The sequence below is a fragment of the Rhinopithecus roxellana genome, chromosome 15 (genome assembly GCF_007565055.1).
Source record: "Rhinopithecus roxellana isolate Shanxi Qingling chromosome 15, ASM756505v1, whole genome shotgun sequence".
In the NCBI taxonomy this organism is placed as follows: domain Eukaryota; kingdom Metazoa; phylum Chordata; class Mammalia; order Primates; family Cercopithecidae; genus Rhinopithecus; species Rhinopithecus roxellana.
This window is the reverse complement of record NC_044563.1, coordinates 8,466,119-8,593,312: the sequence shown is the minus strand read 5'-3', so window position 1 is coordinate 8,593,312 and position 127,194 is coordinate 8,466,119. Positions and strand designations below refer to the sequence as shown.

Here is a 127,194-nt window from a genome sequence, read left to right as displayed (position 1 = left end):
ATGTGTGTGTAATCCTCGTTTGATATATGTGTGTGTGATCTCCATGTTGATGTGTGTGAATGTGATCTCTATGTTGATGTGTGTGTGATCTCCATGTTGATGTGTGTGAATGCGATCTCCATGTTGATGTGTGTGTGTGATCTCCATGTTGATGTGTGTGTGTGATCTCCATGTTGATGTGTGTGATCTCCATGTTGAAGTGTGTGAATGCGATCTCCATGTTGATGTGTGTGAATGTGATCTCCATGTTGATGTGTGTGTGTGATCTCCATATTGATGTGTGTGTGTGATCTCCATATTGATGTGTGTGTGATCTCCATGTTGATGTGTGTGTGATCTCCATATTGATGTGTGTGTGTGATCTCCATATTGATGTGTGTGTGATCTCCATGTTGATGTGTGTGTGTGAGCTCCATGTTGATGTGTGTGAATGCGATCTCCATGTTGATGTGTGTGTGTGTGATCTCCATGTTGATGTGTGTGTGTGATCTCCATATTGATGTGTGTGATCTCCATGTTGTGTGTGTGTGATCTGCATGTTGATGTGTGTGTGTGATCTCCATGTTGATGTGTGTGTGATCTCCATGTTGATGTGTGTGTGTAATCTCCACGTTGAAGTGTGTGAATGCGATCTCCATGTTGATGTGTGTGAATGTGATCTCCATGTTGGTATGTGTGTGAGATCTCCATGTTGATGTGTGTGTGATCTCCGTATTGATGTGTGTGTGTGATCTCTATGTTGATGTGTGTGAATGCAATCTCCATGTTGATGTGTGTGAATGCGATCTCCGTGTTGATGTCTGTGAATGTGATCTCCATGTTGATATGTGTGATTTCCATGTTGATGTGTGTGAATGTGATTTCCATGTTGATGTGTGTGTGTGATTTCCATGTTGATGTGTGTGTGATCTCCATGTTGATGTGTGTGAATGCAATCTCCATGTTCATGTCTGTGAATGTGATTTCCATGTTGATATGTGTGAATGTGATCTCCATGTTGATGTGTGTGAGTGATTTCCATGTTGTGTGTGTGTGATTTCCATGTTGATGTGTGTGTGATCTCCATGTTGATGTGTGTGAGTGATCTCCATGTTGATGTGTGTGAATGTGATCTCCATGTTGATGTGTGTGTGTGTGATCTCCACGTTGATGTGTGTGTGTGATTTCCATGTTGATGTGTGTGTGTGATTTCCATGTTGATGTGTGTGTGTGTGATCTCCATGTTGACTTGTGTGATCTCCATGTTGTGTGTGTGATTGCTATCTTGGGGTGTATGTATGAGCTCCATGTTGATGTGTGTGTAATCCCCATTTGATATGTGCGCATGTGATTTCCATATTGATGTGTGTGATCTCCGTGTTGATGTGTGATCTCTGTGTTGGTGTGTGGGTATGTATGTGAGCTCCATGTCCCTGTTGCTCTTGGAGGGTCTGGAATCAACCCCCTTGAAGAAGAGATAGGGTCTCTGCAAAGAAGATAGGGAAGCCTGGGGCAGGGGAAAGGCCATGTGTTTCCCTGGGCTGGGCTGGGTTCCATTTTTTCCTCACATCCTTTGTGTTCCCAGATGAGAAAGCTCCTGGCTCCTGGGGATTCCTGTACTCTGGGCCACCCCAGGCAGGTGGGAAGCAGTTCAAGGATGTGATCACTGGTCCAGGTCCACCAGGGCCAGGGGCATCCCCCTCCCTGGGCTGGAGAAGCTGGCTTGGTGATGCATCCACTTAGATTCCACTTAGACCTGTAGCAGGACAAGCCACAGACAAAACCCCTCAGACACCGAGTTAAAGAAGGAAGAGGTTTATTCGGTCGGGAGCATCAGCAAGACTTCTGTCTCAAGAGCCGAGCTCCCTGAGTGAGCAATTCCTGCCCCTTTTAAGGGCTCACAACTCTAAGGGGGTCTGCTTGAGAGGGTTGTGATCAATTGTGCAAGCAGGGGGTATGTGACTGGGGGCTGCATGCACCGGTAATTAGAATGGAACAGAATAGGACAGGGATTTTTAAGTGCTTTTCTATACAATGTCTGTAATCTATAGATAACATAACCAATTAGGTCAGGAGTCGATCTTCAACTACCAGGCCCAGGTGTGGCGCCAGGCTGTCTGCTTGTGGATTTCATGTCTGCCTTTTAGTTTTTACTTCTGTCTTTGGAGGCAGAAATTGGGCATAAGACAATATGAGGGGTGGTCTCCTCCCGTTTCCCCCCTCCTTAGAGAATCTCACTTATTAGTGGGAGTTCTCACTTTCATTTTCACTACCCATGTGTTCTTGCAAGACAGATCGATAGTGATTCACATAGTACACTTGCGCTGAAGCATTTTGGTGAACTAAGGTAGTGATGAAGCTTTTTATCATTTGAAGAAGTACAGGGAGCAAACAAGGGAGCAGTAAGCAGGTTCCTATTACTATTAAAACTCCTATTATAAGAGTTTTAAATCCTCGTAGCGCTGGGAACCATTTTCCAAACATGGCCCCAGGATCAAATCCATGCCATACTTGCATGGGCACGTGTGCCAGTTTTGTCATATTTCTAACTATGTCTTCAACTACTTGCCCTTGATCATCTATTTGTAGACAGCAAGTAGTAAGGTTAAATTTCCTACAGACCCCTCCTTCAGCTGCTAGCAAGTAGCTAAGAGCCAATCTATTTTGATAGATACCATTTCTCAACTGAGTTTCTTGCCGGGTCAGAATAGTCAAGGCTCTGCTGGTTTTATTAGTGCTTATTTCTAAGACAGCTTGTAGCTGTATGATTCGGTTGATCATGTAAATGGGGGTCTGGTATCCCCACGAGCCTTGTTGTGCCCAAGTAGCAGGCCCATAATATTGTATGACTCTCTCAGGGGGCCATTCATCATCTTTCCAATTTCCTATAGCTATGCTTCTCTTTTTGCAGGAAGCATAGACAGGGAAGCCCAGAAGTTTGCCTGTTTTTATGGGCAGTAGGAAGAAAGACAGTTTAATAGTGCCAATAGCACAACTACCTGCCCACTGGTCAGGTAATTTGGCATAAGCTCTATGCCCACATATCCAGTCTAATCCAGCGGGGGCTGTCCAGTCCCAGTGGGACTGCGGGTCGGTCCACACAGTTTGCAACTTTGGGAATTTACTAAATGGATTCTTCTCTGTGTGATTTGAACTCCACCAAGTGACTGTTTTTGTGGTACCAGTTGCTGACCCAGACAACTAAGTCATCCTATGGGGTGAGTGAATTCTTTTCCTTCTCTAGCTATGCAATATTGTCCAATAATTGAGGCTTTTAGGACTCAGAAATTATCAGGGTGATTCTTTTGAACTGGGAATTCATCAGAAACTGGGTCTGTAGGTACTATTCTCGGGTTTCCCATGGCCATTGATTTCCCATTACAGTTCCTCCACATACATAACATGAAATGACATTGAGAGACTAGGCTACATGCTCGGCTAATTGCAAAAACAAATTTCTTGTTTTTCCTGGAATTTCTGGTACTGGCACATTTAGTTCATCATAGAAAGCTTGAAACACTGGCTCAGGAGAGCGTTTGTAAACTTCTCCTTGGACCAAGTCCTGTACTGGCCAGTAGTCCTTGGTCCCTGGCTTAGGGAACAGGCAGAAGGGGGGTGTTCCATGGAGACTGGCAAGGAACTGTAATTCCATAGGCTTTCGAGCACCTGAGATGAACCCGGATTCCTTCAAGAGCTTCTCTGGGAACCAGATACTGCTTTTGTCTAATTGGTTGGGCCCCAGGCTTAACTTCTATGAGTATGGGGGCTTGGTTGACTGCCAGTCCCAGAGGATTGTCCTCTGTCCATACTCGGGGCCATCACTTAGCTAGAGCTGGTTTTATCTCTTGGCCTGGCTCGGTTAGAAAAAGTCTCCATTCTTCTTCCTGGGGGACCGTAAAGGCCATGATAACTCCTGTTCCCGGTAAGTTTAGCAGTAAAGAGCCCTGCTTTGTAAAGGAGATGGTGGCTTTCAGCTTGCTAAGCAAGTCTCTTCCCAGCAAGGGCAAGGGACAGTCAGGCATGTACAAGAACTGGTGAACTATCTCATGTCCCCGCACCGAGCAGGTCTGTGGTAGACAGAAAGCCTGCTTAGTGGAAACTCCTGCTGCTCCGATTATATCAATGGTTTTCTTGGATAAACGGTGACCAGGGTGGTCACTACTGAATGTTCAGCACCAGTATCGACAAAAAACTTAATGTCCTTGCCCCCAGTTGTAATCCTGAGCGTGGGCTCCTTGGGGGCACTTGAGCCCGGTCCCCTTCAGTCCAATAGCCCTTCAGCCAGATTGAACAAAGCTCCCTCGTCTTTATCTGAGGTCTTTTGTTCTGCATCACCTTGATTTTCCTTCGGTTGGGGACACGTATCTTTCCAATGTCCCACTTCCTTACAATAGGCACATTGGTTACGTTGCAAGCGTGGGTGATTAGACTGGGTATTCGTCCCAGAACCCCCCTTGCCCTCTCCTTTTGGGGGAATTCTTGTAATGGACATGGCCAGTAAGTTGGCATTTCACCTAGCCTGGCGTTCGCCTTCCTTACAACTTTCTCTGCGGCTTGTTGCATCTCTATTCACAAACACTTGATTGGCCATTTCAAGTAGCTGTGAGGTGTTCATACCTGCAAACCCGGCCTGTTTCTGCAATTTTCTCCAGATATCTTCTGCACTTTGACTAACTAAGGCCATGCTAATCATGCGCTGATTTTCAGGGCTATCTGGATCAAAAGGAGTGTACATACGGTAAGCCTCACACAGTCTTTCATAGAATTGCGCTGGACTCTCCTCTTTTCCTTGGATGACCTCAGAGACCTTATTTATATTTGTAGCCTTTATGAGCCCCTTTCTTTAGACCTTCTATTAATGCCTCACGGTACTGTCTTAGCCTCTCCATGTCTGGTTGCATTGAGGGTGCTGACTTCCCTCAGCGGGTGGGAGTGAGAACCTTCCTTAACTAACTGTCCGTTTGCTACTAGTACTGCTACTGCCTGTCCTCTTAACCCCTGTGGGGGGTTCAAAACTAGCTGTAACCAAGAATCTATATATGGGAACTGATCTGGGTGCCCTGGCTTACAGGTTACCCTGTGCCATACCTTTGAGACAAGGGACCTGTCCAGGCTTCCTTCTGATGGCCAACCCACCTCTAATGCTGGCCAGTCTATCTCACACAAAGTTCTAAGTTTTCCTGGTATTATAGTGACTCCATAGTCTCCCTTAAATCCCTTTTTGAAAATTTTCAGCATAGTTCCTAGTGGGGTGGGCTTACTTTGTGCCTGACCCATGTTTCCTTGAGACAAAACACCACGCTCACACCACATGCACACCACAAAACAAAGAACGGGTAAAAAGGGCACACACACATTTTTACAGTTTACACCAAACCAGAATCAAAACCAAAGTCAAAGTATCAAGAAATCCAAGCCAGGTCAAAACGAAAACCAAAGTATCAAGCAATCCAATTCAAGTCGAAAACAAAAACCAAAGTGCCGGTACAGGCACACCATGGGTGATCAGGCCCTGCTTCCACTCAAATGGAGTGGGCAAGTTCCAGAGACTAGTCTTACCAAGTTTCAGTTGTCTGGACTCCAAGTGCCAGTTCCTTCCTGGTGTTCGGTCACTGCATTGATCCTCCACAGGGGCCTGCCACGCACTGCTCCGGTGAGGCGTTCCACCGGGGCAATTGCCTACCCGGGAGCGCGCTCAGGATCCGCGTTGCTCAAGCTGGCCGGAGTCCCCGACAGGGATGCTCCACAGGGCAGGCCTAAGCCGCCTAAGGGGCTACCTCGACTGTCCATTAATCACCTTGCTTCCCGGTCAGAAAACCAAGAAATGTAGCAGGACAAGTCACAGACAAAACCCCTCAGACACCGAGTTAAAGAAGGAGGCGATTTATTCGGCCAGGAGCATCAGCAAGACTCCTGTCTCAAGAGCCGAGCTCCCTGAGTGAGCAATTCCTGTCCCTTTTAAGGGCTCACAACTCTAAGGGGTCTGCTTGAGAGGGTCGTGATCAACTGTGTAAGCAGAGGGTACGTGACTGGGGGCTGCATGCACCAGTAATTAGAACGGAACAGAACAGGACAGGGATTTTTACAGTGCTTTTCTATATGATGTCTATGATGTCTGGAATCTATAGATAACATAACCAATTAGGTTAGGGGTCAATCTTTACTAGGCCCAGGTGTGGCACCGGGCTGTCTGCCTGTGGATTTCATTTCTGCCTTTTAGTTTTTACTTCTTCTTTCTTTGGAGGCAGAAATTGGGCACAAGACAATATGAGGGGTGGTCTCCTCTCTTAGACCCACTTAGACACTCCCTGGTTTCTGCCCACTCAGGGCCGGAAGGGACTGTGTGCTTGAACCTCTTTAGCAGAGGGAAACTTTGACCCTCACCCGAGGATCAAGGAAAGAGGACTCCTAAGGTAGCTGTGATTGGGGCCACACCCATCCCTCATTCAGCCTTCAGAGGTGCCTCTTCCTCCCACCAGAAGTGGCCTCAGCCTGGGATGGGGAGACCTCACCCAGCCCCTCCTGGCCAGGCCTGGCCCAGTTCCCTGCCCCATCCCTCACATCCATCCTTCCTGGTCCCTTGACTCTGGAAATCCCAACCTCTTTCATGCATTTGTTCGTTTGTTCATTCATTCATTCACTCATTCATTCATCAATATTTGCCCTGTGCTAAGCACAGGGATGTGAAGACGAAAGAGACAGACATGGCTCCACCCTTCTTAGCACCAAAGAAAAAGCAGGGATGTTTTTTCTTGATGAGTGCTGTTCGTGAGTCACACAACTGTGTATCGTAAGCAGCCCTTCACAGCCCCTGTTCCCACACTCAGTGTACATAATTGCAGCCCAAAAGAGTGAGAGAAATTTTACTAAGCACCTTTCTCTAGCCAGGGCTGTCAGCTTCTTCAGTCTTCCCAATTATCATGGGAGTGGGCACAGCTTTCCATTTCACAGATGAGAAAACTGAGGCTCAGAAGGTAAAGTATTTGGCCCCAGGAGGTCAACACTGAAGTATGATCCCACATTTTCCTCACTTTGCCACCCTTGCCACCACTCCCCACCTCTTTACCCAAAGAAAAGAAAACAAACCAAACATTTGGGCTTTGCTTTGATCTCGGAGTCTTCATCACGGCATAATTTCTACTCTTTTTGTTTGTTAGTTTGGTTTTGGAAAACTGAAAGTAGCTCGGGGCCTCGGGTTGCTGTCTTTCAGGCCCCCAGGGCTTGGCACTGCCTCGACCCTAGAGAAGGGGGTTCCTGCCCTCCGAGAACACTGCCCTAAAGGCTCCCTCCCTGCTGCCCACCGCCATAAGTTACCCCTCGCCCCTTTCACCCCTCCGGGCCTCTAGGTCCAGAAACTTCTGGGCCCCTGTCCCCGCTCAGACCCCAGATCCCTGGCGGGAGTTTCCTGTCCCCATCACTGCACTTTCCATGACACAAGAGGAAGTCAGCTGAGCCCAGGCTGGGTTTTCCAGGCAGCACGGCCCAGTAGAGGCTGAAGGTGGGGGAGGGGGTTGCTGAGCCCCCAGGGCCAGGTGTCAGAACCTCCTCAGCCTCTACCGGAGAGGTGCCTGCCGGTGCTGCCCTGGGCCACACCAGGTAACCTGGGGTGGGGTGTGCCTGTGTCTGTCTCCCCTCTGGACTTGGTGACTCCTCAATGCCCCCAGGTGTGCCCTCTTCACCAGGGCAAAGGGGCACTAGGGATGTGGGGAAGAGGGAGGAGCTGAGGGTAGGAGGGAGGAGGGGAAGGAGACTAAGGAATGTGACTGGTGCATAGTAGGACCTCAGGGTTTGTTGAATGAATGAAGGAAGAAATCTATGGAATGATTCCCAAAGATGATGGATGGCCTGGTGGCCAGATGAGAAGGGCAGGAGAGGCCTGCAAGTGTGTGTGGATGACTCAGTGACCTGGATCCTTGGAAACAGTTGGCTGTGGGGGTGGGGGAACCCAGGGAGCTGACTTTGCAACACCCCCTCCCTGTCAGCTCAGAAAGTGCCTCCCCTCCCCCAGCTTCGTTCCTACCCAGTTTGGCTGTTTGTGGAGAGTGGGGAAGGGGAGAAGGAGAGACCTAGGATCCAGGTCTGGACATGCATGTGGCATGCAGTGTGGTGGGGACGCGCTGGCCTGGTGGCACCTGCATTCAAGTCCCACATTTGTCACCTTTGTGGTCAGGTCCCTGTCATGCTCTGGGCCGAGGTTGGCTCATCTGTAAAATGTGGAGATTGGATGATCCCGAGGCCCAGCTCTCTTGTCCTAGGAACCCCGCATGAAAGTGTTCGACTGGAGTCCAGTCAGAGGTGGGGAATTTCTCTATGTGGGGCCTGGAGGTTTGCCTCTTTCGCTAGTGTGAGAGGGGACTGAGTGTTGAGTGAGTGTCAGGGCTTTGGGGAAGGGTAGAAGACTGAGGATTCCAAGTGCCTGAACAGGATCCTGCTGGCTTGGGAAGGTGTCTCGGTGTGTGTACTTTCCCCAAGTCCAGGTGCGAGTGGAGCAGCTGGGGAGGGGGCTGTCTTGCCTGGAGGGACAGATAAGGCTCCCTCACTGACCCCCTACTTTCCTAGCCCCTCACGGACAACACTAGACAGCCTCCTGTGGCTTCTGGAAGATCTGTGATCAGTGGTACCCTGGAGTGGGAGGGCTGGTTGGCTCAGACCACGTTCACCCCCGCCTCTGCTGGGCCCCCTCAAGTTCCCCTCAATGGGGCTGTGTTCCTGGAGCCCCTTTCCATTGCTACCTGCCCCACCCCTCCAAGGCCTGCTGCAGGCCTGCCCACAGCCTGGGGTGCCAGTCACACATGCCACAGCCTGAGGCCCCGAGGACTCAGCATTCATGTTCACTCTTCCGCTGCTACTGTAAGATTAGACTTGTTCCACCATACGGCATAGGCTTTGGTTGAGAAAATAAGGCCTCCTAGTAGTGTACGACAGGTGTTAATGAAAGCTGTTGTTCACGTGAAATAACAGGATCAGAGAGGTTATGTGAATTTCCCAAGGTGCACAGATAACCCACAGTGAACTTTGGACTGGACCGCCAGGCCTCCTCTTCTATGGGCACCCCTTTCCCTGGTGCAGCCTCTCTCTCTCATCTCAGGCTGGTGCTTCCCCTGGCCATCTGGGGGTTTTGCTGAGATCCTGGGGGCCTAGGAGGCTGGCAGACCCAGCTGTGTGTCCTCAGTGTGGCTCTTGGAGCCTCAGATCCCATCTATAAAACGTGTAGAACACAGGCTGACTTGAAGGGATGTTGGGAGGCTGGCTGGGCACGCCTGTGGAAAAGGCTCATGGTGGTGGTCAGCATGCAGAACTTCAGCATGGCTCTCAGCTTCTTAGAGCAGTGCTTAGCGTTCCTGAAGGCCTGACACTGGTCAGGAGTGCTCCTGCCTTCTCTCCCCTGCACCTAGCACCTGGCACAAAGCTATTTCTTAAACAAATGAATGATTGACAGGGAAGCTTTCAGCAGGGACACATGAAACAGACTGACAAGCACACCCTGCCCACCCACCCCCACCTCCCTGAGCTTCCAGCCCAGTGGGGAGGTTACCCGACAGGCAACTGGGACACAGCATGGAAAGGTCAGGCCTGAGGGAGCACAGTGGGGGACGTGTGTCCAATCCAGCCTCTGGGAAAATCAGGGAAGGCTTCCTGGAGGAGGTGACATCTAGATGAAGACCCAAAGGATGAGTAATTTTCCAGTTTGGTGGTGGGATCAATTTTCCAGGCTGAGGGAAGCATAAGGACAATGGTTTCTGAGTCCTGCTAGCGCAGTGGCTTCTAGATGGGTCCAGAAGTGGGGTGCTATGGGCAGCATCCTGGCTCAGTCCCTCACTGGCACTGTGCCTAGGGTGGAGTCTCTCTCCCGGGTCTCAGTTTATCTGTGAAATAAAGGCACTGCACCAGATGGTCTGCCAGATTCCTCAATCTGTGAGTTGAATCTTGGAATCTCATTTAAAGAATATCAGTTACCAGAAGCTGGAAAGCTGATACATCCATTTTTAAGGGACAAAATGGCAAAAGCCACATTAAAAAAAAAACCTCATATACACTATTACCTTTAGAGAGGCCTCCTATACTCACCAGGGGGCAAGACAGTCTGCACAGGGGTGTTGAAGCCACCAAGGGATAATAAAAACATGGAAAGATAGGGCAAAGGGCAAATAAGCTCCAAACCAGCTACACTCTGGAATAGTGGGACTACAGCCATCAAGAAGGGGCTCATAGATCCCCGTATCCTGACACAGAGAAACAGCCATGATATTTTGCTCAGTGAAAACATTAAATTTCAGAACAATTTATATATTGCAATCCTATTTTCATAAAATAAAATATGAATGAGTTGAACAGTTTCTACATTTACAGAAAAAGGTTTTGCAGAATATTCATCAAAATAATAATAAATTAATTGTGGGGGTGAGAGTCGATCAAGATAGCAGCGTGAGGTTGGGTAGGGATTTTATTTTATGCACATAAAAGGGATCTGCAGAAAATATTTTAAAGAAGAAAGTTCTGGTATTTGTATAATTATATATAACATATAACATTTTTATAACATGTTTTTTTTTTTTTTTTGAGACATGGTCTCACTCTGTTGCCCAGGCTGGAGTGCAGAGGCCGATCTTGGCTCACTGCAACCTCCGCCTCCCGGGTTCAAGCAAGTCTCCTGCCTCAGCCTCCCAGGTAGCTAGGATTACAGGCACATGCCACCACACCTGGCTAATTTTTTGTATTTTTAGTAGAGACGGAGTTTCACCGCGTTAGCCAGGCTGGTCTCGATCTCCTACCCTTGTGATCTGCCCGCCTCGGCCTCCCAAAGTGCTGGGATTAAAGACGTGAGCCACCGTGCCCGGCCCAACATGATTTTTTAATAATAAAAATAATGCATATTTTTGTGAAAAATTAGCAAAACTATAGAATATAAAGAAAAAAATAAAACCAGTCACAATCCTACCATTCATTATGACCACTGTTAATATGTCATATATTTTATTCTTTTCAATTTATAATTACGATAATCTACTGTTTCAAAATTAGTATCATGTATTTGTGATATACATGTTTATATGTATGAGGTATATATATTTTATATAAATTATATATCTTTTATAAATATACTTAAAAGGATATATACATATACACAAAGATATCTATATGTAGATATATATAGAGAAATATCTTTTTATCCTGCTTTTTTTTCTTAAAATATATCTTGAATGTCATGCCATATCATAGACTTATATAACACGGTTTTTAAAAAATGGGTCTACAATAGCTAATAAAAGTTCTGATGTTTGCTTAACCAATCCCTATTATTGGACATTTGTGTTGTTTTTTTTTTTTGTTTTGTTTTGATTTTTTTGAGACAGTATCTCAGTCTGTCGCCCAGGCTGGAGTGCAGTGGTGCGATCACAAGTCACTGCTACTTTGACTTTCTGGACTCAAGTGATCCTCCCTCCTCAGCCTTAGCTGGGACTACAGGCATGAGCTACCATGCTTGGTTAATTTTTAAAAACAAATTTTTTGTAGATATAGGATCTCACTGTGTTGCCCAGGCTGGTCTCAAACTCCTAGGCTCAAGCAATCCTCCTGCCTCAGCCCTGCAAAGTGCTGGGATTACAAGCATGAGTCACTTTGCCCAGCTCCTCTCTCTCTCTCTCTCTCTTTTTTTTTTTTTTTTTTGCTGTTAAAAATAACGGTGATAAATATTTTTGTACAATCCTATCCTTATTTCCTTTAATTAGAATTATTTGAGTCAAGGATTATGACCATTTTAAATACTAAAGGCACACTATAAAAATTGAATTAGAAACATCCATCCCAACTTAGTTCTAGTAGATCTGAATACTGATTGGCTGAGTTGACTTAAAGAGGGACACATTTGAGTAGGTTTATAACTGCTTTAGGGACCAGGATTTTTCTGTTCCATGATGGGCACTCCAGGTGCTCTGTGACCGTCAGTGTGGAAGAGGTGCAGGCCCACCTCAGGGGACATATTTGATATAAGAATAAGACACGTTTGTAATCATTTACTGGGTGTCCAGGACACTCCTCGAGTGACTTCTGTTTGTCTTTGATGGCGTGTCCTTCCCTTGGCCCATTGCTGGGAGGTTTGGAGGAGCCGAGGTCACCAGCTTTGTTTCAGAGATGAGGAGACTGAAGTTCTGAGAGATGAGGGGATGGGTCCAGGCGCAGTCAGCCTTGGCCTGCGGCAAGAGGCAGGTCCACAAGGCAATCTGGGGAGAGTCAGTTCTGGTCTGGTGTGGAGGGTGGGAGGGCATAGCTCAACAACTTCTACCCCATCCACACCCATGTGGAGCGCTCACCTCGGTATGCGTCCCAGCAAGCCCCAACACTTCAGCACGGGTTATATGTTCCTAATTCTGTAAGCTCTTCTGAGGCCAGGGCTGTGTTGGGTTGACTCTGTGGGATGATCTGGAAACAAGTACTTATTGGTGTTATACGTGGTGATAATGATGATAGTGATGATGGTGTCAATGATGACAATGATGATAATGGCAGTCATGATGATGACGGTGATGATGAAATGATGAAGATGATGGTGATGATGTCAGTAATGTTGAAGATGTCGATGATGATGATGATGATGATAATAGCTACCATTTACTAAGGGCTTACACGGTGCTAGGGACTCTATGTAATTACATTATCTTGTTTTTTTCCCCAGAGTGAGTATGCCACCTTGGCCGGGCGTAGTTGCTCATGCCTGTAATCCCAGCACTTTGGGAGGCCGAGGCAGGAGGATCACTTGAGCCTAGGAGTTAAAGACCAGCCTGGGCAACATGGCAAAACCCTGTCTCTATAAAAAAATTAAAAAAAAAATTAGCCAGGCATGGTGGTGTGTGCCTGTAATACCAGCCACTTGGGAGGCGGAGATGGGAGGATTGCTTGAGCCCAGAACGTTGAGGCTCCAGTGAGCTGTGATCATGCCATTGCACTCCAGCCTGGGTGACAGAGTGAATGTATACATGCCACCTTCACTGATATGGAGGATGACCTGAGGTGGCTCACAGATGAGCATTTTAATCTTAATAATGTATTTGTTTTACTTTATATTAATATATATACTGAAAATAACTAGCTCACCAGATTCATGGTTTATACATTTCATTTTTAGATTAGTGAGTTGATTTAAAGCAAAAATATTAAGTGAAAAATAATACTTGGTATTTGGATAAGGTAAACGTGAACGGAAATTTAAATCATTGACATTTGGAAGCATCTGGGGCAGATATCATTTTTATTCTATTTGGCAGAGGAGTGAGTAGATACTCAGAGAGTTTAATTAGCCTGAGATTATACACCATCCAGGTGGTAAAGCTGGACTGGAACCCAGATGCTTAATTTAAAATGACAACAACAACTTTTTACTTAAATATAGGATACACATAGCACAGTGCATGCGTTGTGTTATAAATGTAACTTCACACACTGCACGTGCTTGTGTAACCAGCACCTGGGAGGCTCCCCACTGCCTCCCACTGCTCCCTACCTAGGTATCCACTGTCCTGACTTCTGTCATCGTGGATTGGCTTTGCCTTTTCTTTGAACTTTATTTTATTTATTTATTTTTTTGGGACAATAGTCTGTCACCCAGGCTGGAGTGCAGTGGTGCCATCTTGGCTCACTGCAGCCTCTGCCTCCCAGGTTCAGATGAATCTCCTGCGTCAGCCTCCCGAGCAGCTGGGATTACAGGTGTGCACCACCACGCCAGGCGAATTTTTATATTTTTAGTAGAGACAGGGTTTCGTCTTGTTGGTTAGGCTGGTCTTGAACTCCTGGCCTCAAGTGCTCCATCTACCTCAGCCTCCCAAAGTGCTGGGATTACAGGTGTGAGCCACCGTGCCTCCCCTTTTCTTTGAACTTTAAATGTATCACAAAGTTTATACCTTTTGTGTTTTGATTTTTTTTCACTCATTATACTTGGATGATTCATCCATATTATTGTGTATAGGAGCTTGTTCTTTTTCATTGCTGTATAGTATTCTATTGTCTCTATAGAGACAACCACCATTTATTTGCACATTCAACCATGACAGGCATTTGGTCATACAAAGTCTACATCTTTTAACCTTGAAGCTCTGCTGCCACCCGCAGATACCTGCATATCACAGTAAACAAGAATTTCTCTCAGAGAGCTGGAGACAAGGAGGGTGTAAAACACACAAAGCCACAATTACAGAGGTGCGGTGCTTTCCCAGTTGTAGAGTGGCCTCGAGGTGGCCTGGGTGGTGTATGGTTTGGACACTCTTAATGCCGCTCTTGGAGCACTGCACTTTACAAAGCATTTGCAGGGAAGCATCGCACTTCACGTCCCTGACAGCCCGGTCAAACAGGGAGGTGCCCTGTCCCCGCGCAATCAATGAGGAAACTGACTACGACACCCACAGTGAAACAGAAACAGAAGCAGAGCCTGCACTTGCATCTCCAGATACTAAGTCCTTGGCTGTTTATACCTTGTTCCAGTTGCCTGGTAAATCCAGGGGAGATCTGAGTCCTTGGAGATCCTTTCTGTCCCCTTACAGGGAACTTGTAGTCTGGGATTTGAGTCTCCCTCTGTGAAGGATTTAAAGGCAAGATAAGTCTCTGATGTTTTTGGAGAGGAAACCTGCCTTCCCTAGAGCCTCACTTTACTTCCTCTGCAAAGCTGGGGAGGGTCCCTGCTCCCCTGCAGGGCAAGGGTTGTCATCACCATTGTCATTAACAACCCCTGCCTGTGTCTGCCTCGAGTCATCCTCACCGAGTGTGGCACTTTCACATTCATCACTGAGATCAACCTGATCTTCATAACAACCCGGGGAGGAAGACAGCAAAGATGACATTTGCCCCATCTTTCAGAGAGGTGAAGTGCCCTGCCCATGATCACACAGCAAGTTAAGGAACCAACAGGGACCCAGGGCTCCTGATTCTCCTGCTGAGAGGATACCCTCCACTCCATCAGGCGCTGTCCTCTACGGGAGGCCTTCTGTTAGGACATACCCCACTCTGAGGCCATGGGGCCCAACACACAGGGGCATGGTGGTCCAGCAACATTAGGGGGCTTCCCCAGGATGCTCAGCAAGAAGGGTTGGGCTGGTGGGAACCCACAGCTCCTGCGTTCTAACCTCTCTGCAGGACAGGGTGGGATGGCAGGGAGGCTGGGGGGGGTGGGGAAGAGGGCCAGCAGGAGGTCCCGGGACAGACTGGTTCTCGGGGCAGCCTCCCTGGCAGGGACAGGGGTTAAAATGGGTTTCTAGAGCCCCCTTTTCTTCTCTGTCAATCACCAGCTGTGCAAGCTCCTCTGAAAAGTGGGAATAACACTAGTACCTGCCTCATCGGATTGTCATGAAGATTAAATGGGGTGAGGTAGGTAGAGCAGAGGCCAGCGTCTGGCAGGAACATTCAGTTCACCCGCTTCCCCACACGCTCTGCCAAGGAGGGCAGCTTGGGATGGGTGTGTGCCTGCAAACACAGGCCCTCCCGATATTCCTGAAGGGATGTGATTTGTAACTGTGAAAAACACAACCCAACTGTCAGAAGCAGATGGCACCTGCTGGGTAATCTGTGACCTCAGCGTGTCGTTCCTTTGATTCTGTACCAAGACCACTCTGCCGCATTGGAACCAGGCTGGAAAGTCGAGCGTGCCCCATGGCATACAAACCACACCCTGCCTGTGCGCTTGCCCGGCAGGGAGGGGACTGCAGGGGAGTCCCTTTACTGGGTTGTGTGTTTCTGTGGGGGCTGGATCCTGCCCTCCAGGGGGTCACTCTCTGTGCCTGCTCTCTGTGTCCCCGTGAGGTTTCTCTGACCAGTGTGCAGAGCTGCCGAGGTCCCTGGATGAGACAGGCACTGGGCAGGAAGCCCTGGGGTTGATGCTGGGCAACACGCCCACGGGTGAGGTCTGGGTAGGGTGTGGAAAGGAGTGTGGGGAGTGAAAGGAAGCTGGACCTGGCCCTGCCTCCACTCTCACCCTCAGCCAGGCCCTGCCAAGGCTTCCTTCCCCAGGAAGACCTCGGTTCCCCCTCTGCACTGAGGTATGGCCTGCTCCTTCTTCCTCCATCTTTTCTGGAGTCTAAGCTCCCTTCTGAGTTTCCCCTTTGACAAAGGGATTGGATAGAAAGGTGAGAAGTCTCCAGTTCTGTAATCCTGAGAGCCCATTCCTCTCCGGACCCCGCTAATACACAGTGTGGACAGAGCTTGTCCAGTCAGGTTCCAGGACAATTTCTGATACAGGATGTGTGGAGAAAATGGATGATTTAAAGCACAAATGAGGATTTCTCCTGTGGGGTCCAGAGCTTAGCTGCAAGTCCTTCCAGCATCTGGATCCCAAAGAAGGAGGCTGCATGCTGGGGACAAGGGCTCATGTCGGGGAACAGAGAGGCTTCCCTATGTTGAGGTCCAGAGTCGGGCAGGCGGCAGAGCAGCCACCCCTGGAAATGGGATCTTTTAGCCCAAGAGACCCTCAAAGGCCTTGGGACAGAGAACTCCTTTTTTGAGGTCCTGTTATTCACTGCCCCTCGGTTGTGAGTGAATCTAAAGGCAGGCTTGTGGGGCCCAGCTAATGAGCTCCCTTTGTTCTGGCCAGAGTTTGGGAATCCCAGGGAGCGGGGAGGAGTTTCTACTCCCAGGTTCTCAAGGTAGCCAGAATGACACGTGGGCCCCAGAGCCGGGGACAGAACTCCCTGTCCAGGCAGTTCATTGAGAGCTACTGGGGCTCTAGTCTGGTTTCTGGCTCCTCCGAGGGTGCCCCTGGCATGGGAAGTTGTCTAGGGGCACACTGAGCCCCGGGTGGAACAGGTGTCCTGACCTTGGGATCCAGGTTTGTGCTTCAGTGTTCCACCAGCTGCCTGACGTCATGGGTGGGCATTTGTGTGTTTTTCTGGGGAGAAGGTCTGCACCTCAGCGCCTCCCATGCCCCTAAAAAAGGTTCTATGCTGGGCTCACGCCTGTAATCCCAATACTTTGGGAGGCCGAGGCAGGCGGATCATGAGGTCAGGAGATGGAGACCATCCTGGCCATGGTGAAATGCTGTCTCTACTAAAAATAGAAAAATTAGCTGGGTGTGGTGGTGTGCGCCTGTAATCCCAGCTACTCAAGTGTCTGAGGCAGGAGAGTCGCTTGAACCCAGGAGGTGGAAGTTGCAGTGAGCCAAGATCGCGCCACTGCACTCTAGCCTGGCAACAGAGTGAGGCTCAGTCTCAAGAAAAGAAAAGAAAAGAAAAGAAAAGGCTCTAGAAGCTCTGGTGCAGTACAGGACGGCTCTGCCTGGAAGTGTGGTTTCATGTTTTGTTGGTTTGCCAGGTTTTGCTGCAGAGAATGCAACTTCTCCCCACTTCGGAGACCGCGACTTGGTGTGTCTTGATTGTTGAGCTGCTTGTGCAGTTGCTTGTTCTGCTAGAGATTATAGCATTTCTTTCGTCTTCCCAGCTCCTGCAGTGAGGTGAGGATGCCCGTGTTCTGAGGAGCCTCGGGTAGGGTGCTGGGGCTTGTTTGATTCAGAGTTGGAGCTGAAATGAATCCGTTATATAGAGAAGAAAGCTGAGTCCCCCGCAAGGTCAAGTGACTGACACAGGCCCACATAGCTGGTCCAGACTTAAGGTTCTGGATCCCGGGTCCTTTCATCCCGTTATTCCCCAACCTTTCCTGTTGCTGTGGCAATAACAAAAGGGGCCAGAGAGGGTTAATCCTAGTACTTTCCATGCAGCCACCATGTAACCTACTGCACCCAGCACCCTACAAGCACGGATTCTTGTCTGTGCATTACAGCTGTGGCCCAGAATGGATGGTTCTATTGTCTGACCCCAGAGTCCCTGAGTGTCCCACAAAACTATCCTGTTCCTTTGGATTTTCCTGATCTCTTTTTGCATCACCACAAGCTTCTTTGACTCCAGGAACAGCCCATTTGTGTCAACCAAAATTCTAAATTCAGCACCTCAGAAGTATGACCAGCCGGACAGATCTGAACCTAAGTCCCACTGGCTCCTACTTTTAGTGGACAAAAAGGCTTCACAGGCTCCGTCTCTCCCAGGAATCTGAGGAGTTCAGAGATCAGGAGAGGTGATGGCGCACAGCAAAGCCTGGCCTGGCAGAGAGGGGGTGGGCGAGCGTCACCCTGAGAAGGTGTTTCTTCCTCTTTATGGCCGTGGTCCTTTTAGATGTTAGATGCTTTGGTTTCCCAGGTGTATGGGGACCTGGGACCCGTGGGTTTTGGAGTGCTTGTCATGACTAGGGCCAGCTTTGGGGACAGGGTGGGGACGACTACTCCCAGGTTCTCAAGAGGAAAAAAATTCTGTACGTTTCAGAACTGCGATAGATCTGTTATCAGCTCCACGCACTGCAAAACGCAAGTTCCTTTCCTATTTGATCTGACAGTGAAAAAATTCACAGATGTTTTATTGGAAGGTTAGAAAATAAAAAAGAAGCCCTTCTCAGTCCAGGTAGTCTGCCCCCGATCACCTTGGCGTGTCTGCAGCGGTGCTGGGGCCTGGGCTTGTGGGTAGATGAGGAGACAAGGCTCAGAGTGGAGCAGGGGGAGGCTCGGAGGCCTTTGCTCTGCAGCCCCACCCGCAGGCTCAGCAGGGTGGGCCCCTGTGCTAACACTCACCCCCACCCTGCCCCTCAGTTCTGGTTTCCATCTACCTTCGTCCCTCTCACCAGTCCCAATGCAGAGGGCCAGGTTTTCTTTACTTTTCTTAACTACCTCTCTTTTTCTGGTTAGGAAAAATAATACTTATTTACTACCTCTTGTACAGTTTGGAAATACATAAAATATATAGAAAAAAATTAAATCTGGCTGGACGTGGTGGCTTGTGCCTATAATCCCAGCACTTTGGTAGGCCGAGGCAGGCAGTTCACCTGGCTGTTGGTCAGGAGTTCGAGACCAGTCTGGCTAACATAATGAAACCACGTCTCTACTAAAAATACAAAAAGTAGCCAGGTGTGGTGGCAGGTGCCTATAATCCCAACTACTCAGGAGGCTGAGGCAGGAGAATTGCTTGAACCCAGGAGGTGGAAGCTGCAGTGAGCCGAGATGAGCCATTGCACTTCAGCCTGGGTGACAGAGCGAGACTCCCTCTTAAGAAAGAAAAAAAATTAAATAAGCCCAGAATCCCACAAAGCAGAGGTCTCCCCAGTAATCCCCAGCTGCGGAGGCTGTGTGCCTCACTTGTGTGCCAACTGATGACCTCCTCAGCACAACCAGTTAAACCTTTATTTATTTCAGCTTTTTTCTTTATAAAGTTTTTCCCTCCCTTCATTGTGGAGATAGCATGCTCATTGGAGACAATTTGGAAAGCACAGAAAGATATTTTCATGTTTCTTTAAGCAAAGAGAGGACATTTATTCCCATCTCCCCAAGGTGACTGCCATGAGCACTTTGGAGTAGCTCCTGGTCTTTGTGGACTTTTGAAAAAGCGTATGTTGTCCAGGCGCGGTGGCTCATGGCTGTAATCCCAGCACTTTGGGAGGCCGAGGCGGGCAGATCACAAGGTCAGGAGATCAAGACCAGCCCGGCCAACATGGTGAAACACCATCTCTACTAAAGATACAAAAATTAGCCCAGCACGATGGCATGCGCCTGTAATCCCAGCTACTCTGGAGGCTGAGGCAGGAGAATCACTTGAACCTGGGAGGCAGAGGCTGCAGTGAGCCAAGATCGTACCACTGTACTCCAGCCTGGGCAACAGAGCAAGACTCTGGCTCAAAAAAAAAAAGCGTAGTTTTTTTCCAGTTGAGAGTATGTTCTATAGAGGATTCTGGGTCGTGGTTTGTCACGCAGCAGCTGAGTAACATAAGCATTTCCCATGTTAATACAAAGAGCAGCGCTCACTTATGTTCTGGGCTCATGTGCACAGACTCTTCCCGGCACTGTGCAGGCACCATCTTGCTCAGTTCTCAAGAAACCTCATGAGGCGGGTGTTGTTAATTTTGCAGACAAGGAAGCTGAGCTGACCTCATCTGAGGTCTGAGAGCCAGGGAGCAACAGGGGATTGGCGTCGAAGGCTCAGCCGGCTTAGGTCCCTGCTCTCAATCACTAAGTTACCTCTCCTGTGAATTTTTAATGACCTTTCTAGTTTTGTATAAAACCAGAAAATGACCATTGTTAAAAATTCAGGAATTACTGAACAGCAAAAATAATATTCAGAATCCTATCGCCCGGTGATATTTATTCTGGCGATTGGCAGTTTTTTACGCAGAGTCTTCATATTTTTATAGCTGATGTTATCCTAACCGTTTGGTTTCGAATGTGGTGTTTTTTATATGTATTTTTGTAAGTATTTTCCAAGTCATTAGTTCCTCTTGGCAAAACATAATGTTTATGGATGGTTTTGTCCGTCCATTGAGTGGTCAGTCTTGATGGGTGGAATTGCTTCCCCGAGGTTTAGCTTTCAGGCTGCAGCTCTCTGAAATTATAAATAATTTAGGAATCAATATGTTTCTGCACAAAACGGTTTGTGTATTTCTGACAATTTCTTTAGGCTGCACATATTCCCGGGAACTGAATTGCTGGGCTAAGGGTTTTTACAGTTCTTAACTTATATTGCCAAATTATTTTCCAGATGGTCCGTAACTCTTTACTCTTCAATTAGCAATACCCTGTTTACTCCTAACTAGATGAATATGTGACCTTGTTTTAGTTTGCATTCCTTTTATTGCTAACGAAGCTGAATTTCTAAATGTGTTTATTGGTCACTTTTGTGTCTTCTTTTGCAAACTGTCTAAAGCAGTGCTTTCCAGTCAAGCTTTCTGCAATGATAGAAATGGCCTATATCTTCCTGTTTAATAGGGTCCATATGGCCTATATCTGCCTGTCCAATAGCAACCAGCCAAATGTGTCCATTATTTGAAATATGGCTAGTTAACTGAGTAAATTTTAAATTTAATTTTATTTAAATTTAGACTTAATTTACCTAGGGTTTTAATTTAAATTCTAAATTAATTTAAATTTAAATAGCCATGTGTGGCTAGTGGCTACTATATTGGATAGCACACTCCTAAGCCTTTCCCCAGTTAGGCATTTGGGTCTCAGTGGGTGATTTATATTGATTTGTATGAGCTCTTTATTTATGATGGCTACTAATCTTTTTTACGTTTGTTGCAAAGATTTTACCCCACTTGCTATTTGACCTTTACTTTTTTGTTCAGGTTGTTTACAGGGTATCAAAATGTTAGGTAGCCAAATCTAGTGATCTTTTTCTTTTTGTGGTTTCTCCCATAGCTTTAGGGTTAGAAAGTCCTCCCCCACACAGAGGTTTGATAAATACTCTCATCAACTTTTTTCAAGTCTTTCTGTGATTTTTTTCCCTTTAGCTCTTTAATCCACCCAGAGTTAATTTTGCTGTGTGGTATGAGCTACAGCGTGTCTTCGTCACCTCTCTGCTTGGTGTAGAATATATACCGAGTGTATTTTATCTTAGATGGGACACTGGTGCTCTGCTGGTTGGGTTTGGGTGGGCGGTAGGTAAGCAGGATGAAATTAAATAGTAAAATACTACTATTTAAAAATGTTGATGTTTAGGAAGACTTTACTGACAAAAGAAAATGACTCTGATACAGTGTTGTTTTCAAAGAAAGATGCAAAATCACACCTACAATGTAATGTGAACCATGTTTATAAATGCAATGAAAATATTGGAAGAAATATTACAAAATATTAATGGTAATTGTCTCTAGGGGTTGGTATTTTTTTTTCCTCCTCCTTAACAATTCAATACTTCCCCAGTATTTTTGATGATCTGAAATATTATTAAATACAGCATTTGGAGAAACAATGCATGATCACTTGCTACCTCTAACTCCCCACAGCTGTCATCCACCAAGTCTGCAATTTGCACAGCCAAGCTCTGTGCTTAGGGCAGGGGACTTGGCAGGGAAGGGTACTCCCTGGTTTTCAGTTCAAGCTGGGACTGGAATTCCTTTGTAGTCACTCACAGCATGTGAGTTTCTCAGGCAAGTGACATAACTCAGGACTGTTTCCTCATTCCTAAAATAAACATTGTAACTGCTTTGCACAGCGCCAGTGAGGATATGTTTTGTTGTTAATTATATAGGCCTGCACACACACACACAACGTATGTATATGCAAAACTTCAGATATCATCAGAACACATTCAAAGACCACCAATGTACATTTATTTTATTTTATTTCTTGCTTTTCTCATTCTTGAAATATGTGAAGGATATTTTTAATTTTTTTCAATTTGACCGACATACATTTTTAAAAAAGCAACGTTCCATCATCCTATCACTCCCACCAGCCCCACTCCTCAGTGGTAGCCACCACTAAAAGTTTTATCTGAATCTTTATTTGTTTGTTTTACAAAATGGAAATGGGATAATATTATATTGATTACTATATAATTATTTCTTTTTTTCCCACTTTCCAATAAATTGTGTGTGACTTTCCATGTCAATACAGGCAGATTTATGTCATTCTCTTTAATATCTGCACAGCCATCCATAACATGAATGTGCAATAATAATTTTCTTTTTGAGATGGGGGTCTTGCTATGTTGCCCAAGCTGGGCTCAAACTTCTGGCCTCAAGCAATCCTCCCACCTCAGCCTCCCAAGTAGCTGGGACTACCATGATTTATTTTATCCTTCTTCCTCATTCATCAACAATTTGACTGCCTGTTACAAGGAGAGCACAGCAAACATGTCTTTAGGCACCTGTGTTTAGTGTCTTGGAGGATAGATTTCCAGATATGATGCTGCTGCATGGATATGAACATTTAAAAATGTTGAAAGATAATGCCCAAGTGGTTCTTTTAAGAAAGCTGAACCATTGACATTATTACTGTCAAGGAAGAAAAGCTCTGATTACCTTCTACATCCTCAATTCTGAATGTTACCAATATTTTTTGACTTTTACCAATATGGTAGGTATAAAATATCAATTGAGTTTTAAATTTTTATTACTTCAATTAGCAGAGAGATTGAACACTTTTTAAATATGTTTTGCATCCACAAAACATCTGTGTTTCTTCACTGGTTATCTGTTCATATTTGTTACCTGTTTTGGTGGGGGTTGTCAGTCCTTTCCTGATTGATTTGTAGGTGCTCTTTATATATAATGGATATTAATCCTTAGTCTGTTCCATGTGTTGAAAATATTTTCTCCCAGACTGTCATTTGTTATCTACTTTTTAAATGATATCTTCCACTATTCATATATTTTATGTTTTCATGGGGTCAAAATTCTTTCTCTTCATGATTTTTAGTTTTTATACCATGCTGAGAAAGACATTTTCCACATTCAAGTTATAAAAAATTTTCCCCTATATTTTCTTCTAGTATCTTTTTTTATTACACAGAAATTAATCCAACTGTACTTTATTTTTTGAGTAGGTGTGAGATGTGACTTATTTTAATTATTTAAAATTACCTTTAAAATTTTTTATTTTTCAGTTTGTTTTCCCCAAAAGGAGAACAACTGCTTCAACATCACTTTTTGAAAATTCCAGGTTTTCTTCCACTGCTTAGGATTAGCACTACATTATTGAATCTTAAAATAAATGATATGAATTTCCTTTTCTGAATTCTTTCTTCTTTTCCATTAATTAATCTGTTCCTAAAATGGCATACCCAGTTTTAAATTGTGTAAATGTTTAGATTGAACTATACTCTTATTATGGGGAAGGACATTGTTCTTCTGCTTCTAACACTTCTTAGCTATCCTTCTTCATTTTCAAATAAATTTGTCAGATCTCTCCAACTCCCCCCAGTCCCATTAGATTTAAATTTCAATGAATTTCTGGATTGATTTGAAGTAGAATAAACACGTTTACAACATTGAGCCTTTCCACCGAGAATCTAGTATTAGACCAAATAAAATTTACTCTCTTGGGTTCAATTTCCCCATTGGTAAAGAGAGGAGGTTGGATTAGTTTTGAAGTTTCCTTCAGGTTCTATAATGAAAATCAATAATAACAGCCACAATGATGACAACAGTCATTATCGGGCCTAAAGCCAGGCTGGACATGAGGGGAGAGTTATGGAAGACATAATCCCCATTCCCCAGGAGTTTTTCATCCAGAGGGAAGATGTAGCACGTACATGCAATTTTGACCCAAATGTTCAGTTAATGTGTTGCAGATTCATGGGCAGAAGTAGATTTCTTTTTAAAAAAAAAACCATTAATAAATGGCTGAAGGGAGCTGCAGCTGTCAATCTGGCCAATAAACATCGTTGAGAATGCTTTGTACATGGAAACTTTTTTCACTATTTTTAGTGAAATAAAAATATGAAAAAGGGAAATTAATTTAATAAAAATAAAAATAACAATGGTGCCTGTATCTAAAAATTCCTAGCTCACTCCACACCTTTTTTTAGTGCCTTTCCAGTTTTAATTTTAATTTTAATTTTTATTTGAGACAGAATCTTGCTCTGTCACCCAGGCTGGAGTCCATTAGGGTGATCACGGTTCACTGCAATCTCTGCTTCCTGGGTTCAAGTGATTCTCCTGCCTTAGCCTCCTGAGTGGCTGGGATTACAGGTATGCACCACTACGCCTGGCTAATTTTTGTATTTTTAGTAGAGATGGGGTTTCACCATGTTGGACAGGCTGGTCTTAAACTCTTGGCCTCAAGTGAACCATCCCCCTTGGCCTCCCAAAGTGCTGGGGTTACAGGCATGAGCCACCTTGCCCAGCCTGCCTTTCTATTTTTAGTAACCAGCTAGTTTAGCTGAGTGTTTGCCTCTGACACAGTAAGAATGTGTCCAGGCTTAGACTCCGAGCTTCTCAGGGTCAGATGAAACCTTGGAGACCAAACTCTATCATGCGGATCAGGAAAATGAGTCCCAGAGAGGGGAAGGGACTTCCCCAAGGTCACACAGCAAATTAGAGGCAGGAAGACTCCTGAAGGCGCTGTGGGTGCCTTATGGTTTATCCTATTTCCCTCCTGGCCTCTGGAATTTGGGGCACAATTCTTCTCTGTCGGGGACAATTGCAACCCTGGCCACCCCAGCTGCCAGATGGGTAGCGTGAGGGTCAATGAAGGGTCTGGTGGGTGAGGAGTTGGGGCGTGCCCCGGGAAAGCAAGCTGCTACCACTTCCTGCTGATTCAGGGCTCTTGGGAAGCCCTGACTTTTATCACTAAAACTCCCCGTGGTGCACTGCACATAGGCCCTGGCTTCTGATCCTGGATTGGATTCTGACCTGAGCTTGAGCAAGTCTCCTCTCTCTGGGCCTGCAGAAAGAGGACACCTGAGCAGATGGCTTCCATGTCTTCCTACCAGGGTTCCCGCCCACTGGAGCCAACTGGGCTGTTTTATGGTATCTGCCAAGGGTTGGGTCTGCAGCTCTGTGTGTCCATCCTGGTGGTCTGGGTGTGACCATAGTCCGAGTGTGTGTGATGGAGGGTGATGATTTGGCAGTGGTGACTGAAGTGGGCCCCAGGGTCGTGGCAGAAGTTCAGGGAGGAGGGGCACAACAACCTCACACTCACACTCACTGTGAAGCCATCTTCATGCGCCGAGAGGCCCGTCTCCCAGAAGCGCCCAGCCCTCTGGCATCTGGCCACATGCACAGGGGGCCAAGCTGTGCCCAAAGAGAGCTAAGTCTCCCAAGTGACTCAGTCTAACCGAAGTCCTTGACTGGTGTCCTCATCTGGGAGGTGGGGAGCCGGCGGAGAATGGGACTTGGGCCTTATGATCTGAACTCCTGTAGACTGGCCCTCACCATCTAAAGGCAGGAAACTGAGGCCCAGCAATACTGTCATCACCTCCCTCCTGTGAGACTGCTCCAGGGGGGCCCCACTTCTTCCCAGAAGCTGGCTGCCCTTCCTCTGCATGGTCAGAAGGGGTCCTCTGGCTTGTCTAGTAACCAGGCCTCAGGCATTCCGGGCTCAGTCCTTCCTTCTTCTCTCTCTTTAAAAGTAGCTTCTTTGTTTGGAACACAGCTGCACCTCCACCCCGCTGAGAAGCCCAGCTCAGAGCAAAGACATTTCTTTCCAAAGTAGTAACGTGGGTCATCTTTGTGGATGGCTCGTTCATTCATTCATCCCTTCATTTAATAAATGAGTACTAAGCACCTGGCCTGGGCCGGGCACCCTGAGTATAAAGTGAATAGAACAGAGTCCACCTCATAGATCCACATTCTACCTGCAAGCATGGCTTTCCTTTGCTGGTGGCTGTAAGGGGTTTGGTAAGGGGTTTCCTCCAGGCTGTTGGGGACCTGCCCAAATGCTCCTTAAAGAGCAATGAGATCCTATCTGGAGGCTCTGCCATGGGTGTGGCTCTAGAGACCCGCAGGGGAATCCATGGGTTGAGGCCATCTGCTGGCTCTTGCTTCAGACTCTGTCCCCTAAAGCAGGACCGGCTCCATCCCCACAAGGCCCACTGGGCACGTCCCACCCGCAGGCCTCTTCTGCCTGTGATCACCGGCCTTTGGTCAATGGCGGCGACAGTGTGGCTAAGCCCTGGCTACCCTGAGGGCCACACTGCCCTGTGAGTCAGGGCGGTGCCCTGAGTCGCGTTCACGTTTGCTGAAGGAGCCTCTGGTCCTCACCTCGGGTGGGTGTCTCTCCTCCCCGAGATCTGCCACCACCACCAGCTCTGCAGGAAGTGGTTCTTTTCTGTATCTTCCCCCTCAGTCACACACACAGGCTTGGCTGGAGGTGTCAGGCCCTCAGCTTCGGAGGCTTAGAGGCTGCCATCAACGGGCAGGTGCAGGGGCTGGCTGGAGAGAGGGCCCTGGTGGGCCTGGCCCCTCGGGGAAGTCTTTGGAGCATTTAATGTGTTTTTGTAAAATGCATGCACCTTTACTGTTTTATTTACTAAAAATATTGATATATGCTAGTTGTAAAATTATTCATAGTGAAACAGGAATTAAAAGAAATTAAAAATTGTGTTACAAAAACTCAGTTGTAAGAAAACCCAATTCCCCTTGAGGAAGAGAAAGGGCTGGAGTCCTTTAAAATTAACTGCCTGTTTTTCTTTTTGGGGCTAGTCAGCCTTATCTCTCCCTTTCCCAGGCATTGTGAAGACTCTGTTTCTCTAGCTGTGCAGCTGCAAGGTCACTAAACAGATAATCTCAAGTTGTAAAACATGTTATTCCTTAAAAAGTAAGAAATAATGTAATGCATGTCTCAACTGAGTAACTGTCTTTGTTTCTTGCCTCTGTAATATGCACAGATTCCCCCCACTAACCCACAAAATGCTTAAAAGGTAACTGGACTCTTTGTTTGGGGCTCAGTCCTTTGGATGTTAATCCAACTGGATTGGTGCACCTAAATAATTAAATAATTCCTCCTCAACCCCTCGGTCTCTCTGATTCCTTAATTATCCTGCAACAATAGCATACAGAAAAGAATAAAAAAGAGAGTAGGCTCCCTCTAGGCTCACTAGCAGCAGCCACCGTTGTTGCGTCTGATCTACTTCTTCCTAGACACTTTTCTTTGCAAACACATGCATTTTAAACAAACACATACACAGAGATGGGCCCGTACAACACAGAATTTTAGGTTCAATGTCATTGCCGGCTTTCCAAGTTAGGAGATGTAGGTGCACATTCATTGTTTTCAAGGGAGTCATGGCGTATAAATCCCATTCCCCTATCTGGGGACACTGAGAAGGTTTCCCTTGTCCTCCTCTCACCAGCACTGCTCTGCCAAGCACCCCGTACAGTTAACTAGGACTGTTCTGTGTGCACTCTTTCCCTGATGGCTTTGCAATAAACCTCTAGGTGTAGGGCCATGGGATCATGGGATATGCACTTAAAAGGCTCAGGGTATTGCCTCCTGTGTTTTCAGCAGGATATGCTTTAGGTTGGGTGAGGGGAACCCAAACAGAATCCCCTTCTGTCCTCCCAGGACCCCTTGAACCCCTTAATCCCTTCTGCACCCCCTCCCCAGTCCCAGTCTTCTTGTTGCTGGTGGACTCATTTTCCCCTGTTGCAAGAATCTCACTGGTTTTGTCTGTCCTCTGTCCAGTGTCGTCATTGTCATCATGATGTGCTTGCAGTGCTGGCCTGGAGGAAGCAGGTGGCAGGGATAGGGTGAATCTGAGCAATGACCAAGCTTGCTGTCGGGATGGGTGTTCTCCTCCCTTCTAAGCTGTGTGTCTTTGGGCTGCTGCCTGAGTCTCCCAGCCTGCACAGCAAGGATGCTGAAACCTTACAGGGCTTCAAAGCTCTTTGTAAATTGTAAAAGGCAGAGCAGATGTGAGGGAGACAGATGATAAAGGAGGCAAGAGGCATCTTGAGGCATTGGAACTGATGGATCCCTTGTTCCCACCTCTAAGGGAACACAGGGACCTGCTAGAGACACACTGCGTACCTGGAGTTCTGCCCTGAGTGGGGCACTGAGAGGGGCCAGAAGAAACGGGGAGAGCTTTGCTACTAAGCCTGTGGTTCCAGAGGGAGGTCACTGTTCCTTGACTCATTCACTTATTCAATAACTTACTATGTGCCTGCTATGCACTAGGCACTGTCCTTGGTGTTGGGAGATATGGTAAGAACAAAACAGACCCCAACCTTCCTGCCCTCATGCTCCTTACAGTTTAATCTGGGGCAATTGACAATGAACAAAATAAATAAGTAAAAATATATTGTGTATCCAGTGGCAACAAATGCTATGGAAGTGACTAAAGCAGGAGAAAAGAAGGGGAAGGGGGAGGTCGGGGTGGCAATTTAAATAGGGCTGTCAAGGAAGGCCCCACCCAAGGCGAGGAAGGGAGTTGAGGCCTCTCCAGAGGAAGAGCCTTCCAGCCCAGGACCAGCAAAGACCCTGAGGCCATCCAGTGTGTCTGATGGCCAGTGTGGCCCAAGTGGTGTGAGCAGGTAGAGCAGTAGGCTATGAGGTGGGAGACGTCATGGGGGCCTTTTATACGGTATCACTCTGCATCCAGCGGGGGAGAACACCCTGAAGGGAACGAGGGCAGGAAGCAGGAAGGCAGATGAGGAGGCAGAGATGATGGTGGCTGGGACCAGGGCGGTCGCAGTGGAGGTGGTGGGAAGTGGCCAGAGTCTGGCTACATGTCGAAGGCAGAACCCATAGGATTTCTGGCTGGATCGCAGCTGGGATGTGAGAGAAAGAGGAATCACAGGTGACGCCACAGTTTTTGGCCAGAGCACCTGGAAGGATGGAGAAGCCGTGTCTTGAGATAGGGATGGTCAGGAGTTTGCTTTTGGCCATATGACACTTGAGATGCTCTCGGACACCCAAGTGGAGATGCTGAGCAGACAGGGCTGGGTATGAGTCTGGGGTCTGAGGTGGGTGGGGAGAGAGAGAGAGAGAGAACCAAGCTGGGAACATATTGGTGTTACCACGGTGGATGGGGAGGGATGGGGGACATTGGCAGCAGCGCATGTGAAGTCACTGTCACTGCCTGGCCTTTCTCTGCCCCTCAGTCGTGCCTCAGAGAAGAGAGGCAGACATACCTGCCCCAGAGCCCACCCCACTTGGCCCGCCAGCCATTCGCCTCTCCACCTCCCCTCCTGCCTTCCTTTCTTAGTCACCTGTTGTCTAAGTGTGGGTTGGGGGAGGGCGTTGCTATTTTGGGTTCTCTCTGCCCCCCACTGAACAGAGGAAAGTGCATGGGAGGCCGTCAACGCCAGTCCCATCAATCTTGAAAACTAGGTCATGCTGGAGCCTGGGGCCTCCACACTGGGCTCCAGCCACATCTGTCATTGACCTGAGACTCATGCCTCCCTGCTCCTGGCAGGCACCATCTGTCACCCACAGCTCTTCTGTCTGAGCTCAGGATGCAGGATGGCCGACTCCTTTGCTGGTTCCAAGCACAGGCCATGGAAAGGGGCCCTTGTGTTCATTGCATTTTCACAGAGAGACTTGTTCCCCAGGCTTACTGTCCACTGTGACCACCAGGAAATTCAATGGGTTTGCAGGGGCCCCAGTCTCCTATTTCAAGCTATCCTCCTGCCTCGGCCTCCCAAAGTGTTGGGATTATGGGTGTGAGCCACAGTGCCCAGCTATAATCAGTGTTTCATACCATCAGATCTGGTATGTGGATTGAAACCTGTTTGTTAACTCGGATCTACACGGAGCCAAGCAGTACAAAAACTTGGAAACTTGGTTGGGTTTTTTTATCTTTTATCCAGATTTCATCCAGGTTTTAACCTGGATGCTTACTGGATAGAATTTAAGAGCTCAGGGAAGATTCAGAACCCAGGCAAAACTGTCTCTAGCTGAAGCTTTTCATCATTTGATCAAGCGTATGTAAGGTTAGCTCTGAAAAAAGAGGCGTAAACACTGTTAATGATTTTTAAAAATGTAAAACTTTGTTTTGATGTACATTGCATGCACACACGCACACGCCCACGCACCCACACACACGTACACTGTGTAACCTCCACCCAGCTCAAGATCGAGAACATTTTCATCCCCCATTAAGGTTCCCTAGGGCCTCTCCGATCAGCCGCCCCCCTCCCGCCAAGAGCTAAGCACTATTCTGATGTCTCTCACCGTGGGTCTGTTCTCCAGCTTTCCATAAGTAGTTCTGAATTGTAGCGTATGGACTCTTTTGTGCCTGGCCTCTTCAGCTTCTCGTTATACCCATGAAATTCATCACATGTTTGAATGTAACAGGAGCTCCTGCTTTTTAGTTGCTGTGTTGTGTTTTATTGTATGAATACCACATTTCGTTTAGTGCTAATGATTTTACTTAAGCAACCTGAAGACGTAGATGCTGTGTCTTTTTCAGGACTGTAGCCACAGAGCCAGGGACGGACTTTGTCAAATGAATGAATGAATGAATCATTGCTCTTACCTTTGGTGGGCTTTAGCCCGGGCTGGGTTCTATCCTCACAGTGTGGCATGGTCACCATATTCATAGACTGCCTCTCGGTCATGCTGGGCTTCTCTAGCAAGGGCCTAGTAGCTGCTCATGAAAAGCTCTGCGGAGGGCCTGTGGTCCACAGTCCCTGCCTCACCTCTGCTCTGGCCAGGGCCTGTCCTCTCTATCCGCCCTGTGGCAGAGCACCACTTTGTTATAATCCTGGTTCTGGGGTTGCTTGAGCAACTAACTGATGTGAGCCCTGTCCTCACCTTGGGGAAAGGGTTGGAGACATTCCTACATCATGTAACCTGAAGTCATCAATGCATGCTGCAGGGGGGAAGTGCCCAAACTGGAGGGACTGGACCCAGAGCCCCGCTGTGTGACAGTGGCCACACCACTGCCCTCTCTGGGCCTTGCTTCCCTCATCAGCACAGAGAGCCTGGCTTTGTCTCACTTCAAGTTCTCTCAGGGCTTCGGTTCACCTTTGCCACAGTTGGCTGTGGAAGCCTGTAGGATGGAAGAAGTGGGTGATGTACCAGAACGTTCTGCCTCTGTTGGCTGTTGGGATGGGCCAATGGATTCCAGAGCTGCCATCCCAGAGTCGCCTCTCCCAGCAGAAACCTGTTGCTCAGCCACGCGTGTTGCTGCTTGGGCCACATCCCCCCGCCCTGCCCCGGCCTCGTCTTTGATGGTGAAATATGAAATCAGGAAGCGGCGAGCTTTTGAGTGAAGTTGTATCGAAATGAATCCATCAAGGCAAACGGGATCTCGATTTTTCTTCTGTTCCGTGGTTGCTGTTTCCTGAGTTGGAAACGTGAAAGGTGACAGGGTGCTTTCAATAGAAAACAGAGTGAGATGGATGATGGAGTGAACGTGGAGTGGGCATGTGAACATGAGGCCCTTGGTGGGGAAACGGGCACCTCTGACAGGCACTGCACCTTCCAGCTGCATGCACTGAGGCCAGACATCTGAGGGTGCCCAGGGGAAGACAGGCAGGCAGGTCAAGCTTGTCCAGCCCGTGTCCCAGGACGGCTTTGAATGCGGCTCAACACAAATTTGTAAACTTTCTTGAAACATTATGAGATGTGTGTGTGTGTGAATTTTTAGCTCACCAGCTATCGTTAGTGTCAGTGTATTCCTTTTTTCTTTTCTTTTCTTTCTTTTTTTTTGGAGACAGAATCTCACTCTTGGCACCAGACTGGAGTGCAGTGGCATGATCTCAGATCACTGCATCCTCCGCCTTCCTGGGTTCAAGGGATTCTCCTGCCTCACCCTCCCGAGTAGCTGGGATTACAGGCGCCCACCATCACGCCTAGCTACTTTTTGTATTTTTAGTTGAGACGGCCAGGCTTCATGTTGGCCAGGCTGGTATTGAACTCCTGACCTCAGGTGATCCGCCCCCGACGGCCTCCCAAAGTGCTGGGATTACAAGCATGAGCCACCGTGCATGGCCGTGTCACTGTATTTCATACATGGCCCAAGACAATTCTTCTTCCAGTGTGTTCCACGGAAGCCAAAAGCTTGGACACCCCTGGCCTAGGTGTTTTGTCTACACAGCAGCAAATATGCAACATGCATATGACTGCTCTGTGTGCTCCTGACAGCATCTCTACTCCATCACAGTATTTGTGTCTGCTGAGTTCAGACGCGGTTCAGACTTATTCTCTGCATAATCGGTGTTTCTTTTTCTTTTCTTTCTTTCTTTTTTTTTTTTTGAGACAAGGTCTCACTCTGTTGCTCAGGCTGGTGTGCAGTGGCACAATCGTAGCTCACTGCAGTCTGAACCTTCCACGCTCAAGTGATCTTCCCACCTCATCCTCCCAACTAGTTGGGACCACAGGCACACACCACCATGTCCAGCTAATTATTATTATCATTATTTTTTGTAGAGACGGGGGTATCACTGTGTTGCCCAGGTTGGTCTCAAACCCCTGGGCTCAAGCCATTCTCCCGCCTTGACCTCTCAAAGTACTGGGATTACAGGCATGAGCCACAGTGCCCGGCCATAATCCGTGTTTCGTACCATCAGATCTGGCACGTGGATCGAAACCTGTTTGCTCATTCCAGCCTACACAGAGCCAAGCAGTATGAAAACCTGGAAACTTGGTTGGGTTTTTTCGCTTTTATCCTGGTCTTTGACTCGATTTAATGTAGATGCTCATGGGGTAGAATCTGAGCGCTCAAGACACGACCACTCAGTGCCTCCTGAAATATCACCGTTAGTCACTGCTTAGGGTGCTCTTTAAAAGTAAGGAATGGGGGAATCTTTTTGGATAGCACCTTAGTGTGGATTTTATAGCCTGAGAAAGGGTCCTGGGACAGCATCAGAGCTGGGAAACTTTGGGAAGGAAGAGAAGGAAAGGTGGAGGGCTTGACCCTCTCTGTGGACTTCCAGCCTGGGGGCCAGTCCTGGATTGAAAAACAGGCAAGCAGCCAGGCACAGTGGCTCACACCTGTAATCCCAGCACTTTGGGAGGCCGAGGCAGGCAGGTCACCTGAGGTCAGGAGTTTGAGGCCAGCCTAGCCAACATGGCAAAACCCCATCTCTACTAAAAGTACAAAAATTAGCTGGATGCAATGGCATGTGGCTGTAGTCCCAGCTACTCAGGAGGCTGAGGCTGGAGAATTGCTTGAACCTGGGAGGTGAAAGTTGCAGTGAGCCGAGATCACACCACTGTACTCTAGCTTGGGCAACAGAACGAGACTCCGTCTCAAAAAAAAAAAAAAAAAAAAAAAAAAAGGTAAAACAGGCAAGCAATGATGAAAAGGACACATGGCAACAGGGCCTCTCACTTCCACAGGTCACTTCCCAGTGTACAAAGTGCTCTCATTTTAAAGATGAGGAGACAGACACAGAGAAACTCAGACAGGCATCAGTGCCACACAGCAAACAGGCAGAATTGTCAAATGTGCCCCTAACACCCAAGACCTTTCCACAACAGAGTGGTGTTGTCATAGATCTCCTAGTTGTCAAATTACTTTCCTGTCTTTTTTTTTTTTTCTTTTTTGAGATGGAGTCTTGATCAGTCACCCAGGCTGGAGTGCATTGGCGCGATCTTGGCTCACTGCAACCTTCACCTCCCGGATTCAAGCAATTCTCCTGGCTCAGCCTCCTGAGTAGCCGGCATTACAGGCATCCGCCATCATGCCTGGCTAACTTTTTATTTTCCTAGAGACAGGGTTTCGCCATGTTGGCTAGGTGGTCTTGAACTCCTGACCTCAGATGACCTGCCTGCCTTAGCCTCCCAAAGTGCTGGGATTACAGGCGTGAGCCACCGTGCCCGAACCTTTTCCTGCTTCTTACCCGACCACAGCATCAGCACGTCTGTAACTGCTGCTCCTCTGCAGCACCCCAGAACTGAGCACGTGAATGGCACACGTGAAATGGGGCTTGGTCCCCATCTCACCAACTGGAGGGAAGATTCTCGTGTTACATGATCTCAGGCTGTCCCCTCTGCCCACCCCTAGCCTTCCTAACAGTGCTCCGTGGTTCAGTGTGGCTTCAAGTTGAAAACATGGTGGGCAGGAGAGGTTTTGGGGGCTGGGAGTAAAGTGAAGTGGTTGACCTGGCCACTGTTTTTTAAGCTTCTGTGACTGGTTTGGTTTAACACTGAAGTGGAATCTGTGTATTAAATGCTGTAATGCCTTAAAATTAACTCCCCCGAGAGCATCTGCCTTATTTTTCTCCTTTGGCTCTATGTAAGTTTCTTTGGCAGGGTCTCTGCGAATCTTAGGCTTCCTTATGAAAAAGTGCTACTTACTAAGTATAGTTTATATCCTGAGCCCCAGGGAGAAAATAGAGAAAAGATTTCCGGTAAAATCAACCTCCACAGAAGTTCAATAGAGGGGCTTCTTCACACTTGCCCCAGTTCTGATCCTGCACGAACAGTACTTTATCCTCTTCCCTGCTGCAGTCTTGTGCTCCATGCAGTCCCTCTTCCAGGGAGCTGCTGGACTCATCTCCATGCAGTAGGAATCTGGCCGTATCACCACGGCTCTCCCCTTACTGGAAACGCTTCAGTCCAAGTTCTGTAGCTCTGTGCCCTGACTCAGTCCTGTCATACACACACCAGGCAGGTCTTGTTGGTGGATTAATGGGACTGGATGAAGGGGACATCAGGCAGTTGAAGTGGCTGTAGGGAACCAGAGTTGAAGGCTACACCCCATCTAAAGAGAACCAACCCAACTCTGATTATTGCCATGGGAGAATATGGCCACCATGCTCCCAGATCCTGATTGTTCAACATAATTTGGGGAATCTGGGTTTTTATATGAAAGAGCCTAATTTTCAAGCGTTGGTTTATATTTTTTAAAACACTATATTGGCCATCAACAAAGCATGTCTGTGGGCCACACACCCGCATGTTGGGACCACTTTTACCCTTTGCTGTGTGCCCCAAGATGTTGGCAGCTCTCCATAAATGCCATGCCTTTTCCTCTCTGTGACTTTCTCCGTCCTGGTCCCTATGCTGCCTGTGGCAGGTCAACTTGTCCTCATATAGTACTTGTAGCAGCTATGTGATTTTGGGCCAGTTACTCCCCATCTTTATGCCTCAGTTCCCTCCTCTATAAAGTGGGAATAAGGGTGACTGGGAAGAATACGTGAGTTAACAAATGCAAAGTGTTAGAAAATGCTTGACATATTGTTCATCAGTGTCATCATCGTCATCATCCTTATTATTGTCCTCCATCTAGTCTTGGCTGTCACCTCTGAGATGCCTGCCTAGACTCCTTGAAAGCAGGCTGTCCCCACCCCATCCCAATTCTTTCACACCCCATCCCCACAGCCATCTCACTGCATTGATTATCTGTTGGCTTCTCAGTACCCCCTGGGCTGTGGGCGCCTTGAGAGGAGGAATATCTTTCTCTCCATGCACAACTTCGAACAAACACTTGGCCCGGAAGAGGCCTCCATAGAGGCTTACTGAGTGGATGCACCTTGCGTGAATGGTGGTCTGGAAGCCTGATACCACTTGATATTTCCACCCAGATGTTATTGTTACCACCCAAGGATGTGCTTCTTCTGGAGGCACAAAAAGGTGGGGCTTGTCTGGCCCTACCACAGCATGACATCTATCCCTCCTCACAGTTCCCCTCTCTGATGGAAGCAAGGAAACAGGAAGTGAAACTGACAGGCACTGACCAACCTGGTTTCACATCAGGGGTGAATGAAAAGGACGAGCCCCCCACTCCCTGAGGTGGGGCAGGAGGGAGGTGGGGGTGGGGATGGGACATGAGTCATGGTGTGTCATCGAGATTTTTTTGGATGCATTTTTCAGTTTCAAAAGCATGAGGCGTTATTACTATGGGTTGAGAACCTGGAGCGCCAAATGACTGTGTCCCAAACAGGATGGCGCAATCGGTGTCTGGTAAAGTACCTGGGAGTTTTCTTTGTTCCAAGTGGGGTTTGTGGCTGAGCAGAGGGGCCTTACAGTGATGTTATGGTCCCCATACAGTAGCGATCCGGGAGATCTGAGCCCCGACTAATTCTTCTGCCCTTGAGCTGGTGTTTAAAAGAAAAAAAAACCCTCTGTGGTTGCAACCAAGATGTAATGATAGACTTTGAGCCCTGAGAGTCTCACCCAGCCTACTCCGGCACGTTTTGGGATGCTGTGAAACTGAATTGAGGTGCCTGTCGTCATAAGAGAACTGAACGAGTGGGGGTAAGAATTGAGATCAGCAAGAGTTGTGTTTCTCGTTGGTTGTACAAACAGGCACTTGCCGGAAGCTGCCTCAGTGGGAACAAGGTGGAGCTTCGTGAGGACCCTGTTGAGTGTTTGCTGGGAATGATGGAGGTTTTTTCCATTTTCTCATTTTCCATGACTCTAATATGGTTATGACCTGGGACTTTTTGTGTGTGGGGTCCTGGAAGGATGTTTGTGATATTCAGGAGTTCTGGTGGGAGTCGGGTAGGGTGTGGACAGGGTGAACCTGAAACTTGCCCCAAATTTGTGTCCCATTCATCAATACCAATTACCCGCAACATCTTTAAACATTTATTCAAGAGATGCATGTTGTGGCTGGAAGAATATGGGATTTGGAGTCCCCTGTGCCTGGCCTTTCCTGGACAACTGGGTTGAACAAATTCCTCTACCTCTCTGAGCCCCGTTTCCTCATCTTCAACAATGCGTTTGTGACGTAGAGTTTTTGGGAAATAATTAAAGCGACGATGTGCAGACAAGTCCAGGCAGACTGACCAAAAGGCTGGAGAAGGTCAGTCTTAGGGCCGTCCCAATGCCATTTATCTTTTTTTTTTTTTTTTTTTTGAGACTGAGTCTAGCTCTGTCACCCAGGCTGGAGTGCAGTGGTGTGGTCTTGGCTCATTGCAACCACCGCCTCCCGGGTTCAAGCAATTCTTGTGCTTCAGCCTCCTGAGTTCTGGGATTACAGGTACCTGACACCATGTCCGGCTTATTTTTGTATTTTTAGTAGAGACGGGGTTTCACCATGTTGGCCAGGCTGGTCTCAAACTCCTGACCTCAAGTGATTCACCCACCTTGGCCTCCCAAAGTGCTGGCATTACAGGTACCCTTTATCTAATTTTATTTGTTTATTTTTTTTTAAAGAGGGACCCCCAAATTGTATAGGCTTCAGGCTCAACAGAACCTGGACCCAGCCTTGATCTTGTATCTAGAATAATGAAGAACTGACTCTGGGAGTCAGTGCTGGAATCCTGGCTTCATCTGTTGATAGGGTCCAGCTGTTGGCATGGTGTATTTGTTCATCTTATATGCAGTTGCTATGAAGAGCATTTACTTATTACCCCAAATGGGAATCACACCCCTGGGCCCCTGGGACCAGCCACCCTGTGTAGATAATAACTATGGATAGCCCTTGCTAGAAAATAAAAGGTCCAAGGTGATATATATATATATATATATAATTTTTTTTTTTTTTTTTTGAGATGGAGTCTTGCTCTGTCGCCCAGGCTGGAGTGCAGTGGTGCAATCTCAGCTCGCTGCAAGCTCTGCCTCCTGGGTTCACGCCATTCTCCTGTCTCAGCCTCCCGAGTAGCTGGGACTACAGGCGCCCGCCACCACGCCTGGCTAATTTTTTTGTATTTTCAGTAGAGACGGGGGTTTCACAGTGTTAGCCAGGATGGTCTCGATCTCCTGACCTCGTGATCCGCCCGCCTCGGCCTCCCAAAGTGCTGGGATTACAGGCATGAGCCACCGCGCCTGGCCATATATATATATATTTTTTAGTTCGCTTCAGTGGCAGAAACAGGAGTAGATGTGAAGGGTTTGGTCCTAGTTGAGAAATTTCTCAACTGATAATGACAGTTAACATGTACATCAGCTACTACGGGATCTCACAGCTGGGGTTATCAGTGGATAGGATGAGGATCTGTGAGGTAGGCAGGGCGGAGGTCATCATGATCCCCTTCTAGCAGATGCCAAACAGACCCAGAAAGGTGAAGGAGGTCATTGCAGGTTGCACTGCCACGAAAGGCACAGCTAGGATTCAAATGCAAGTCATCAAAACTCCAAATGTAGTGCTCCTTCAATGAATATCACATTGCCCCTCCAAGAAGCTGAGCACAAGAAAGATGGCAGGGTGGAGCTGCTGACGAGTATTTGTTCTTTATGGAGAGTGACCCCATTTTAAGGCTGCCTACTGTGGTGGACGAGAGCAACGCGGATGGTAAGGCTCTGTTTACTGAGCATTTATGCAAGCTGGGCTCTGTGCCCGGTAGAGCTCACGAAGCCCTCTCAATGCAGCCAGGTACACATCAGTCTCTCAGGTTTATGGAGGAGGAAACTGAGGCTCACATAGGTGGCAGAGGCTCTTTGTTTCCTCCACTCTCTTTCCTTAGTTGTCAGGGTTCAAGGTTAATCTGATGAGGCTGGCAACCTCAACTTGTGGAAAACCAAAACCCCAACTGAGTGTCTTTTTTTTTTTTTTTTAGAAGAAAGGGTCTCACTATGTTGCCCAGGCTGGCCTCGAACTCCTTGGCTCAAGAATCCTCCCGCCTCAGCCTCCCAAAATGCTAGAATTGCAGGCATGAGCCACTGCACCCAGCCGTGACGACCCTTTGATTCTGCAACTCTATTTTTCCTGATTGACTCTTGAATTAAGGCTTTGATATTGTGCAGGAGGAGATTTTCTTGTGTTTTGATTAATGTTGAACATTACTCATCTAAGAGGTTAATGTGGAACATTTGGTGCAACTAATCTACCTATACACCTTCTGTTGGGATGTTTATCATTGCTAGGAGGACTCATAGGATGTCAGGATGAGAAGGGGCTTTCGAATGGGTCTATTCCAGGGGGTGCAAACCTGGGCACCTACAGGGGTCAGGCAGATGTCCATACCCTGTGCATCAGGCCAGGTACAAGCCGACAGGGTGTGGCAGGGCCGTGGCATTCAAATTCAAGAACTTCAACACTCTATCGACCAAACAAAACTTGTCATATAGGGAAAATGTGGCCCACCTGCTGTCAGTTTACAACTCGAATGCGGGCAGACCCCTCGTTACACCACCAGTTACTTTGCTGAGGTCCTGAGCGTGAAAGTAGACCATGAATGGGTTCACCTAGTCTTGTCTGTTGTTGTAAATTAAAAAATTAAACAAAACACCTACAGTTGGATGTAAGGTTTTATAGTTTAGTGTGGTCACACAAATTATTTTAGTGGGTGCTCACGATATCTTCACTTTAAATATAAAGAGATTGAGGTTCAGAGAATTTAGCTAACTTCAACTCCATGTTGGGTGACCCCGCATCCTGCTTGCCTGGGACAGTCCTGACCAACACTGGTTGTTCTATCATCATTATTAATAGCTTAATAGTGTCTTTTACTCTTCAAAGTGTTCTGCTTGGGGGATAAATCACAGGTCACACTAAGGGCCTCAGCCCTAGCCATAGACTTGGGACTCAGCCGTTTTCCTGGCCTCCTGAGGCAACACGCCTAGTACATGGCTGTGCAGTTCTGACTCCTGATCTGAGACTCTTTCCTCCTGTGTCTTCTTGTGAGAAGGTCGGCAAGGTGGGCGGAGCAGTGTGGCTGTAAAGAGGAGCATGGATTCCGGTGTCCGTCTGACTTAGGTTCGAGTCCTGGCTGGGCCACTTACCCCCCTGAGTTACTTAACCTCTCTGAGCCTCATTTTCCATGCCTGTGAAATGGAGGTAGTAGCAATAGCTGCTTTGTAGCCTTGGTTTGAGGATGCACTGAGAGAATGCATGGCTCCACTTAGCACCGATGAGTGCTCGGCCCACATGCTTGAGATGCTGGCGCCAGGAGCCAGGCCTGTGGAACTCAGAGGGGTGGTGCTGGGGGTGTTTGTGACTCCTGGCTTGTTTCATGGAGGGGGTGGGTTTGGAGTTGAGTTTCTAGAGTGGGAAGGTGGTTTCTAGGTGGGCTGAGGCGCACTCTGGGATCCGGGTAAGACTTGTTTCCCAGGAACTGCAGGGGCTGGTAAGGTATAGTCAGGGGGCTGGGGGCAAGGAAGCCTGAGCCGGTGAGCCTGCCAGGGCCATGGGGCGGTGGGTGTTCTCCAGGTAATCCAGGGAGAAGTACCCAGACCCTGAGCAAGCTGCGGCTCCGTGGCAGAGGAGCCTGAAATCCAGCCTAGCTCCCTTGGGGGCTCTTCAGCTTTCCCTGAGGAGCTTCAAATAAGAAATTCTTTTGTGCAGGCAGCACTCCAGGCTAAGTCAGGATTCTGGGGTTGGCACAGACCTCAGCAGTTTCTGCAGCTCCACTAGGGTTGAGCGCCAGGGTTCCAGGCAGTGCGCCAGAGCTCAGCCCCCATTCTGGGTCTCATCCTCATTTGCAGACCCATTTGTTACTGTGACAACTAATTATCATTGGGAGCAAATCGGGCAATGCTGGAAAAGCACTTGGTAAACCATGAGGGGCCATGCAGGCATAAGGTCACAGCCATCAGTCCATCCGGCTGGTCACTTGGGGCAGCACCTACTGACAAATGAGTGTCACTGGGCAGCCCCCGGTTTGGGATTTACTCTTTGGTCATGGCTAGGTGCAGTGAGGCATTGACTAGATGAAGAAAAGCACCTTTGGGGGCTTCAGGATGCAGCTCTGAGGTCTGCATCGACCTGAATTTGCAGACAATGGTGCAGTGACCAGCTTCATGTGGGCGGCTCTGGGCTTTCCCTTCTCCAGGCCTCAGTTTCTCCCTCTGTACATGGGAACAGGTGTGGGGGCCACCACGTTGCTGTGAGGATTCAGTGTGAGGCTTTTGCTCGTCAACACACTCTGAGGTCTCAAAATAAAAAAATCCCCATTTGTTCACTATGATAAATGCCAAAAGCCTTAGTGGCAGGCTGGGGCCTTCTCATTTTTTTGTGATTCTTTGTTTTGACAGGGTAAATTGATGATCTCTTCTGATGGATTTTTTTTCTATTTTTGCAGCTATTTTCCCACCTTATTTGGGGGACATTTTTCTCAAATTTCTTTTTTGTTTCTTTGTTTAAATAGAGATTCACTATGTTGGCCAGGGTGGTCTCAAACTCTTGGGCTCAAGCTATCCACCTGCCTCGGCCTCCCAAAGTGCTAGGATTACAGGCATGAGCCACTGCGCCCGGCTTAAAATTGCTTAAGAATTACCGGGGGACACTTAAAAAATGCAGGTTTCCTGTTTCTAGGCCAGAAGTTCCATTCAGTTGGTTCAGAGTGGGGCCCAGGAATCTGCATTTTCACAAGTGCCCTTGGAGGAAGTGTTATCTAGAGTGTGTGTGTTGAGGGGAGAGGGAAGCCCTGTGTGTGTGTGTGTGTGTGTGTGTGTGTGTGTGTGTGTGTGTGGGAGGTAGAGCTGAGCCCCCATTCCCTCCCTCCCTCATTTATCCCCAGCCTCCTGCCCCACCTTAACATGCCTCCTCTGGGCACCTGCACTTGGGCTTTGGCATAAATAGACCAGGTTTGACTGTGCTTCTGACCCAGGAAAATGCGTTTCGTGTCTTGGAGCCTGAGTTTTCTTGGCTGTAATGCAGGGGACGATATAGGGCTCAATGAGAGTGAGCCAGCCTTCTTATGCTTCTTTGTGCCAGGCAGCCGGGGCTCTGGGACGCTCAGCCTGTGGCTTCTCTCTGACCTTGGAGCTGGACCCCTCCTGTCGCCCTGTCTTCCTGTCCCAGGGACCCCACTCTTCCTCACCTACACCTTTGGGCTGACCTTACATCGTGGCCAGTGTTTGGGGAACAGGAAGCAACCTCATGGTGGGTGGAGCCCAGCTCTGGGCCTGTGGGGCCATGAGAAGGTTCAGGACAGATGACCACATCTAATCCGAAGTCCAAGGAACTCTGACAAATGGCACGAACCGCAAAAGGGACGCTGTGATGAACAGAACGTGTCTCCAGCCCTGCTTTTGGTCTTGGGGGCCCCCTCTGAGCTGCTGGGATAGGAAGAGTGAGGATGAGGATGAGAGCAAGAGCTGCCATTTACCGAGTGCGTGACTGTGTGCAAGGCTGTCCTCAGCGACTTGCTCACATTAACTCATTTAATCTTCACATCAGCCCTGTGAGGCTGAAACTGTTACCATCTCCATGGTAGAGATGAAGAGGCAGAGGCCCAGAGTCGTTAGGGAACTTGCCCACGGTCCCAGCTAGTAAGTTCTGGAGTTCCATGTTGATTCCAGGTCTGGTAGTGCGGTCACACCCACTCTCAGCTGTAGCCTTATGAATCACTAGAGCCGGCCTCTCCATAGCACATGACAATTTTCAAAACCACTCTTCTATACGGTAACTGAACTGATCCTTACAATACACTATGTGCCAGGTACGTTTTAAAAACAGCTTTGTTGAAGTATTATTTATATACTGTAAAATTCACTTTTTAAAAAGAAACGCGGCCTCACTATGTTGCCCAGGCTGAACTTAGACTTCTGATCTCAAGTGATCTTCTCACCTTAGCCTCCCAGGTAGATGGGACTACGGGTGAATTCACTTGTTTTGGTTGAAACTAAAAGTTTAATTTTGTTTAGTAACATTATGAAGCTGTGCAACCACAGTCTAATTTAATAATGTTTCTTTTCTTTTCTTTTTTTTTTTTTTGAGGCAGTGTCTGGCTCTGTCACCCAGGCTGGAGTGCAGTGGCCCAATCTCAGCTCACTGCAATCTCTGTCTCCTGGGTTCAAGCGATTCTTGTGCCTCAGCCTCCCGAGTAGCTGGAATTACAGGCGCCTGCCACCACACCTGGCTAATTTTTCTATTTTTAGTAGAGATGGGATTTCACTATGTTGGCCAGGCTGGTCTTGAACTCCTGACCTCATGTGATCTGCCCACCTTAGCCTCCCAATGTGCTGGGATTACAGGTATGAGCCACCCCACTCTGCCCAATTTTATAATGTTTCTATCACCCTGGAAAGATCCTCTGGTACCCATCTGCAGTCACTCTTCACTTCTACCCCAGACTAAGGCGACCACCAATCTACTTCCTGTCTTTATAGTTTTGCCTTCAGATAAATGGAATCATGCAATATGTGGTCTTTCGTGCTGGGCTTTTTTTACTTCGCATACTGTCTTTGAGGTCCATCCATGCCGTAGCAGGTATGCGTATGTGTTCTTTCTCCCTGCCGGGTATTATTTCATTGCATGGATATACTGTTTTTGTTTTTCCATTCGCCAGTTGCTGGACTTTTGGGCTGTGTTTAGTTTTGCCACCAGGTCCTCTTCCTGTTACTGTGCCGTTTTGCAGCTGGAGAAACTGAGTTCTGAGGATTATTACTGTCCCACTCTAAAGCTGAAATTCCTTGCTGGTTAACCTGCCACAAAGCTTCAGAGTCAGACTCGAACCCCATCAACCCAATTCCAAACTCATCCATGGTCCCTGATAACCCTTGGCTTCAGCTACAAGTCTGAGCACCTGTTTTTTTTTTTTCCCATTTGCTTTGTTTGTTTGTTTGTTTTGTTTTGTTTTGAGAGAAGGTCTTGTTGCTCTGTTGCCCGGGCTGGAGTGCAGTGGCGTGACCTCGACTCACTGCAACCTCGGCCTCCCAGGCTCAAGGGATCCTTCCACCTCAGGCTCCCAGGTAGCTGGGACTACAGGTGTGCACCACCACACCTGGCTAATTTTTGTATGTTTTTTAGTAGAGATGGGGTTTCATCATGTTGCCCAGGCTGATCTTGAACTCCTGGGCTCAAGCAATTCACCTGCCTTAGCCTCCCAAAGGGCTGGGATTATAGGCACATGCCACCGCACCTGGCCCCATTTGCTTTTGAGAATCCCTATCCTTTTGCTACTCCAGCTTTCCCACAGAGGGGCAGCCACCAGCCACGAAGAACTTCCTGAGGCTGCTGAGGCCAGGAAATCAATTTAAATTGAATAGTGGCTCACTGTCTCTCAAGAGACAAGGGCTTACTTCCTGCAGTGGAAAGGAGGACAGTGATGTGTGGTTTGGGCTTGACCCGATTCCCCCAGGTAGGAGAGCCAGGAACGCACTGAACACTGCTCTTCAGCGTTAATTAAAGACAGCTCCCAGGTGCTGAGAGACTAGACCCAGAAGCAAGCCACTCCGAAGCACACAGACTGCGTTTTTTTCTGCTCTTTGTTCCCTCTTCCACAGTGTTGGGAAGACAATGTAGGCTGTTCTGGGGACTGATTGCTCATAGCTCTGCCAGGAAATCCATCTTCTCCACCCGCTGCCCCAGGTCTCCAGCCCCCAGGGCAGGACTACTCCAGGGTGCAGAGTTCAGGCCATGGTTGGGAGATGGGGGCAGGGTGGGGGCCCCCATCTGTGGGTCCACACTCACTGAAATGCTTGCTGTTTGAGTCCTCCAGAGCTGGTTTGTGGGTGTTGGCTGGTGATTGTGAATCAAAGGCCAAGTGCACAGGGAGCCACTTCTACCGAGGCGTTAACGAAGCCGAAGGGAGTGTGGGTTGGAGATGGCTTTTTTGAAACAGGGAATTCGATGATTCTCCTATCCTAGCTGTGCTGTTATGGCACCCAAATTAGCAGTTGGTCCTGTTAAATATCAAAGACGCTGTGAAATGAGGTCTGGGCAGTCCTTAAAAATGATGTAGCAACTTGTAATGATGGGAAACGCTAGTGTATAAAGTGCAGCTAGCAGGCTGACTGTGTAGATTTACAGTGTGGTCACTGATCCATCATGTGTTTTATCATTGTTTTCCTTTCTTTGTTTTTTGCTCAGGCTGGTCTCAAACTCCTAACTTCAAGGGATCCTCCTGCCTTGGCCTATATATTTTAATTTGTAATTTATAACTTTACATTGTTAATGTATAAAATTTTGAATACATCATGTTTAAATATATATCATTCTCTTTTATAAAATATCAGTCACTGATATTTCTGTACTAAAATGACAGTTTATATTTAAGTAGTTGCCACCCGGTGGGCCCTGACCGCATGCCAGGTGTGTAGACAGCCCTTGCTGCGTCCTAGAGTCCTCACAGCAACCTTGTAAGGCAGATCCTCGTCTTCTCCCCATTTCACAGATGAGGACACAAGACTGAGGAAGGTTCAATGTTTGCCCAAGGTTGCGTGGCTCAGAGGTGAAGTAGCCAGGTTCTCTGCACCTCCAGCCCCCTGCTCTCTGTGCTGTTCAATCAACTCACACTTCCTCTGTGTCTGTGCAGAAGGGGGTGGGAGGCTAGAAGAAAAGGTGCCTGCATGGGTGCTTCATTGTCTCTGGGGTAGGTAGGTTATTTATGAGTGATTACAGTTTTTCTTTAGACATTGGTGGATTTTCTAAAATGTCAACATATGACTATGTAGGAGAGAGAAAATAACAACAGCAACAACGACTTTTCCTCTGAGGTTCAGTGGCTTGGGCCTGAGAATCGAACTGGTAAAAGACGATCGAACAGGAGAAAATATTTCACAGGCAAGTGAGGATTTCACAGACACGAAGTGAAAACCCAAAGAAGGGGTTATATACTATTTTAACAAAAGGCAGTACATCCTGGAGAAGCAACTAGACAAAGGAAAAAGGAGGTTATGACTTCTAAGGGCAGTAAATTGTTGGAAGGTAAATATATGGGGGGAACTAATGGAAGGTTAGGGTTATTTAGTAAGATTTGTTATGCAAACTCGAGTTGCATAATAAAAGTGGTCACCTGTGATTCAGAGTTGTCCTTCTCTTCAGAAAACCAAACACCGCATGTTCTCACTCATAGGTGGGAATTGAGCAATGAGATCACTTGGACACAGGGTGGGGAACATCACACAACGGGGCCTGTCGTGGGGCAGGGGGAGGGGGGAGGGATAGCATTAGGAGAAATACCTAATGTAAATGACGAGTTAATAGGTGCAGCACACCAACATGGCACATGTATACATATGTAACAAACCTGCACATGGTGCACATGTACCCTAGAACTTAAAAGTATAATAAAAAAAAAAAAAAACAAATAAACGAACAAACAAACCAAAAAGAGTTGTCCTTCTCTTCTTGGTATGAGAAAGAGATACCTTTGCAAATGGAATTTTATGTTACTTTTACAAAGACAACTTTTCTTTTTCTTTTTTTTTTAGACAAGATCTTGCTCCATTGCCCAGGTCAGAGGGCAGCGTGTGATCTCAGCTCACGCAGCCTCTACCTCTCCACCTCCCGGGCTCAAACAATCCTCCCACCTCAACCTCTTGAGTAGCTGGGACCACAGGCATGCACCATCAGGCTCGGCTAATTTTTTTAACTTTTTGTATAGATGAGGTCTCCCTGTGTTGCCCGGGCTGGTCTTGAACTCCTAGGCTTAAGTGATCCTCTCGCCTCAGCCTCCTGGAGTGCTGGAATTACAGGCATGGGTCACTGTTCCCTGCTTTCAGAAAGGGGGAGGGCAGAGAGCTTGTCAATTTCAGCTCAAATTAGTCTTTATGCCGAAGTGGCATATTTGGGGATAGCATACTCCAATCTCCTTTCATTGTATATTACATTTAAACCAGGGAAAAAAAATGTGATTACATTTCTTGTTTTAAATGTCCTAACTTTAAGGACACCATTTAAAGGGGAAAGAGTTGTGCGCTTAAAATGGCCACCGTGAACTTATCCGTTGGGTGGAAAACCCATACGCCATTGAAATCATAACTGAGGAAAGGACTGAAAAGCCACTTAGATTAAACAGCCATTAAAAATGACAGACTTTGGGGAGCAGGGGTTGATGGAGCAGCCCAGAAAAGACTATGAGCTGTCACGAGACCACAGGGGAAATGGGAAGGGGAAGGAAACAGAGAGGGAAACAGAGTCACTTGGAGCCAGAGCAGAGGGAGGCAGGACACAGTGGTTTGTGGCAGACAAAGAGTGGGGTTGTAGGCTGTGGACTTCTGTGGTGAACGTTGTTTCATTCATGCCATTTTAAAACATTCATTTAAAAATAATCAGTCAATTCATTTACTTTAACAACGAAAACAGGCCTGGCACAGTGGCTCACACCTGTAATCCCAGCACATTGGGAGGCCGAGGCAGGCAGATTGCTTGAGCCCTCGAGTTTGAGATCAGCTTGGGCAACATAACAAAACCCCATTTATATATAAAAAAAATACATAAAACAGCCAGTGCGTACCTGTAGTTCCAGCTCCTCGGGAAGCTGAGGTGGGAGGATCGCTTGAACTCAGGAGGCAGAGGTTGTAGTGAGCCATGATCACGCCACTAGGCTCCAGCCTGGGAGACAGAGTGGTGCCCTGTTTTTTAAATTAATTTAAATTTTAAAAAGGAAAGCAAAGAAAAGCAAGCTAAACTTATGATGTGCCACCCAAATCATTGTTTCATTACAAAATAAGAAAAGTGTCCTCTTCCCACAGTGGTGAAACTGTGTAGTTGTACAAAGAACACAGAATTCAGTTGAACGTGCTATGACCGTGTGTGAAAAATACATGTAAAGGGCTTTGAAATCTTAGAAGTTAGTAAGGGGCACACAGCATCAGCAGCTAGGGTTTCTCAAGTGCCTACTGAATGCCAGGCACTGTGCTAAGATTGTCACGATGATTTGATGATTGTATCACTATTAGTCCCCGGCATTTGAAGATGGCTGGCCCCATTCTAAGCACGTTTCATGCCTTAGTTCACATAGATTCACAACAACCCAGTGAGATGAGGAAACTGAAACACACGGCAGGGAAATAAACAACTACTTAGTAATGTGAGCTGGGCGCCCCGCGATTACCTACATTCCACCGGATAAGAAATTCAGAGGAGACGAGGTAACTAACTCAAGGTCACGGGTATAGTGCAGTAGATGTTGGGACACATTATATGGAGGTGCATTTCTTTTGAACTGTTGTTTTGTGATGCTGGGCTGGGTGTTGGGGTTTATCCTAATTTGAACCATTTACAAGATGCTGCAGCATGGGGAATTTACCATCACTTCTTGCCTAAGGCCAGGTCTTAATGACAGCTTTGGCTGAACTTTAGTTAAAAAGGAAATGCTGTATGTAGCCAAGCAGGTAGCTCTCTGTGATCTTATTGGAAACCGGTCTGGTGTTTCAAGAACAGGCATCCACGTGGCTTTAGCTGAGGGTAGCAGCCAGGAGGGAGGGGTGGGGGGACAGGGCAGGATTGGAAGCAGTAACCTGCTGAACTGTGCTGAGCTAGCAATAGGTGGAAACAGAGTGGAGGCCTGAATGGATGGGTCAGGGAAGGCTTCCTGGAGGATGCAGGGTTCACAGTGGCACCAGGGTGGGTGGACCAGGAGGGAGGGTGGGCCAGACGGCGAGGCAACCAGTACTGAAGCTTAATGAGCGAAGGAAGGTGATGCTTGTGCAGTTCGTTGCAGACGTGCACTTGATGCAAACTTCTTGCCTGTGCTTTGCAGCAGTGTGGGGGCTTTAGGTGGTAGATGGCATTTTGGGTTTTGGTTTTAAATTCAGGCTTTCTTTCAGTCACCTTGGAACCCAAGAGGCTACTAATTCAGAGTTCTGGATCCATAGGAGATGACCCTGCAAGGGTGATTTTGATTTACTGACTTTGTCGCCTTTACCTGGTGGACAGGGAAGAGATCAGATCTGTTTTGATGGGTAAGAACAAAATATGAGGTGGTTGAAGAAGATGTGGAAAGGGCCCATGGTGCACTTTGTTCTGAAGTTGCAATGACGGGGGGTGACTCGGATCAGCCTATCAGAGTGACTCCCCCTCCTCAGATGGCCCAATCATCAAAGGTGGGGAAAAGGCTGGGAGTTAGGGGGCCAGTCTCTTGTCCTGTCTCTGACTTGTAACATTTATTTATTTCCCTTCCCATTCACCGTGGCTGTGAGGAAACAGTACACAAAACGGAACAGAATGAAAAATAACCCAGAAAACTCTAGGTGATAGGAAAACATGGGAGAAAAGATGAATTGATGTGAAAGTTATCCTTATGATACATCATATCAAAAGGTTTGTTCATGTTATAGGTGGTGGGACACTGGTTTGATTCTGAGCTTCCTGGTGGCCAAAGCAAAGAGGCAAACCCAGAGGCTTGAGGACCCTCTCTACTGTCTCAAAACACATTCTCATCATCTCTATGAGCAACAAAGAGCAAGTTTCATGGTGCTGTTTCCTACAAAATCCCTCAATGCCTGAAGGTCTGCCCCAAAGCACAAGTCAGTAAAAGCAGCTCTTCAGGGCCAAAGCAAGTGAATGTGAATGCTTGTGAAAGATGTAAGCTGCTAGGTGTGATGACTGTCATAGCGGGGATTTATGCATCAGAGGACTGGCTTTTCTAAACCTGGTTTCTAGAGTCAGAGACACTTTTTAAAGTTGGAATTCTCAACAAGGGTTTTCCCTAACTGCCTTCAGAACCTGGCCAGTCTTCAGAAATGAAGTGATGTACAAAAGTGAAGTGTGTCTGGCACGTAGTAGGTGCCCAGTTAAGGTTTGTTATTGCTGTGATTGGATAAAGCCAGTCTGCCTGGTTGAATCTCACTCTCATGCTTGCTATGCAACATCAAAAGCTCTTTGCTGGGAAGAGGCCCGTTAGGAGCATTTGTCAGGGGTGTGATGCTGATAGCAGGTGGATTATTGAGAGGTTTGCTGCAGAGCAAACACGGAGCTCAAGGCATCCTAATATGTATGTACGTTTGAGGTTCAAGGAAAAACGCAGGTAAAGAAAGCGGCAGAACTCTGAGAGCAGTCTGTAGAAAAAGAGAACTCGACCACTGGGAGAAAGGCAGATGGTTGCACAGTTGTGCTTCTTTGAATGCTGCTGGCCTGACTGAAGACAGAGCTGCATTCCAGCATGGTTGTAGCCCAAGTTGGCATCAGAAGCCACCTTCCAGTCCCCCTGCAGATAGCGAAATATGTCCTGTTGGAGTCTGGTGGTAATTTGAGGGCTTCCACAGTATCATTTTAGAGAGGATCACTATTCTTAGCTGTGCAGATTGCTCTAAATTACATTGAGCACTCCATATCCTTGAGAAACTAGCTGCCACTGCAAGAAACCAGAGAACGCTACAGCTGGAGGCATCTCAGGAATCGCCATGTCCTTGTCTTACAAAGGATGAAACTGACGCCCTGACCCGAATAGTGACTTCACAGTAGAATATTAACACTACAGCAGAGGCTGATCCCCCACAGTCCAGATCATTTATTGGTATGTTAATGACTAGGTGAAATGTTGCAAACCACTTCGAGGTGCATCAATAGAGCATTGGTTAAATAAATAAAGGTATGTCCGTACGACAAGATGTATGAGTGGAAATATTTTAACAAGGACCATTAAAAAAGAATGAGGCTGATGGACTTTTATTGCTGTGGAAGGATGTCCATGACATATTGATGAGGAAAAGAAGCAATTTGCAAAACAACGTGTACGTGTCTCTGTATGTGTGTCTACATATAGGTATGTGTATGTATAGAGGTGGTTATCTCCAGGTGGTAGGATTTCAGATTATTTTTACCTTCTTCTTTAGAGATTTTGTGCAGTGTTCAGCCTTTCTTTTTTTCTTTTTTCCTTTTCATGAGTGTGGATTTTTTATCATAAAAAGTTATATTAATTTTTCAACATGTTAACTGCTCATTTAAAATAGGTTTCAAAAAGTTTCAAGGAAATACATGTTTATGGCACAACACTTGGAAAACTATTTTAAAAACTAGAAAGGAAAAACAATCTCATCCAAATCTACCATCCAGAGCATCGTGGGCAGCCGCTAGGTTTGTTTGCTGTACATCTAGCTGGGATTTATAAGAAGAATCACTTCTGAAAACTGTATGAAATTCTCTTAGATCTGTACACCAGAATTTACCAGATGGGTTTCCTAGATGTTAGACATCTCATTCTAGTTTTTCCTTATATAGTAGAGGACATCCTTGTGCGTATATGTTTGTCCACACTGTTTTCTTGGCAGTTTCTAGATGTGGGTCTCCTGGTCAAGGCGCAGGCATTGGTAAAGCCCTCGGTACGCATTTTCCAGTTGCTTTTAACAGCTGTCTCTCAATTTACATTCCAACCTGAACCGCAAGAGAGTGCCTATTTGACCCCAATCTCATGGACTTGGTGACTGTCTTTTAAAAATACTTACTAATTAATGAATCGTCTTTGGGCTCGCCCAGCAAGCTGGAGTCTGATGCAGAGCTCTGAGGTGCTATGGGCATCATATTATATTGGCTTCGTGACCTTGGCATCCCTTCCAACTGACTCCAACAAAGATCTCAGGGACATGAGGGACAGAGACCCCAAGTATCGTAACTTATACGTTGAAGGCAGTTCTCCCTAAACCCAAATGGTATTTGTACGTGTGTGGTGGGGGGATTTAAATAATTTTAAAGTTTACCTAAAAGATAAGCTGGAGAGAGTTACTGAGAATTTTTTGCAAAACGGGAGTGATGAAACAGAGTTTGCCCTTCCAGATAATAAGATTTAAGTATTTTATAAAAATAAAATGAGAAGATAATATAGGCCAAAGTTTATCTGATTTAAGAATGAGGGAAAGACTTACCAGACATAGAATATGAAGGAACTACAGAAGAAAAAGAGAAATAGTATTTTAAATTCTATTTTAAATAAAAAAACACCATGAGCAAAATTTTAAGCTATTTATTTGCAAAGAAAACATATTTGCAACATATAGAAAAAATGATTACTATCCCTTGTATATGTTCCTTCATTTAATATTTCTTAAGTGCTTATAATGGTTGATGCACTGTTATAAATGCTAGAAATACAAAACATATTAAATACTTTTATATTTCCATAAGAAAAAGACTGAGCCTAATGAAAAATAGGTTAAAATGTAAGCAGTTTACAAAAGGAAAGATAGAAAAGGCATCGGCATATGAGAAAAATGCTAAGCTCCCTAATAACCATGAGCATGTCAATTAGTTCAACAGTGACACATGATTTTTCACTCTAAAAGTTAAAAAATTTTAGAACGGTTGCAGTGAATTTTGACCAGTTGAAGGGTAAATTGGTTAAAACGTTTTGCACACAATTTGATAACAGTTGTTTAAGATTATTAATATGATACATAATTTGATCTAGAAATTCTAGCTCGAGGACTCTATCCTAAGCATTGAATTAGAGATGTGGCCAAACTTTACGGACAAAAAATGCTTATCACAGTATTATACACACACATATACAGACACACACAGACTCACCCAAGAGCTTTAACATTTGAGTAATAGTTTAATAAATTAAGGCGCACTTATACAGTGGAATAGTATGTAGATATTTAAAACTTTTTTCGAAGAATATTTAATGCCTATTACTAGGTAAAAATATGATATGAAATCATATGAATTTTAAAATACATGTGTTCAGAAGCATCTTTTATACATGTTTTTATAACACAATGTTATATAAAATGTTTTATAATGCAATGCTCATGCACATATATGCATATAAAGGACTGAACCCACATAAAAAATTTCTGGAAGGATGTAGAACAGGTTGTTAACTTTGGGGAGGAGGCTGTTATTTCAATTTTTAATTTTAAATTATTAATATTTTCTTTTTAAACTTTTGCTATGAGGGAGTACTGCTTTTGTAAATAAGGAGATATTTTAGGAAGTTAATGTGAGATAAAAAATATGATTAATATTAAATACACACAAGCACCTAGCAAAATACACAGGAAAAAATAGCATTATGATGAGTAGGAACTATATTTTTCTTCTTCTTTGTATTCTCTAAATTTTCTACAACAAATAAATGTAGCTTTTATAGCTGGGAAGTAAACCACAGCTATCATTATAAAATGCGTAACATATTGAGATGACCCGCCTGTTTGTTTTTCCAGGTTCAGCGTGGCCCAAAATTCAGGAAACATAGGATGGACTTATTTTAAAACATTATATTTATTACACCTCCAAATTCTGGGCTCAATATGTTTTTCTTTAACTGCTAGACACTTTTTCAGGCGTAGTACCTCTACATTTGAAGCAACGGGTCCAACTGTTAACCTGAACAAAGTACAATAAATGATCAGTATTTGACCCTTGTTTCCAGAATTTCTAGATACTCTGAAATGGGTTTGTTGCACTGGAAGTTGCAGAAAAACATATTGCACATAGTATTCAAAAATGTCCTGTGCTGTTTATCTAAACATGGTCCAAACATTTTGGAAAATAGTTTGGCAATTTCTTAGGCAATTAAACATACACCTACCATACAACACGATAATTGCCCTCTTATGTGTTTGCCCAAGAGAAGTGAAAGCATATGTTGCTACGCAGCTTGTACACAAAAGCTCACATCAGCACTGCTCATTAATAGCTCCACATTGGAAACCATCCCGATGTCCACGAATGGGGAAAGAGGCGAATGGTGATGTGTATACATCTACATGTATATCCACATTGCTCTGCAACACAAAAGGAGCCAACCACTGATAGCGCAGTGTGGACTGCCAGACCATGACCGGGAGGCAAGAAGGCAGAAACGAGTGCACGGCGTGCAATTTCATTTTTATCGTATTCTGGAAATGACAAGAGTAAGCTATAGGGACAGTGTCAGTGACAGTGGTTGTGTGGGGTTGGGGCAGGGAGTGTGGTTGCACGGGGTGGGAGGCACTTGATGGGGGTGAGGAGAGGTTCTATATCTTAGTTTAGGTCGTTGATGGATATTCATCAAAACTCATCCAACTGCCCACTTAAAATGGGTGTATTTATTGTACGTAAATTATCTCTCATCAAAGTTCATTTTTTTTTTTTAAGTGAGCTTACTCCACGCAGGGCCAGCTACAGAATTACAGATTAAGATGGTGGCGGCAGAGTGTTAAACCAAGCTTGGGACTCTGCACATGAAGCTGGCCCTGATGCTGTTTCCTGACTTTTCCGATACCAGGTGTGTGTGTGTGTGTGTGTGTGTGTGTGTGAGAGAGTACTTTACATAAATGGGATCTTGCTATCAATGCCGGTTTTAAATTTATTTTTTAACTCAATAGTAATGTGCTGGGGTCACCTCCCAAGTCAATCAATTGAGCTCTGCGTCATTCTCTGCAGAGCATCCCGCTGTGGGTGTGTCTAACCGACGAACCCCTCTCCCTTTGATAGCCTTTGAGGATGTTTTCCATTTCTCACACTCAGCATCACTCAGCCCCAGGCAGTGCAGGGCTCTCTCTGCACAGCAGCCGTTTCTGAGCCCTCTGGCAGCAGCCCGGGCCCCTCCTCCCCAGGCGCGGTCTCTGGGTGCTGCTCGGAGGTTGTTTGCCTTGAGCACTTCCCTTCCCGCCTTCTCTTCGTCTTGAGCTTTAAATAGAATGGTGAGAGCTCTAGAATGATCGACTTTCTTAGCTCAGAGGCTGCTGCCACCACACCCCCTCCAGGGCCCTGCAGCTTCAGCCCTGACACCTGAATTACGCCTTGTCACTCCAGAGGCCTGGAAGGAGTTGCAGGAGGCACAGCCGGGGCTCCTTAGGGCCCAAGAGTCCATGCCCCCAGCATTGTCATCCAACATTCCCTCCATTCCCCTCAGCCCTGCCATGCCCTGTGAAGGGCTCTGAGTCTTGGGATTTCCAGAATCTACCATGAGACAGCTTTATATCCCCATGGGCGAGGGGCACTTTTCAGTTTCAAAAGAGACTCAACCTGTATTTTCACCATATACAGCTTCATGTTGATTTCCCATGCCCAGGACTATCTTTGGGTTGCTGGCTCTTAGGGTCTGCCCAGGCAAACTGATGGGTGCTGTCAGGGGACTTGGGGTCACCCTCTGCTGGCCACATGTCAGGCCACGCAGTGTTTATAGCCATCAGGGCTGTTTGAAGTGTGAGAGGACAGTGGCCTCTGACTAGCTTCAGTGGCCTTGGGAAAGTCTGCTGCCTCATCCCCTTCCAATTTTGCTATATAATGTGATCTGTGCTTTAGGTGGGCCTTATGGAGAAAACTTAACAGTCCAAAATGTCAAGATCTTGTTTCTTTTTCTTTATCAAAAAAAATTTTTATTTTGTTTTATTTTTGAGGCAGAGTCTTACTCTGTCACCAAAGCTGGAGTGCAGTGGCATGATCTCGGCTCACTGCAACCTCCGCTTCCCAGGTTCAAGCGATTCTCCTGCCTCAGGCTCCTGAGTAGCTGGGACTGCAGGTACGTGCCACCACGCCCAGCTAATTTTTATATTTTTGGTAGAGACAGGGTTTTACCATGTTGGCCAGGCTGGTCTCGAACTCCTGGCCTCAAGTGACCCGCCCACCTCAGCCTCCCAAAGTGCTGGGATTACAGACGTGAGCCACTGGGCCCAGCCAAGTGGCTAGTTCCTTTTCTTCCACAACAGGAGGCACTTCCCTCAATTTAGAAGGAATTTAGTCTGTCCTGCCAGGGCATGTGACCTGGGCTCCCCACAGCACCACACATAAATCCTTGGTGACGAGTGCACTGAGGAAGGAGAGAGGCTCTGGTGGGGGTAGCTTCCATGGGAGCAGTGGCACCTTCTGCTTTATCTTGTCTGGATGGGCAGCTCTGTGTCCTCTTGGTCTGGTGGCCTCTGTGATCAGTGTAGCGATTGCCACGAGCACCCTGGAGAAAGGATCCTCCAGCCCCACCTGGATTGAGGGTCCTACTGTAACTGATCATCGATCTGCCAGGGAGAGGGGATATTACATGGTCAAAGATAAACAAAATCGGCCCTCGTTAGAGGTGGTAAACACAGATTTTATTCAGCGATAACTTCTATAGTAGGGAAGAGGCTCTAGTGTAAGCTGAGCTCAACTTTGATTTGTGCAGAGGTAACTGGGTGATTTGTTTTTCTATTTGTTTTTTGAGACAGGGTCTTGCTCTCTCATCCAGGTTGGAGTGCAGTGGTGTGATCACAGCTCACTGCAGCCTCAGCCTCCTAGGGTCAAACAGTCCTCTTGCCTTAGCCTCTCAAGTAGCTGGGACTGTAGGTGCACACCACCACACCTAGCTAATTAAAAAAAAAAAATGTAGAGACAGAAGTCTCCCTATGTTGCCAGGCTGGTCTCGAACGCCTGAGCTCAAGGGATCCTCCCACCCTGGCCTCCCAAAGTGCTGGGATTATAGGTGTGAGCCACCGCACCTGTCTTGGGTGCCCTCTGACTGGGTTCCCTCGGTGCCCTCTGTTTTTAAGAGAGAATGAGGGAGTAGGGAGGAGTGAGCCAGGGCTCAAACAATCAGAAAAGTGAAAAATTATGCGTCAGCATAATGAGACCAGCTGTGTAGACTAACTGGCCTCTATCAAAGTCAGGCTCCTGCCCTCCCTCAGAGGTGGGGACAGGTCCTACCCTTGCTGATGATACCATTTCAAAGAAATGGTTGTTAAGTCTTGAGAAAGATGCTTCTGGGCGGTAGGAGGCACACATAGGACTCAAAGGGAGAGAGAAAGGATTTACAACTGGAAGTTTTTAAATAAATGTCCATCCTCCCGTGTTGGCTGGAACACATTCTTTTGGCAGCCCCAGCTTTTCCACACAGGAGTGCAAAGCGGGGCTGGGCTGTCCCAGTGGCGTGGCCTGAGGCTGCCAGAAGCTTTGCTAGAGTTTGGTTGAGGGTCTTAGCGCAGGGTTTGGATGGAGTTGTTCTTGCAGAGAGCTTTTGCAAGTTTCAACACAGAGTGTCTGTCTTTCTTCAGCTTTGTTCTAGGCTGGTGATCTTCAGATAGAAAGGGGTATGGGGAGTCTTAACGGGAGTGGATTTCCAAGTCAGCTTGCTTCTGGACTTCCTTCCTCCTCACCAATGTATCCCATCAGTTTGCCTTTCCCAGCTGCCTTTCTTAATTGCTCTTCTACTTGACTTAAAATGATGCAGACCTAACCCATCCTGGATCCTAGTGGGTGAAAAAACTTCTGGGGCACCAATAAAGGGACGGTTTGAGGTGTCGGCATTGGAACTAAGACAGGTAATAAATCAGTTTGCAGGTCAGATGGCTTTTAATATTTACCTCCAACATCATTTTATTATTATTACTATTTTATTTTTACTTTTTTATTTTGAGACAGAGTCTTGGTCTGTTGCCCAGGCTGGAGTGCAGTGACGTGATCTCGGCTCACTGCAACCTCCGCCTCACGGGTTCAAGCAATTCTCCTGCCTCAGCCTCCCAAGCAGCTGGGATTACAGGCGCCTGCCACAATGCCTAGCTAATTTTTGTATTTTTAGTAGAGACAGGGTTTCACCATGTTGGCCAAGTAGGTCTCAAACTCCTGACCTCGGGTAATCCACCCGCCTCTGCCTTCCAAAGTGCTGAGATTACAGATGTGAGCCACCCCACCTGGCCTTCAACATCATTTTAAAAAGTAAAAAATAATTTGACTCTAGATTACCTTGTGACATTTTTGGCCTCCAACTTGGACAGAGTTGGAAAAATTCACTATAACAAATTCCTTCTAGCTCCATGGACTCAGTGGTCATATCTAGAAAAATGAAAACAGGATGCTAATTCCTGTCTTGTTCTAGCAACAAATAATATCCATCTCTGGGTATGTTAACTAAGTGAGAGGGAAAAACCTAAATACCTCATTCAGATACCTTTCTAATAACATTTAGCTTTCTGTGGCTAATCATTGTTTATACTGATATAATCAATAGCATCAAAATTTGTAGTACCCTTATTATTTTGCTTTGTGTGTAAATAATCATAATGACAACATAATCTAGAGGTAAATTTTGTCAGAGCCTTATGATCACAGGAAATGATAAAGTTTTAGCATTTTAATTTATATACATTTTGTTTCAAAGAATCAAAGGGTGTCGGGTGCAGTGGCTCATGCCTGTAATCCCAACACTTTGGAAGGCCGAGGCAGGTGGATCGCCTGAGGTCAGGAGTTTGAGACCAGCCTGACCAACATGGTGAAACCCCGTCTATACAAAAAAAAGTAGCTGGGCGTGGTGGTGCACGTCTGTAATCCCAGCTACTCTGGAGGCTGAGGCAAGAGAATCGCTTGAACCTGGGAGGCGGAGTTTGCAGTGAGCCGAGATTGTGCCATTGCACTCCAGCCTGGTGGACAGAGCAAGACTGTCTCAAAAAGAAAAAAAAAAAGAAAAGAAAAAAGAAGAATCAAAGGATGATTACTGTAGGACTTCAAAGCATGAAAACATATTAAGATAAGAACATGTGAGGCCAGGCGCGATGGCTCACACCTGTAATCCCAGCACTTTGGGAGGCCAAGGTGGGCGGATCACCTGAGGTCAGGAGTTCGAGACCAGCCTGACCAACATGGAGAAACCCTGTCTCTACTAATAATACAAAATTAGCCGTGGATGGTGGTGCATGCTTGTAATGCTAGCTACTTGGGAGACTGAGGCAGGAGAATCGCTTGAACCTGGGAGATGGAGGTTGCAGTGAGCCTAGATTGTGCCATTGCACTCCAGCCTGGGCAACAAGACAGAAACTCTGTCTCAAAAAAAAAAAAAAAAAAAAAAAGATTATATGGAAAGGGTGGAATAAGAACCCAAGGAGGAAAAGGAATGGTGTAATGGCACTAGCCACTCAAGAAAGGCGCACTCATATATTTTTAACATGGATGATGGTGGGTATCAACATTGTATTCCACAAGATTTATTTAAAAGGATGACATAAGTTTTAAAATGTCAGTATTGAAAGTATGACATTGGATATGATATATGAATCACATCCTGCTTCGTCCAAATTAATGCCAACCATTTTAGAAAACAGCTCTGAAATGTGTGACAGCCTGCAGTGCAGCTTTCTTGAAACCATTCCACTAGACCAGAGGTAAGCTAACTATGGCCCTCCAGCCAAACCTGGCCCGGTGCCCGGTTTTGTCCTGCCCACAAGGCAAGTATGGCTTTCACATGTTTCAATGGTTGGAAAAAAGGAAAGAGAATCATATTTTGTGACATATACAAATTATATGAAATTCAAATCTTAGCATGCATGGGTAGTTTGATGGGAACCCAGCCGCATTCATTCCTTTCTGTGCTGTCTCTGGCTGCTTTTAACAGAGTTAATGGCAGAGTTGAGCAGTTGCAACAAAGACTGTGTGGCCGGCGAATCCTGACATATTTATTATCTGATCATTTACTGAAAGAGTTTGCCACCCGCTGTCCTAGACCACAGACTCAGGAAAGCCTCCTTGTGGCTCCTGGTCTGCTCCTGACTGTGGATAAATCAGAAAAACGAATGTGCCGTTCAGACTAAGTGGCCTCTGAGTTTTCTGAAAATTTAAGTCTGGGAAAGCAATTCATACGCGGGTGTTAACAGCTGACGCTTCCCAGGAGTGCCTGCCTTTAAAAATGAGCCCAGAGGAGGCAACCCCTTTAACGCAAAGGGGTGAGGTGCTAACAGCAGGATTTTGTGCACCTGCATGGGTTGTCAGTGGTGATTTCAAAGGGGCTTTTCCCAGCATCGGTTGATGTCAGTTTGTGATGAATAGACGAAGGTTTGTACAGATCAATCTGTCCATTTACAGATATCCGCCAACGTCCCTGGAGGCCAGTTCTGGCCCATTCCAAGCTCACAAACTTCCCAGACCCCACAGAAGCCTCAGGGAAGGCCAGGCACAGAGGGGACTGGAAGCAGCGCTGTGCTCAGCCAGCCTCACTCACTGCCAGGCTTAGGGCAGGATCAGGCCAGCACATCGGCCTTTCATGTCCTCTGTCCTTGTCTATGAAAAGCTCATCTCGGCCGGGCGTGGTGGCTCACGCCTGTAATCCCAGTACTTTGGGAGGCCAAAGCAGGCAGATCACCTGAGGTAGGGAATATGAGACCAGCCTGACCAACATGGAGAAACCCCATCTCTAGCTGGGCATGGTGGCGCATGCCTGTAGTCCCAGCTACTCGGGAGGCTGAGGCAGGAGAATCGCTTGAACCCGGGAGGCGAAGGTTGCAGTGAGCCGAGATCACGCCACTGCACTCCAGCCTGGGCAACAGAGCGGGACCTTGTGTAGGCCCTGTAGGGGTGCAGTGGGCAGTGCCAGGTGAGTTACAGGCAACCAGGGACAGGTCACACCTGCAGGCCCTGGCACTCCAGATGCCTGGGAGGACACTGTGCAGCCCCCAACCCACTCCCACGGGCTGTGCAGTGTGGTCTTCGCCAGGGGGAGAGTTGGGCATTCAAGGTCTCCCCCAGCATAGCCGGCCAGGATACCCGCCGTGCTCTGCCTCCCCATGGGCCAAGTATCCCTGAGCTGGCTTTTGGGGAGGGAGAGGCCATGAGCAGTGGGGCAGGGGTGACAAACCCAAATACCAACAGGATCCCAATCCCATCTGGGAGGGCAGCCTCTCCTGGCTCCAGTCCAGCTGATTATAGCTTACTGTTAAGATTTCAGGCCCGGGGTGGCCAGAATTTCCAATCTTTCCAAAGAAACCAAGAAACTGGAATTCTCTATGAAAATCTCCTGTGTTTCAAATGGTGGCAATTCATTCCAAAGGAAATTCTAAAACTGAGCTGGCCTCAAAAAGCACATCCGTAGGTTAAATTGGGTCCCCAGGCTGCCAGTCTGAGACTAAACTTTGAGCTCAAGAGGAGGAACTCGTGTCTCAGCTCTGGCACTGGCCGTGTGACCTGTGGGCTTATGGCTGAAGCCCTGTGAGCCTCAATTTCCTCCTCTCCGAAGTCGGGGAACGGTCCTGGACTTTGCAGGCATATGGTGAGGTTCAACTCTGTCTCCAGTGAGAGGATCGTAGGTGGGTGCGTGGAACAGGCCTCACAAATGTTGCTCTTTTCCTGGCTTGGAAACTTGGCAGTGATTTCTGATGACAAGAGAGGTCAAGTTGGGGCCCGTTATCTGGTGGACTTGAGGCTCTGCCCACCGAGGCATTTCTCGGTTGCTCTGGAAGGGAGGGCTAGATTACGTGGGTAATGGGCCAATTGGCGACCTCATTTAGCTCTTGTAGGCTCTGCCAAAGGGCCACCTTGCAGTCCCACCACCCACCCAAGGAAGCCTCTCAGACTGGAGGCGCTCTGTGTCCCATTGATCGAGACCCTGAGGAGGGGGTGGCTGGTGAGATGGTGCCGATAAACTTATCACACGACACTCAAGGCTGCCTTCCGGTTTTCGTGTGGGTGTCTTCCTCTTAGAGAAAAATCGGTTGTCCTTGAATTCATGTATGAGAGGGGTCCATTCTCTCCTCCCTCCTCTAGGGGCCAAGGCCAGTGTGCGAACATCCCCAGAGAAAAGCCTGCAGCCCCTGGTGCCCAGCCCAGCCTAGGCCCGAGGGACCACAGTGTGTAGTGGCAGAGCCCAGGCCTCTGACTCCTCCGATCTGGGTGTGAGTTCTGGTTCTGCTGCTAGCCGTTTGTTGCCTAAGCTACAGGGATAATAACAGTAACGACCACAGACGGTTGTTAGGATTCAGTGCAATGATGTCTGGAAAATGCCTGGCACAGCGCGAGTGTGGAAGGGGAGGAAGAGGCGCCGTTGGAGTAGGAACAGAATAAATGTTTGCAAATTGAATGAAAACAGAAACGAGAGAAGGAGTAACATTCGTTCTAAACAGATCATACAGAAATGGTTTCTTTCTGCCTTTGGAATAACATATTATGATTCCCACCGCCGTGCCCCCAAGGCTTGCTTTCTAATGATGTCTCGTCTTTTCATCTTACTTAATTAAAAAGCGACGTACCGAGGGAATCTGGGGTTCAGAGCTGTCGCTCATGGCTCAGGCAGGGCTTTACACTGGATAGTGGGGTCTCCCCCCTCCACAGGCAAGGCCTGGGCTCCTACAGCCTGGGACTCACTGACTGGAGAAGGACAACCCAGGGTCGTGTCTGGGACCTTCAGAAAACCTGTGTCTGACTCAGGGCGTAATGCCTGGGTGGGGGTGGGGTAGAGGGAGCTGATGCTGGGGGCAGGGGGCCCGAGAGGGGCAAGGCTGAGCTCTTTCAGTGTTTCAGACTGGGGCAGAAGTGAGGGATGATAGTGACATTCACTTTCCAGTTTATTGTTGTTGAGACAGGGTCTTGCTGTGTCACCCAGGCTGGAGTGCAGTGGTATGAACACGGCTCACTGCAGCCTTGACCTCCCAGGCTCAAGTGATCCTCCCAGCTCAGACCCCTAAGCAGGTGGGATTACAGGCATGTGCCACCATGCCCAGCTAGGTTTTACAAATTTGTTGTAAAGATGGAGTCTCTTGCTTTGTTGCCCAGGCTGGTCTCAAACTCCTGGACTCAAGCGATCCTCCCATGTTAGCCTCCCAAAGTGCTGGGATTACCAGCATGAGCCACCACACCCAGCCCATTTACAACTTTTTAAAAACCTTTTTGGGACACAGATATGCTGGTTGCAGCATAACCTATTTATAGAAACATACATCAAAGGAACAGCAAGCCTGCTTCTTAAACAAAGAGAGACAATTAACTGAAGACCCTCCTATACTGCATAAAAGCTGTGTAATCAATTTCTTGAAGGGGGCCTATGCCTGCTGGACCTGACACTAAGCCAATCAGGGCCTCTTCCTGTCATCTTTCCCTGCAACAGGGAAAAATCATGCCACAGGGTGCAAGGCAGACAGTTTCAGGGAGTTTCCCGAGAGTTTCCCAGAGCCAGTGGGCCAGATGTTTCTACTTTGCCCTAACAGTATGAGATTAATGAGGTCTAATCCTCTCGCTGGAATTAGCCCTTTATGTCTCCATGTTCCACTCATCTTTGTAGAGTAATACTTTACCAGGTGTCAAAATAACTGCACAAGCAAAGGTATCTAGGAGGATGGGTGCCGGCAGTGGTAGCCCCAGAGCTCATTCACCCGCGGATGTGGGTGGTTCAGATTCCGCATAGAAGGGGACATTTAGGAGTGTATGTCTGCAAGGGGTCTGAAAGGCACTCACGCAAAAATGGAGACCTGCTACTCGCCTTCCTTAAGCATTTATTAAGCATGTATTATGTGCTAGACTCTCTTCTGGGTGCAGGGATACAGCAGTGACCACAGCAAGCACACATCCCTGCTTGCACAACGCTGGCATTCCAGTCTGCCTCTCCTTCCTTGTGGTTCTCTATGGGGGATGTGCATGACTTGTCATTCCATTGCATTCAGTGTTCAACAAATATTTGTTGGCACTGGGATCCACCAGGCAGCCAGCGCCACGTCTTACCCACCTTTGCACCCCTAGAGATCAGCAGAGTGTCTACCCATGTAGACACTCATAAAATATTAAGTCTATTGTTTTAAAGGCATTCTGCTGGATGTTGGGTTGTAGGAGTGGGGGCAGAAAGAACAAAACCAAGCCCAGGCCTTGTCTTTGAGCAACTTATAATCTTGGGGAGAAAGTAGGAAACGTGTAAGATAGAAAAATGACATGTGGAATTAAACAATTAAGGAAATGGTTGGCAGGTAGTGGGAGACAGTTTCTCACTGTTGGAGTGGGAGGTTATGGATCAACAAGAAAAATCTGGAATAATCCATGTGTAATGGTTTAGATTTGGTGGCATTAGTATGAGTTCCTCTTTACCTTTTTTTTTTTTTTTTTTTTTTGAGACAGGATCTTGCTCTGTTGCCCAGGCTAGCATGCAGTAGTGTGATCATAGCTCACTGTGACCTCAAACTCTTGGGCTCCAGTGATCCTCCCACTTTGGCTCCCAAGTAAGTAGAACTACAGGTGTGTGTCACAATGCCCATTTAACTTATTTATTATTCGGCAGAGACAGGGGTCTTGCTGTGTTGCCCAGGGTGGTCTCGAACTCCGGGGCTCAAGTGATCCTCCTCTCTTGGCCTCTCGAAGTGTTGGGATTACAGGTATGAGGCACCATGCCTGGTCCATTGTAACCATTTTTCAAGTGTACTATTCCGTGGTATTAAATACAAGCATAATGTTGCACAACCATCACCACCCTCCATCTCCAGAACTCTTCTCATCAGGCAAAACTGAAACTCTGTATTCATTAAACATGAATACCCCAAGCCTTGCTCTCCAGCCCCTGGCAACCACCCTTCTACTTTCTGTCTCTATGAATTTAATAATTCTAAGTACTTCCTGTAAGTGGAGCTATATAGTATTTGTCTTTTTAGGACTGGCTTATTTCACCTAGCATGATGTCTTCAAGGTTCATCCACATTGTAGCATGTGTCAGAATTTCCTTTCTTTTTAAAGCCCAGGGCATCTTGTGGTGCCAGAAAATCAAGACGTGATCAATGGAACCCACAATGATAGAGGTCTGTGAAACTGTCACAGGAGCCCATGGAACGAACTCCCAATCGCCTCTAATTGTGGGCAGAACATAATTCAACTGTTTGAAGTTCTTTTTTCTTTTGTGAGATATTCTTTGTTTACCATTTCTAATATATTTGACGTTGAATCTTTGGATGAAAGTGTATCCCATAATTACAAACCTGGAATAGCTTGAGTCACAAAGTAGTACTGGACTCTAATCCAAAGTAAATATCTGCGAGCTCATACTGATATAAATAGAAGATAGGATAAATAAAGGAAAGTAGACTGGGTGCAGTGGCTCATGCCTGTAATCCCAGCACTTTGGGAGGCCGAGACAAGTGGATCACTTAAGTCCAGGAGTTCGAGACCAGTCTGGCCAACGTGGTGAAACCCCGTTTCTACTAAAAATACAAAAATTAGCCGGGTGTGGTGGTGTGGGCCTGTAGTCCCAGCTACTAGGGAGGCTGAAGCAGGAAAATCGCTTGAATCCAGGAGGCGGAGGTTGCAGGGAGCTGAGATGGCACCACTGCACTCCAGCCTGGGTGACAGAGTGAGACTACATCACAAAATAAAGAAGAAAGAAAGAAAGAAAGAAAGAAAGAAAGAAGGAAGGAAGAAGGAAGGAAGAGAAGAGAAGGAAGGAAGGCGAAGGAAGGAAGGAAGGAAGGAAGGAAGTACAGGAGGAAGGAAGGACTGACTTGAGGACGGCCTGGACGCCTGACAGTCATGAACGTCAAGGATTCCCGTCCTTCCGTCCTCCTTCCGGCCTTGCTCCTTCCTTCCTTCCTTCCTTCCTGCCCCGTCCTTCCTCCTGCCATCCTGCCTCCCTCCAGACCCGCCCCTCCCGCCCTCCCCACTCCCTCCCTCCCTCCCCCCTCCCCCCCCCCTCCGAACCTCGTCCATCCCTCACGCAATCCGTCACAAAGAAGACAAATATCCCATGAAGAAAACTTGCAAATAATTTATGTAGCTGCTCTGCCCTTCAAGAGCCTGGGCATGATTCCTCATTTCTTTCTTTTCTTTGTTTTTGCTTTCTCCCTCCTCCCCAACCCCCTATTCCTTAAGTGTGTGAACTGTGCATAGTGACCTCCTTCCAGAGGGGACAGTGTGGAAAAGAGTAGCTGCACAATGGAGAAAGCTGACCAACGCAGCCTCAGCCAGGTCATCAGGGCGGATGTCCACAGTGACAAGTCATGTTGATGGCAGGTACCCTTGAAATGATGTGATGAGAATGGCACTTGCCCTCTGCAGTCTTTCTCCCCCAAACCTGCCACCCAAATCTAAGTATGAGAAAAACAGACAAATTGCAGTTGAGGATCATTTTACAAAACACCTGAGCAAACACTTCTCAAAACCGTCGTGGTTATCAAAAGCAGAGTCTGAGAAGCTGTCACAACCAAGAGGAGCTTAGAAAGACATGATGATTAAATGGGATATGGTATGTGGGGTGGGATCTCAGAAACAAAAAGGATATTAGATATAAACTAAAGCAATCTGGGCTGGGCACAGTGGCTCATGCCTGTAATCCCAACACTTTGGGAGGCTCAGGTGGGAGGGCTGCTAGAGCCCAGGAGTTCGAGACCAGCCTGGGCAACATAGGGAGACCCCATCTCTACAAAACATAAAAAATTAGCTGGGTGTAGTGGTGGGTGCTGTGGTCCCACTACTTGGGAGGCTGAGGTGGGAGGATCTCTTTTTTTTTTTTTTTTTTTTTTTTTTTTGAGACGGAGTCTCTCTCTGTTGCCCAGGCTGGAGTGCAGTGGCCGGATCTCAGCTCACTGCAAGCTCCGCCTCCCAGGTTCACGCCATTCTCCTGCGTCAGCCTCCCAAGTAGCTGGGACTACAGGCGCCCACCACGGCGCCCGGCTAATTTTTTGTATTTTTAGTAGAGACGGGATTTCACCGTGTCAGCCAGGATGGTCTTGATGGTGGGAGGATCTCTTGAACCTGGGAAGCAGGGGCTGCAGTCAGCTGTGATTGTGCCACTGCACTCCAGCCTGGGGATCAGAGCAAGACTCTGTCTCTTAAACAAAACAAAACCACTTAAATAGCAAGGATATCCATGGTCTTTTTCACCTCTGATTATGGGCAGAACATAATTCAACTGTTTGAAGTTCTTTTTTCTTTTGTGAGACATTCTTTGTTTACCATTTCTGATATATTTGATGTTGAGTCTTTGGATGAAAGTATATCCCATAATTAAAGCACTGCTCCTATGGAAAAACACAAAAAAACCAAAACCAGACCAAAACAAAACAACCAACCAACCAGCCAGGTGCAGTGGCTCACGCCTGTAATCCCAGCACTTTGGGAGGCCAAGGCAGGTGGATCACCTGAGGTCAGGAGTTCAAGACCAGCCTGGTCAACATGGTGAAACCCCATCTCTACTAAAAATACAAAAATTAGCTGGGCGTCATGGCGCATGCCTGTGATCCCAACTACTTGGGAGGCTGAGGCAGGAGAATCGCCTGAAGCTGGGAAGCGGAGGATGCGGTGAGCTGGAATCGTGCCACTCGTGCCACTGCACTCCAACCTGGACGACCAGAGTGAAACTCTATCTCATAAACAAACAAACAAACACCAAAAAACACACACACAACAGCAACCAACCAACCAAACAAACAAAACAAAACACCCTGTAGCAATCCAAATAATGTATGGACTGCAGTGAGTAATCATGTATCAATATGGGTTTATTAATTGTGAGAAATTTACCATGCTAATGTAAGATGTTAACATAGGAGAAACTGAGTATGGGGTGTACAAAATGACTAAGCAATTTTTCTTTAAGTCTAAAACAGTTCTAAAATAAAAAGTTAATTAAAAAAATGAAATATGCCCCAAAAAAAGATGGCTAGAAAGGCTCCTTGGCCGTCAGAAGGAAGCAGAATGGGAAGCGTGTAGCAGGAAGAATCAGAACCAACACTAAACAGATGAGGACATCAGGCTGCCCCATAAAAGGCTGTGGGCCCGGGTTCTGCCACCTCACTTCTCGTACACTGATGATATTCTTTCATCTTTGCCAGCGTTGAGCCACTACTGCTGGGTGTCTGCTCCTGGGGTTGGCCCTGAATCACCCCTCTGGATTCCTGGGACTCTCGGAACTTTGGGATCCAGAGAAGGGAGCTCTTCCATCCTGGGACCCACGACTGCCCACGCTGTTGAGCTTTCTGAGGGCAGGGACCCTGTTTTCTCTCTCGGAGCCAAGGCTCCATGTTGGAACTGGCCCTGACAGTGTCTGTTAAACTTTCACGAAACGGATGTTCCTGAACTTGAAGCCGTAGGACAGGACTCTGAAGATCACTGAATCACATAGTGAGAGAATGATCCAGTCCTTCTTATAACAGCAAGAAGAGTGTCTCGGGTTGGTTCGAGGATGTCTTTAACAACTCTCTCACCCTTGCGCATCTCCACATAGAACCAAGAACAGGCGGGTCCTAGACTCATACTCTGGTGGACGAATGTGTCCAACAAAAGTAACAGCATTACTTTAGAGTTATCTTCAATGTATATCAAGTGATACTGGTTTTCCATTTATAATGGCAACATACCTTCCCTTACTTTTTTTTTTTTTAATTTTAATTCAATTTTGGACATACAGAAAAGTTACAAGCATAATAGAGTTCCTGGATACCTTTGACCCAGATTCCCTTAGTGTTAATATTTTCTCCCTCTCTCTCTCTTTCTCTCCCCCTACCTTCCCCACCAAACTACCTACCTAACTACACACACACACACTTTTTTCCTGAACTATTTAAAAGCATGCTGTTCTTTCACTGCCTGTCCTGGTAATGTCCTTTCTGGCAAAAGAAAACCCCAGTCCATGCCTTGCATTCAGTCGAGATGCCTCTTTTTTTTTTTCTTTTTTGCCATGGAGTTTCATTCTTGTCACCCAGGCTGGAGTGCAATGGCGTGATCTCAGCTCACTGCAACCTCTGTCTCCTGGGTTCAAGCGATTCTCCTGTCTCAGCCTCTCGAAGTGCTGGGATTACAGGCGTCTGCCACCATGCCCAGCTAATTTTTGTATTTTTAGTAGAAAGAAAGAAAGAATTAGCCAGGAGTGGTGGCGTGTGTCTGTAATCCCAGGTACTTGGGAGGCTGGGGTAGGAGGATTGATTGAGCTTGGGAGGTCAAGGCTGCGTGAGCTATGATCACATCACTGCACTCCCCTCTGGGCAACAGAGCAAGACCCTGGCTAAGAAAGAAAGAGAGAGAGAGAGAGAGAGGGAGAGAGAGAGAGAGAGAGAGAGAGAGAGAGGGAGGGAGAGAGAGAGAGGGAGAGAGAAAGAAAGAGAGAGAGAGAGAAAGGAAGGAAGGAAGGAAGGAAGGAAGGAAGGAAGGAAGGAAGGAAGGAAGGAAGGAAGGAAGGAAGGAAGGAAGGAACCATAAAATCAGGAATGGAGAAGAGAGCTTGAGAAAGCAGTAGGGAGACTTGAGTATGGGCAGAAGAGGTGAGTTTCCGGGAACAGGAAGGGAGGGAGGAGATCTTGAGGTTTCTACTGGGCAGAGCTCCAGGGTTAATGCTACCGCCATCACCCCTATACTTCAGAGGTGTCCCCACAGCTAGAGGGGCTTTGACATTACCAGGAGGACTTGGCTACTTCCAGCCCTGCACTAATTATCCCCAGGGTAGGTGGCCTGGGGACAAAAGGCCATGGTGGGTGGCCTTGCCTGGCCCTGGACCACAGAAGAGCTCTTTCACAGGATGGGTTGTTCTTGCCAGAGGGTGAGCGTGGGCACGAGCTGAGGGGGTCCTGCAGGGACAGACGTGCGTCTGGGGCTGTGCACCTCTAGCGTGTGCCGAGTCTCTCCTGCTGCACACAGGATGCACCCACCTACACTTCAGGTTGCCAAGAAGGTGGGAGGGATGCAGGCGAGGGCAGCAAACGCGGAGCAGACTGCAGGAAGTCACGGCACCGGCCACAGAAGGGGGAAAAGAGGGTGACTGTCAGAGCGATGCGATGAAGGGTATCGCTTGGCTATGCAGAAAAATTGAGGGGGCTACTGACCTCAGTTATTTTAGTATCTCATCCTCAGATAAGAAACAGCCTTCACCTGCCTCGAAACCAGGGGAGAGAGGCAGGCCTGGAGGGAGGGATGATCACCCCAGAGGGGAGGCCATGGGAGGGAAGCAGAGCCCCATAGGCCCAATGCTGGTGTTTCTAGGGAGAGCTGTGTGTGTGGCCTGGAGGCCATGGAGGAGAATGTGTTTGTGAGTGTCTGGATGAGGATCATTTTATCTCCCCACTGTGTGGAAGAACGGAGAGGAGGCAGTGAATGTGGGCCTGGTTGGGCTCAGCGCGGTTAGGGGAGGCAGGAGACCCCGCAGGCAGAGGGGCTGTTTGTGAGCAGGGGGCTTGAAGGAAAATGAATCTCAGCCAGAGCCCATGGCCCTGGGGACCACTCCCTCCCCTCCCCCTCCTCCTGCACTTGGTGGGTGACTGGGCAGGTGGGAGGGGCTGGGGGAAGGGAGCCAGGGAGGGGGCACCTGCCCTCAGCCAGGATAGGGCCGGGGTCCTCTGCGGAGGGGGTGGGGAACCTTCCCCAGGAAAGAATGTGTCATGGTCTCCCTCCCAGCCTATCCCCCTCCAGCCTGTCACCTTTCCATCTTCTCTCCTCTCCTCCCTCCTGCTCGCCCGGGGTAGCTGCACCGACTGGCTGTGAACCTGGCTTCCCTGGTCCTAGCTGGGTGACCTTGAACTAGTCCCATGACTTCTCTGGGCTTCTTCACTTTTCTCGTGGGGAGGGTAACAGCCATTAGGAGACTTTAAGGCTCTGGGAGGTTTTGAGAATTATTAACTGAGGCCACAGTGTAAGGGGTCCAGCAAGTGCGGGGTTCGGGGCCAGGGAAGACAAAGGCTTTGTCTGGCTGCTTCTGCCTTCCACTGTCTGCTCAGACACACGGCTCTCTCCCTCTGTCTTCCTCTTTTCCTCTCTCTCTCATGACTCTCTCCCCCCATCCCCCACCCCCCGCCCTGCTCCTTTGTCTCCCTTTGTTGCTATTTCTGTCCTTCCTCGATGATGTTGGTAAGAGACAAGCCTCTTTTCATGTCAGGACGCCAGAACTCCGTCAAACTGGTAAACAGCTGAAGGATGTGGTAGTAGATGAACTTTCCACTGAGGCTTCTTTCAACCCATCCCTTCCCTGGGGCTCCCCTGCGCCTCCCTGCTCTGGAGACTCCATCCCATCCTAACGAAGTGAGGACAGGGGCCTGGGACAGCGGCCAAGAGAGGTCCACGCCAGGCGGCCACACAGGCTCCAGCCGCTCTGTCCATTCACCAGAACTGTCAAGAGGGTCTTTGAGGGGGCGGAAGTGGAAACTGCAGATGGGGCGATAGCGAGGGGTGGGGGATGGACAGGTGTACGTTGGAGGTGAGGTTTCCAGGGGACAAGGTTAGGGACTAGCAGGTGATGCCCTGCCAAGGAAGGAAAGCCCGTACCTGTGCTCCCTGGGAGGGGCCTCAGAGCCTCGGAGCCATAGCCATGTGGGTCCTGGTGGCATAATCCTGCCAGAGCGTGCTCCTGACCTGGTCCCCTCGGGCTCTCTCAGATGTCTGGAGGATGCCAATTAATTGTGGGGCCTGAAGAACTGTGTGTGGTTCCAGTTGGGCATTGGGAGGCGCAGAAATGAGACTTCAGCATGGATCGTACCTTCACATGGGAAGGAGGAGGGCGTGGGCAGCGGCAACCAGGGCCCGGCCACACCATGACCAGCTGGTAGCCCTGGAGAAACCCTGAACCTTCTTGAGCCTCAGTGTCCTCAGTCATAAGATGGGGATGGAAGGAAAGGCCGGGCGCGGTGGCTCAAGCCTGTAATCCCAGCACTTTGGGAGGCCGAGACGGGCGGATCACGAGGTCAGGAGATCGAGACCCTCCTGGCTAACACGGTGAAACCCCGTCTCTACTAAAAATACAAAAACTAGCCGGGCGAGGTGGCGGGCGCCTGTAGTCCCAGCTACTCGGGAGGCTGAGGCAGGAGAATGGTGTAAACCCGGGAGGCGGAGCTTGTAGTGAGCTGAGATCCGGCCACAGCACTCCAGCCCGGGCGACAGAGTGAGACTCCGTCTCAAAAAAAAAAAACAAAAAACAAAGATGGGGATGGTGCTGGTTCCTTGTGGGGCTATTGGGAGCATAAATGAGTCAGTACCTGTGCTCAGAACAGTGCCTGATGCCCAGGTTCTGAGTGTGCACTCAGGAATCGAAGCTATGGTTAATGTCACTGTCATATTGTCATCACGGCTGGAGGCTGCTGCGTTGGAGAATCGTCTCCCATGTTTCTGATCACTCTCCAGGTCCTGAATCCTTCTCCAACTCGTTCCGTCTTCTCCATCTCCCAATGCTAACCACCCCCCACCCCCTGACTGGCTTCCCTTCCTTCGGGCCCTAGCCCCGTCAAACTTCCCTCCACTTCATAGTGGCAACCCTTCTAGAGTATCCATCTCATCGGATCACTTCCCTTCCTTAGAAACTGCTTGCGACTCCCAACACTTTTAAGACAATGACAAGGGTCAAGTTACACAAGACCATTGGAGATGCTCCCCATGGTTTTTCCCACCTGCGCACCCCCTTTTCCCCTGGGCTTCAGGCAGCATGCACCATACTGGCACATGTTGCTACTGAGAACATCCTTCACTCTTCCATCCAGCAAACTCCTATGCATCCTTCAATGGCTGACTTGATTGTTCCCTCTTTTGTCATGCTTTTCCCAATAAACCCTGGCAGAGTTAGTGGCTCCTTCCTCTCTGTCCACACAGCCTCTGTAGCGGTGTGGTGGAGTCCTACGTGAGGCAAAAGGTATCTGCTTGGACAGCATGTGGGAGAAAACTCAAATATGGGTAGCATCACTCTGCCCTTAGGAACGTTCTGTGGGATACTAGAGAAGTAAAAAGAAGCAAGGAGCCCAAGAGGGTGCCTGGATGTCATTTCTGTATACGAAGGGGTAGGCAGCAAGAGGGGTTCACATCTGCTTGTTTCTACATCAGAGACACTATTGTGTTTACCTGGGGTGGGCCAGGTGGGGAGGAAGGGGCAGGGTGATGGGGGCAAGATTTTAATGGTATGAATTAATGTTGTTGGAGTTTTAATGACGTTAAGGTATTTCCCATTTTAAAAAAAGAAAGGGCCCAGCACAGTGGCTCACGCCTGTAATCCCAGCACTTTGGGAGGCCTAGGCAGGATGATCACTTGAGGTCAGGAGTTCAAGACCAGTCTGGCCAACATGATGAAACCCTATCTCCACTAAAATTACAAAAATTAGCTGGGCATGGTGACGTGTGCTTGTAATCCCAGTTACTCGGGAGGCTGAGGCAGGAGAATTGCTTGAACCTGGGAGGCAGAGGTCGCAGTGAGATGAGACTGTGCCATTGCACTCCAGCATGGGTAACAGAGCAAGACTCCATCTCAAAAAAAAAAAAAAAAAGAAAGAAAGAAAAGAAAAGAAGAAAAGAGAGAGAAAGAGAAGGAAGGGAGGAAGGAAGGAAAGAAGGGATGGAGGGAGGGAGGGTGGGGAGGGAGGGAGATAAAGAGGGAAAGAGGGAGAAAGGTAGGGAGGAGGGCAGACAGGGAGAGAGAGAGTGAGGGAAAGGAAAGAACAGTCACGTAGGAAGACGCCTGTATGTGAGTCTGCCCTGCTCTGGCTCCAAACCAGATGTTTTCCGGCAGCATTAGAGCAGCTCGTTGAAATGGTGGGCTTTGTTTCAGACCCACCTTGTATGAAAAATGAATCCCCAGCAGCTAAAATCTCACCCCGTGTGGCAAGGTACCCACAGGATGAACAGTTTCCAGGATCTGAGGGAACGGAGGGTCCACAGCGCCTGTCTGTCTCCTCCTGGGTGTTTGTTCAACCAAGGGAAATAGTGGGCTGGGTTGCCTCTTGTCTTTCTCTTTGCTGCTGAGCACACACTTAAGTTCATGGGGGTTAAACATGCTCATGATGAGCCCTGGCTGTGCAGCGTGGTGTTTTCACGTTGGGGCTTTGGCATTAGGTGGAAAAGTTGTGCTACCTGCCAAGCTGTGTGGTTTCTGGCTAGTCACCTAACCTCTCTGGGCTTCGGTTGCCCTATTTACAAATTAGGGAGAATAATACCTTCTTAGAGTGCCCTTATGAGGATTGCATGACACAACACATGCCTGGCACATAGTAAATGCTATCCACCATCATCATCACCATGGTGATGAATGGCAGTTACTGGTCTCTGTCTGCCCCAGGTCCTGTAAACTCCCCAAGGGCAAGGGCCAGGCTCCAGTCCTTTCTGTGCCTCCCAGAGCTCAGCACAGAGCTGACTCTATAAGGGTGCCCTGATAGTGCTGATTTTACATTCCCGAACCCCACATCCCAGAATGCAGCCAGTGCCTGTGCTGTTGGTGGGTAGACAGGCCGGTGTCTCCAGATTCTAGGTCGGGGCTCTGGTAATGCCCAGCCGTGTGGCTGTGGTGGCACAGGGACACTGGAAGGGTCATGATTAACACTCAGACTCTAAAGCTAGGCTGTATTTAAGTCCCAGCACTGTCATTATTTAGCTGTGTGACCTTGGTATTTTACTTAACCTCTCTGGGCCTCAATTTTCTCACCCATGAAATGGGGTTGTGAGACTCGACCATCCCCAGCCTCATCTCCTCTCAAGCTGGACCTCCCTTGACCTCGCGAGCTGTGTTGTCTCTTGCTCTGTCTTTGCTCGTGTCATTCCCTCAGCCTGGAATGCTCTTCCCTCTCCACGTCCATGGTTCACTCCTATTCATCCTCCACAGCTTCCCAGGCGTCAGCTTCCCAGGAATTCCCTGTGCATCACTCTCTGCCTGAGCTTGCAGAGCTGTCAGTCAAATTGCTGGGTGCTTCCATTCCGGGACAGCCCTTTCCCCTACGCCAGTGTTTCTGAAACCACTCGGTTCTGTTGCCAAGTCCATTGAGCCTCTTTGTGTTTCCTCTCCCAGATCCTTGAGGCGTATTATAACGAGGTCTCCCAGGAGTGGAGGGGAAGCCACCTGCTTATGTTTGCGACTTCCCTGGCAGGCTGGTGCTCCTTCAGGTCAGAGCCTGGCTGTCAGTCACCTCAGCTTTCTCAGTCCCAGCATAGGCCTGGCCCATGTCGGCTCAATAAGGAGCAGGTCCCAGGTCTGAGTTCCTGGGAGGCATAGAGACAGGGGCCAGCTGGGATCAGCCTCCTACTGTGTGTGATGCTATCTCCAGACTGCCCAGGGCTGGGGCAGAGCTTCCCAATTTCTCTGAGACTGTGGGGGTGGGGGGTGGGGGGGCCTGGGTGGGAGTGCTGGGATGAGAGAGGCAGCTCCGGGGAGGCTGGAGAAATGGGGGTGACTCAGAAGGCATTGCCATCTCCCTGTGTGAGCTGGGGTGGGCATAGGGTGGGGAAGGATTGAATTGTGACTCTGTTACTAACTCTCAGTGGCCTTGGACAGGTCCTTTCCCACCCTAGGTCTCACTGTCCTCACTGTAAAATGAAAGTGGGACAAGACGCCCTCCATGTTCCCCCAGCCCCTGCCCTGCCCTACCCCCAGCACTAACGCACTGGAGACCCCAGGCACTGCTGAGTGTCTCCTCGCTTCCCCTTTCTCCTTTTAAGGAGTGCTCTTACCTGCAGTGATTAATCTACCAATGACGGGGGCATTTACTGCCAACCCTCTAACCCTCACCACCCCCTGCGAGCTACCCACTACTGCCCACACATTCTACAGACCAACTTACAGCAAACAAAGGCTCAGAGATGTTGAGTGGTTTGCCTGAGGTCACACAGCCAGGATGGGTGGAGTAGGGAGCTGAACCCAGGCATTCACAAGCCCCTTGCCGCTGAGTCTGCCCCACCTACCCCAGCAGTGGCTCCTCCCCTAGGAATCCCCCGCCACCCTGGGGAGGGTTCAGAAGGCCCGAGGAGGGGGCCCACCACTGCCAGCCACATCCTGTGATGGTTGCCCTGGGGAGCGCAGCTTTCTCTCTACCTCTGGGACAGGTGAATGGAAAGCAGGCCCCGCCTAGCCCCACAGTCCCACCTCCTTCATCACCCGCCCCTCCTGGGAGGGCTCTGAGAAAACCTGAGCCCCAACCCTCACCCTGTAGGCAGAGCTGGGCACTGGCCATGGCAGCAGGGCGAAAGTCACAGCCCTGAGTGGGCAGAGGACTGGAGGAAATGCCGATTCCTCTGTGCGGATCCGCTCCAGTCCCCTCCAGCTCCTCCAGCCTCATCCCCACCTCCTTCTGGGGTGGTGCAGTCCTTTGCCGGGCAACTCTAAGCATAAAACTCCCTGGAATTATCCTACCTTTGAAGCTTTTGGGGGCTCAGGCGGGAACTCATTCAGCGCAGTAACTCCTGCCACTGAGCCCAGGGCCGCTGTGGAGCAGCCCAGGGAGGCAATGAGGTTGAGTTCTCGTAGACTCTGCCTCTGAGTCTGTCAGATTCTGTTTTCCTATCCCCAGTACTAAAAAAAATGTCTTTGAGACAGAGTCTCACTCTCACCCAGGCTGGAGTGCAGTGATGTGATCATGGCTCACTGCAGCCTCAAATTCCTGGGCTCAATTTCCCTCCCTGCTTCAGCCTCCCAAGTGGCTGGGACTACAGGTGTGTACCACCACACGTGGATGATTTTCAATTTTTATTCATTTTTTGGTAGAGATGGGGTCTCACTATGTTGCCCAGGCTGGTCTCGAACTTCTGGGTTAAAGTGATCCTCCTGATGTGGCCTCCGAAAATGCTGAGATTACAGGTGTGAACCACTGTGCCTGGCCTCCCCAGTGATTTTTATGGCACTGAGCCACAGTGGGTTTTCCATTTCCCCAGCATTTCCACCTAAACAGATAGAGTTGCCCCCGCCATTGCCCCGACCTGACTTCTCCCCCACGCGCGCGCGCGCACACATACACACACACACACGCTCTGCACATGGAGCAGTTGCTGTTGGTGCTCTTCCTGGACCATTCCCATGGAAGATGGCTCCTTATAGCACGTGCCTCTGACCCTCTGCCTGTGGCTTCTCTGGACACAGCATGCGCTCAGCTCACTCATAGGCAGCTCGGTAGTGCTGGGGCTGGCAGGCAGAGAGGGCGGGTCAATATCCCAGCTCCCTGCCCCCTTGGTGGGACAATTCTGAGGTGTGTCTCCCAGAGGTCCCCAGCACCATCAAGCCCTGGCTGCCCATACTAGCAACCTGTTCATGAACATTGTCTTCCTTCCTTCCCCCTTTTTCTTCCTCATTTTCTTACTGCTGCTCCCTGGGATTACTTCCCAAATAAAGGATTTGAGCTCAACTCTTTGTCTCATTTGTATCCAACATATGCCACGCACACACACACACACATGCATGCACATACATGCCTCACACACATGCACACACACATGCAGCCTGGGTTCTATGACGTTTAAGAAATTGTCATTCCATGCCCTGGTTTCATTCAGCAATTCAGTTTAATCTCAGGATACTCAGAGCAGGACAACAAAGCCTGGTCTGAGCCCGTGGACCTCTCTCTGGGGGCTGCATGGAGACATTTGCAGCCCTGAGTACAACACTGCGTATTCATGCATCGCTCCCAGGAGCATCCTCATCAATTCGAGAAGACACATAGGGACTCAGGGCCTAGTGCAGCTTCTGAGCCCCTTCCTGGAAGACATCTCTATGCTCCTGCCCCCATGGGGACTGGGCCCCTATCTCTGGGGTCTGTGGTAGGGCTGGGACCTTCTTTGTAAACCATAGGAAACTCAGAATAAAGACCCATTGTCCAGGGACAGTCACTGCAGAACTGGTCTGTGCCCCGGTGGACTTGGAGTGTCTCTGGGGCAGGACTGGCCTTGGGCCCCAGTTCCTTGGTTGGGGGTACATAGTCAACCTGTCATTGTCAGCTGGTTGTGCCCAGGAAGGCTGTATTCCCTGCCCAGGTGCAGTTACCACCGCAAGCAAAGCCTGGGACAGCTGGTGTGATACCCCGTCCCAACACTGATAGGTGTTGTCACCTATCAGTGACAACAGCCCAGCAGCCCCTTGTGCGTGGGTCCTCCTGCAGCAGCACTGGCATGGGGGCCCAGTTTTGCCCCTCCCAGGACTTCTGGGCCCTGAAGTGTCAGAAACTCAGGGGATCAAAGCGTTGGACACTTGAGGTTTGGAAGGAGCCTCCAGAGTCATCCAGTCCAGTTCCCCAACTCTCCTCCACCAGCTGCCGAGGGGTAGCCCAGACTCTGCCTGTTCATCCCCGAGACAGAGGGCTCACACCTGTTGGAGGCAGCATCCTCCCTGGGGCTGCTATCTGTGGCCGGGGGAAAGCAGTGCCAGCAGGTTTGGCTTGATGGATGGAGACTGAGGGGTACAAGGTGTGACGTTTCCTTCCATCTCTCCAAGAGAGGACTCTCAGCCCCATGGGGAGGTGAGCTGGGAGGGTGGGGAAGGGGAAAGGGAGTAGGTAGAGCAGGAGGCCAGAGGGTCAGAGCCACCCCAGGAGCCTCGGCTGGCCCAGCCTAGGCTGCGCCGATGTCATCATAGTCATCGTTGTCGGTGGAGTCAGGCTGAGGGCTGGGGGACGCTGTGGGCAGAGAGGCCCAGGTTAGTGGGAGACCCAGTCATTGCCCCTGCTGCCCTGCGGGACAGAGCTGAGTGGGTCTGGCTCCACATCACTATCCCCGTGGGATGCTGCATGAAATCATCTGATCATCTTGCTTCCAGCCATGTCCCTGGCTGGGACATCAGCACTAAGGGAAGAGCCTCATCTGTCTGGTTCAGGGCTGTGGTCTCCACGATAGCACACTGCACGACATGGGAGACGGCTGAATGCTAGGAGCCCCTCTGCTACCACAATCTCCCCCAAGGGGCCAACCAGCTGCTTCTGCTTGAATGCCTCCACTAACAGGGAGCTCACTTATCAAAGCAACCTGTTTGACTATTTCTTCATCCCGTCCACATCCATTTTCCCCACCTCTTCGTATTCTTGTTGTGTTTGTGTTTGTTCTTTTGCAGAGAGAGAGTCTCGCTCTGACCCTGCAGTGGCATGATCCATAGTGATACGATCATAGCTCACTGCAGCCTGGATCTCCTGGGCTCACACCTCCCACCCCAGCCTCCTGAGGAGCTAGGACTATAGGCACATGCTACTACACTCAGCTAATAATTAGTTTTTAGTTTTGTAGAGACTGGGTCTTGCTATGTTCCCGGGGCTAGTCTTAAACTCCTGGCCTCAAGCAATCTTCCTGCCTTGTGCTGGGATTACAGCCTTGAGCTACCATGCCTGGCCTTGCTTTGTTTTTTAAAAAGTTATTTTCCCTCTCTTCTTTCACCCTTCCTTTCTCCTTTTCCCCTTGAGTTAATGCATCCAATAGTTCCCCATTCATCTACTCCCCAGTCCCTCTCTGTCCCCCTCCCAAAATCCCTTCCCCAGATATTGGCACCTGGACAGCCAAACTGCTCCTCCGAAGGGGGCTGGGGTGGTGGCTGGAAGTTCTGGTACCACTCCCCGGACGAGGTGCTGGAGCTGTCATCAGCCGAGGGCCCTGCTGGAAACCCCCAGAGCCAGTCACCCTCTGCCAGCACACAGCCACTTCTCAAGTTACCAGAGCTGGGGGGCCCACGTGACTCACAAGAGCCAAGTCCCTAGCTTGACAAATGACAAAGCAAAGGCCCAGAGATCGGGGGAGACTTCTCCAAGGGCACCCAGCGAATGGCTGTGGGACTGGGTAGAATCCTGACCTCGGCCTGGCTCAGGGCTCCCAGCTTCATGCCCCCTCCAGCCAGGCTGGCTATGGGATGGGGTTCCGGGGAGGCACAGCTTACCTGAAAAGGCTGGCTGGGTGCCGGCCAGCTCCAAGTTTGGGGGCTGCTCCGGGAAGGAACTTCTCTCTGAAGAAAACCCCTGGGGGTTCCATGGAGGCGGCTTGCTTCTGGGACTATTGCAGTAATCCTCCCCGGAAGAGGTGCTCGACTCACTGTTGCTCCTTGGGTGATACTGAGGACCCAGGGATGGCGGGTCTGTAATGCAGTGTCCAGGGTTGGCAGCTGGGATGTGGGAGGCATGCAGCTCTTCAAGTCCTAAGCCAGGAAATGGAGAATGGTGACGAAAGAAGCAGTGCAGCAAGAATACTTTAAGTCAGACTTCAGAAAGCACTTACTGCCTATAGGATTGGTTAAAGTCCAGAACGACTCATTGAGGGAGGTTCCTGCTGGAAGGTCTCAAGGTGAGCTGAGCTACTGTCTGGAGGTGGGGCTGCCATTCACACCCCTCCCCAACCTGACTCACCTTCCTCCAAGGGTGGCATCTGGAACCTGCTCTGCTGGACCTCCTCATTTGTGACCCGATGCCGCTGGGAATCTGCAAGCAGAGGCAGTGGTGGAGAGGGGTGAAGGCTCAACCTCATCATTTAGGAGCCTGGAGAAGGGACTGGATTTCCTTGGGCCTGGGGTGGCTGAACAGGGTGGGAGGACAACTCTAGAGGCAGAGAGGGCTTAGCATTTCCCATCAAATTCCAGGTTCATATCCCAATCCAACAGACCCTTCGCCTCAATCTAGGGCCAATGTGTTTAACTAGCCTGGGGCCAGAAACTCTAGTGCCCTGCAATCTCCCAGCCCCCAGCCCCAGCTGTCCCTCCTACTACTTAGAGAGGTATCAAGAGCCTGGGTTCTGTCCTTGTGACCTGGCAGCTCTGGGCAGGAGAAGGACAGATGTTTGCTCCTTCAAGAAGCCTTCCTAGAGTGAAACCCAGATGGTCTGGAATCACTGCATCACAGGCTCTGTGACATCTTCAAGTTTCAGAAACAGATTTATAGAGTCTGGAGGATATGATTGTCTGGGATCTTGGAGTCAGCTCTTTTGAATCTCGTACCACTGACTCTTAATTTCAATGTTATAGCATTGTGGACTCTTAGTCTTGCATCTTATATGCCTGGGCTCAGAACCTCAGGTTTGACAGACACTTCATCCCCATGGCTCCCAAACACTGGTCCTCAGGCCAGAAGAAGTGGAATCATCTGTGTCCCACCCCTGGAAGCCCTGGGTTAGCAGGCGGGGCAGGGACAGCTGTCTGTTCCCCAATATCCATTCTGGCTTTTATCTGGACACAGCTACCCAGGACAGAGACTTCATTTCCCCGCCTCTCTTGCAGCTAGTGGGTTTGTGTGCTGGGTGCTGGGTTGTGAGCGGGAATGCTGTGGCCATTTCCAGCATCCTGTCTTTCCCTTGCCCTTGCCTGGAATGTGGACATGGAGGTGAGCCATTCTGGACTGTGCAGATGAAGGCAACATCTTAGGGACGGCACAGCAGCAAGAAAGAAGGGGCTGGGCCCCCGCCAACCTCTCAGGACCCTGTCATTTGGAGCCTTCGGTCACACACAGCCAAACTCATCCTGACTGATACATTAGGTGTGGGGAGGGGCTCAGGAATTGTTGACAAACTCCCAAGTGATTCCACAATAGGGTGTGGGACGCGCTGGTCTATTCCAACCTCCCAGCATTGCCCAGGCCCTGCCTTCAGCGTTAGCTTTCCTCTTCCTATCCCCAGAAGGCAAAGAAAAGAGCCGGCTATGAGGCACAAGCTGGCATGAGAGTGGAGGTAAGGAAGTGGGTGGGGCTGATGGGGTCAGACAGGGCAGGATGGGACACGGAGGGATATGGGCGTGCAAGAACCCCTGCCAACTGTGTCTCTCATCTGCACTCCCCCATCTCTCACACAGAGACCCATCTTTAGGTGAGTGTCAAAGGCCTGGTCTTAAGACCCTACATGGCCGGAAACAAACATGGGAGAGAGAGAGGTCAGAGTGGAGATGTCCTGAGACATCGAGATGACCCCAGGGTCACAAAGAACTGTGAAAACGTCAATGTAGGACCATTTACAGTCAATCCAGTGGGTAACCAGGGGGATTCTGTCCGCGTCATGCAGGGGTTACTAGGTGGGACTACTGACGGTCCCCTCGGGGTCCCCTCTCTGATTCAGGCAGGTGGGCCCTCGGGAGCTCAGCCAGGCACTCACTGTAGAAGGTGGTCAGGGCCACAGGAGGTTGGGCGCTGAAGTCATAGTGCTCATAGTCTGAGTCCGAGCCAGAGTCTGAGTCCTCAGGGGGCGGGGCCTGGACCTCGATGGGCAGCATGAAAACTGGGGAGAGAACAGAGTCAGGGGCATGGCAAAGTGGTGGGCAGAAAGGTATAGGGAGAGATGGTAGAGAGTATGAACAGCAGAGGTGAGAGGCAGAGTGGCAGGAGAGCACCAAGTAGCCCTTTTTTTTTTCTTTTCTAGGACAGGGTCTCACTCTATTGTCCAGGCTGGAGTACAGTGGTGCCATCACAGCTCACTGCAGCATTGACCTCCTGGGCTCAGGTGATCCTCCCACCTCAGTCTCCCAAGTAGCTGGGACCACAGGCATGCACCCTCACACCCAGCTAATTTTTGAATTGAGACAGTTTTCACAATGTTACCCAGGCTGGTCTCAAACTCCTGGGCTCAAGCGATCCATCCCCCTCGGCCTCCCAAAGTGCCAGGACTACAGGCATCCACCACCGTGCCTGGCCTGGGTAGCCCATCTTGTACAAACCACCCAGTCTGAAGTTGCTAGGCTGCCTTCATTCATTTCCAATATGGAGAACTAAACATTTATTTAGCAAACACTTAACATAGTACTTGCTATATGTGAGGCACTATTCTAACACTTACAAGTATTACCTCATTTAACCCTCATGATAACTTCTGTGAAGTAGGTACATTATCATCCCCATTTTACCTTGGAGGGAACTGAGGCACAGCCAGGTTCCTAGCTGGCCCAGAGACGGCAGTCTGGCTCTAAACCTCTAGACTGTGCTATTTGGTGAGCAACTGCCCTGTGCTAAGCCTTGTGCTAGATGCTGTATTCACATTCTCTTCTCAAATATATGGACACTCTGTGCAAAGGATATTTATAATATTTGGCTGAGTTTTGTATTGGTTTTTATGTCATTGAACTCTTTCCCATAAAGGTGATTGAATATATTCATAATGCAAGTGATTAAGCTCAAATTCCTCTGCAAGACTTTCAAGAGGCATAAATCCATATATCATAAAGGATGAATGACTGACCTATTTTTTGTTTTTTGAGACAGAGTCTTGCTGTGTCTCCCAGGCTGGAGTGCAGTCGCGCGATCTCGGCTCACTGCAACCTCCGCCTCCCAGGTTCAAGCGATTCTCCTGCCTCAGCTTCCCAAGTAGCTGGGATTACAGATGCACACCACCCACCCTGCTAATTTTTGCATTTTTAGTAGAAACAAGGTTTCACCATGTTGGCTAGGTTGGTCTCCAACTCCTGACCTCAGGCTCCCAAAGTGCTGGGATTGCAGGCGTGAGCCACTGTGCCTGGCCCCAATTTTTTTTTTTTTTTGCTTAGAAAATACGAAATATGAAATAAAACCACATTCTAGGAGAATCTTGATGGGGCTTTGCAAGGCCAGTTGGGCAGGACGCTGACAGGGATGATGACGTCACAAGCCTACCAGCCAACTAGCAGAGCAAAGCAGAACAGAGTTTTCCTCTGAGAACCAAGATCTAAACCGCCTGTATTTGTCCAGAATTCAAAACTCTAGAGTCCTAGTGTGACTGAATTGGAAGTCACCTGCCCTTCAACGTCTAGAGACAACTTGAGCCTGCTCAAGGTCCCAGGGCCGTGAGTGGGCTGGCCCAGATCTCATCTCCAGCCATGTGTACGTCTTGGACCTAAGCAGTGCTGACCTTCCAGAAAGTGCACCCTTCTTGTCCTCCCCAGCCCTCCCACACCCAGGCTGGGGGACATCCTACCTTCTTTGGGGATGGTGATGGGGACCGGTTGATAGCTATTGCTCCCTGCTGGGATGGTGGTGGGTAGGTGCTGGTGGTTCACCATTACGGGGAGGGCTGAGGGAGGGGAGGCAGAAATTCAACAAGTCATTTTTTTGCCCTCTCCCAGTCTACCTGGTTCCATTCTGTTCTCATCGAGACACCACCCTCCTCATTCCCCCAACACTTGCAGGCACACGCATGCACACACACACACGCACACACATGCACAGAGCCTGGTCCTCCCTGCTGGTGGGTACATGACTGCTGCGCATGCTGGGAAAATCCTTTCCACCTGGGGAGTTCCCCAGGGTCAGGGTTGGGTGGCCATTGCTGGATCACACCACTGCTGCTAGGGTTCTGCCGAGGCTCACATCCCCCTGGAATGGCAGTGGCTCCCAGAACCTTGCACTTACCATATTTTCCTTTAATTCTCAAGAGGATGAAGGCTATGAAGATGAGGGAGCCAAGGAGGAGAATTCCCAGAACGATGGAGGAGATGAAGAGCATTAGCTCCCGAGATTCCTTGTTCTCTAGTTTCACTGTCACAGAAGATTCTGGAAACAAGAATTCCAATGCAGGAAGAAAGAGGAATGGGCACTCAGCCTTCTTTTTGCCTTTCCATTCTCTGTAAAGCTGACCTGCTTCCCTTTTTATGTTATCTTCCTCCTTGCTTCCTTTTTCCATTTTTTCCCATCTGCTTTTAAGTGTGTGGTATACATTAGGGGTTCAATAAATGCATATTGCATGCATGATTAATTGATTAAATAAATTACTGCCTGAAATACAACTCTGGCCACCAGGCTGCAGAGATCTATCTGTCTGCTAGCTCTTCAGTATTTAGTCTTTGTTCAATAGACAATTATTGAGTACCCTGTGTGCCTGGCACTAGACCCTGGGGCTACCCATATGACAACAGTATCACAGGCCTTGCGGGGCTCTGTCTAGTGGAGAGATCAATAAGTAACCCAATCCAATATGGTGAGGTACCTGCTGTGATGGAGGTTTGAACAGCGACACTGGGGGCATGAGGCCCTATAAAAGGCACCTCATTCTCTGTGAGGGAAGACCAAGGCTGACTTCCCAGAGACAGTGACTCTGAGCCACCTCTGGCAGTGAACAGACCATCAGGAGAGCTGTGCCTGAGACCCCCTCCTTCCCACCAGACATGCCCTCCACGACGACAGGAGTGGGGTCTGGGATTCAGGGTCTCCCACCTCTGCAGCCCCACTCTGGGGTGACTTCTTGCCTTCCCCCTCCCTCAGCCTCCCCTCTGCTTAAAAGAATGCAAAGCACAAGAATGGATACAGGGGGCAGGGAGGAGGGTGCCTGGCGTGAGCGGACCACAGGGCTAGATGACTAGTAGTGACAGCGACGGGGAGGGAGATGAGATCATCCAGACTTCCTTGCTGGAGGCAGTGTCTGCTCCCCCAGGAGAGAACCTCTCCCTCTCTTCGTTTTCTCCTCTCCCCTTTCTGAATGCAAATGGGGAAGTTTGAGCCAGGATGGGAGCTGGATCTGGCAGCAAGAAGTAGATGTGAGAGTGAGGCTGGGTGTTGCGGCCATGGGGAGACCCGTGAATGTGGGCCGAGAGGGTGGTGGCCGAGGGAGGGGCTGATGGACCAAGGACTGGGGCGTGGTCCCTGGATCTCTCTTTGTGCTTCACTCTTTGCCCTTCCGGGATGGCGTGGATCCCACCCCAACTTCAGGAAGAGAACGTGTGTGCCGGTTGTCTGCAGGGCCTGGCAGGAGCTTGCCCGGCAGCCTGTGCAGTTGCGCGTTTCATTTCCTCTCTGTGCTGTCATCTACGGCTAGGGCCTCTGTGCCCTCACCCCAAACCCCTGTTCACTGCTTCTGGGGTGTCTGAGAGAAAATGACAGAGAGCTAGGAGGCACAGCAAGGGAGTCTGGGCCAGCCCCTGTGGGTATCCCAGGACTGCAAAGGGGCTCTATTCCTGAACTAAATACTCATAGCAACAGCAGACCTTCAGACAGTTCTTATAGGCTTCGAGGCTCTGTTCTAAGTGCTTTACAAAAATTAATTCACTGGAGCCTCACAGCAATGCTAGGAGAAAGGTGCTATATGCGTATCACCCCCATTTTATAATTGAGGCATCTGAGGCTCAAAGAGGTTAAGAGTTGCCCAACAGGACACAGCTAGCAAGAGACACAGCTGGGATTTGAGTCCTGGGAGTCTGCTCTGATGCCAGCCAAGCTACACACAGCTGGTGGGTAGACCAAGAATGGATCTGGAATTCAGAGCCTTGGTTGTCAATTCTGGCCAGCACTCCCTAGCTGTGACTTCAGCCTCGGAGCCTCAGCTCCTTTCTTGATGTAAGGATTATACTAAGACCCCTCCCATTTGGCTACAGAGAGGATTAAAGGGTTGGGAAATAATAGCTATAAAGCACTAGGCCCAGCGTTTGGCCTGTTATGAACACAGGGCTGTGTAGCAATATTCCCGCTATCCAGCTGGGCCAAGATCACCCTACCCCTGCCGCCCCCTGACCCTGACCCCTGCTCGAGGTGGTATCAGCTCTCTCCAGCTCTTTCCTTCTTCCCTCCAGGAGCTCACAGGAAAGTGGGGGAATGGACTCCTGTCCAGGAAGTCTCAGGACTCAGTAATCTATGGGCTGACACGGCAAGGAGGGGATGTAGAAAGAGTAGAAAGTGCCGCCCAGAGAGCCCCGGGGAGGCAAGACCACTGGCTGGAGGTGGAGGACGGGGACCAAACCATCCTCAACCCCAACACCGGTGTGCACAGAAACACACACACGTCCAAGCTTCTGAGAAACCGTGTAGTACCCAGCAACACTTACCTGTGGTGACTGTCTGAACACTTGCAGGGACTTCAGGAGTGGACAGATTGTGCAAACTCCGGGAAGCTGTCAGAAAGCACCACCCAGTCACTCAATGCATGTTACTGAGCACCTACTGTGTGCCAGGCCTTGGGTTAGAAACGGAATGGGACAGACAAGGAACCCAGAACTAGGGTTGTGCTCCTATCAGGGGCACGTGGCTAAGGAAACTTACATCCCTCCCCTCCTCCCCCCACAGTAAGGAGGAACTCATGGATTAAATGCTGGGAAGGCTCTTTGATTAGAATAAAGGCCTAATAGAATTATCCCTTCTTCCTGTGTAAGCTGCTACAGACCACAAATCCCTGTTCCATTCAGTTTCAGTTTGTTCTTAATCGGCCTAGGGAGATGACGAGCTGACATCATCTTCATTATCATCACCGGCATTCCCATTGGGCAGGTATGTTCACAAAGAAAGGAGCTTAAAAGTCCCTCAGCAGTTACCATCAGGTTTCCCAGCTATCCTGCGAAGTGCCTAGTACCAGCATCCACACTTGTAGGTGAAGGCACTGTTGGAAGCCTCCTTGCTAGTAAATGGCAGACCTGGAATTTGTAACCAGGTGTCTGAATGCCGTAAGAATGCAAATATCATATTTCTTCAGATTTATCTAACACTCACATTTTTTCAAACTTTAACACGTCTGAAACTGGGATCATGGCCTCTATCATTACGTTTGGTGGTTTATTTTGGCAGCGTTTGTTCTTCTTTATGGTACATAAAATAATAATGGTGCGACTTATAAACAATGCCTTCTTAGATTTGGTGAAATATGGTAGAACCCAACCCATAGAGTGGGTATGAGGCTTAGCTGAAATAAGAGCTACTTAGTGCTCAACAATGCCTAGCATATGATCAGGGTTCCAGAAGCTGTCACCGATATTATTACTAGGGCCTGCTAATATTATTTTTACTATCATCACCAGGCCTGAGATGGCAAATTGGTTTCAACTCTTGAGTCAATCCCAGTCAAGAGGAACCATTGCTTAGCATATAATGTCTTCATATATGATTCATCATTCTGGGGCTGAGTGGAGCATCTGAAAATGCCTCGATGAATTAGCACTGTCTGCCTGGGCACCGTAAGGACAACGGTCCTTCTTATGCCATATGTGCCATTGTCGATCTGGTGCCTATTGTGGTCCTTGGACTGTAAGTTTTTAGGACATGGATTCAGGTAGTATTCTGGCTCATATCTGGGGGGTGGAGTGGGATGGGGTACCTGAGCAGAGGACCCTGGCTGCCAGCGACTGGCTGCAGAGGTTGGAGTTGTTGAACCGCCAGGAGCAGTTGGAGAGGGTGAGCTCCTCGCCGTTGCATGAGTAGTACATCCTGCCAGACAAGGAGTGGGGCAGCCCCTTGGGCCTCTCGATCACGGTTCCGCAGCCCAAGGACTGGCAGAGCACCTTGGCCTCTGATGCGTACCACTCACTGTCACACACTGTGTTCCAGACCCCTCGGAAGTGTACCTCCACCTGCCCCTCGCAGGGGTCAGCGCCCCCGGTCAGGCGCCAGGACTGGTGCTCTGCAGGAAAGGGGCAGGGGACAGAGTCAGGTCAGGATCCTTTGCAGGATCCTTTGGGCAGATATTCCTATCAGCCCAGACCCACCAGGGCAGGCACCAATGAAGCCATTTGGTCTCCAGATCTTGTGTCTTCTCCCTCCTGTGTCTGTGTCCTCCTGTCACCTGCCCCATCTGCTCTGACCAGCCCTGCTGTGATAAGTGTGGTCTGTGGAGCAGCAACATCAGCATTGCCTGGGATCTTGTTAGAAACGCAGACTCTGGAGCTCTGCCTCAGACCTACTGAATCAGAATCTACACATTAACACTCCCACCTCCCCCATCTCCTGCATATCAAAGAGAGGCCCTGGCTGGTCCAAAACCTTCTGGCCTCACCTGGACAGACCAACAGCCTCCTCAGAGGCCCCCCTGCCTTCAGTCTCTCCTTGCTGCTTGAATGCAGGTGACCAACTCCCACTCCGGAAGAGTCTCACTTTTAATGTCACCTCTTTCAGGAGGTGGTCAGCCTTAGCCTCCAGCTCCACATTGCCTGCTGCCTCTAGACTCCACCTGACTGCCTTTCTTGGGGGCATTTACCACTTTCTCTCCTGAATTATGTTTGTCTCAGTCTCATCTCACTTCCTGAACTGTGACCTCTCAAGGACAGGGACCACCTCTCCGGCACTAACTCCAGGCTTGGCGCCCAGTAGGCCTATGGTGAGTGTGGGTAGTGACCGCGCTTCAGCGACTCCGCCCACTGACCTGAGCACACCACGCCGGCGTCCTCTTTGTGGCCGCAGTAGTGCTGTCCTGGCAGCGCCGGGCAGTCCCACAGGTAAGCTTCGGCCCCGGAGCAGTTCACCTGGTCCCGGTGGATAGGTCCGCGGCCGGGTGTGAAGTGCAAGCCGGGCACGGCCTGGACTGCCCAGCCGCAGCCCAGTTGCCTGCACACCACGTGGGCGTCCTCCAGGTCCCATGTGTCATCGCACACCGATCCCCACTTGCCATGCTCCAGCATCTCCACGCGGCCGGCGCAGGCGCTGCCACCGTCCACCAGGCGCAGCGCGCGGTTCTCTAGGGGTGGGAGGGGGTTGTGGACGCTGGGGCACCCGGCGAGGAAGGAAGGGTTGGGATGATGGTTGGACTGGCAGGAGAGTTGTGAGCATGTTGTGGACCCAGTGAGAAGGCTGTAGCCCGGTAGGCAAGACTGGGAATCCCCCCTAGGACTGCAGATGGGGTAGGTAGAGCAGCAGGCTGGTGGGAGGGACCAGAGACCTGGTGGGCGGGGCCTGGAGGGCAGGTTTGGTATCCTGGGAGCCACAGCGCTAAGGGGAATCCTGTGAACCTGGCATGTTTATATATATGGGGAAAGGGCGAGGAGATAGAGATCCAGAGCGGGCGGGGACAGGGAAGCGGCGGGCCCAGTAAGTGGGGCTAGAGACCGGGTTAACTTTGGGAACCCAGGGGTGGGACTAGGGACCAAGTGTAGGGGAGTCTGGGGGCCAGATGCGAGGAAATGCTCAGATCTGGAAATGACTCGAGGTCGTCCTCCGGTGTGGGAACCCGGTGCGTTTGCACTGGTAGGCGGTGGGGGTGGAGGTCTGGAGGGGGAGGCTTGGGTCCAGGGGCTGGAGCCAGGGGCAGTGACTGAAGGCCTGGGGAGTGGAGCAGGTGGGGGCCTGTGTAGGGGGTGCGCTCGTACCTGCACAGATGACGCGGGCCCGCCTCCCGTCGCTGCGGCACGCGTGCTCCACCACCTCGCAGAGCTGCCACTCGGCGCCGCTGCACAGGAGAGCGGGCGCCCCGGCCAGAGTGGCGTTAGCTGCCGCGCTTGTGTTCCCGGCCGCCGGCGGGGGCGGCAGCTCGGGGGTCGGCGGGGCGAGCAGGGAGGCCGCCTCCGCCCCGCCGCAGTCCAGTGCTCGGCACACGGCCTCTGCGGCGCGGCTGTCCCAGAGCGCCCAGCACGCGGGCTCCCAGGACGCCTTGAGCCGGACCTCCACCGTCCCGCTGCAGCTGCTGCTCCCGTTCGTCAGACGGACCGGAAGCCGCTCCCCTGGAAGTGTCAGACCGGTGAGCTGAGACCGGTGGGGCCGGGGCAGGCGGTTGTCCAGGCTCTGCCACTGACTCTGCGTGACCTTTGACAACGCCCTGCTTGGCTCTGGGTCTCAGCTTTTCAGTCTGCAAAATGGAGCCGGGCTGGCTCATCCCTGATCCCCTCCTTGAGGCCTGACCCTGTGATTCTCCTTAGAGTCAGGCGAAGGTGGGGCTCAGGAGTGGCTCTAGAGGTTAAGATGGGTGACAGACAACCAGGGGTCCAGCCCGCACAAACCCTCCTCACTTGCTCCTGTCTCCAGGGGCACCCGTTTGTGAAAGAAAGGCAGAGTTGTGAGTTCAGGGGCCCTGGTCCAAGGGGTACATGCTTCCCCTGAAGGCCCCTCTGCTCGTCTGAGGGTACTGTCCTAGAGGCTGCCACAGTAACCAGGGAACCCTGGAGGATTGCCAAAGGGCTGGCCATGGGGTTGATGATGGGCTGCTTTAGCTGATGGTGGTCCTCACTTCCCCAGAACCCCTTCTTTGGGAACCACCTGCCCCTTTTAGCCTAGGATTGTACCCCCAGTACTAGCATGCAGCTTTGCATAGAGTAGGTCCTTAATAAATGTTAGTTGAGTAAATCAAGGACCCATCTGGTGGAACGCTGCCACCCCCACCAAGAACTCTAGCTTGTTCTCAACAAATCCCCTTAAAATGCTCCAGGCATACCTGCCCACCTGTATGTGACTTATCAGTGGCCTCTCAAAAAATGGTAGTTCTACGATCTCAAAGTGAATTGATAGCGGAACTTCGGGTGATGGGTCAGGAAGAAGTGTTGTCTGAAGTCAGGGAGCCTCCTGGCATCCTAAATGTCCTTCCCTTCTTTATTACCATGGGGGACCACCTACAGAAAGCTGACCATGGACCCCCAGAGACAATGTTTGCTCACCTGGCTCCCAGACCTCGCTCTCTGCACTGCTGGCGTTGAGCTGGTCAGATAGGGCTGGAGACAGATGACCTGAAATGAACCAGCAGCAGCATGGTGGGTGAGTGAGCTTAAGCCTGGAGGCCACAGAGGCACCCTGATGAGCAGGGGGCACTTCCTGGAGCCTGTGGTGGCTACATGAGGCCTTTGGAAAAGACATGGTCCTCAACTTTGGGTGCATTTGCATTTGCTTCCCTTCAGGGTAGGGAAAATTCTCCAACATTGGTGTTTCAAGATCCTCCTCTTTATCTATTCATTGAACACACATCTTCAGAAATCGGAGTAGAACAGGTAGGAATGGCAGTGGGCATTGGGGCCAGACACACAAACTGGCTTCGTGACCATGAATGAGTGACTTAATCTTTCTGTGCCAGTCCCAATTTTTCAACAATGATACTTAGGAAAATATCATGAGACTGAAATGAGACAGCCCATGAAATACTTGACATATAGAAAAAGCTCGAAAATGGGAGTGATTTAGAAAAAAAAGAATTTTGTTTGTAGAATTTGTTTGAGAATTTCATACCAGACTTTAGAATAATTGGCACATCCTGAACTGGGAACCTGTAAGCCCAGCACTTTGCAAGGCTGAGGTGGTCGGATTACCTGAGGTCAGGAGTTCGAGACCAGCCTGGTCAACATGGTGAAACCCTGTCTCTACTACAAATACAAAAATTAGTCAGGTGTGGTGGCACATGCCTGTAATTCCAGCTACTTAAGAAGCTGAGACAGGAGAATTGCTTGAGTCCGAGAGAGGGAGGTTACAGTGAGCAGAGATCATGCCACTGAAGTCCAGCCTGGCCAACAGAGCAAGACTCTGTCTCAAAAAAAGAAAGAAAAGAGCTGATTAGTCGTGAGGATTCTGCCTTCATGAACGGATTAATGCTGTTATCACGGGGGTGTGTTGGTTATTGCAGAAGTGGTTTTGTCGTAAAAGTGAATTCGGCCCTCGCTCTGTCTCTTGCGCACTCTCTGGCCATGTGACGCCTTCCATTGTGTTATGACGCAGGGAGAAGGCCCTCATCAGATGTGGCCCTTAAATCTTGGGCTTCCCAGCCTGCAGAACTATGAGAAACAAATTTCTTTTTGTTTTAAATTACTCACTCTATGACACTTTGTTATAGCAACACAAAACAGAGTAAGAGCAAATCTTTACCCTTTCCCGTGAATTTGCTTTTTTACATCATTAAAGACACCTGAACATAAAAATGTTCACTGCAGATTTTTTTTTTTTTTTTTTTTTTTTTTTTTTTTTTTTTTTGAGACAGTGTCTCGCTCTGTCAGCCGGGCTGGAGTGCAGCAGTGTGATCTTGGCTCACTGCAACCTCCACCTCCCAGATTCAAGCGATTCTCCTACCTCAGCCTCCCAAGTTGCTGGGATTACAGGTGCCCACCACCACCCCCTGCTAATTTTTTTGTATTTTTGGCACAGATGGGGTTTCTCCATGTTGGCCAGGTTGGGTCTCAAACACCTGACCTCAAGTGATCTGCCTGCCTCGGACTCCCAAACTGTTGGGATTGCAGGTGTGAGCCACCGCACCCAGTCCACTGCAGATTTTTGAATGGCAAAAAGTTAGAAACAGGATGAATGCCCATTCACAGGGGAAACTATTGAATCAATTATGGTCCATTTACAGCGTGGCATCTTATGCAGCCTTTATAAAGAATGAAATAGATACAGATGGGTTGGCAGGATTTCCAAGCTGTGTTGAGTAGGAAAAGCAAGACGCAAAGAAGAGAATATAATATGATACAATTTTTGTAAAACAAGGCCAAAAACCCCCTCTGTGAACTGGTATGATTACAGGAACATGAAGACAAGTGTGGGAGAACACACAGCGGATGATCAAAATGGAAAAATTAAAAGGGTGGGCTTTAGGGGAAGGGGCCGAGAAGGGCTAGCTCCACGGGCTGGTGGACTGTGTGCAGGGCCTCGTGCTTAGAGGGACCCGGCCCTTGCTTGAATGCTCTGTTGTTGCCATCTTGAAATTCCTCATAATTTCTTGACCCAAAGACCCTGCATCTCCGTTTTGCACCAGGCCCTGCAAATTACGCAGCTGGTCCTGGGACACAGTCACAGCCATGGAAGGTTGGGGGAGGAAAAGCAAGCAATGAAGGTAAAAGGTTGTAGTTTAAAAATCATGTATGATATGATTCTATGTATGTAAAATTAGGTATGTATGTTGATTTGAAAAAAAATTAGAAGATATTAAACCTAAAGGGACTATTTATATGTCTTGCCTAAAATAGAAGGTAATTGTAAAAATAAGCATACTAAAAATAAAGCCATGTTAGAGATGTTAAAAGACACTTCGTGAGCAGGGTGCAGTGGCTCACACCTGTAATCCCAGCACTTTAGGAGGCTGAGGCGGGTGGATCACAAGGTCAGGAGTTTGATACCAGCCTGGCCAATATGGTGATACCCTGTCTCTACTAAAAATACAAAAGTTAGCCGGGCATGGTGGCGGGCACCTGTAGTCCCAGCTACTCGGGAGGCTGAGGCAGGAGAATCGCTTGAACCTGGGAGGCAGAGGTTGCCATGAGCTGAGATCGAGGCACTACTGCACTCTAGCTGGGGTGACAGAGTGGGACTCATCTCAAAAAAGAAAAAAAACCAAAACACCATCTCCTCATCAGACTGTCTGATAGAATCAGAAGGAATGACAGAACATTGAAAAAATAATAATAATTTAAACTTTTATTGCCACGTGAGTCAGTGTTATTTAATGCTAAGTTCATTCACCACCTGAAGTTATAGGCGTGCCCCTGAAAATCTTCTCTAATTGTGCCCCATATTCTGGAAAGTGATGGAACAAGACAGGGAAGGGATGGAGGGGAGCGGTTGGTTTCAGAATAGGAGAAGAAAAAAGGTTGGGAGCCCCGACTCCAGCCCAGGAAGGAGGCGGCTTTTTCAGGCCAGTCCCAAGCAGATGCCCCCGAGTGGGACAGGACCTCCGATGGGGTAGTCTGAAGAAGACTCCAGTGGAACGGGTTGCGAAGGAGACTGTAAGCACAGGAAGAATGAAGGCACAAAAGACCTGCCTTGCCTGAAATCTGAGAAAACGGGACACTCATACTCCTGTTGTGTCACCCAGGCCCCTGAGATGTCCCACGGGCATCTGAGAGGTGAGGGACTTGTGGAGAAAGGAGGCATAGACATCGAGGGAAAGTTGAGCCTCCCGCTGGCCATCCCAGTGTCAGAGCAAGCCTGGTGGGAAAACTTTCACTCCCCAGAATGCTGCCCTGGCCACGCCCAGTGACCAGTGTCAGGTCAACACCAGCTACAGCTGAGGTTATTCTCTGTCCTCCGGCTCTGTCAGAGGTGCTGAGGAAAACGCGGTTGCATCCTGAATGCTAGTTGAGTGGATGATGGATGAAGAGATGCCGTACAGAGCCAGAGGCAGGGTGGGAAGGGACGATGGAAACATGGAGGTGGAATCTACAAGCAGTGTAGCCAGGTGCATGTGTCACCTGCCAGAAGTACAGTTTAAAAAAAAAAAAAAAAAGCAGAAAGTGTTTGCAAACACAGATGCCAACAGCCTTAACAACAGCAGCAAACCAAGCCCTTTCGATCTGGTAATTCCACATCTGGAGACCTATCCTAAAGAAAACCATCTCAAGTACCACACTGCCTGGAGACTCAAGTCCATGCTTTGGAACTAGATGGTTCTAGATTCCCTTCTCCATCCATTAGAGCCCCAGAATGCTGTGATGTGCTGGTTTTTAGTTTTCAGTTTTTCTTTTTTGCAATAGAGTCTTGTTCTTGCTCTGTCACCTAGGCTGGAGTGCAGTGGCACGATCTTGGTTCACTGCCACCTCCACCTTCCTGGTTAAAGCGATTCTCATGCCTCAGCTACTGAGTAGCTGGGGTTACAGGTGCCCATCACCACGCCTGGCTAATTTTTTTCTTTGTATTTTTATTAGAGATGGGGTTTCACTATGTTGGCCAGGCTGATCTCAAACGCCTGGCTTCAAGGGATCTGCCCACCTCAGCCTCCCAAAGTGCTGGAATTACAGGCATGAGAGCCCGACCCTGTGCTGTTTCTGATAGTATAATAAAAATAAACAACAAAAAAAAAACCACCAAAAAAAAAAAAAAAATCCAAACTGGAGACAACCAGATTGTCTAAAAGTGATTGGGGAGTTGGTTAGAAAAACATAGCACATTAAAAATACTTGCCAAAAAAAAAAAAAAAAAATTTACAGGGAGTACTTAATGATGCGGGGGTAAGTTTATGCCACAATGTTAAGTGGCAGAAGCAGAATACAGGGTTGTGTTATAAATATGGCTGTGCTCTCCCCTCCAGTCCCCGTCTTCACCCCCAGCCAAGTTTCAAGCTTCTGAAGGTTTTCCAGGACCCAGAGAGAGCCCGAGTTCTATCCCCCATTCTGTCCTCTCACTGTATTCTGAGATTTTTTTCTTGTGGTCCCAGTGACATTTAATTACATAGCTATCCTGTTCATGAACTATTTGACAACCATTGGCTCACTAGATTCTAAGCATCACCCCCATATACCCAGCATCTTGCACAGTGCCTTGCCCTGGAGAGATGCTAAAAGAATATCAATAAATAAAATTTAATCTCTACTCTAGGGAAAGAAAATACATGCCAACATGGTATTAATAAGTTTTCCTTCCTTCCTTCCTTCCTTCCCTCCCTCCCTGCTTCCTTCCTTCCTTCCTTCCTTCCTTCCTTCCTTCCTTCCTTCCTTCCTTCCTTCCTTCCTTTCCTTCCTTCCTTTCCTTCCTTTCTTTTCTTTCCTTTCTTTCTGTCTTGCTCTGTCACCCAGGCTGGAGTGCAGTGGTGCAATCTCAGCTCACTGCAACCTCCACCTCCTGAGTTCAAGCAATTTTCCTGCCTCAGCCCCCAGAGTAGCTGGGACTACAGACATGTGCCACCATGCCTGCCCAATTTATATATATTAGTAGAGACTGGGTTTCACCATGTTGGCCAGGCTGGTCTCGAACTCCTAACCTCAGGTGATCTGCCCATCTTGGCCTCCCAAAGTGCTGGGATTACAGGCATGAGCCACTGCGCCTGGCCTGTTTTCCTGTTTTCTTTCTGCCTTGTGTTCTACTTTTTTCAAATGTTCTATATCAAATAAAAATTAAAGGTCTCCAAATAAATACACAGAACTTTTTTCCTGGGGGAACATGTGGGCTAGCTTGAAGTACGAATACAATGAGCTTTAATACTGACTACCCAGTCACCCTGTTCCATTGAGCCTACAGAGAGCACCTGGGCAGACAGTGTGGCCATGTCAGCCAAAGTCATACTCATTCCAGGGAAGAAATGAAGAGCTCATGTGGCCGGCAGGTCAGGGTGTTTTTTCTCCGGAAAATGTCAGCATTGTTGGGGGCACAGTACAGGGGGTCACTGGGCTGGGCATCAGTAGATGAGGGTTGACTTCTATCATTAACTTGCTACATGACCTTGGGCAAGTTCTTTCACTTTCTGGCCCCATTTTCTCACTTGCATAATGACAGATAGATGAGATTTTGATCTCATCCAGTCCTTACATTCCTTGATTATAATGAGATAAAATATGTAATGAAAGACAACATCTATTGAGCACTTACTGTATGCCCCATAGGCGATAGCTGTCACCTGTGTGCATTACATGAACTAGCAAATCCTTACAACTACCGTATGAGGTGCATACTACTAATATCATCATCTCAGTGTCATCACTGAGAAAACTGAGACATAGAGAGCTTAAGTAAATCACCCAAGGTCACCGAGCCAGTCAGCAATCAAAGCAAGATTTGAACCTGGACAGTCTGGCTCTAGAAATCACCCTTTTAACCACTACAGAGTGCTATTTTCAGTATGCTGTCAATATAAATGGGAAATCTGTCCTACACGGTCCATTTATCATCACAGAAGTGGGTCCATAGTACACAAAGTACTCATCTGCATAAACGCAGGGAAGGAGCATACAGTGGAAGGGCTTAGAGATCACTCAGTCCAGCTGGGACAGAGAATCGTATGTTGCTGGGCTGTCCAATACAACAGCCACCAGCCACATGAGGCTGCTGAGTACTTGAAATAGGGTTCATGCCAATAAGAAACTCAAATTTTCATTTTGTTTAATTCAATTCATTTCTACTTAATTTACAAAATGTTTTCCATTGAATTTTAAAGGCATAATCAATCCAATCGTTGGAAAACTTTCAAACAGCTGGAGTAAGTTAGATACGTGATTCTCCTTTTTCAACTGTAGCTAGTATGAAATCTAAATATGGATTGAATATTTTTGATGAAACTTGAGTGTCCAAATTGAGACGCACTTTAAGCGTGAAGTACAGGTTGTGTCTCAAAGGCTTAATAAGAAGAAAGAATGTGAAGTATCTCGTTAATAATTTTTTTATTGATGTCATGTAGAAATGACATTTTGTATATATTTGGTTAAATTACATATATTATTAAAGTAATTTCATCTGTTTCTTTTTACTTTTTTGAAAAAATGCAGCTGCTAAAAATTTATTTATTAATTATTTTTATTTTATTTATTTATTTATTTATTTAGAGACAGAGTCTCGCTCTATCACCCAAGACTGGAGGGCAGTGGTACAATCTTGGGCTCACTGCAACCTCCGCTTCCCAGGTTCAAGCGATTCTCCTGCCTCAGCCTCCTGAGCAGCTGGGACTACAGGCATGCACCACTATGCCTGGCTACTTTTAAAATATTTTTAGTAGAGATGGGGTTTCACCATGTTGGCCAGGCTGGTCTTGAACTCCTGACCTCAGGTGATCCACCCATCTTGGCCTCCCAAAGTGTTGGGAGTACAGGCGTGAGCCACCATGCCAGGCCAAAAATTTAAAATTATAAACGTGGCTCACATATTGGCATCAGACCGTGCTGTATGGGGGGAAGGTACACAGGCCTTGAATCCAAAGGCTTGGGCTGAAGTCCAGCTCTGTTCCTTATTAGTAGAGTGACCTTCGGCCAGTCACTTTGCCAGTCTGAGCCTTAGACTCTCATCCATAAACTGGAGTTAATAATGCTTCTCTCAGAAGGCTTTTTGTCAGCAAGTGTTTTGTCAGAATTATTGCAAAATCTGAGGCCCAAGGGAAGAGTATCCCCAAGGCCCACGGGGAGGTCAGGCTCCCAGTGCAGTGCAGTGGTCTCCCAGATTGCCCAGCTGCTGCTCTGGAGCACTGCCAGGACAAGGCAGGGTCTGCCCCTCTGCAAGACTGGCACCAGGCCCTTGCGACTAGTGTCCCCGAACCTTGGGAGAGGCATGCATCCTGCTGACCTGCAGACCACCACTCGTCTTGTATAAGAAGACTGGCCTTTGTGTCCTGAGCAGTGATGACACATGCTACATGAACCCTGGTTGGCCTGCCTCAGGCCCTGGTTCAGGCTCCAGGTATTCAAGTGGAGCAGGACTGGTTCAGGGAGCTGTCCAGAAACACCTGGCCCTGGCCCAGTGGCCAGGCAGCTGAACTGGTGTTCCTGGTTTGTAGGGGGACATTTGAGAAGCAGCCAGATGGATTCCTAGTTTTCTACTCCCAACCCACAATGATGAGAACAGCTACCTATCTAGCACATCTGGGGTCCAGAGTGCAGAGGGATAAGGGAAGGACGCTGTGATGCTGTTTGCTCTGATAGGAAAAGGGGAGGCCCCAAGGCACGTCGAGCACCCATCACAAATCTGGCGCAGCTCAGCAGTAATGGCTGACATTTATTCAGTATGACTTAATTATCAAAGCAAGACCACGAGATGGGGAAACTGAGGCACAGAGAGTTTTTTGTTTGTTTGTTTTGTAACTTGCCTAAGATTACACAGCTAGAAAATGGCCAAGTTGGGAATTGAACCCAGGCTGTCTGCTTGCAGAGACCACATTCTCAACCACGCCACTCCCCGGGTTTGGAATCCAGCATCCTGATTTCTGCTTTGGTGATCATGCCAAGGGCAAGAGGCAGGAAGTTTTGACAACCCTGGAGGCTTTCCAAACTCCTTTCTCCTCTGCAAGGATCAACCAGCACTGAGCTTAGAAACGATAACCCACCCATCCCCCGCAACGGTGACACAACTCAGAACCCAAGATCCAGGGACTAATTTCCCAAAAGACCCCAGACTCCAAGGATAAGCAACAACTAGGAGACCTTCCTTCTCCAGGGCAGGGGGTCCTGGGTGGCATGTGTCATCCCACAGCCCCCACAGCAGGGAAAAGATGAGACTTAATAGTCTCACCTCGCACTGCCCCCATCCCTTCCCTACTTGCTGTCGAATATGGGGCTCACTCCAGCACTGTGCAGGGCCTGAGGATGCACTGGCCAACTGGGAGAGGAGGGCCAATGAATTTAGGGGAGGAAGCTCTGAGTGAGAGGGTGCTGGAACTGTCGTAACTACTTTCTTTTTAGAAATGCCCTTGGTGTTGTTAATGGTGAGCAATCAATAAAACAACAAGAAGGGAATGTCTGTAATTCCATTAAAATTAGAAAGATGCTGGCTGGGCGTGGTGGCTCACGCCTGTAATCCCAGCACTTTGGAAGGCTGAGGTGGGCAGACTAGCTGAGTTCGGGAGTTCGAGACCAGCCTTGCCAAGATGGCAAAATCCAGTCTCTACTAAAAATAGAAAAATTAGCTGGGTGTAGTGGTGCATGCCTGTAGTCCCAGCTACTCGGGAGGCTGAGGTAGGAGAATCACTTGAACCTGGGAAGAGGAGGTTGCACTGTGCCGAGATTACAGCACTGCATTCTAGCCTGGGTGACAGAGCAAGAGTCCATCCCCCCGCTCAAAAAAAAAGACGCATGCGCTGGCTCATACAGGTAACATAATTCAATTGGGAGGGGATACCTGTGTTCAACCTTTGAGGGGACTTGGAGAGGCTGTGACGCCCGGTTGGGCTGAGTTTACTTTGTCAAGAAACTGAAGCTGTCGAGGGCTCAGTCACACAGTGCTGTCCTAGCCTGCAGGGTGATTGACTGCAGTGACTAGACCAGCTTATACCCACTTGGCTCTCCAAGGCCAGGAAGGCTAGGGTGACTTTTCTCCCCAGGCGCCCAAAGGAAAGTCAACAGTTCGGTGCTTTGGTATTTTACAGGTGCACTTATCTCCCGAATACCTGTTCCAGTTCCTAGCACGTGGAACAAGTTTGGCAAATGTTAATGAAATGGAACATCGATCAGTAATAAACTCATTTCTCAGCATTCAGGAGAACACGGCTCATGTGCTCTCACTTTCTTGGGAGAGAAAGAGAAAGAGAGGATTATTTGATATTATGTTACAGGATTTTGGTTTGTTTTCACACTCCCCGGTTATACCAAAGCAGGGCTTGGGGACTTAAATAAAACCATTTGCTCAATTGACAGAGAGAGATGGCAGCAAAGGCTCAAAGAGCCCCAGCCCCAGAGGACTGTAGTCACTCAGGTCAAATAAATTCAGCCTTTTTTTGGCAGGGGGGAGGTGGGTAGGGGAGGGGACGGAGTTTCACTCTGTTGCCCAGGCTGGACTGCAGTGGTGTGATCTCGGCTTACTGCAACCTCCGCCTCCCGGGTTCAAGCAATTCTCTTGCCTCAGCCTCCTGAGTAGCTGGGACTACAGGTCTGTGCCACCATAACTGGCTAATTTTTAATATTTTACTAGAGATGGAGTTTCACCATGTTGCCCAGGCTGGTCACAAACTCCAGAGCTCAAGCAATTCACCTTCCTCGGCCTCCCAAAGTGCTGGGATTACAGGCGCGAGCCACTGCACCTGGCCAGAAATTCAGCCTTTTTAACTCTCTTTTGCCCCCATGTCACAGGACAGACGATGTTCACCTGCGTGGTATCTTCCATGCATGCCCAGGTTTCATCTCCCCTCCTCTCTGTCAGCAAATCCAAGGGGAAGTAAAAGATAACGTTTCCTACTCTCCTCTGTAAAAAACTAAAAAACTTAAAGATAAGATCAACACGACTTAGTAGGCTTTGAGGTATGTTCAATTGCTGGGACTCCCCCTCCTTCTCTCCCAAGAAAGTGAGAGGGCGTGAGCCACCTTCTCCTGAAAGCTGAGAAATGAGTCTGTTGTCGGCCTGCATTCAGTTCCATGAACATCTGCTGAACTTGTTGAGTATGCTGGGAACTGGGGCAGGTATGATATGAGGGAGATGAGTGTGTGCAGGATGATCGAGGGAGCAGGAGATCCCCGGCACAAATTCATCTGTGTAACAGCCTCCATTCTCAGGAAATTCATCTTTCATGATTTAGACAGGGACTCTGGGGACAGATAGAACAGTGATCTAAACCCATCTCTGCTGATCACTGGCTGTGTGACCTAGGGAAAGCCACCGAGCCCAGCTAGGCTTCATCTTTAACCTGGCACAGGGCATGATAAATGAAGCAAACTGAAGAAGAGTGCACGGGTGGGTGATCTATGTAAAAAGCTTAGGACGCGGTATACGGCAGCTGTTGTTATTTTCCTCCAACCTGAGGCTTTTATCTTTTTTCCCTCATTTGGTCCTTGGTGGCTATGGGATGGCAGCTGGCTATTGATTCTACATTCCATCCCAGGCAGAAAGATGATGCTGACAGCTCCTTAGCCTTCTTTTCTGCAAAGGGGTGACTCTGGTTCTCTGAAGGCTGCATTCTCTCCTCCTCACTCCTCGCCTTTCTTGTGAACCTTATCAGAGCTGCTGCAGGCTCACAACTTGGCTGCATCCTTCCCCAGCTCTGCAAATACCCAATGTTCCTAGAGAGGAGATGTGGGCTGTAGTTGCTGTGGTAACAGGAGTTCCTCTAAAAGAAAAGGCTCCTGGGGTCCTGGCTCCAAGGCTGGCTCAGGCTCCCGTGCCAGACCGTGCCTTCTTTCCAGCTACCAGGCGGTAAAATGAGAAGGTCTCATGGAGGGTTGCAAGCAGCTCAATAAAAGCCCAAGTGATAAGAATAGGGATTTGGCTCCAAGAGAGCACAGCAGGCCAGAAAGATGTCACCAGCCCCATCTTCTTGATCCCCCGCCAGACTTTAGACCACTGAGAGGAGGAGAAGAATGTCCAGGTGCCTCTTTTATTTATTTATTTATTTATATTAATTTTAATTAAAAAAATTTTTTTTTATTTTTGGAGACGGAGTTTCACTCTGTCGCCGAGGTTGGAGTGTAGTGGCGTGATCTTGGTTCACTGCAACCTCTGACTCCCAAGTTCCAGTGATTCTCCTGCCTCAGTCCCCCAATAGCTGGGATTACAGGTGCATGCCACCATGCCCAGCTAATTTTTGTATTTTTAGTAGAGATGGGGTTTCACCATGTTGGCCAGGCTGGTGTTGAACTCCTGACCTCAGGTGGTCTGCTCGCCTTGGCCTCCCAAAGTGCTGGGATTACAGGTGTGAGCCATGGTGCCTGGCCCTCAGGTCCCTCTTTTAGAATTCCCGTTCACTAGGTCTTGGTTGGGAAAAAAACCGTCTACCATATCATAGGCATCAGAAAGAACACTGGGTTGAAATTAAACATGCCTGGGTTAGAAACTCAGCTTCTTCCTTACTATAGTGTGACCTTGGGCAAATCTCTTCATATGCCCAACTTGCCTTCCTCACCTCACAGTTACGTATATTAAAAAAAGGCTCACAAGCTGGGCATAGTGGTTCATGCTTGTAATCCCAGCACTTTCAGTGGCTGAGGCAGGAGGATCGCTTGAGGCCAGGAGTTTGAGAACAGCCTGGACAACATAGTGAGACCCTATCTCTACAAAACAAATTTAAAAATAAAAAAATGAGGCTGGGTGCTGTAGCTCACGCTGTAATCCCAGCACTTTGGGAGGCCAAGGTGGATGGATTGCTTGAGCACAGGAATTCGAGACCAGCTCAGGCAACATGGCAAAACCCCATCTCTACCAAAAACGCAAAAAATTAGCTGGGCATGGTGGTGCACACCTGTGGTCCCAGCTACTTGAGAGGCTGAGGTTGGAGGATCACTTGGGCCAAGGAGTTTGAGGCTGCAGTGAGCCAAGATCATGCCACTGCATTCCAGCCTGGGTGACAGAGTGAGACCCTGTCTCTCTCTCTCTCTCTCTCTCTCTCTCTCTCTCTCTCTCTCTCTCTCTCTATATATATATATATAATATATGAATATATATGAATAAATAAATAAATAATCCAGATACGTATTTGTAGTTTTAGCTACTGAGGAGGCTGAGGCAGGAGGATCAATTTAGCCCAGGAGTTCGAGGTTGCAGTGAGCTATGAACGTCACTGCACTCCAGCCTGGGCAACAGGGTGAGATTCCGCCTCTAAAATGAAAACAAAACGAAACCAAAACCTCACAGGGCTAAGGTAAGATTACCAACACAACCCCAATACCTGGCCCACGGCAAATGCCCAAGATCCTGTGGAATCAATGACTATACCTGCAAATATGTGAAAGATGAATATGTGTGCATATATGCATCGTAGATGGAAAAAACAGATGAAAAACAACATATTCAGATGATCATAGCCTTCTAGATATAGTGCATAGAAAAAGGGTTGATGAGGCCAAATGCGGGGCTCACGCCTGTAATCCCAGCACTTTCGGAGGCCAAGGCGGGCCCATCACCTGAGGTCGGGAGTTCAAGACCAGCCTGACCAACATGGAGAAACCCTGTCTCTACTAAGAATACAAAACAATTAGCCAGGCGTGGTGGCGCATGCCTGTAATCCCAGCTACTCGAGAGGCTGAGGCAGGAGAATCACTTGAACCCAGGAGGTGGAGGTTGCAGTGAGCCGAGATTGAGCCATTGCACTCCAGCCTGGGCAACAGCGAAATTTCATCTCAAATAAAAAGAAAAGGAAGGAAGGAAGGAAGGAAGGAAGGGAGGGAGGGAGGGAGGGAGGGAGGGAGAAGTGGCTGATGATATCTCATAGATTTCAGGAGGCTCATACTTTGATCTGAAAGCTATACCCTTTTGTATAAATCATAGAAAACCATATTCACATGCAGATGTGTGCAGGGATATTTTCTGCAGAACTGTTTGTAACAGAAGAAAAGTAGAAGTAATCTAACCGTCCAACAGCTGGAAATAAACAGACTGTATTGTATCATAGGCTGGATTATTCCGATGAAGGAATGAACTAGATGCATATCTATCCACTTGGTTAGATTTTGAAAACAATGAGAAAAGTATAAGTTGCAGAACAATATGACCAGTAGGGTACAATTTATATAAAATATAGCACATGTCTCAACACCATCCATTGTGCATGGAGACGTTTTTTGTGTAATAGAGTATAAAAACGTGAGAGAAAAGGGTACACACACCACACTTTGGAGTGTGTGTTCTAGGGAGGAAAGGATAAGAATTATTTCAACAGTAACAGTATATGTATGGTTTTCTTTCTTATTAATATAGATCTGAGCAAATACGGCAAAAGTGTAAACATTTTCTAAGTCGGGGTGGTGAGGACGCATTGGGTTCATTAAAACATTCTCAGGCCAGGTGCGGCGGCTCATGCCTGTAATCCCAGCACTTTGGAAGGCCGAGGCAAGTGGATCACTTGAGGTCAGGAGTTCAAGACCAGCGTGACCAACATAGTGAAACCCCATCTCTACTGAAAATACAAAAATTAGCCGGGTGTGGTGGTGTGTGCCCGTAGTCCCAGCTACTCGGGAGGAGGCAGGAGAATCACTTGAACCCAGGAGGTGGAGGTTGCAATAAGCCGAGATTGCACGACTGCACTCCAGCCTGGGTGACAGGGTGAGACTCCATCTCAAAAACAAACAAACAAATAAACAAACCCCATTCTAGTGCATTTCTGTGTGTTTGCAATATTCCTCTCTAACAAAATGTCTGGAAGATTCTACAAGAGGCTAGTAACAACAGTTATCTTTGAAGGTAGCTATTGGTAAATTTTTAAAGTGTTTTTTTTTCTTTGTATTTTCTAAATTCTGTACTATTTTTACTAAATACAATTTTAGTAAAATAAAATAAAACAAAATAAAAACAAAAAAATTTTTAAATAAAAGCATATATGAAAAACCTTTGTAAATTGTCTGAGTCATATCAATGCACCCTGCCAATGATTCTTGTGCCCTTCTCTAAGTAAGAAAGCCATGGGTTTTTATAGTTTTAAATTCTTGAATCTCCTTAACAACGCTCAGAAGTAGGCACTGTTATTATCACCACCATGCAGGTGGGGAAATGTAGGATTCAAGAGACAAGGAACTTTCTTGGACCACAGAGTCCCTAAGAGGCAGAGCAGGGATTTGAACCCAGAAAGAGGGTCTCTTGGGCTCTGATAAACACCTCAGCATGTGCTGTGAATGCTCAACAAATTCTAGTTACTCTTATTATTAATGGAAGCCCCTAGAGCTCACTTTACCTCCCCCAGCATTTCTTGAGCCGTGCCCAGGGCCAGGCCCACGCTGGGCTCTGCCGTGGAAAGTAAAGATAATAAAGCCCGTGGTCCAGCCTGGAGGTCAGGCGTTAAGAGCTGACTCGAATCCCGTCTCTCTGAGGTAGGTGCCGAGGCAGGAGACATGCTTGAGGAGCTTGGGGGAGGGACAGCGCTGCTCTGCAAGTTGTGAGGCTGGTAAGTGAGTCCAGGAAGGTATTGCGGGGGAGGTGCCCTTTGGGCCAGGACTTGAAGGTCAAGGAGCATTTCGCTGAGCCAAGGGGAGCAGATCCACATTTCCCGAGGACTTCCTCTGTGCCCAGTGCTTTACAGACGTTGCCTCATGGCTACCTTGTAAGGAGGTGCTATTGTGAAATCCATTTTACAGACAAAGAGGCTCAGAGAAATTAAGTCCCTAGCCCACGGTCACATAAACTGGCATTGACAGAGCCAGAATTCAAATCCAAATTTGAATTTGTTCCCCAGATTCACTCTTTCTACTCTTCAGGCGCCCTCAGCAAGTGTAAAGAGTTAACAACGCATTCTAGGGAGAGGGCACAGCTCGAGCAAACACCTGGAGGTGGGACAGAAGCTGGTGGGCCAGGCTTAGACACTCAAGGTATGAAATTCAAGAACAGAATTCCCCAGAGCATGGCCCTCTATGCAAAGGCTGGGCTGCGTTTCTGCAGGCTGGGAGGAGGAGGAGTGAAGGCTGAAACTGCTGAGCTCTCAGCGATTTTCCAGGGGGCCTGCCCCCACCCACTGGCTCTCAGGAGGGGCCCTGGTTCCAGGTCTTCCAGAGCTGCAGCAGCAGCAGTTTTAGGGTGAATAAAGCTTGTGTGTGGGCAAGGGGTGAAAATCCTGCCTGTTCCAGGGAGTGATGCTGAGACCTTTCCGGGGTGGCCTAAAGCCCCCTAAGAGAAAGTCCCCCTGAGATCAGACATCCAGCAGCCATCAGACATCCAGCAGCCATCAGACATCATCAGCATCCATCCTTGGAAGGAAACACAGCCTCTCCCGAGCAGGTGGGAGTACGGGCTGGGCTGGGACCAGAAAGTCTCCTTGGGGCATCAGGTACCGGCTAGGCTCACCAGACACATGTCCTGTGCCCATCCATATCCTAAGAACAGCCCCCTCCTCACCTACCACTCACCTCCTCTCTTTAAATAAATCCAGATTCAAAGAGAAGCTGGGGGAGGCACCGGGGATGTTCAGACTGATGCTTCGTGGCCACCTTGTTTCCTTAACAGCTGCGGACTGACAGTGGCCACAGGGCACATGGATCCATGTGGCTCAGAGTCCCACTGGATTCAGGAATTCAAATTCAGGAAAAAAATATGGGTTCCCTGGAAGGAAGGTAACATCTGAATGCCCACCAGGTGCCCCAGCTTTATGTAAACAGCACACACTCTCTTATTCATCTTTACGAGGAGCCTGTGAAGGCTCAGTTTTCCGGATGAGAAAACTGAGGCTCCGCAGCATGAAATGACTTGCCCAAGGCCACAGTTACTAAGAGGTGGAGTGAGACTTCCAGTCTCTCTACATTTGATCTCATATTCTCAGCTATCAGCCCAGATGACTGTCCCCTACTCCTCTCCACAAGGCGTATAGGATGCTTCTGAGGTGGCTCAAAGTCCTTTCGAGTTCCCATCTATCTTAACCCTTAGTCAGAGAGATGCCACTCATTCACTCCATTCTCTCAGCTAGGCTCTGGGCCAGGCCCCATGCCCTGGTAGAGGATATAGATGCACTCCTAGTTGATTATGAGCAGTTATAAGTGCTATCCTCCGGCTTGGAACAAAGTACTCTGGAAAAAACAGAGGAGGGAATAACTTACTCCAGAGAACAGGGGACAATTGGGAAGGGTTTTAGAGGATGAGTAGGAGTTCTTAGGGGTAAGAAATCGACGGAAAGATGCCTCTTTCCAGGCCTTTGCCAAATGACCTGAGAGATCTAACTTGCGTCTCTCCAGACGACGAGTGGGCTAGGAGGAGAGATTAAGTAGGGCAGTGACCCACCTCTTTCTCCATTACCCCCCACCACACACACACACCACACACACATGCATACGTGTACACACACATGCCATATACACACTACATACATTGCTATGAGTAGTTGAATTGTTCCCCTCTTCTTAAAACAGTCCTAATTTCCAGTACTCCAGAATGTGACCTTATTTGGAAATAGGGTCTTTTTGGAGGTAATCAAGTCAGCATGAAGCCATCAGGGCAGGCCCCAATTCAGTATGACTGTTGTCCTCACAGAAGAGGGCCATTTGGACACAGGCACATGCACAAAAGGAGAATGCCATTTTAAGATAAGGCGGAGATTGGGATGATGTTTCTACAAGTCAAGAAATGCCCAGGATTGCCAGCAAGCCACCAGCTCAGAAGAGAACAGCTGCTCTCTCCCAGCCCTCAGAAGGAACCAGTCCCACTGAATCCTTGATCTTGGACTTTGAGCCTCCAGAACTGTGAGACAATACATTTCTGTTTTTTGTCCGTTTGTTTGTTTTTGAGACAGAGTCTTGCTCTGTTGCCCAGGCTGGAGTGCAGTGGCACCATCTTGGCTCACTGCAACCTCTGCCTCCCAGGTTCAAGAGATCCTCTTGCCTGAGGCTCCTGAGTAGCTGGGATTACAGGCACTTGCCACCTCACCCGACTAATTTTTGTATTTTTAGTAGAGACAGGGTTTCACCATGTTGGCCAGGCTAGTCTTGAACTCCTGACCTCAGGTGATCTGCCCACCTCAGCCTCCCAAAGTGCAGAGATTACAGGTGTGCGTCACCATGCCCGGCAGAGACAATACATTTCTGTTGCCCTGGCCACTCAGTTTGTTGCAGCAATTCTAGTAAATTAAACCACAGGTGTACCTGCAACAAAAGCTGCCTCCAGGGCAGGAGCTGGGAGCTGAGAAGAGCTTCTAGGGCATTCTGGATTAGGGGTGTTGAGAGCAGGGTAAGGAACCTGTAAGAGGGAGAGATGCATCCCTCTTTCACTTCCAGATGCCGTAGAGTCTACAAACCCACAAGTGTTTCTCGGAACTGAATTTCAACGTTATGTTGACATGGTTAGGGCTGAGGCAGCCCCCACAGACGCGGGTGACGAAAAGTTCCATAGAGATCTTCAGGGAAGGCTTTAGCATCTACCTAGAGCACAAAAGCTGAAGAGTGACATGGCCACACCCATTTTACCTCAGAGAGGTTTGGGAACTTGCCCAAGGTCATGGCGGAAGTGGTGGAGCCTGGAGTCGAGGCAGGCCTCAGAGCCACCTGCCAAGTGTGGATCAACACCAGCCCGGCGCCCATCAGCACACCCACCTTCCTGCTGGTGAGACTGAAGGCCTGTGATGCTCCACAGACTCAAAAACTTCCTCCTTCAAGAACGAACAGCCGTGTTGTGTGAAGGTGCTGGCTGAGACTTCTCTCTCTTTGCATTCCTTCTAATGTGGTTGTTATAACATTTTGACAATAAGGATGACTAATGTTTACATCACATCTGAATTTTCAGCTGGCATTGGGTGGGAGTGATACTGAGGGTGGGTAGGAGTGATACTGAGGGTGAGCAGAATGGAGGGCAGCCATTATCAGGACCTTCGGTAAGTCCTTGCCTAAGGACTGTTCCCAGGCCTCAGTTTCTCCATGGTTAAATGGGTGGGCTGGGCCTATCAAATCCTTCCACCAGTTAGCAAAATGCTTCTTAAATCAGGTCTCAGTCAGAAAGACAATTTAAGACATAAGATTAAATGGAATTGAATCACGCAGTAAACAAATTATTCCTTTTCCAATTTTTCTGTCCTGTCTGCCTTAAGGAGAAAGTCTCATTGTGGCGCTACTCAGTCTTTAACACCTAACACTTTTTTTTAAATTTTATTTTTGCAGAGATGGGGACTTGCGGTGTTGCCCAGGATGCTCTTGAACTCCTGGGTTCGAGCAACCTGCCTGCCTTGGCCTCCCAAAGTGCTGACAGGACAGGCATCAGCCACTGCGCCTGGCCATCTGACACTTGTAACGAATGGAGAGACAGCTCAGGCTTGGATGGCAGGCTGTTTAATGACACTTTTGTTTTCAGAGTTTTGTTTATATAGATATATTCTATTTACTTAAGTAGTACTGGTTTGAGATACATGGTAGTGATAGAAGATTTCTAAGTTCAGATAAACTTAGGTTTAAAAAAGGAGTGGGTGGCCGGGTGCGGTGGCCCACACCTGTAATCCCAGCACTTTGGGAGGCTGAGGCGGACAGATCACTTGAGGTCAGGAGTTTGAGACCAGCCTGGCTAACATGTTAAAACCCTGTCTCTACTAAAAATACAATAATTCGCCAAGCGTGGTGGTGCCTGCCTGTAGCTACTTGGGAGACTGAGACAGGAGAATCACTTGAACCCAGGAGGCAGAGGTTGCAGTGAGCCAAGATGGCACCATTGCACTCCGGCCCGAGCGACAAGAGCAAAACTCAGTCTCAAAAAAAAAGAAAAAGAAAAAGGAAAAAAAGGAGTGGGTGTAAGCTTCGGCAGTACATATACTGAAACTGGAATGGTACAGAGAAGATTGGCATGATCCCTGTACAGGTATGACACGTGAATTCGTGAAGCATTGCATATCTTTGTTTAAAAAAAGAATAAAAAAAGGAGTTGATGTAAAGAATTGTTAAGTAATGGTATATGCATAAAGGGCAAATTAAATCACCATCCTTCCACACCTAAAACTCTCTGACGAGCGCCCATTGAACTTGGATTAATTCCAAACTCTATGATCTATGCCCTCGAGCCCTGCTAGCCTCTCCAACTCCATCTCCTTCACTCCTCCATCCTTCTGAAACAATCTCATTCCTGCCTCAGGGCCTCAGCCCCTGCTCCTCCCGCTGCCGGGAATGTCCTCTCCCTGATCTCAGCCTTCCCAGTTCATCTCATCACTCAGGTCACTATCCCCTCCGAGGCTCTGCCTGGGTCTCCATTGCAACCGCTCTCAGTCCCCTTACTTTGCCTGATTGCCCTTGGTGCACATAGCCCTCTCTGAAATGACACTATTTTTAAAATGTGTTCACTTTATTGGTCTATTTTTCCCATTAGAATAGAAACTTCTTGAAGACTGGGACTTTGTCCCATATCCTCGGTGGCTGAAAAAAGGTGCCCAACACATAATGTAGCTCAACAAATGAATGGCAAAATTGTAAAGATGGAGGGAGAACTGGCTCTAAGGTGGAGACGTGCTGACCCAGACTCCAATATCCGAGGTGGGGCAAGACAGCAGCCACCAGAGGCTCAGTGGAAGGGGAGCTCAAACCTTGGTCTCATTAGCACTAGCCTGCCATGCACTGAGCCACCTGCCTCCCTCCCACTGAGGCAGCAAAGAGAACTGAGTCAGCAACTATTAATGCAGAAGGAATGGTGGAATTATAACATCACCACTGGGTGACCATCCTTATAATAACTGATTCCGGCAAAAATCAACAATAATGTTACAACTAGTGGGCAAAGGTTTGAGGAAGATCAAGATATTTACATATTCTCAAAGAATCTACCCACAAGATGCATGTTGATTACAAAGGGGGAAATTATCTTTACAGCAGAGAAATCTAGCAGACAACACCTTAGCCAAGCAAGTTAGACCACCGGAGAGGGAACAGGGCAAGCCCATGTGCCTCCTGATACGATTCACTGGGAAGGACAAAACTTGCTTCTGTGACATTCCTGCCAAAGAGGCATGACTTAAATTGAACCATGAAGAACCATCAGACGATCCAGGTAAGGGCCATTTTACAGCATAACTGCTGCTATGCTTCAAAAAATCAATGTCATGAAAGAGAAAGAAAATCTGAGAAATCACTCCAGATTCAAGGAGAATAAAGAGATGAGAATTAAATGCAGCATATTGAACAAAATTTTCTTTTGTCTTAGAAGGTATTGTTGGAACCACTGGCAAAATCTGAATAAATTCTGTCGCTTATCTAATAGAATTGTATCAGTAGTAATTGTCTGGTTTTGATAAATGTACTGTGGTTATGTAAGAAAATGTCCTTATGTAAAAAAACAAAACAAAACACATGGGGGTATCTAGGAGACAGGGACATTACAATTTCTCTCAAACAGTTTGCGGGGAAAGCAATAGAAAAACACACATTGCGAGGACATAATAAAGCAAATGTGGAAAATTGTTAGCAGTTGGAGAGTCTGGGGAAAGAGCATGTGGAAATTCTTTGTATTGTTCTTGCAGCTTCTCAATAAGTCTGAAATTAGGCTGAAATTAAACGTTAAGTGAAAAAACAGGCCAGGTGCAGTGGCTCACGTCTGTAATCCCAGCACTTTGGGAGGCTGAGGCGGGAGGATCACTTGAGGTCAGGAATTCAAGATCAGCCTGACCAACATGGTGAAACCTCGTCTCTACTAAAAATACAAAAACTAGCTGGGTGTGGTGGTGCAGGACTGTAATCCCAGCCACTTGGGAGGCTGAGGCACAAGAACCGCTTGAACCCGGGAGGTGGAGGTTGCAGTAAGCCGAGATCACACCACTGCACTCCAGCCTGGGCAACAAGAGTGAGACTCTGTCTCAAAAAAAAAAAAAAAAAAAAAAAAAAAAAAAAAGTTAAGTAAAAAAACAAAGAGAAGGCAGAGCCTGAGGACTGGAGGAGCCGCTGGAGGGGCTGGGCAGAGTAGCTGCATGAAGCCAGCTCGTCACTGCCCAGGGTCACCTGTGTTCATGTCAGACCACGTCAGGCCACACTGGGCCATAGCAGTCCCCTGCAATCTCTCTAGGGGTGGGGGTGGGGAGTTAAGCCTATGCCTGGTTCACACAGGCCCCGCCAGGCCCTGCTGGGAGGGCAGCGTGGGAAGAGGCCCTGGGAAGAGGGCCTGTGGACTGGGCTTCTCAGCCCTGCTCCAAGACTCTGGGGCACATCGTCCCCCACTTTGCACCTCACTTTCCTCCTCTGACAAATAGGAGACGGCTGGCAGCTCGCTGGGGTTTCTTCCAGCTCAGACACTGTCATGATATTTCTAGAATCCCATCCCGGCAAAGCAACACATTTCTTCAAGGAGCTGAATCCACTTGGCAACTGTGCATCTTTTAGTTTGGCTGAAGGAGGGAGGGAGGGAAAATGAGAGCACACCAGGCGGAGTGGGGAACGGGCCTCCTCCAGGCCTGGGGGGCTTCCTCAGCTCTGTCTCTGCCCCCGCCTGCTCCCAGGCACCCCTCCTGAAAGAGGTGAACACCCTAGCAAAAAGGGTACTGAAGTGCAGATAAAAATTCTCCCTCCAAACCCCCAGTGACCGGAAGTGACTCTGCTCCCAGCTCTGTCAGCAACTGGCGGCATTACTTAAGCTCTCTGGGCGTCAGTCTGTCCTTCTGTAGAATGAACAACGTCATGCTTGGCTTTGCATCTGACTCTGAGGACACAGTGACTTCATCTCTGCGTTCTCTCTGCCACAGCGCTCAGTACATGACTCCAAGTCAGAAGTGGGGTCCTCAGCTGGGACTCCCAAGACACCCCAAGAAGCCCCTAACCCTGACACCCCTCGTCATTCTTACAGCCCGTGTCCCCACAAGACCCTAGTCCCCAGCCCCAGGCACAGACGCCCCCCTCCCCGGGCATCTGCTGGCACCTCCTGGAGACCTCAGTGCAGCTCAGGGTCTTCATGGAGACTGGGGGTGGCCTGGACACGTATTGGACGGACTTTTGAGTGTGCCCCCACCCCCAGCACACAGTGAAGACCCACATGGGAGACCCTCCCATACAAGTGAAAACGGGACTACATTCCTATGATAGGACCATCTCCCTATCTCTCAGCATCTCCCTGGGACCAGAGACCCAGCCCTGGAGCTTCCTTCTCAGCCCTGCCTCCTGCCTCCCGGCCTCTCTCAGCCGCCATTTTCAGGCGGTCGGGCTGCAGAAGCCTACAAAATGGAGGGTGGGAAGCTGGGCTTCCCTCTGCCTCCCTCTGTTGTCCCTGAGAGCGCCTACCCGGCCCCAGTTGGAGTAGCAGCGGTGGCCACAGCTCTCTCGTAACACCCTAAGAAGCCTGGCATTTCTCCAAGCATGTCACCGCCAACATCTAGAGAGCCCCACACAGCCCTGAGCTCCCATTAGCCCTGCTTTACGGCCGGGAAACAAAGCCTGGGAATGGCCACTCAGCCCGAAGGAGAGCTCAGGCTCCACATAGTTCCAGGACAGCCCAGCTCTTGGTGGGTGAGGTGAAAAGTCCCTGGGGGAAGGGCGGACCTTTCCTGCAGGGGTCTTGAGGTGGGGAGGGGTCCCTGGCCCAAACCGTACCCAATTCCCAGGCTGGGAAAAAGCACTGAGTTTGGAGGCACAAGGTCAAACCAAGTATCTGTCATCTATTAGTGGTGCGATCTAGGAAAAGTCACTCTATGTCTCTGAGCCTGCCGCTTACTCAGTAAAATGGAAGTATTAAATAGTAGCGCATACCTCCCTAGGGCTGTGACGTGGGAAAGGCAGGTTTACATATTTGCAGAGTGCTGCGCTGGAGGACGTGATCCTCGTACTGCCTGCCTAACACTTGTAAATGTACATTTTGTGGCTCACCTTGCATGGGCCAGTCCCCGTGCTTGGCGCTCATGGAATCCTCATGGCACACCAGTCTGGGTCAGGAGGCAGAAAAGAGCCTGGACCTCAGCTCCTTTGGGAATTTCAGTCCTGCCCACCCAACAGGACCAGCAGGGCTGGCTCGTCAGCAGCTCCCCTCAGCCAGCCCCTCACAGGCTGTCCCACCTCCAGGTTGCTGCTCAAATGGGTCTCTCTTTCTTTTAATTAATTATTTGAAACAGAGTCTCTGTTGCCCAGGCTGAAGTGCAGTGGTACAATCTTGGTTCACTGTAACCTCTGCCTCCCAGGTTCAAGCAATTCTCTTCCCTCAGCCTTCCAAGTAGCTGGGATTACAGGTGCCCTGCATCCTCCTAACCACACCCGGGTAATTCTTGTATTTCTTAACTAGAGATGGGGTTTCACCATGTTGGCCAGACTGGTCTCGGACTCCTGACCTCAAGTGATCCGCCCTCCTTGACCTCCCAAAGTGTTGGGATTACAGGCTTGAGCCACTGCGCCCGGCCTTCAAATGGCTTTTTTCTGTCATACTTTTTTTTTTTTTTTGAGATAAGGTCTTACTCTGTTGTGCAGGCTGGAGTGCAGTGGTGAGATCATGGTTCACTGCAGCCTCAACCTCCTGGGCTCAAGTGATTCTCTGCCTCAGCCTCCCGAGTAGCTGGGACTACAGGCATGAATCTCACACCTGGCTAACTTTTTAATTTTTTGTAAACATGGGGGGGGGGTCACACTATGTCGCCTAGGCTGGTCTGGAACTCTTGGACTCAAGTGATCCTCCCACTTTGGCCTCCCAACATGCTGGGATTACAGGTGTGAGCCACCAAAAAGGGCTCAGCTGGTGCTTGGAGAACGTTAAGTCCCCGGTAATGGGTGGTGGTTGCAGCTGTCACTGGATTGCACCTGTTGCCACACCCATCCCAGGTTGGTGCTGATGTGTCTTAGCACGACACTATAAACTGTTCGAGGGCAAACCTTCATGTCCCATGGCAGTGCCAGCACAGGGCCTGGTACTCAACAGATAATGAATAAGAAAATATGGAGCCTGGGCCGGGCTCAGTGGCTCACGCCTGTAATCCAAGCACTTTGGAAGGCTAAGGCAGGTGGGTGGATCACCTGAGGTTAGGAGTTTGAGACCAGCCTGGCCAAAATGGTGAAACCCTGTATCTACTAAAAATACAAAAAATTAGCTGGGCATGGTGGTAGGTGCCTGTGGTCCCCTTACTCGGGAGGTTGAGACAGAAGAATCACTTGAACCTGGGAGGTGGAGGTTGCAGTGAGCCAAGATCGTGCCATTGCACTCCAGCTTGGGTAACAGTGAGAATCCATCTCAAAAAGAAAAAAAAAAAGAAAACAAAACAAAACAAAACAAAATATGAAGGCTCCTGCCCAGCAAGTTCTCCCCTGGCTCATGGTGCCTCTTTAATTTGCCTTCCTCCTGGCCCCAAGGTGCATGGCAACCCCCAGGCACACCCCGTGAGGGCATGCCATGATGAGGGAGGCAGCCACACTTGATCCCATCTGTTGCTAAGACTTCCAGGGGGCCCTAGGACCTCAGAGGTCCTTCAGGGCTGTTCCTAGACTCAGTGGTGAGGCTGCAAGGCTAGGAGTTGGCATCTAGGGAAGAAACCCTATACTAGAATAGAGCCCACAGGGCAGCTGGCTAGAAACAAGCCAGGCAACTCCCACACAATGGAAAAAGCACTGGCCTGCTGGCTGGGAGACCCAAGCTCAAGTCCTGACAAGTCTCTTAGCCTCGCTAAACCTCAGTTTCCTCATCTATAAAATGAGGTCACCATGTGGGTGACAGAGCTCATTGTGCAGACAGCACTATGTTAACCACCAAGTCCTGTATTCACATAGGCAAGGGATTATCTTTGGTCTTGCTGTAGAGCATTTATAAGCTAACATTTCTGAGCACTGCATTTTGTTCGGCTATTTTCAGATACATCATCTACATTAACTCGTACACTTTGGTGAGCTGGAGATTTTTATCTCTAGCATGCAGGTAAAGAAACCACCCTGGGGCCATGCAGAGATGGAATTCGGAACCCACGTCTGCCTGACTCCAGGGTCCATGATTCTATATGACAGGATGGCGGCTGGGGTTGATACTGTGCCCTTCCTAGGGCTAAGTGTCTAGTGGCTGGATCTCTGCTCCATATAGCCAGGTGCCCTGCTCCATAACCTGTAAAGCCTCAAGGAATGTACATAAAGTACAAGCATGTTTAGGCTGGGTCCTTAGTGTTCAGTTTACCCAGTTTTCCAGGAAGGAAACTAGGGCCAGAGAAAGGAAGGAACTTGCCCAAGATTCCCCAGCAAGTTAGGACCAGAGCTAGTTCTCAAAGTCCACACCCACCTTACCCCTCCTCAAGGTTCCTTCTCCTCCCCAGGCTGCAGGGGCCCAGTTTCCCAGATCTGAATCAAGGGACATGAGCTTGGGTGCCCCCCAACCTCAAGGCTCACTGGGAAAATCCAGGGACTTCCCAGGGTGCTGGGGAGCCCCTGAAATGGGGGTCTCGTGTCTAGGTTGTAACCCCAGGCTGCTGAGCAGTTAGTGTCCCCAGGCTGGGTCTTGTCAGGGGACACAGTGCCCACCCTCTTTGTCTTTTCTCTGGATCAGTGTTTCCAAAGTGTAGGGCACATACACCAAACTATGCAAAATGATTTAGGTGGTGATTGACTTGGCATTATATACCGCTATCCTACATGGTGAGGAAGTTATGCATGCTCTTTATTTCCCTTTCAGCCTTTCTAATTACACACTTGGAGGAGGAAATCTCCCCTGGGGTTAGTTGTTAAAGTCTCTCTGACATCTACAACCCTCCCTTCTTGGGAAAGCAGCAAATGCATCTGGCTAACATTTAATGACATTGTTTTATTTCCATTATGTTTATTTTCAAAATTATAATCATGATGGTGATTTATAATGAATGGCTTTCCATTTAAGGGAGTGATACAAAGTTTCTTCTCAAAATAAATGTATTTACATTTTAAAACATCAATTAAGAAAGAGTAGCCAGGCATGGTGTCAGGCGCCTGTAATCCCAGCTATTTGGGAGACTGAGGTGGGAGGATCCCTTGAACCCAGGAGTTTGAAGCTGTAGTGAGCTATGGTCTTGCCACTGCACTCCACCCTCAGCAACAGAGTGAGACCCCATCAAAAAGAAAGAAAGAAAGAGAAAAGAAAAGAAAATAGAAGAGAAGGAAGAAAGGGAAAAGAAATGGGTGCAGTGGCTCACACCTGTAATCCAGCACTTTGGGAGGCCGAGACAGGCAGATCATGACGTCAGGAGATCGAGACCATCCTGGCTAACATGGTGAATGAAACCCTATCTCTATTAAAAATACAAAAAATTAGCTGGATGTGGTGGCACGCGCCTGTAGTCCCAGCTACTCAAGAGGCTGAAGCAGTAGAATCACTTGAACCTGGGAGGTGGAGGTTGCAGTGAGCCGAGATTGCATCACTGTACTCCAGCCTGGTCAACAGAGCGAGACTCTATCTCAAAAAAAAAAAAAAAAAAAAAAAGGAAGGAAATTACATTAAGCAAATTGCCTGGTGGATGATGCGTTGGCCAACACAATACTGGGAAGGTGGACTGGAATAAAGTGCTCTGGGAAGAGCTACTCTGGATAACTTACCATGAGTCTGGAGAGGGGCCAGTGCTGAGGACAGGATGGAGGGCCTGGAGGCCATGGTGGCTGAGGCAGCAGATGCAGCCTGGGGATCCCAGCCCCACCAGGGTCTGCTCAGGGCAGGCCTGAGCACATGGCATGGATGTTAAAGCTCGTAGTGTCCCATCTGTGGTCCAGGTAAGGAGAGGGTGGCCATGCACCTGGGAGGTCTACCCTTCAAGCTCCTGTCCCAAAGGAATAAACAGTTGGGGCCACCTGTTTATTCCTCCTTGCCCCAGGGAGAAGGCTGATTCCTTAACTCAGAATCTAACAGCTGGGGGCCAAATTTAATTCTTGAGTGTTGTATAAATATAATAAATAAGGCCTTCATGTGGTCTGAATGAGGAGGGCCGTGGGCAGTGTTTCTCACTCATTCTAGATCCCTCTGTAAAGTCCGAGCTTCAGCACCCTAGGAGCTACCCCGTTCCATGGCCCCAGTACAGTGAAGGCCACGCTAACTGTCCTCATCAGTCATTGACCTGTGGCCAGAGAGCCAAGCTGAGCTGGGAGAAAGATGCAGAAGCCTGTCATACATTATTTATGTATCTATGAGATGAAGTGTTGCCAGGCAGGAAGAATGTGAAAAGAGGTCAGCATAGAAAAGTAAACATGTGTTTAATTCAGTCCAATCAAGCGATAAGGCCAGATGCAGGCCAGATGTAGGGGATTAGGTTTGTATAACTTGGATTCAGACCGGGTCATAGGTCAAGAAGCCAGCCCAGTTGGAGGGCACGGACTATCAAAAAGGGCAGAAGCGCATCCATCAGCAACACAGGAGAACCGTATCTTATGTTTTGGCAAAACAACAAAAACGCCGACCTCAACTCAGTCCACTGAGATGCAAAAACTTCAACCTGCTTGGCATAACCCAAGTTACCTGCAATGGTGCCATTGTCTTCTCCTTAGTAAGTGGCTTTTAAACCCAGGAAGATGAGAATTTAGAAAATAGAGATGATTAAATAAACAAACACTCATAGTATGTATCCATTGGTGTTAAATGTAAGTTGGGTCAAGTTCCGTGAATTGTTGTAGAAATCCTATATTTGTGATATTTAAAAACATTTGGCCATTGAGTTCCTCATGAATGTGAGCAGGTAATTGACTTCGGTTCAATTTTGAAGTAGAAAATTTAAGAGAATTCGACAATGTCTGTAAACATTAGAATATTTAAGAGAAGTTGATATTCGCTTTAATAACTCAGAAACAGAAAGTCAAACACCACGTTCTCACTTATAAGTAGGAGCCAAACAACGTGTACTCATGGACATACAGAATGGAGTGACAGACATCAGAGTCTCCAAAAGGTGGGAGGGTGGGAGGGGAGTGAGGAATTAAAATTACTTATTGGGTACAATCTACCATATTCCAGTGCTGGGTACACTCCAATCCCAGACTTCACCTCTACGTAATATAGCCATGTAACAAAACTGCACTTCTACCCCCATATCTATAAAAATTTTTAAAATAACTTAATATTCACTTCGCTTATGCTAGTTTTTTAGTTCTGAAAGCGTTTTCTAAAATTCTTGGGAACATTTTGTTTCTTGCTCTATAAAATATGGAATTCATTATATTTGTAAATGTGGTTTAGAATATCAAAGGCAGTGCTATCCAGTATAAATATAATGCAAGTAATGTATGTAATTTTAAATATTCCAGGACAACCCTCCCCCTGCTTTTTTTTATTGAGACAGGGTCTCCTTCATCGACCAGACTGGAGTGCAGTGGCACAGTAATCGCTCATTGCAGCCTCAAACTCCCGGGCTCAAACCATCCTCCCACCTCAGCATCCCGAGTAGCTGGGACTACAGGCTTGCACCACCGCTCCAGGCTAATTTTTGTGTTTTTTGGAAATACAGGGTTTTACCATGTTTCCCCAGCTGGTCTTGAGCTCCTGGGTTCAAGTGATCTTCCTGCCTTGGCCTCCCAAGTGCTGGGATTACAGGCATGAACTACCACACCAGACCAGGAATCCCATTTTTAAAAAGTAAAAAGAAATATGTAAACTTAATTGTGATAATAAAATTCATTTAGCCCATCATATCAAAAATATTATCATTTCGACATATAAATCACATAAAATTTGTTGAAATATTTTACATTCTTTCTTGAAACTCATCTTCAAAACCTGTTGTATATTTTACACTTCGCACATCTCAATTTGGACTATCACATTTTAAATGCGTGATTGTAGTGGCTACCCTATGGAACAGCACAGAACTAAGGGAGTTTGATTAGCTATATTTATGAGGGTATTTATTATTTAAGGGTGTTAGGTCTGTTCAACTTCATTTGCTCAAATATTAAAGGACCATTGAAAATCATTGATCAAAATGACAGAGCTTATAAAATAAAATATGATCAGTATGTTGAACTCACAAGTTAAGAAAAAAGTTCTTAAAAAATTGTTAATTAAAGAATGACTCTTTTTTTTAAGAAGTAGCCACAAACAGCTTTTTCATACACAAAAGCAGCCCTCAAGGACCTCGCCAGCCAGAGCGCAGATGGAGTTAGAGTCACGGAGCTCAGCACTGCACTGGCGGGAAGGGCCTGGGTCTTTGTTACTGCGTCATAGTGTCAGATCTGGCCAAAAGCTTTCTTGTAGATTGTCTGAACAAAGCACCCCCCTTCCACTGATAAGAAAGCATGGCTGGTGAAGAAAAGCAGCACAGTCACATGGTGAATTAGAGGCAGGACCAGGGCAGAACCTGGGGTCTCATGATGCCACCCCAACCTCCCCTGTCAAGGGCTTCTAATTCATTCTCTCTGTTCCTTCATCCTGAGTTGTCTGATCAGGAAACTGAGGCAAAGAACTGGAGGCTTGCATCTCTAACCAACAGAAACCAACAACACAAATCAAGTCCAGGCCCAGAACCCGGGCCACCTGGGCAGAGGCCCAGGAGATAGGGCCTCGTGCTAGGGTTAGAAAGGGAAGAAGGAGGCTGGGCACGGTGGCTCACGCCTGTAATCCCAGCACTTTGGGAGGCTGAGGTGGGCGGCTCACGAGGTTGGGAGATTGAGACCATCCTGGCCAACATGGTGAAGGCCTCTACTAAAAATACAAAAATTAGCTGGGCATGGTGGTGCAGGCCTGTCATCCCAGCTACTCGGGATGCTGAGGCAGGAGAATCGTTGGAACCCGGGAGGCGGAGGTTGCAGTAAGCCGAGATCGGGTCACTGCACTCCAGCCTGGCAACAGAGCAAGACTCTGTCAAAAATAAAAAAAAAAGGAAAGAAAAAGAAGAAGAAGACGGAGAGGGGTGGTCTGCCCGAGCACAGCAAGTCCGGGGCCAGGTCTGCCAGTGCAAAGGAGGGCAGGATTCCACCCGCCTGTGGTTCCAGGGCAGAGCCAGGGAGCCCCACCCCAAAATAGTTGTTGGGGTAAAGGCCTGGAACTTCCACACGCACTTCATTCTCCCAGCTCCCTTTCCTCCCTCTTTGCCATCATTTTTCTTTCTCCTTCTTTTTCTCCTTGGAGGTCCTAGTCTCCTTTCCCCAATATGTTAGGCCGAACACAAACTCCCCACAAGCACATGTGGGTCAGCCTTGCCCTCTGAGGTTGGGTTCTGCTAGGGTTTGGGCCTGCTGAGCCAGACACAGAGGAAGAAAAGCTCAGGCAGGCCTGGGGTGCAGCAGCTCAGTGTCCCTTGCATCAGCCCTGGAGAGAGACAAGGGGGCTGCTTGAAGGTGCAGTCTTCCTCCTGCCTGGAGAGGCCATATTTTTCAGCAGTAGGACATACACCCCTAGCAACCCTTGGGAGGGTTTACAGAAGCCGCGTTTAATGCTCTGAAATCACAGAGTGAGGAAATTATTCCCTGCCCACGGAGTTTTCAGTCCTTCTGCAAAGTCCAGAAGAAAATAGCTACTAGAGCCAGGAGGCCATCTCCTCTCCCCTCCCTCATCACCCCTTTCACAGAGAGAACGAGCTCTGGGGCTTCACGATCTTTTCACTTTTTGCTAAAGCGTAATAGAAATTGGGTTTTGCCACCATTTGTTTTTATGTTTCTCTTTACCTTTCACCTATGGCAAGTGATACTGATTTTCCACTTATAACAGTGATGTAAAGTTTCCTTTCAAAACTGAGCTTGCATTGATAACAACAAGTGAGTCAAGTAAATATCAACACAGTTTCAAAAACATAAAGTGGATGACAGTACTGGGAAGGAGCAGGTCGGGCGAGAGCTGCCAGGGTGGGACAGACTGAACGAAGGAGCTTGGAGGCTCCAGGACTACTTTGCTTGACCTCCCTGAGCTCTGCCCAGGTCTCTGGGTTCCCGCCTCTCCTGTGGGCACCATTCAAAGCCAGTTCTCCTGGCTGGCTGCTGGGCCAGCTGCCACGGCTCGGACGCCAAGGGCACCAATGCCTAGCTCAGCCCCTGGCCCTCATTCCCGCTGGGAAGCTGAGAAGGAGCTGGTCTGAAGCCCTGGGTCAGGGAAGGTCTTTTAGACCCGACTTTACTCCTGAGCCTGTGGCTGGGCTTCATGGGGAAGAGGAAAGGGGGCCGCTTTCGGACAGTGTTTCAGCTCAGGGGCAGAAGGCAGCCGAAATTCCAGAGCTGCTGCTCTGGAAACTCCTGGTAGAGTTAGCAGGGGAAAGCTACATGCACAGAGCTGAAGGCACACAAACTCCAGCTCCCAGAGCCAAATGGCTTTTCCTGAACCAGTATGAGGCTACAGGCTTGGAACACATGCCTGGAGATCAAGGCAGAGAGGAGAGCACCCCCTGCCCAGAGTCTCCCGACATATACCCAGTCCTCCAAGCCAGCTCGATGCCCCCTCCTGACTGGGTCTTCCTGGGTCTCCCCCATCACAAAATGAAAGTACCTGGCTCCCCGGCTGCAGGGTGGACCCAGATTCCCCTGGCCCAGAATTCTGTTTCCACACCAGTCTCCCCAAACCCCAAAATGTGAGAGCTCAATGGGGTCAGGACCTCTTGCATCTCCAGGCCCCTGCCCAGCTCTGGCCAGCTTGGACCCTGCATTCAACAGGGGCCAGCAAGTATCTGGGGAGCACAGTCTAGTGCCCCAAACCTTCTGGTCATCTGATTCCCTGGCCCAGGTGGCCAGGTGCCTTGCCACTTGGGGACAGCTTGAGACGTGGGGGTGGCCTTCATGCTCACTTACACCCTAGACTACCCCAACTGGTTGTGCCGAAGCCATCAGCGCCTGGCTGTCCAGAACTCTCCCTGGCTTCCCTGAGTCCTGTTTTGGGGGGTGCTGTCCTGTGATTGGCCTAAGCCTGCTGGACCCCAAGCCTCAGCTTCAGCATGGAAAGTACTGCCATCAATGGTCCTGCCTCTCTGGAAGGTGAATGGTTCCTTCTTAAGAGTTGACAAGACATAGGAAATGGGGGAGTTCCTGAGCTTAAGGGTGGGAGGGGCACCTCCCTCCTCACACCGTGGGGACCCGTTGGTAAGGCACAAAGCTTGCTTCCCACATTCTCTCACTCCAGGAGGCTTCTCAGGATGAGCACCTTGCCCAGGCACAGCCCCATCCCCTTGAGGGGCGCCTGTGTCCTATCCTAGCCCCAGATGCTGGAGCTCCCTGGTACCTGAGTATAGTCTTGGCTAAAAGATCCCAGAAAGGTGACCACAGGCAAACAACCAGAAAGGGGACTGAGAGGGCTGGATCTGGCTCCTCCAGCACTAGTGGCAGGAGATGAGGGAAGGTGGCCTACCTGAGAGGGCTGCTGTCAGCAATCCAGCGATCCCGAAGAAGAGCCACATGTCTGGAGCTGTCTCTGGCTGCTACACGTGGCTGCCTGTGGGAAGCACCATTCTGGGGCCGGGAGGTGGACACCGCCGTTGTGCGTCCCTGGCGCAGGTCTGCTCTGCCCTTCGCTGTTCCTGTTCCTGTGTCTCTCTGCTCTCTCCCCTCTGACACGCATGCGATCAAACCCAACCTGTGAGTGTCTCACGCCTGCCTGTTCTGCTTGTGGTTTTGGTCTGCAGGAAGCTGGGCTGCTGTTACAGGGGCTGGTGGGGAGAGCCCCAGCTGCCTGTGCTGGGAGCCCACCCATCCAGGCTGCACCCCAGGAGTCACAGAGCCAGACACACGCATGCACACACATCCATGCAGACACACTTCCCCGAGGTAGACACACTTGCCTTCTAAGAAGGCAAGTGGAGGGGCCATACCTCATTTCTGGTGGCCCAGAAGAAAAAATTGATAATGTAGTAGCTGCTCTATCAGTACCTATTGGAAGAGGGAGGGAATGACCCATTGCCTGTCCCAGTCTGTGCGATTTGGCTCTCATGGATTAAATCCCGAGTTTTATCTTAACCTTAGAGGCAGTGGTGGTTGGGAAGGAGGGTGTGGTCTTAATGCACTTTTGGAGATAAGAGCCTAAGTCTCCCCCTCCGAGAAACATAAATTGGGAAGGGCCTGAGAGATGACCATCCCACAAATCCTTCTACAGGGAAGGGTGCCAAGGCCCTGTGGGAGCCGCCCCCTCAGATGGCACAGTGGGGCCAGCTATCCCATCTCCAGGTACCAGACTGGGCATGCCTCTCTGGGAGTCAGGCATGGGAGCTGGGTCTACAAGGCTGAGCAGGCTTTTGATAAGCAGCAGTGATGGGAGGCCTCTGGGTCAGAAGGAACAGCAGAAGCGAAGGGCTGGAGGAAGGAAGCCCAGGGCTGCTGAGAAACCCCAAGTTGCCCCATTGCAGTGCAGCAGACTGATGCTATAGGAAGCAGGCAGGGACCAAGTGTGTTTAATTCACCACGGTACTCCCTGTGGAGCATATGGTAGGAGGCGAATAAATATTTCTTGAATGAAAAAAGGAATAGATAATTCGGTTGTCCAAGCAAGTGGTCAAATCCAGAAGAGGTTTGGTTCCAAATCCTGGCCCTGCCCCAGTTGGTCCCATCCCAGGTCCACCTCTCCTGGCCCTCCACTTCCCGCATCCTTGCTTGTCTTCATTTCCCCAACATGTGGAATGGGAGGGGTCCTCCTCCATTGGGTTCGGTCCTAAAGGTGGGTGTATGCATTTGATACGGCAAGTATTGGAGCCACGGGGAGCCAGGCGCCCCCAGAGTTAGACCCCGCCCAGTCCTGCCCCAGTGCTGGCACCTGCTGCCACTGCCCTCTGGTGGAAGTCACTGGCAGCACAGGTTTGCATGGGCGCCTCAAGCTCCCAGATGTAATGCCATTCGTTTACAGAGACTTGGTGTGCAGAACTCTGGACAGGACTCTGTGGAAGCGAAAGAGAGGAAACCATATTCCTGCCCTCAAGGAGCATGGAGTTCACACACACGTGACCAAACCACAAGCCAGGGTAGGACACACATAATGTGAGGTCTCCTGGTCCTAAGAGAAACCCGTTTGAAATGGGGCCGGGAAGGATGGCTAGACTCCATTTCTGACAATATGGTAGATAGCAGATGCTGAAGAATTCCTGTAATATAAAACACCACAAAAATGTTGTAAATCATCTTTTAAAATGTGTAGCTGAGGTGGTGAGAAATGAAGAAAATCATCAGAGATCAAAAATGACATTAAGTCTGGGCAACGTGGTGAAACCCTCTCTCTGCAAAAGGTGCAAAAAATTAGCCAGGTGTGGTGGCGCACACCTGTGGTCTCAGCTACTTAGGAGGCTGAGGTGGGAGGATTGCTTGAGCCTGGGAGGTCAAGGCTGCAATGAGCCAAGATTGTGCCGCTGCACTCCAGCCTGAGTGACAGAGTGAGAACCTATATATGTTAATATATAAAGACAACAAAAATCCAAAGAGATCACAGCCAGCAGAGAAGTATCTGTTGATCCAGTTGACCAAGAGCTTTAGTCTTATGAACATGGACAAAAGTTAAAGCTGAAAAACAAAATTGAGTGAACGACAAAATCCAAAATCTCTGCCTTAAACAAAGAGCCCTGAAATACAACATCCACAGTGGAGAACTCGGAGAGAAAAATTCCTTAAAGCGAGCTGACACAGAGCTTGCCCAACTCAGCATGGACTCTGAGTGGGAGAAAAATGTCAACCCTGAATCCCCCTCACCACAAGTCTACCCACTGATAGGCCTGGAGGTGAAACTTATGGTGCCTGTGTGGCAAAAACAACCACACAAAAAATAAACAAAAGATTACATAAGAATTTAAAGTGAGGTAAACAATAGCTCCTTAGGTACTTGGCAGAAACATATGGTGAAAATCCTGTCTGGAGTAACTCATCCTATATTCATGACTCAAAGAAGTCCCACAGAGAAACTTCCATGGAACATGAGTTCACATGTTTATAAAACAGAAAAATTGTAAAACACAGGACACGAGGTGCTTTAGGTGACAGGGACACCAAGCAATAAACTAAAAATGCAGACCTTCAAACACATCTTAGATGTTGGAATTATGGTATATATAATGTATAATCAGAATGTTTCATATGCTTCAAGAATTAAAAGTTGGTAATTGAAAGTATGGATACAGAACAAGAGACTATTAAAAGTGACCAGGAAGATTGAGGGGAAAAAAACAAGCAGTTATGTGAGAACATAATTTTTGAAAACAGAAGTCGAGTGTACAGATTAAACAGTAAATTAAGGCCCAGCACTTTGGGAGGCCGAGGCAGGCTGATGACTTGAGGCCAGGAGTTCAAGACAAGCCTGGCCAACACAGTGAAACCCCATCTCTACTAAAAATACAAAAATTAGGCAGGCGGGGTGGCACACGCCTGTAATCCCAGCTACTCGGGAGGCTGTGGCGCGAGAATTGCTTGAATCCAGGAGGCAGAGATTGCAGTGAGTTGAGATTGTGTGACTGCACTCCAGCCTGGGTGAGAGAGTGAGACTCTGTCTCAAATAAATAAATAAATACATACATACATAAAAATAAAGAGCAGATTAATATGGCTGAAGAGACAACTACTGGGGTGAACAATAGATTTGAAGAATTTACCCAAGATGGAGCACAGGAGGACAAAGTGATGGAAAAGAGGAAAGGGCTAAGAGATATAGACAAGGAACAAGGATTTAAATATGTCTAATTAGAGATCTAGAAGAAAATGGAAAATTTCTAGAATTGACGAAAGACACAATCCTCAGATTCTGGAAGCTCCCCCAACCCAAGCATGATAAATAAAAAGAAATCTACACCAAACACTTTGGGTAGCGAAACTGCTGATCACTAGACAGAAGATGGATGAACTATGAAGTAAACGGGCAGCTAATATCTCAATACCAACAATTAAAGCCAGAAGGCAATGGAACAACATCTCAAAGTACTAATAAAAAATAACTGTCAACCCTGACTGTCTTTCAAGTGTAAGGTTTAAAAGACACATTTTCAGATGAAAACTGGAGACATTTATAGCTAACAGACTCTTACCTAAGGGAATTCTAAAGGATGTTCTTCAAAAACAAGAAAAATAATCTCAGAAGAAAAGGTCTTCTTCGAGTAAGAATGGTGAGCAAAGAAATATGTAAACACAGAAGTGGATTAAATAAGCACTGACTGCATAAAATAATTATAAAAACGTCCAATTTGTGGAGTTAGAGAAAAAATGAAATAGGCTGAACTCGGTGGCTCATGCCTGTAATCCCAGCACTTTGGGAGGCTGAGGTGGTTAGATCACTTGAGCTCATGAGTTTGAGAACAGCTTGACCAACATGGCTAAACCCTGTCTCTACTAAAAATACAAAAATTAGCCAAGCGTGGTGGCTCATGCCTGTAGTCCCAGCTACTCGGGAGTCTGAGGCAGGAGAATCGCTTGAATCTGGGAGGTGGAGGTTGCAGCCAGCTGAGACCCCACCACTGGGCTCCAGTCTGAGTAACAGAGCAAGACTCTGTCCCCCCCACCCCCCCAAAAAAAAGAAAGAAAGAAAGAGAAAGAGAGAGAAAAAGAAAAAAGAAAAAAAATGAGATAAAACTAAAGAACTATAAAACAATAACAAATTGGTGAGGAGTGATCAGAGTGGGAAAGGTCTATTATTTGGTGAGAGGGCAAAATATTGACTAGCGTTTGAGCTTGCTCAATTAAACGTGCATGTTAAACTAGCTGAACAATAAAATGGAAACTGTTGGGGAGAGAAGCCTGCTATAAAGCCAAAGAGGGCAGGAAAGGAAAAGAAAGAAATGAAAGGGAGAATAGGATAAACTGAAGGGTTGGTAGGTTTCAGCAGGTAGCTCAGGTGTAGGCTGGAAGGAAGGGTGCTCCTGGCAGAGCACAGGGTAAGTAGAGGCAAGACAGCATAATGTGGGTATTGCTGGGACTGGATTGACATGATACACCCCAAGCAGCCCATGTTTCGCAGACTCGAAGCTTCAAAAATGAAGCTGAAAAGTGCACCCAGCTGGGTGTGCAAATCAATGAGCTCATTTTTATTTAGAACTCTTGGAGCAGGACCTTGTGAACTCAATTTGCAAGGGACACCCAGTGGCTCTGCATCCTGTGGAGAGCTCAGGAGTTTTTCATCCAGACTGTATCTCTCTCCTGACCTTGACCTAGCAAATTGGAATAAGCAACATTATTGAG

At 48.5% G+C, this 127,194-nt stretch overlaps 1 protein-coding gene, 1 long non-coding RNA gene and 1 other non-coding gene across 7 annotated transcripts; 2 read left to right on the top strand and 1 right to left on the bottom strand.

The window, feature by feature from the left end:
* Positions 1-7,457: 7,457 nt before the first annotated feature.
* Positions 7,458-67,951, top strand: LOC115893473. Of its 3 annotated transcripts, none has more exons than XR_004053467.1 (3): positions 7,458-7,575; positions 65,148-65,288; positions 67,109-67,951. It is a non-coding gene; the product is annotated as an uncharacterized LOC115893473 (long non-coding RNA). The 3 variants fall into 3 exon arrangements; XR_004053466.1 differs by lacking the exon at positions 7,458-7,575 and adding an exon at positions 47,688-47,809; XR_004053465.1 differs by lacking the exon at positions 7,458-7,575 and adding an exon at positions 63,462-63,514.
* Positions 67,952-76,474: 8,523 nt separating this feature from the next.
* On the bottom strand, positions 76,475-122,674 carry CD6 (CD6 molecule). Of its 3 annotated transcripts, none has more exons than XM_010384953.2 (13): positions 122,408-122,674; positions 90,172-90,240; positions 88,894-89,244; positions 87,954-88,265; positions 86,913-87,215; positions 85,654-85,719; positions 83,252-83,392; positions 82,818-82,913; positions 81,030-81,152; positions 79,304-79,375; positions 78,841-79,095; positions 78,459-78,563; positions 76,475-77,599 (listed from the first exon to the last, which is right to left on the bottom strand). In XM_010384953.2, the coding sequence occupies exons 1-13, from the start codon at positions 122,454-122,456 to the stop codon at positions 77,535-77,537; spliced, it is 2,007 nt and encodes a 668-aa protein (XP_010383255.1). In that variant the 5' UTR covers positions 122,457-122,674; the 3' UTR covers positions 76,475-77,534. The 3 variants fall into 3 exon arrangements, with proteins under 3 accessions (XP_010383255.1, XP_010383256.1, XP_030773742.1); XM_010384954.2 differs by having other exon boundaries at positions 78,459-78,560; XM_030917882.1 differs by lacking the exon at positions 81,030-81,152.
* Positions 109,002-109,106, top strand: LOC115893711. Its single transcript, XR_004053773.1, has one exon. It is a non-coding gene; the product is annotated as a U6 spliceosomal RNA (small nuclear RNA).
* Positions 122,675-127,194: the final 4,520 nt, after the last annotated feature.

Bases quoted from the DNA above. Each gene is read 5' to 3' on its own strand.
- CD6 (XM_010384953.2), bottom strand. From the start codon at position 122,456: ATGTGGCTCTTCTTCGGGATCGCTGGATTGCTGACAGCAGCCCTCTCA. The intron at 90,241-122,407 runs GTAGGCCACCTT...GGTTCATTTCAG, and splicing joins GCTGACAGCAGCCCTCTCAG to GTCATCTGTCTCCAGCCCTA. The intron at 79,376-81,029 runs GTGAGTGCCTGG...CTCTGCTTGCAG, and splicing joins GGCCCTGACCACCTTCTACA to ATTCCCAGCGGCATCGGGTC.